Source organism: Oryctolagus cuniculus, chromosome 13 (assembly GCF_051225735.1).
Source record: "Oryctolagus cuniculus isolate XC-2025 breed Fujian yellow rabbit chromosome 13, ASM5122573v1, whole genome shotgun sequence".
Lineage (NCBI taxonomy): Eukaryota > Metazoa > Chordata > Mammalia > Lagomorpha > Leporidae > Oryctolagus > Oryctolagus cuniculus.
This window is the reverse complement of record NC_142879.1, coordinates 101,078,941-101,205,056: the sequence shown is the minus strand read 5'-3', so window position 1 is coordinate 101,205,056 and position 126,116 is coordinate 101,078,941. Positions and strand designations below refer to the sequence as shown.

General features: G+C 47.9%; 2 protein-coding genes across 3 annotated transcripts; both read right to left on the bottom strand.

Moving 5' to 3' along the window:
• Positions 1–17,664: 17,664 nt before the first annotated feature.
• Positions 17,665–79,254, bottom strand: LOC138845038 (nuclear pore complex protein Nup133). The gene is made up of 4 exons (XM_089311852.1): positions 77,975–79,254; positions 76,214–76,329; positions 70,549–70,652; positions 17,665–21,260 (listed from the first exon to the last, which is right to left on the bottom strand). The coding sequence occupies exons 1-4, from the start codon at positions 78,034–78,036 to the stop codon at positions 21,231–21,233; spliced, it is 312 nt and encodes a 103-aa protein (XP_089167978.1). The 5' UTR covers positions 78,037–79,254; the 3' UTR covers positions 17,665–21,230.
• Positions 79,255–79,494: 240 nt separating this feature from the next.
• ABCB10 (ATP binding cassette subfamily B member 10) lies at positions 79,495–122,936 on the bottom strand. Of its 2 annotated transcripts, XM_051820937.3 has the most exons (13): positions 122,293–122,934; positions 112,458–112,658; positions 111,378–111,580; positions 108,713–108,847; positions 106,461–106,607; positions 105,407–105,542; positions 101,100–101,195; positions 98,390–98,599; positions 97,332–97,411; positions 94,120–94,300; positions 85,882–85,925; positions 82,811–82,845; positions 79,495–80,887 (listed from the first exon to the last, which is right to left on the bottom strand). In XM_051820937.3, the coding sequence occupies exons 1-13, from the start codon at positions 122,810–122,812 to the stop codon at positions 80,656–80,658; spliced, it is 2,220 nt and encodes a 739-aa protein (XP_051676897.2). In that variant the 5' UTR covers positions 122,813–122,934; the 3' UTR covers positions 79,495–80,655. The 2 variants fall into 2 exon arrangements, with proteins under 2 accessions (XP_051676897.2, XP_089167972.1); XM_089311846.1 differs by lacking the exon at positions 82,811–82,845 and having other exon boundaries at positions 122,293–122,936.
• Between the last annotated feature and the right edge of the window lie 3,180 nt (positions 122,937–126,116).

Sequence of the window (126,116 nt, the reverse complement as noted above, 5' to 3'; positions counted from 1 at the left end):
ACTCTCCTGCTCTGAAAGTGTGATCCTCAGAGCCCTGAGAACCTGTTAGGGGGCTTAGAAGGTCAAACTGTTTCCACAATTATTCAACATACTATTTACTTTTTTCATGCTTTTTCTCTCAGGATAATACAATGGAATTTTCCTGAGGCTAAACAATATGTGATGGCCAGATTGAAGGCAGAACCAGCTAGAAGAATTCAGCTGTTTTCTATTAAACCTAATGTTAAATACATTCGATAAAATGTAGATCAATGCCAGTCTTCCTATTAAGTTTTTTTGTCTTTGTTCTTTTCATAAGATTTCTATTAACTGGGGCTGGGCATTGTGGTGTAGTGGGTAAAGCTGTTGCCTGGGATGGCAGCATCCCATATGGGCACCGGTTTGAGTTCCACTGCTCCTCTTCTGATCCAGCTCCCTGCTAATATGCCTGGGAAAGCAGCAGAGGATGGCCCAAGCACTTGGGCCCCTGACCATTTGGGGAGTGAACCAATGGATGGAAGATCTCTGTCTCTCTCTCTCTCTGTAACTCTGCTTTTCAAATATATAAATCTTTTAAAATTTTTCTATTAACTAATAATAGGTTTATTATATTTAAATAAATTAATTCATATTAAGGAAATATTAACCATATAACCACAATTATAAATAGCTGTTTTGGAAAAAGGAAAAGAGGGGGAAAAAGCTGTTTTGGGTGCCTGGTAATTTCTAAGAATACATAAGAATTTTAAAAATTAATTTATTTTGTGTGAGAGGTAGAAAGAGAGCTGCCATCCACTGGTTCCCTCACCAAATGCCCACAACCGCTGTGGCTGGAGCAAGCCAGAGCTAAGAACTCAATCCAGATCTTCCACCTCCATGGCAGGGACCCGTGTACTTGAGCCATTATCTGATGCCTTGTAGGGTATGCATTAGTGAGAACCTAGAATCAGGAGCAGATCCACGACTTGAATCCAAGCTAGGCCAAAATGCTAGGCCCAGTCTACAAGAATCTGTGTGACCAAAAAATTCGAGACATGCGTCACTGTACTGTTCACACCATGATAAAAGCAGACACTAACACCTTCTCATCAATAAATCCAGGCCTTTTTCTTGCAACCGATCTGACTTTGGCAATGCCATATTCTCTTGGATTTCTGCCAGCCTCTTGACCATTTCTCGGGTTGTTTGTGTGTGTGTGTGCAGTCCTCTTGCTTATCCTTTAAGCATACTTGTTCTTCAGGCTTACACATGGTCTTCTCTAGCTCTATACTCTCTGTCCTCTGGTGGTCTGTTTGGACTTTTTTTTTTTTTTAAGATTTATTTATTTTTTACTTGAAAGTCAGAGTTACACACAGAGAGAGAGAGAGAGGTCTCCATCCGATGGTTCACTCCCCAATTGGCCGCAACAGCCAGAACTGTGCCCACCCAAAGCCAGGAGCCAGGAGCTTCTTCTAGGTCTCCCACGTGGGTGCAGGGGCCCAAACACTTGGGCCATTTCTACTGCTTTCCCAGGCCACAGCAGAGGACTGGATGGGAAGTGGAGCAGCCGGGTCTCAAACCTGCGCCCATATGGGATGCTGGCACTTCAGGCCAGGGCATTAACCTGCTGCGCCACAGCGCGGCCCCTGTTTGGACTTAAATGCCTTTCCTCATCCCCCCTTACTTTGTTGAGTCCCAAAGTTATGTCTCTGGCTGAGTTTCCTCTCCTGAGTCTCAGGTCAACATCCACAACTTCCAAGATGTCTCCACATGGGCGGGCCGGGCTACACATCACTGATGCAACTCGTTCTCTTCCTCTCCACACTAACATGCTCCTCCTGATTTCCTTCTTTGCTCTCCCTCACTCCCCACTTCCCTTTAGTTATCAGTCTGCTCCTTAAACGTTGCCTGAAATGGATCCACTTTTCTCAGCGCTACCGTGGTGAGCTTGTCATCACCCTATCAGCTGCCTGACTGGCCTTCCCACCCTCATTCTTCCCTCTCCTCACGCTGTGTTCGTTAGTGCAGCCAAAGTGGTATTCCTAAAACACAACTCTGACTGAGTCGGCCTGCTCGTGAAAACCATCACAAGGCTCCTCGGTGCCTTTACAAACATTTATCTTCCGTAATCCCTGATGATGCCTGCAACCTCATCTCTCGCTGTTCTGTGTCTTGCACTGTGTTCCAGCCAAGCCAAACTTCCCTACTTTCAATCAACCATCCCTTGCTTCCCCCTGGACCTTGCACACGCTGTGCTTTCTGCCTGGAGTATTCTTCCTGTCCGCTACCCGCTGCTCACACACGCTGGCTTGGGCAACTTCTGCTCCTTCTTCACATTCCAGCACTGAGCCTCTCTCCGTCTACTTTCCTGGCCTCCCAGGTCAGCGTTCCACACAGCCCTGCATGTTCTGTTAATGTGTTAGCGTATTCTTCTTCTTCTTCTTTTTTTTTTTTTTTTTTTTTTTTTTTTTTTTTGACAGGCAGAGTGGACAGTGAGAGAGAGAGACAGAGAGAAAGGTCTTCCTTTGCCGTTGGTTCACCCTCCAATGGCCACTGCAGCCGGCGCACTGCACTGATCCAATGGCAGGAGCCAGGTGCTTTTCCTGGTCTCCCATGGGGTGCAGGGCCCAAGCACTTGGGCCATCCTCCACTGCACTCCCGGGCCACAGCAGAGAGCTGGCCTGGAAGAGGGGCAACCGGGACAGAATCCGGCACCCCGACCGGGACTAGAACCCGGTGTGCCGGCACCGTGAGACGGAGGATTAGCCTAGTGAGCCGCGGCGCTGGCAGTGTATCCTTCTTGAAAGCAGGCTTGATTGACATCCTGGTCCTTTTGTGGCCGGCATCTAGTACAACGCCTCGTCTAGAGGAGTTGCTTGAAAAATACTTGCAGTTACACCAACTCCTAGTCAGCCTCAGGAATTTGAAACAGTTCCAAGTAGGCTGCTTGCTGTTTGTCTGTTGCTTACATAGGTTCGGCTGTCTCCTGCAGCCCCATCTTGAACATTAGGGTGAAAAAAATTCTCAATGATTTTTAGTGCCCACCCACTATCAGATGCTGCTAGCAGGAGAGTTCTCATATACAGATGAGCCAAGGTTGTTAATTTCCATGCTAACGCAGTAACATAGATAAGAAATCCACTAGAAGTTCAGACAAGAGTGTGGATGTCCCTCCACACCTACAGGGGGTTGATTCCAGGACTTTCCAGGGGTACCAAAACCCGTGGATGCTCAAGTCCCTCACATGGAATGGAATAGCATTTGTATAGAACCTACGTATAACCTTCTGTATACTCTAACTCATCTCTGGATTACTTATAATACCTAATACAGTGTAAACACCATTCTTATATATTGTTTTTCAGGGAATCATAGCAAGAAAAACATCTGTGTATGTTCAGTACAGGTGCAAGTTTTTTCTTGTGAATGTTTTCTATCTACAGGTGGTTGAATACAAGGATGCAGAACCCACCAGGGCAGAGGCTGGCTACAATTTCCCACTGAAGCTTGGAGTAACCAGAGATGGTTTCACAAAGGTATCAGAACTTGAAATGAGGGTCCAGTTTAGACAGGTTCATGGGATGGGCTAAGAAAGAAGGGTGCATGGCATGAAAAGACCCACCTAACAGCTGTGGAAGGTTTATGAAGGCAACAGATACAAAACCAACAGGAGCAACTTTGACTGCTAATTTGGTAAAGACTTTGAAGAAAAAAAGGAGGGCGCAAAATTTCCCCAATGTTTTAAGCCTCAGTGCCACCAGCAAGAAAGAAAATGCAGGACAGCTAGCTGCTTGTGACACCAACATCCCATAGAAGCACCAGTTTGAGCCCCAGAGGCTCCACTTCTGATCCAGCTTCCTGCTAATGTGCCTGGGAAAGCTGCAGAAGATGGGCCCCTGCCTGCCATTCACGTCGGAGACCCTGACTGAGCTCCAGGCTACTGGCTTTGGCCTAGCCCGACCCTGGCTATTGCAGCAACTGGGGAGTGAACCAGTGGATGGAAGATCTCTGTCTCTTCCTCTCCCTTTGTAGCTCTGCCTTTTAAACAAATAAATCTTTAAAAAGAAAAAGGGAAAGAAAAGACAAGACAAGGCAGATTGGGGAAGAAAAAGGAGTTTCAACTGTAATGAATCTTGTATGAAAGTAGCCTTAACAGTCTAATTTTTCATTTGCATGACCATGAAATTCTCTCTGTCTTAATCCTTGCACAACAAAGGAAACCTGAGGTAACTTGACATTTACCCATCAGTTATTCTACTGCTCTGTCTCCCAGTCGCCACCTTAGGAAGTAACTTTGAAATGAGCCCTCGCTTTGTGTTCTTTCTGCTTTTTTTCAGCCCTTCTCTGTCTTTGAAACCAACTTCTTCTGCTCAGCTCATTAGAACCCTTATTCCATTTTATGGAAGGAAGTGTTGCCAGAAGCTAGAATCAAAAAGCCAAATATGACTTTTTTCTTGCCCAAAGATTGATTGATTGATTGATTTAAAAGGCAGAGTTACAGTGAGAAAGGGAGAGGAGAGAGAGAGGAAGAGATCTTCCACCCACTGGTTCACTCCCCAAGTGGCCACAATGGTCAGGGCTGGGCCAGGCTGAAGCCAGGAGCCTGGAACTCTCTCTGGGTTTCCCAAATGGGTGGCAGGGACCCAAGCACTGGGACCATCATCTGCTTTCCCAGGCACATTAGCAGGGAGCTGGATGGGAAATAGAATAGCCAGGACTCAAACTGGTGCCCACATGGGATGCTGACATCGCAGGCAGCAGCTTAACCCACTGCACTACAACGTTGTCCCCAACCAATTAAGACCTTTAAGTGGTTGTAACTTTTGTCCCTTGACAGCAGATGCAAAGTCACCAAAAAGGAAGAATCGGGAGATGACATTCCTACCCAATAATGAGGCCTAGGTGTTCTGATCTCCATACACACTGCTATCCTTAAACCCCTGAAAAAGGGGGTCCGGTTCTTTCGTGGGCGCCATATCTGCCTGTCCTTTTCCCTAAGGATCAGACTTCTAGCATTGATTCTATCCACCATATTCCAAAAAGACTATCAGCTCATAGGCATGTATCTAAGGTAATATTCTTAAAATCTGAGGTTTGTATTGACCTATGGGCAAACTAGGAAGGCACTGCGATGAGGAAGCCATTTGGAAGTGTGATGGGGAAGTACCCTTGAATTACAGGGTTGTGAAAAGACAGACCCGGCTCACTAGGCTAATCCTCCGCCTAGCGGCGCCGGCACACCGGGTTCTAGTCCGGGTCGGGGCGCCGGATTCTGTCCCGGTTGCCCCTCTTCCAGGCCAGCTCTCTGCTGTGGCCAGGGAGTGCAGTGGAGGATGGCCCAGGTGCTTGGGCCCTGCACCCCATGGGAGACCAGGAAAAGCACCTGGCTCCTGGCTCCTGCCATCGGATCAGCGCGGTGTGCCGGCCGCGGCGGCCACTGGAGGGTGAACCAACGGCAAAGGAAGACCTTTCTCTCTGTCTCTCTCTCTCTCACTGTCCACTCTGCCTGTCAAAAAAAAAAAAAAAAAAAAAAAAAAAAAAAAAAAAAAAAGACAGACCAAACTGGGGCCCTTCTGTGGCTCTCTCCCTTCCTTTGCCAATCCTCTCGCCATCCACAGCAAAGAGAAGGGTAGAAATGCTGCTTGCAGACTCCCATGCTCTGAACAGGTGCTAACAGAAGCACCTACGGCCGGCGCCGCGGCTCTCTAGGCTAATCCTCCGCCTTGCGGTGCCGGCACACCGGATTCTGTCCCGGTTGCCCCTCTTCCAGGCCAGCTCTCTGCTGTGGCCAGGGAGTGCAGTGGAGGATGGCCCAGGTGCTTGGGCCCTGCACCCCGTGGGAGACCAGGATAAGTACCTGGCTCCTGCCATCTGATCAGCGCGGTGCGCCGGCTGTGGCGGCCATTGGAGGGTGAACCAACGGCAAAGGAAGACCTTTCTCTCTGTCTCTCTCTCTCACTGTCCACTCTGCCTGTCAAAAAATTTAAAAAAAAATTAAAAAAATTTAAAAATAAATAAAAACAGAAGCACCCAGACTCGGCAGCTTTTTGCAGGGCTGCTTGGATCCAAATGGAACAGGTGTTGCAGTTAGACGTTAGGGCTGGTGATGAGAGATGTCTTACAGCATTGCCACTCCTGCTCCCTACTCCATTCATCCCTAGCTGAGCTGAGGTTCCGGGACAATCCACTTCTTCCAGGTGTCTTCTTGCGTTGGTATACACAGGAGCTTCAAGAATCTGGGAAGAGCTTATTTTGTTGTTTAGTTGTTTTGGTAAAGGCTGGAGACTTGAGAGACAAAGTTTATGGAAGAGGCCTTGTGCGTGGGGTTTCAGTCCTAGGAGGAGAGGGATCAGGGTCAGGAGACGGAGTAGCCATTTTAGGCTTTGTAGCTGACACGAACATTGCCATCTCAGGGACTGTGGGACAGTGTAGCTCAGGAAGAGACGATGACCATTACACTGTTATTCTCCAGTTGACCCTGAGACCCACTTTCTACTCTTCTCTGCTATAATCCACACAATATCACTTTCCAAGCAAAAGAAATGTGGCAATGGGCTCACGCCTGCTCTTGGAGTCCACTGGTGTTATCACCATACTCCGCCGCTGGGAGCCTCTGGTCTGGTAGACTGGGAAATAGCCCAGTGCAGGGCCAGAGAAGGTGCCCCAGGGAGACAGCAGGCTGTGAGCTTGGGCTGCTGCTATACACGATGTAGTAAAAACTTCAGGCCTGCAATCTACAAATGATGCCTCTTGCCTAGCAGAATTATATTCAGTGGAAGCCTTTGATCTCCCAGGTCTATATTACATCTTCCTCCTCCACTGGGCTCTGCTAACACCTTTTCCTACCTCTGCCTCTCCAGGTCTCAGATGAGCAGGGCTTCCCACTGGAGTCAGTCTCTGGGTCCCTACCTGTTGGTCGCCTGTATCTGACCAGGTTGCTATGATGGTCCCTTTGACTGTAGTCTCTAGAGATAGGTGAGTTAGATTTTGTTTCTTGCTGGGATCCTGACTAACACAGCCATGCCTTCAGCTCCTCAATGAACTAAGCACATGAAGCTTGATTCCTTGGGAGAATCAAGACAGCATCTTTGATGCAGGTGTTAGTGTCTTCAGGAAAGGTACCATCAACAGTGATGATGCGGCTTTAAGAGGCTTTGTGGGCAACAGACATCAATCCTTGATGGCATGAGCAAGAGAGGGAAGACATGACAGAGGCCACATGATACAGAGCTGGGACCTATATAAATATAGTCACCTGGTCTTTGACAAAAGGGCAAAGGCAGGACAATGGAGGAATCCATCTCTTTAATAGTACTGGAACAAGCAGACACACACACATACACACACCCAAAAGAATCTAGGTAGACTTTATACCCTTGACAAAAATAAACTCTAAATGGATCATGGACCTAAATGGAAAACAGAAAACTAAAGAAGCCCTGGAAAATAACATAGGAGAAGAATCTAGAGGATCTTGACTAAGACATTGGGTTTTCAGGTACCACACAATGGGACAATTCACAGAAGGAGCTACTGATAAGCTGGACATCACTGAAATTAAAAAGAAAAAAAATTTTCCGGAGAATGGGAAGTCAAGGCACAGACTGGGAGGAAGTATTTGCAAAAGGCACTGTGACAAATGACTGTCACCCGAAATACACAAAGAACTCATACACACAACAGTAAGAAAACTAACCACTCAATTGGAAACATGGACAAAAGGCCTTAACAGATGGCTCACCGAAGAAGCTAAGCACGTGAAAAGATGCTTGACAGCTTGTGTCATCAGCGTGATGTGAATTATACACCAGTGACATCCCTCTGGAATGGCCAGAGTCAGGATGCTGGCGTGTGTGGAGCGACCGGAGCTCTTACTCACTGCTGGCAGAAATGGTACAGCCAATTTGGAAGTCGGTGTGGAGATTTCTTACAAAGCTAAACATACACACTCTTACTGAGTGATCCAGGAAGGACACTTCTTGGTATTTATCCAAATGAGTTCAGAAATTATGCCCACGTGACAACCTGCCTATGGATGTCTGTTGCAGCTTTATTCATAGTTACGCAAACTCGGAAAATCGGAAGAGAGCAAGATGTCCTGCAGTAGGCCTGCAGGGTAATGGCTTGATAATGGGAGAGTCTGTGTCTCTGTAGGTGCAGGGGGCCTAGGAGATCCAGGAAATGAGAACCTTTCAGTTTTCCTATGAATCTAAAATTGTTCTGAAAAATAGTGTACGTTCTTAAATGGTCAGTAAAACACCCTGTTAAGGACTCCAGGAAATAAAGGTGGTAAGGAAAGATAAGGAGAAAAGTGCAGTTCTGCTAAGGGGGAAGGGCAGGGAGAGCATCAGGATGTAGGGCATCAATCTGCATAGTCTGAGCTGTGTTTTATGGCCAGGCCCAAGACGCGTGTGACATGCCTGTGACGTCACCCGTCCTCCATGGGACTAGTAACCTGCATTCTCACTAAGTACAAAGCTCTGAAGATTATGAAACATTTATTCCCACACTGTTTATAGAGATACGTGCTTTTTAATACTCCATTTCATGTGGGTTTCAGATCAAATTTTTTCTAAAAGTGATAGTAGGTTGCTTGCATTTTTGTTTTGTTTTAATTTTCCCATGTTTTAGTATCTGAAACACTGATTGCTTTGTAGGAATACGAACAGGTAAAGTTCACACCTTTATTTTCCAAAAGAAATTTGTATGATTCTCCTTTAATTTGAAAGGCAGAGTGACAGAGAGGGAGAAGGAGAGAGAGATAGACAGACAGACAGACAGAAAGATCTTCCATCCATTGGGCCCAAGCCAGGAGCCAGAAACTCCACCTGGGTCTCCCACATGAGTGGCAGGGGCCCAGGTACTTGGGCCATCTTCTGTGGGGAGCAACTCGGACTAGACTGTTACTGGAATTAAGACTTATTCTATGCATCTGCTCTCCCACAATATGGTGCTGAGAAGGGAGTAACAACTTCTACGCAGCTGCCTCTCGCCAACTTGAGTGATGACCTGCAGGAGCTGATCCTGCTCCTGATTGGAGGAGAGCAGCGTACTCGGCGTGGGGGTAGCAGAGTTGGGATTGGCGGAAGAGGACTATAAAGGAGGAGAGAGACAACATGCACCAGGAACATCTAAGGGGAACACCTGAGGAACATCTGAGCAGCCCCCGAGAGAGCTGGCCGGCGGTGTGCCGCTCCCCCGCGGAAGTGGGGAAAGTGGCAGGGGGAGCCGCCCTTCCACGGAGGTGGAAGGGACGGTAGCCAACCCGGGAAGAACCAGCAGCAAACCCGGGGAGGGCCGAGCAGACAAAAGAACAGCGCAGGGTCCTGTGTCGTTCCTCCACGAAGAGGGGGAGCGACATAATGGTGCCGTGACTCGGATATGAAGCCTAGGCAGGGTTTTGTGTCGTTCCCCCGCGAAGAGGGGGAGCGACAATCTTCCACTGCATTTCCAGGCGCATTGGCAGGGAGCCGGATGGAAAATGGAGTAACCCGCTCTTGCACCAGCACTGTGTCATGGAATGCCAGTGTCACAAGCCACAGCTTACCGCATTGCGCCACAGTGCAGGCTCCTGTACTAATTCTCTTAAAATTCTGGATCTCTTGGATTTTTTATAATATGTGACAAAAACATATATTAAGATATATTATGGGCTGGCGCCATGGCTCACTAGGCTAATCCTCCGCCTTGCGGTGCCGGCACACCGGGTTCTAGTCCCAGTCGGGGCACCGGATTCTGTCCCGCTTGCCCCTCTTCCAGGCCAGCTCTCTGCTGTGGCCACGGAGTGCAGTGGAGGATGGCCCAGGTGCTTGGGCCCTGCACCCCATGGGAGACCAGGAGAAGCACCTGGCTCCTGCCATCGGATCAGCACAGTGCGCCAGCCATGGCGGCCATTGGGGTGGGGGGATGAACCAACAGAAAAGGAAGACCTTTCTCTCTGTCTCTCTCTCACTGTCCACTCTGCCTGTCAAAAAAAAAAAAAAAGATACATGCATGCAGACCCATTTTTATACTCCTGTCTGCTCTGAAAGTCCATTCTGTGAATGCCTTGACTCTGAGTGTGCCAGCCGTTGTGTCTTTAAACTCCTTTCCAAATTCTGTCTCCACAAAGTCTTCCTTGTTTCCTCGTGATAGCAACAACACAAATTTTAGCTTGTTGACTTTGAATGCTGAGTGTTGTGGTGCAGCAGTTAAGCAGCCCGCAACACCAGCATCCCCTGTGGGCGCCCATTCAAGTCTCAGCTGCTCCACTTGTGGTCCAGCACCCGGCTAATGCACCTGGGAAGGGAGCAGAAGATGGCCACGTGCTTGGGCCCCTGCCACCCATGTGGGGGACCCCGATGGAATTCCTGGTTCCTGGCTTTGGCCTGGCCCCAGGCCTGTGTTTTGGTCATTTGGGGTGTGAACCAATGGGTGGAAGAATATAACCTTAGGCTAGTTACTTAGTTTCTCCACACCTCAGTTTATTCATCTTTAAAAAAAGACAAATGATAGTGCATATTTTATACTGTTGTAGGAAAGATTATGTGAGGCATTCCCTGAATAGTGCCCTGAATAGTGCTTAAAATGCTACTACCTTTTTTTTTTTCTTTGACAGGCAGAGTGGATAGTGAGAGAGAGAGACAGAGAGAAAGGTCTTCCTTTTCTGTTGGTTCACCCTCCAATGGCCGCCACGGCTGGCGCGCTGCGGCCGGTGCACCACGCTGATCCGATGGCAGGAGCCAGGTGCTTCTCCTGGTCTCCCATCGGGTGCAGGGCCCAAGCACCTGGGCCATCCTCCACTGCACTCCCTGGCCACAGCAGAGAGCTGGACTGGAAGAGGGGCAACCGGGACAGAATCCGGCGCCCCGACCGGGACTAGAACCCCGTGTGCTGGCGCCGCTAGGTGGAGGATTAGCCTATTGAGCCGCAGCGCCGGCCCACTACTACCTTTTTTTTAAAGAATTATTTTATTTATTTGAAAGAGTTACAGAGAGAGATAAAGCCAGAGATAGAGAGTTCTTCCATTCTGCTGGTTCACTCCCCAAATGACTGCAATGACCAGAGCTGAGTGGATCTGAAGCCAGGAGCCAGGATCTTCTTCTGGGTCTCCCACGTGGGTGCAGGGGCCCAAGGACTTGAGCCGTCTTCCACTGCTTTCCCAGGTGCCCATATGGGATGCAGGCACTGAACGCTGGGGTTTTAACCCACTGTGCCACAGCACCAGTCCCTGAATGCTACTACCTACTTAATACTTGTTAGCACTGTTATTTGATCCATATATATATATATATATATATGGTTTATTTTACTTATTTGCAAGGCAAAGTTACAGAGAGGGCGGGACAGAGAGAAGTCAAGTCTTCCATACAAATTTAAATTTGGTCTATGTTCATTTTACTTCATTTCAAGCTATTTTCTTATTTCCCTTGAGACTTGCTTTTTCTAGGCATGAGTGGTTTAACTCTGAAGTGTTTGGAGAGTTTTCTCCTATCTTCCTGTCACTGAATTCTACTTTGATTCCATTATGGTCAAGAGAACCATTTCTATTATTATTACTGTTTTAATTTTGCAATATAGCCTAGACAGCTAACCTACGACATCATGAGACTGAATCTTGCTTACAGACTATGTAGAATAGTAATGTTTGGTTTAATGAAGGAGCCTACTTGATCAGGTTCAGGTTCCAATCCACCTTCTGTGGCTATGATTTCAAACTCAGTTCAGTTTTCAGAGCCTTGGCAGGGATTTATCGGTGTTTGCATCCCCACTGGCCAACCTAGTGACATATCTGCCCATCCACCTCTCAATCTTTGCTGTGCTGAATGGGACTGTTAGCTAGAAAGTCAGACATTAACCTATGTGTGTGGGAGGGGTTACAGAACAAAAATGGGCCGGGGTGCAGGGGGAGCTATTAGGTCCAATGATACTGTGCTGATTAAAGTCCCAGCAGGAATTTCACAGATTCCACGCCCAGAAAGTCCCAGGAAGAAGAGATGGAGGAGTGGGGAGAACCGGCAGGCCCATTCTCCTGTCTGTACAGACAACAGTCTGAATGCAGTCGGGGCCCTCAGTTCTTGTTGAGATGCCCTGCTGGCCTGTCATGTGTATTCCCTTTATCAAACTTCGCACTGCCGCTCTCTGTCTGATGCTTGAAATTCTTGTGTGAAGACAAGGACCTCTGCTCCAGCTGACTCCGGTAACAGGATCAGACCCAGTCACATGAGCTTGGAGCTTGGCCAGTGAGTTCACTCCTCCTCTGCCCGGCCCTTTCTGATCCCCTGCAGTTCTTCATTTCAGTACGGTAGTCAGAAAGCCGGGGCTGTAGTTATCCCTAGCACACCGTGGACTTCCGTAACTGAGCCCTAGGCAGGGGGACTGGGAGAGAAAATAAAAGTGGGCGTTGGCCACAACACTTGCAGCCACAGTTCCACTGACCAGAAGGGAAGTTTTTCTCCCCAGTGTTTGCCTGCTGCAGGCTTCTGCTGCCACAGGGTTGCCTGGCAGCTGGGGTACAGAAGAAGGGAGAGAGGAGGGCTGGCTGTCCACACTCTGCTTGGAAGTCACTTTCCCCCTGTGCTCTACGGCATACTTCCAGGGTTTGGGGCTTAGACGGAGAACACCAGAGGGAGAGAGAAACGTCACTCACTGCTGGTGGGGTGACCTCTTAACTTCTGCTCCTCCTGCTTAAGCCATGGGCTACTCTTTCCTTGCGAGTCCTCACTCAGGACTCCTTCCATTCTTAGATTTCCCAGCCTCACTCAGTGCAAGAGCCTGGGTGGACCCTACCTATCCTCTCTTACCTGAAACTGGACCAATTCCCAGTGGCATTTAAGTTTTGGATTTTCTGACCCTCAAGTCCTCTCAAAGGACTAGACCTATTAAATAACCCAAGTATGAGGTCAAAAGTTCATACTTGTTTATTAATGTATTTGAAACATAATGCTCTGTTTTATTTTTAAAGATTTATTTATTTATTTGAAAGGCAGAGTTACAGAGAGAGAGGGAGAGACAGAGAGAGAAATCTTCCATCTGCTGATTCAGTCCACAAATGGCCACAATGGCCAGGGCTGGGCCAGGCCAAAGTCAGGAGCCAAGAGCTTCTTCCGAGTCTCCCATGTGGGTGCAGGGGCCCAAGCTCTTGGGCCACCCTCTGCTGCTTTTCCTGGCCATGAGCGGAGAGCTGGATCAGAGTTAGAGCAGCTGAATCATGAACCAGCACCCATATGGGATGCCAGTGTTGCAGGCAGCAGCTTGACCTGCTACGCCACAACACCGGCCCCATGATGCGTTCCTTTAAAGGTTATTCACCATCCTTGACACGCATGGAGGACATGGCCCATGCTATTCTCAACCTAACTGCATCGTTAAAGGAACATGCACTTGTGAATGGTCTATAAAACCCCCTCTCCTGGTGAGAGGGCCGGGCAGTGTTCTAGGGGTAGAGCCAGCTGGCTGGAACTGGCTTCCGGCTGCGTTCCTGCCCTGCCATTGCCTGGGGGCTGTGTCGGTTCTCTTTCTCTAGTTCCGAGATAATTCTTGGAAAGGCCTGGCTCTGTAGCTGACGCTTGCATTGTTCCTGTATCAGAGAGCCAGCCCGTCTCCTTATCCTCAAGATCAGTTTCTCCTTGTAAACTGGGCAGAATGCATCCGTCCCTGTTAGTTTTGGTCGTTTGTTGGAAAAACAATTCCCCTGCCTTCTCTTTATGGTGCTTTTAAGTGCACTGACTAGCATTTTTGGAAAAAAGAATATTAAATAATGGTGATAATAATGAGCATCTTTTTTTTTCTTGTTCTTAATTTTAATGGAGTTTTCACCTATGGTTTTGTAGTTCTCATAATTTGTTAATTTATTATTTTAATAGATGTTATGACATTATTATTACATAAACCTTGATTAATCTTGGTAGATTATTCCTTTATATACTGTTTGGTTATATTTCCTGGCATTTTATAAGATTGCATATTTAGCTATAGTCCTCAGTGAAAGTGACTTATGTTGCCCTTATGGGTCACCGTCACTCAGAGGCCAGCACAGTGGGCAATGCTATGAAGAACTTGGAAGCACCATATACAATCATCTGTTTGTGGGTGGGCCCCTGGTGGTAGATCTTGTTTCCTGTTTTCCTTTTTTCAAAATCTGTTTGAGAGGCAGTAAGACAGAGAGTCCTGTGCACTGCTTCGCTCCTCAAATGCCCGCAATGACCAGGGCTAGGCCAGGGCTGGAGCCAGGACAGCAGCGGGTGCACAGGGCACCCATGGGAGAGGCAGGCACCCAAGCATCTGAGCACATGTAGGAGGCCGGCGTCCCAAGGCAGAGCTAGGAACTGAACCTGAACCTGGGCACCCTGATATGGGATGCAGACTTCGTAACTGCTAAAGTGAACTCCTGCCCCCTGTCAGGTGTCTGTCTGTTTTCAAATGCATTCAGACTCTTTCATGTCAGAAGATGCAGTAAGTAGTCAATGGTGAGGCTTCTCTGGGAGGTCCTACAGCCTCTGTAGTTCTCTAAGCTGCTCTAGCAGTGTGTGGGTGTGGGCCTTGAAGCTGTTTTTTGGAAAGTACCCTGAATCAGTTTTTCTGTTTGCCTTTTTCGGGTTAGTACTCTCCTCTTTTCCTTGGGAAACCTTTCTCTTACTGACATTTGTAAGAAGTTGATCTGTCTCTCCAATACCAGGAGGTGGCACATAACCAAGGCCCAGCTAATCAGCTTAGTGCCTAGTCCAACTGGTTTAACCCATGGATGGGCACAGAATCTGATGGGATGAATTCCAGGACTCTTACTGAGAAGTTCATTTTGTAAAAAAATGCCAAAAGGTTAAGGCAGACATGGAAGTAGTGGAAGCCCTCTTGCATCCCCAGTAAAGAACATGACTGAGAGCAGAACCAGAGAGAAGACAGCAGGGTCAGGAGACAGAGACAGAGAGCTCCTGATGACGAGGCCACCAGGTCCACTTGAGGCTCATTAACTCCCTGTGACACAAGCCAGTATGTTTCTTCCACAAAAAGTTATGAAATATTCTAAACATAAACATTGGAGTAAAGAATAGTATGTTGAACACTGAGTTTTACCATATGGGTTAGGCATCATATGTTGGGTATTTTTTATATGAAGCATTAGACATTAAAGGCAGGTCCAAGAGCCTGCATTGTGGTGAAGCAGTGTAAGCTGCCAGCATCCTATTTTAGAATGCTGGTTCAAATCCCAGCTGCTCTGCTTCCAATGCAGCTCCCTGCTTATGCACCTGGGAGGCAGCGGAAGGTGGTCCAAGTACTTGGGCCCTGCCACCCACAAGGGAGAGCCAGATAGAGCCCTGAGCTCCTGGCTTCAGCTTCACCCAGCTCTGGCTGTTGCAGCCATTTGCAGAGCCAGTGGATGGAAGATTCTCTCTCTCTCTCTCTCTCTCTCTCTCTCTCTCTCTCTTTCCTCCCTGTCTTTGTAACTCTTAAAAAAAGAAAATAAGCCGGCGCCGCGGCTCACTAGGCTAATCCTCCGCCTAGCGGCGCCGGCACACCCGGTTCTAGTCCCGGTCGGGGCGCCGGATTCTGTCCCGGTTGCCCCTCTTCCAGGCCAGCCCTCTGCTGTGGCCAGGGAGTGCAGTGGAGGATGGCCCAGGTGCTTGGGCCCTGCACCCCATGGGAGACCAGGAAAAGCACCTGGCTCCTGGCTCCTGCCATCGGGTCAGCGCGGTGCGCCGGCCGCAGCACGCGGGCCGCGGCGGCCATTGGAGGGTGAACCAACGGCAAAGGAAGACCTTTCTCTCTGTCTCTCTCTCTCACTGTCCACTCCGCCTGTAAAAAAAAAAAATAAAAATAAATAAATAAAAAATAAACTTTATTAAAGGAGCCTAGAGGACACCCTGAGAGTCCTGCCCAGACCATCCTCCCGAGCTGGTGTGTGGCTTGAATTCAGTGCCCCGGCCTGAACCAATGGTGTGCAGGGCTGTCTGAGCTCTTCCACCATGCGACAGGGCGGAAACCAGGGCTTCTCAGTCTGAACAGCTAAGACTTTTTTTTTTTAAGATTTATTTGTTTATTTGAAAGTCAGAGTTACACAGAGAGAGAAGGAGAGGCAGAGAGAGAGAGAGGTCTTCCATCCACTGGTTCACTCCTCAATTGGCTGCAACAGCTGGAGCTGTGCCAGTCCAAAGCCAGGAGCCAGGAGCCTCCATGTGGGAGACCTGGAAGAAGCTCCAGGATCCTGGCTTTGGCCTGGCCCAGCCTCAGCTGTTGCAACCATTTGGTGAGTGAATGAGCAGACGGAAAATTCATTCTCCTTCTCCCCCCACCCCCTTCTCCTATATCTCTATATCTATAGAGGCCCAGATTGTAAGCACCCCTTTGAGTTACTCATGGCTGAGTGTCTCTTGTACACACCTATCAACAACCTGGTCAGACCAATAAACTCTTTTCCTCTTGTTAATCTGCCTGTCTCATCCAAAGGTCCCCAGGGCAGGTGGGGGAGCCTGCGAGGGCAGAGGAAAAAGCTTTTGTCTCTTCTGCGTTTCCAGGGTTTTCTAGTTGCCTTTTTTCCCTTAAGCCAGATTAAGGTTGGGTTCCCCTTTCTTGCTGCCCGGAGTCCTAGACCGACTCATGTGACGAATCCCTAAAAGCTCCCCCATCGCTCCCTCCAGGGGCACAGAATCCCCAGCAGCAGAGGCAGTCTCGGCTAGGGCGTTGTCTCTGGAAGTTTCTCCTAAGGTGAAGGTGTTGCCAGGCAAAGCCAGTGAACTCACCACGGCTGGCACAAGGCGCGGAACTCTGCGTTCTCTGAGCAGGTGTCCCTGTGGAGCACAGGGCGTGGGCTGGGAGCAGCAGGTGACGCTCTTGCTCTGAACCTCTGAAGGAGGCGAGCAGGCCTTAGCTGGGTTGTAACTGGGGAGACTCTGGGCGTCAGAGCACCAGGTACTTGCACGGCTGACAGCTTTCTCGAAAAGGGAGATGTGTTGGCTAAAGGCAGCCAGGTCTAATCAGACTGAGCCGACCTCAAAGCTTTCTTCAGTCTCTATTCTCTGTGTTGTCAGGCAAGGCAGGCACAACTTTGAGGCTTGATTACTTTATTTTTAAATTTTTAAAAAAGATTTATTTATTTATTTGAAAGTTGGAGTTACAGAGGCAGAGGCAGAAAGAAACAGAGGTCTTCTATCTGCTAGTTCCCTCCCCGGGTGGCCACAATGGCAGGAATTGCGCCGATCCTAAGCCAGGAGCCAGGAGCTTCCTCCAGGTCTCCCACATGGGTACAGGGGCCCAAGGACTTGGGCCATCTTCCACTGTTTCCCAGGCCATAGCAGAGAGCTGGATTGGAAGTGGAGGAGCCGGGACTCAAACCGGTGCCCATGTGGGATGCTGGCATTGCAGGCAACAGCTTTACCAGCTACGCCACAACGCCAGCCCCAGTTACTTTCATTTATGGAGTGAAATGCATTGTGTCTACTTTTGAGTTGATTGTAGGGGCTGGCGTTGTGGCTTAGTGGGTTAAACCATCGCCTGCATCACCAGCATCCCGTAAGTGTGCTGGTTTGATTCCCTGATGCTCCACTTTTGATCCAGCTCCCTTTACCAGCCTGGGAAAGCAGCAGAAAATGGCCAAAGCACTTGGGCCCCTGCCACCCAGGTGAGACACCCAGATGAAGCTCCAGGCTCCTGGTTTTGACCTGGCCCAGCCCTGGCTGTTGCAGCCATATGAGAAGTGAACCAGCCAGTGGATGGAAGATCTCTCTCTCTCTCTCTCTCTGTAACTGACTTTTGAATAAATAAATTTTAAAAAATAATCAGGGGCCGGCGCTATGGCACAGTAGAGTAATCCTCCACCTGCAGCGCCAGCATCCCATATGGGCGCTGGTTCTAGTCCTGGCTGCTCCACTTCTGATCCAGCTCGCTGCTATGGCCTGGGAAAGCAGCAGAAGATGGCCCAAGTCCTTGGGCCCCTGGATTGGTGTGGGAGACCCAGAAGAAGCTCCTGGCTCCTGGCTTTGGATCAGCGCAGCTCTGGCCATTGCAGCTATTTGGGGAGTGAACCAGAGGATGGACGACCTTTCTCCTGCAAAGATTCTGATGGTATGGGTTTGGGGTGGGATGTGTGGGGAGGGTTTTTTCCATTTTTTTTAGGGTTTGTTTGAAAGGCAGAGTTACATAGAGAGAAGAGAGACAGGAGACAGAGAAATCTTCAATCCAGTGGTTCACTCCCCAAATGGCTACAGTAGCCAGGGGTTGGGCCAAACCAAAGCCAGGAGCCAGGAGCATCATCTGGGTCTCCTACATGGGGTAGCACTTGGGCCATCTTGCACTACTTTCTCAAGTGCGTTAGCAGGGAGCTGGATGGGAAGTGGAGCAGCTGGGACTGGAACCTATGCACATATGGATGCCAGCATCACAGGTGGCGGCTTAACCTGTTGTGCCACTGCACCAATCCCAGGGTTCTTTTGTTCCTTTTTAACGCTTTAGTTAATGTTCTGCTAGGGATGAGGCAGGGAAGCCCGCGATGCTGGGGAACCAAGCGTGCAGAGACGGTGGCTGTGAAACGACGGCACTGGTGGTCCTGGGAGCGGTGAGCTTGGAAACTTCCCGTGGCAGTCAGTATCAGCTCTGCCGACAGGGCAGGGATCAGATCCCGAGGCGGATCCTGTCGCTGCAGCCCAGGAACACACAGAGAACCCACTTAACAAACCCCAGCACAGGGACCTAGGAGACTTTCCCTGTGAGCCCCTAGACCACCACAGCACAGCACAGCCTCTGTGGGCGGGATGACTTGTGGATAACCAGCTGAGAGCAACCGTGGCTGCTGCCTGCATTTCTGGTCGGTGGAAGCATGGTGATCAAAGCAAGTTATGCATTGAGAGGTCTTGAGCAGGGAGCCTGTGCTGGCAGGGACAGACTGTCATCAGGAAGCATGGAAGGAACACACTTGTTTCTGGAATGCTTGTCGGGTTCTGGCTCTGGCTCCGCGCACTGGTTACACTGGTACGTTCACCTTATAAAACTTAGCAGACGAGCACACTACTGAAGTGTTTGCTCTCCAACATGAGCTTTAGGCTTCAATACAAAGCCTTTATAAAAATGAAAAGCTAACCGCCATGATCTTGCAAGGTGTATACAGGGGGTGGCTGGATAATTCCTATCAACAGGAAAATAAATGTCTGCGTTGAATTCTTCCACTTGACAAAACTCCGGGGGTACTCATTGGAGGAGGCAAGTGAGATAAAGAAGAAAAACTAAAATGACAAGGTTACTGCCAGGGATAAGCGGGCGGCCTTTTGCTTATCAGAGTGATGAATGGGTCTTAAAATATACAGAGACAGACCCCAAAAAGCACAAGGCAGTGACGAAAGCAATTGCCATGCCATCTGATGAGAGGATTCCAACGTAAGGGAGGGCACGGTGAGGGGACTCTGGGCATCAGAGTTCTTAAGGGACAGGACTGATCCAGCTGTGAAATGGCAGATGGAGCCCAAGAAAATGCTGTTTAGAAAGAATGGCAAGTGTGTACTGAAGATGTAGTGGCCAAGGGATTTTAAGAAAAGGAGTGTCTAGGGTCTGGCCTTGTGGTAGAGCAGGTTAAGCCCACCAGCATCCCATATTGAAGCACCAAGACCGGGGGTTGCTTCTCTTCTGATCCAGCTCCCTGCTGATGTGCCTAGGAAAGCAGCAGAGGATGGCCCAAGTCCTTGGGCCCCTTGTCCCACATGGGAGACCCGGATGGAGTTCTAGCACAGTCCTGTCCATTGCAGCCATTTGGGGAGTGAACCAGAGCATGGAAGATCTCTCTCTCTCTCTCTCTCTATCACTCTGCCTTTCAAATAAAAATAAATATTTTTTAAAAAGAGGAGTATCTAGGGGCTGCCATTGTGGTGATGTGTGTTACGTCACTACTTGTAACACCAGCATCCCGTGTGGAGCCCCGGTTCTAATCCCAGCTGCTCCATTTCTGATCCAGCTTCCTGCTAAGGTGCCTGGGAAGGCACTGGGAGATGGCTCAAGTGCTTGAGCCCCTGTAAACCATGTGGGAGACCTGGGTGGAGTACTGGCTCCTGGCTTTGGCTGGCCCAGACGTGGCTGTCAGTCATTTGGGGTGTGAACCAGCAAATGGACATGCGCTCTCTCCCTCTCTCTGCCTTTCAAATAATTTTTTTAAAAGAAAAGGACTACCTAATATTAATTTCAAATGTATTCAGTTGGCCACAATTTAAACTGCTTCATTTATTACAGGTTCCCAGTCACGGTCGCTGTGCAAGCTGTCCTGTCACCTAGGTGCCCTGCAATGTTCCTGAGTACACACCTGCAGGTGGAAGCGTCCTGTTACTACTGACACAGAGAGCCTGTGAATTGTTTGGTTCTTTTAGCTTGCCTGCTGCAGAACACTGAATCGAATTTTCTCTGAATGATGCACACCTGTGACTTTGCAATTTTAGGCCAGCCTCTTACCCTGCAAGATGTTCATTAAACAATGACCTGGGCCCTTGTGATACACCTGATGCTCACGTCCAGGTTCCTATTGCTGCTTTCACCTGCAGGGGTAAAAGATCAGTGTCTGCTGGCAGCTGGGATGTGGGATATGAACAGTAGAACTTGAAGTCGGAAGATTAGCTGAGTTCCTTGGAAAAACTGCTTAACCTCTTCCCCTTCTATAAAATGGGGGTGAGGGGGCAGATTGGAGAGTCTCTGAGGTCTAAAGGAAAGAATATATTAGAACTAAGTCTGTTAGTGGGTGGAGCATAATAAATGCTCAGTAATTTTTTTAAGATTTATATTATTTGAAAGATAGAGTTACAGAGAGAGGTAGACACAGAGGGACAGAGAGGGAGACAGAGAGAGGCCTTCTATCCACTGGTTCACTCCCCAGATAGCTGCAATAGGCAGAGCTGTGTTGATCTGAAGGAAAGAGCCAGGAGCTTCTTCCAGGTCTCTCACACGGGTGCAGGGGCCCAAGGACTTGGACCATCTTCTGCTGCTTTCCCAGGTCATAGCAGAGAGCTGGAGAGGAAGTGGAGAAGCCAGGACTTGAACCGGCGCCCATATGGGATGCTGGCACTGCAGACTGGGGCTTTAACCCGCTGCACCACAGCACTGGTCCTAACAGACAATTTTCTTTTTATGTTTTTTTTAAGGTTTATTTATTTATTTGAAAGGCAGAGTTACAGAGAGGCAGAGGCAGAGGGAAAGAGAGAGTCTTCCATCCACTGGTTCACTCCCCAGTTGGCCACAACAGCTGGAGCTATGCCGATCCCAAGCCAGGAGCCAGGAGCTTCTTCCGGGTCTCCTACATGGGTGCAGGGGTCCAGGGATTTGGGCCATCTTCAACTGTTCTCCCAGGCCATAGCAGAGAGCTGGATCGGAAGAAGAGCAGCCAGGACTAGAACTGGCGCACATCTAGGACACTGGTGCTGCAGACTGGGGCTTTAACCCACTGTGCCACAGCACCAGTCCTGACAATCAACTTTCTTTTCTTTTCTTTTTAAGATTTATGTATTTGAAAGGCAGAGGCAGAGAGAGAAAGAGGTCTTCCATTTGCTGGTTCACTCCCAGATGGCTGCAACGGCCAGAGCTGTGCTGATTTGAAGCCAGGAGCCAGGAGCTTCTTCCGGGTCTCCCACGTGGGTGCAGGGGCCCAAGGACCTGGGCCATCTACTGCTTCCCCAGGCCGTAGCAGAGAGCTGGATCAGAAGAACCAGCACCCATATGGGATGCCAGTACTGCAGGCGGCGGCTTAACCAGCTATGCCACAGCGCCGGCCTGTCTGTTCAAAACCTCAGTCTTGCCACTGTTGACAAACTCTCTTTCCTTGGTAGGGCAAGTTAGTCTGGTTATTTGGCTTCACTTCTCTGGAGTGCCTATACACACATTAACCTTCTGGAACCTTGAAGAACTCCCCCCTCAGCCTGTGAGCCCTTGGAAAGGGAGAAAATCCACTTCTGAGGTGCTTGCGTGTTTACTGTGTAAACCATGAGTCTGTAACAATGTAAGGGCGAAACCTGTGTTGCAGGGGAGGACACAGAACTCCTGTTCTTCTCCACACCCCGTGAGGGATGTGACGTCATCATGAGGCCCGGGGCCCGGAGGCCTGTGCCGTCCTGCCTGTGTGGGAGTACTCAGGAGCGTGAGTTCCACTGCACTCAGCTCACGGCCTGAGTCAGCAGCGTGGCCAGAGCACTTCCAGGCAGGGAAGGCGACTCTTCAGAATAAGAGTCCTCCTGCAGACCAGCCCAGATCTTCACGTTAGAGACCACAGAGAGAGAACTCAGAGCTGGCAGGTGGACTGATCAGAAACATTTCTGTCTTTAGCCAGGGCGTTGTCAGAAATGCTCTTCCCAGCTGTGGGTAACAGAGTACACCTGGAACCTGGGGTCAGGGAGCCGCTGTTCTGTTCAGCGTCCTCGTCGTCTGCTGTCCTTGCTGCTACTGGCATCCATCACTGGCTCCATGACAGGGCAAGGGGTGCCGGAAAAGTGGGGTGCAGAGGCAGCAGATTTGTTCTAGGCTTCAGTAATAAGGACGCCATCGTTCACTTTGTATTCCCAGAATTTCTCAACAGGTCAGTGATCTAGACAAGATAAACAACTCTATCCCAATCTGCAGGTTCTCTCTCACACACACACACACACACACACCTGTAAGTTTGTGAAGTCTTGCTCTGCATCACGCAGCAGCCAGTGTCCAGGATCCAGGCCTTCCAGCTGCTAAGAGGCCTCTGCACCACAGTACACAAAAAACATAACGCTCACCTTACAGTTTGTTCTTTTTCAGTTCTCTTGCGTTTGATTTATTCATCTCAGCTGCCAGCGAGCAAAGGGAGATTTGAGGCTCTGACTCAGTGTAGCCAGGCCTGAAAAGGTACGGAAATCCTTCCCCACAACAACACACCTCTTCGCCTGCCGCCTTTGTCCAAGCCAAAGGGTAACTGCCTTAGAGAAATGCCTTTGGGAAATCATCCATTTCCTAGAAAGTCATTTTCAGAACATAACGAATCATCCTGGATGGATTTCCCACAATTATCCCGTGTTTGTTCTCGTCTAACTTCACCCCGGACTCCACTTTAAACCATATTCCTGGGACTGCAGGAGCTGCTCTTGCGGGGAACTCTGAACCATTTGAAGACAGCTTGCTGCAAATGAGCGAGGTGGTGACCTGCAGGTGCACACTTCTGCCCCGCCTTAACTCTTAGCTCTTCTTCCTCCCCTGGAAGAAGCTTCCAGCTTCCCTTCGCTTCCTTGAACCCTTGAACACTCCCTCTGTTCATAGGAAACACACAGATCTATTTTCTTTCTCAGAACCGAGAGCCCTGCTTGTTCCAGTTAGAGGAAGCAGTTTTGAAATGGGTTTTCTGAGAGGTGCCTTTGGTTTTCTTTCAGTCTGGTTTTGGAGGAGTTCTACTTAGAACCAGGAATTCTTTAAAAATACATAGTTACAAAATGGGAGCTTGTCTTTGTAACTCCGAAGGGCAAAACCCAGAGTGTAGTATTCCTGCAGCTGTCTACAGGCCCTAAATTAAGAATTTTGCACATATTGGGCCGGTATTGTGGTGCAGCAGGTGAAGTTGCTGCCTGCAGTGCCAGCTTCCCACGTGAGCACCCATTGGATCCTAGCTGCTCCACTTCCAATCCAGCTCCCTGCTAATGCACCTGGGAAAGCCATAGAAGATGGCCCAAGGGCTGGGGCCCCTTGCCACCCTCCTGGGAGATCCGACTAGAGTTCCAGGCTCCTGGCATCAACCTGGTTCAGCCCCGGCTGTTGTAAGCATCTGGGGAGTGAACCAGCAGATGGAAGATTTCTCTGTCTCTGTCTCTGTCTCTCCCTCTCCCTGTGACCCTGCCTTTCAAAGAAATAAATAAGATATTTTAAAATAAATACTGCACGAACCTTCTAACTTCTGTAAGTATAACCAAAAGTTACCCTGTTCGCTTTGGCTATTGTACTGTGAAAATCCCCCAACGTAAAAGACATAGCAAAACTCTGAGTAAACACACATGATTCATGCACTTTGCCACGGGAAAGGATTCAGCTGGGGAAAGAAAAAAGCACAACCAGAAATGTTCTGTTCTGGGATCTTCTACTTTGAGGAGAAAATAGGGAGAGAACAATTTCAGGAGTCACAATCAACTGATAAAAATACAGCACAGATAAAGTGCAAGGTGCTACTGGATGAAACAGCAGTGCCTGAGTTACTCGCTCCTTAGCATTCTAGTCCTTGTCGATCTTTGAACTACACGCTGATGACTTCCTTTCTTGTAACTGCAAACTCAATTTCTCATATTCAATCCATTTTTTTAAGGACAGTAAAATACTTGACTGTTGCTGACAAACTCCTTCTCTGGTAAACACCAAATTTATTGGGGCCACACAAACCAAACCAAAAAATATGTTCCTCCCTCTCTCACACACACACAAACACATTTCAGTTGTGAAACGTTACCCACATACAACATGCATAAAATGACACCCACACATAACGTCCATATACCAGTGCAATCGCGGTGCAGGTTACAAAATGGGAACTTCCCACAATGCCGCTAACCCAGCTGTGTAGTCCTGCCTGCTGCCGGCTCCCGCCACTCCATTCGAGCTCACTGCTGCGCTAACTTTGTTCGAAGCATTTCCTGCTTTTCTTTAGGCTTTTGTTTTTTCATTTGTTTATAAGATGCATCTAGGAGCTGGCGTTGTGGTGCTGTAGGTTACGCTGCCACTTGTAAATGCCAGCAGCCCACATCGAAGTGCTGGTTCGAGTCCTGGCTGCTCTGCCTCCGATCCAGCTCCCTGCAAATGCGCCTGGGAAAGCAGCAGCAGATGGTTCAAGTGCTTGGGCCTCTGCCACCCATGTGGGAGGCCCGGGGGGAGTTCCAGACTTCTGGCTTCTGCCTGGCTCAGACTTAGCTGTTGTGGCCATTTGGGGAGTGAATCAGCTATGGAAGATCTCTCCTTCTCTGTCTTTATCTGTCTCTCTCCCCTCTCTGTCACTCTGCCTTTCAAATAAATAAATAGATCTTTTTTTAAAAAAAGACAACATCTTATTGTGTATAACTTTTAAATTTAACCAATTTAATTGCTTGATAGCATTCTGTTTTATAAAAATACCACAATTTATTTGTCCTTTCTCTAATGATAACTACTTGTTTTTTTTTTTTTTTTTTTCCCCAGTTTGGGCTAATTTTACCAACAAAGCCACCATGAACTTTCTGGCACATGTATCTAGTGTCTAAGTAAGCAGGTGTGAAATTTCAGAGTCACAGGGTAGACATGTCTTAAACATTACTGTACAATGTCCCTAAGTGGTTGCACCAGTTTCAACTCTCATCCACCACCATGTATGTTAGTTCTTCCCAACTCCCTGTGTGGCGAGAACTTAATGTTTTTTAACCAAAAGGTTTTTGTAAAGCAAACATTTTAGATACTGTGCTTGCAACCTTTCTGTCCATCCAAAAAATTACTTGCCAAAAAGTTGTCAGTGCCTGATCCCAGCTTGAAGTCTGAAAGATGTAAACCAAGATGATGAAGAGTGAAATCCAAAAGTTCCCAACCTGTTGCTGTAGCGGTTGTGGTTGTAATTTGCATTTTCCTACCCACTGGGCTTGAACACCTTTTCATGCCTGTGAGCCGGAGGGCTTTCCCCTTGGGGCAATGCGATTTGGAGACATTTGCCCCCTTTCAGCATCCTCTGTCTTTTTGTCACTGTCAAAGTTCCTAATGTCCTGATCTGGCCCTCCATCAGTAACATCACGTAAAATCATCTCTCAGCCTAGCTCATACGTCTACTCCTTTCACGGTGCCTTTAAATGGAAGTCTTCCATTTCAGTGTAGTCGAACTCTGAAACATTGGGTGATATTTAAGAAGTTCTCAGAGGCAATGAAAGCAGTCTCTTTTCTTATCTTCTAAAACTTCATAGTTTTCTCTTCTCCATCTTGGCCTTCAATTGATTTGGTGCAATATTTATATACAACGTGAAGTTAGCGGTTCAATTTTGCTTTATTCCACTTGGTCATCTAATTATGCAGTGCTGTTATTGAAGGAATCTTCCCTTCCCACCTATTTTCCTCCTGCTCTTGTATCTGCTATGGCCAGTGTATGCGGGAGGACAGTTTCCAGCTCTCCAGGCTGACCTACAGACTGTTCATCTGTTGCTACGCTAATGTCCATTAGAGGGGCCAGTGCTGTGGCACAGCAGGTTAAAGCCCCGGTCTGCAATGCCGGCATTCCATATGGGCGCCGGTTTGAGTCCCGGCTGCTCCACTTCCAATCCAGCTCCCTGCTGATGGCCTGGGAAAGCAGTGGAAGATGGCCCAAGTCCTTGGGCACCTGCACTCACGTGGGAGACCCAGAAGAAGCTCCCAACTTCAGATCAGCACAGCTCCAGCCGTTGTGGCCATCTGGGGAGTGAACCAGCGGAAGGAAGACCTCTCTCTCAGTCTCTACCTCTCTCTGTAACTCTGTTTTTCAAATAAATAAAATAAATCTTTAAAAACAATATCCATTAGAAACAAATTGTATTTATCGACCGGCTGACATTGTTTGCAGTTTTCATATAAGTGCCAGTTGCTTGTGACCAATTATCCTCTTCAACAGCACTCAGTTCGGTTTGCCTGTGACTTGCTTTCCGGAACTGTCCCAGTAGCGTTGAGGATGGGTTAGTCTCACAGAGGCCACTCCTGCCACCTTGGCTGTAATCTGGGAGATTCTCGTGCAGAGCGAGTTCTCCTTCCTGGTCTACGCATGGTGGATCCTGCCAGGGAAGGTTGGAGGAGCATCTCTGTGTGGCTATTTGGCTACAGACACAATTTCTCTCATGTTTGCGTCTCCGTCATGTTTTCAGCGATTGTATCAGTTTTCTGTTTCCTTTTGAATTCGATGTAAGAGCTTTTTTCTTAGAAATTTGTCCACTTTAACTAAGTTTTCCCACTTTTTGTCACAAATTGCTCTGTGTGATAACAGCCTCTTATCTGTATCCTTTCTGTCGCATCTGGAACGTGTTCACTTCTATGATTTGATTTTATTCACGGGGGTGCGATGGGGTGGGGAGGGAATGCTCCCGTCCATGGTTCACGCCCGGGATGCTTGCAGTGGCCCCAGGCCAGTCTGGGCACTGAAGCTAGGAACTCAATGGAACTCAGTCACTGGAGCCATGACCACTGCCTCCCAGGATCTGCAGTGGCAGGAGGCTGGAATGGGGACTGGGGGTGGGCCTCAGACTCGGGCACTCTGATGCCGTCCTAACCCCCCTGCCTCCCCAGCTGCCCTCATCCCCACCCCACCCCAACGGACGCTCATGCTTTTGTGACTGCTGTTCTTCAGCTTGGTGTTTCCAGCGATTGATAACCCAACTCTGGTCTTTTAAAATCATCTCTGTGATCTGTCTCATGAACCGTCTGTCTTCTCATGTAGGTTTCTGTTGATGTTCTATCTTCTTTCAATACTGGATATGTCATTGACTTGAGGTGTTTCTTTTTTTGAATCACATTTATTAACGCTGTGTATTTCCTTTTTTAAAAAAAAAAGATTTATTTATTTATTTGAAAATCAGAGTTACACAGAGAGAGAAGGAGAGGCAGAGGGAGAGAGGTCTTCCATCCACTGGTTCACTCTCCAATTGGCCACAACAGCTGGAGTTGGGCCAATCCGAAGCCAGGAGCCAGGAGCTTCTTCTGGGTCTCTGATGAGGTTGCAGGTGCCCAAGGACTTGAGCCATCTTCCACTGCTTTCCCAGGCCATAGCAGAGAGCTGGATAGGAAGTGAAGCAGCTGGGAGTCAAACCGGCGCCCACATGGGATGCTGGTGCTTCAGGCCAGGGCTTTAACCCGCTGCCCCACAGCGCTGGCTCCGGCTGTGTACTTCCTTTTAAGACCACCTTATCTGCATCTCACCTTCTAAATCCCTCCCAGGAGCTGTCCTGAGAGCTGAGAAGGCCCAGGATCCTGATCCTGCTCAGGTGTGCACCCCATCAAGTCTGTCCAAGAGGCTCTCACCCCACAGGCAGGGGTGCTGAGCCAAAGCTGGGGTGCAGGTGAGGCGAGCTCAGGGAAAACTCCCTCAGGGCTGAGCCCAGTGTAACACATTGGCTGCAGCTTATGAGCAGAGGGGGATGGGAGCTGAGGCCAATATCCTGTGCTCTGCACATCTCGGCTGAGTTTCCTGCAGAGACCCTGCAGCCCAGAACAGAACACACAGGGCTCCCGGGAGCCCCCAAGGGAGGGCTGTAACTGAAGCGTAAAAAGAACTTCTTGCTAACGGGAGAGGCAGCCAGGCCTCCAGGCGGGAGGCAGAGAAACATCTCCTGTGGCTTAGAAAGCTGGAGACTAGCTCAAAACCCACAAAGGGGCCTGCAGGGTTCCCAGCCCTGCTGAAGGGAAAGTGCTATGCACCCACACTCTAAACACTGGAAGCCAGTGAGGACCTGAATCTGACTACAAGGCACGCAAGCCCTACACAGATCAACCACTCATCAGAGCATCACAGCCCCCACAGACCAGGGGCCACCCTCATGACGTCATCAAAAGTCCCGCCTCCTCCTACCATCCCTGCCTGGCTAGGGGGCGGAGGTGGGGTCTGCAGGTTAGGATTTCAGAGTACAAATTCCAGAGGACACAGACACGCAACCCACAGCATGCGGCGCCCGTCTCCCGGGGAACTTGGGCAGACCGTGCAGAGCTGCAGCGAGGGCATGAGGCCAAGATGGAAGGGTGAGGTGCGTGCACACACACACACACGCATGCACGTACACACACATGCACACACACAGGCTCCCCGACATGCTGCAGCTCAGTGGAGTCTGAGCACGGGGCGGGGAGGACCACGGGAACTAATGTCTTTGGCTGGGAATGCGAGACGAGTCACGGAAGCACTTGCAAACCAGGGTGCTGAGCCACAGCTGCACTGCGCAGACCCTGGGTCCACACACACACACACACACACACACACATGCTCCCCTGCTGACAGGCAGCGGGTCGGGGGCGGGTCTGAGACTCTGCACTTGCCCCAGTCTGAGCCGCAAGGCCTTCACGCTCCTTCTCTCTTGGAAACGCAAGTCTGTTCTAATTAGGTGATCCTGCAGTGAATGCCAATGTGAGTGAACAGGCAAAACAAATGTTCCTGCTAACTGAGAAATAACTGGTTTGGGAAGAAGGGGATTCCGATTGCTTTCTGTGCTGGCCAGTGACACGGATGGCTCGAGCAGTGGCTCTGTGTTTCTGAGGAAGGCAACAGCTGTGCCAGGCGGTGATGCAATGAAGATGCACTATTTAAGTCACACCAAAGGAGAGAAGCACTTTAGAAACGGAGAAGAGAATTCAAGCCCAGGTTCAGGCTTCTGCCCCGATGTGGACAGATTGAAAACCCTTTGAGTCTCGGCGTAGAGCTGAGCTGCTCCCCGGGATGGCCAGCAGAGGGCACTGGTGACCACAGATGTCTTAGCCAGCAAGCACAGGAGGGCAACTTTGAATCCAGGCGGTTTGCAAAGGCACCTGCTTGCTTACTTCCCGGTCACTCACAGGTGCTTGATGGGCCTGTGCGTGGCTGTGTGCCTATGCATGCAGTCTTGAAGAAGCATCAGGTAGGTCTGTCCTGGGTCACGTTTAGGTTTTGTGAGCCTCAGCTGTTTCTTCTAAAGCACACTACAAAATGCAGTGCCCAGGTCATTTTGCTTGAAAAGGTTGTCACACACACACAGATGAATTGAAAAAATAAAATAGATGGGCACCTGTTCGAGTCTCAGTTGCTCCACTTCCTATCCAGCTCCCTGCTGGTGTGTCTGGGAAAGCATCGGAGGACGGCCCAAGTCGTTGGGCCCTGCACCCATGTGGGAGACCTGGAGGAGGCTCCTAGCTTTGGATCAGCTCAGCTCCAGCTGTTGCAGCCATCTGGGGCATGAACCAGCAGATGGAAGATCTCTCTGTGTGTCTCCACCTCTCTCTGTAACTCTATCTTACACATAAAGTAAATCTTTAAATAAAAAGAAATAAAGCACACTGCACAGGTCAGATCTAGAAACCCAGGCCAGTCTGTGTCCCGGCAGATGCTCCTCCTACAGAACTCCCTTGGCTATCATGGACTGTGAGTTCTGCTGCTTAGTGTTGACCGAAACAACATCCCGGCCCCCATGGAGCCCGGCCTTAAAGAGCCCAGTGAGGACATTTTGTTGGCAGAACTCGGAGCTGTTCCCGGGGGCTAATGACCCAGAGGCCTTCTGGGGGTTAGGGCAGGATGAGTACAGTTCTGAAGAACACTGTCCAGTTTTGCCACATCCTCATATTTCTCGAAAAAAAAAATTACGTGTCCGATTTCTGCAGTACCGTGTTTACGCAAAGCCAAGTTCGGATGAGTCCATGGGCCACATGGTGCTGTCTGCACTGAAGTGTTTCTTTGTTGGTGCATGTTCATTATAGAAAACGTAGGAGGCCGGCGCCGCGGCTCACTAGGCTAATCCTCCGCCTAGCGGCGCCGGCACACCGGGTTCTAGTCCCGGTCGGGGCGCCGGATTCTGTCCCGGTTGCCCCTCTTCCAGGCCAGCCCTCTGCTGTGGCCAGGGAGTGCAGTGGAGGATGGCCCAGGTGCTTGGGCCCTGCACCCCATGGGAGACCAGGAAAAGCACCTGGCTCCTGGCTCCTGCCATCGGATCAGCGTGGTGCGCCGGCCGCAGCGCGCCGGCCGCGGTGGCCATTGGAGGGTGAACCAACGGCAAAGGAAGACCTTTCTCTCTGTCTCTCTCTCTCACTGTCCACTCTGTCAAAAAAAAAAAAAAAAAAAAAAACGTAGGAAACAGAATGGAGGAAAAATGAAATCCCCTCACATCCTGTCATTTAGAGTCAGTCAATCATAGTATCCTTAAGGGATGGTTTTTTTATGGCATAAGATAACTAGGATTGTCTCAAGTGTTTGCTAAAAGTTTGATATGCTTGTATTTAATATTTGCATAGTGGATTCAGCAGGTACTCATTGTAGACAGTGTGAGTGTGAGAGGAGTGACTGCGTACTTCTAGTGCTCAGGGACTAGTGATGCCTGCCTGTATGTGTACGTTGGGAGAAAAGTGTTCTTTCAGTTAGCTTAAGTCCAGGTGCCTAGAGTTAGATGACAGTAGGCACATTCCTGAGTTTTTGTGTCTACCCCATATGAATGTCCTGAGGCTAAATGTAATTAGATGTATACAACAATTTTAAAGCACTTACTGAACTGTAATGCAACAAATGATTAGGTTTACCCTTATTCTTCTGATCATAAAGTGTCGGGGAATAGTCATTTGGCATAGCAGTTCAGCAGAGCTTGGGACACCCACATCTGTACTGGAGGGCCTGCGTTCAGCTTCTGGCTTCCTTCCCACCCTCTGGGGGAGGCAGCGGGTGATGGCTCAAGAGGTTGGGTCCCTGCCACTCTTGTGGTAGACCTGGCTTGAGTTCCTGACTCCCGGCTTTGCCCTGGCCCGGCCCTGGATGGATGTTACAGGCATTTTGGGTAGTGAGTCAGCGGATGGAAGATCAACATGAGGACACCACATGGATTTCATACCCACACACACCTTGGAGTAGGAGGGTCACGTGCACCCCACCTGCCACTCCAGGGGTTACCTGGGGATTGCATCCCCAGCTTTTCCATGGGAGGACAGAAGGACAGAGGGCAATGCCACTCCAGTGCGCAGAGCACCACCAAACTGCCTGGGGCTGGAGAGAATCAAAAGGTCCAGCCGCCACTCAGCTTGCCTCTGGGGTGTCCTCAGGTGGCCCATGTCCTCAGGCCCCACCCCCATCCCCCAGCCACCACTGGGCTTCTGCTGCTCTGTGTGGACTGAGGGCAGGGTCCCCGCAACCAGACTGCATGGCCAAGTCCATGTTCAGGGGAGTCTTTCAGATGGTGGGTGCAGTCCAGCTGTGAGAGAACCTTGGGGCTCTGATCCTGCACTTGGCCAAGCACCGCCAGAAGCCTGTGGGCAAGGCAATCATTTTATTTTAGTTTTTAAAGATTTATTTATTTATTTGAAAGGTAGCGTTGAGAGAGACAGAGAGAGAGAGAGAGAGAGAGAGATCTTCCATCTGGTGGTTCACTCCCTAAATAGATACAACAGTCAAGGCTGGGCCAGGCTGAAACCAAGAGCTTCTTCCAGGTCTCCCATGCAGGTGGCAGGGGCCCTAGCACCTCGGCCATATTGCACTGCTTTCCCTGACACATTAGCAGGAAGCTAGATCGTAAGTGGAACAGCCAGGACTCAAACTCGTGCCCATAAGGGATGCCAGTGTTGCAGGCAGTGGCTTAACCCACTATGCCACAAAGCTGGCCCCCGATAATTTTTTTTTCAGAAAAGATTTATTTATTTATTTGAAAGGCAGTGATGGGGGAGGGGAAGAGGACTTCTATGTGCTGGTTCATTCCCCCAAATGCCTGTAACGGCCTGGGCTGGACCAGGCTGAAGCCAGGAACTCCATCTGAGTCTCCCACTTGGGGACAGAGGACCAAGTGCTTAGACCATAAGCTGTTGCCTCCCACCCAGGCACATTAGCAGGAAGCTGGGTCAGGAGCAGAGGAACCAGGACTAGAACTGGCGCTCCAATATGGGACGCAGGTGTCCCTAGTAGCTTACCCAGCTTCATCACATCCGCCCCTGCAGCTAACTTTTAAATAAAATAGTACAATCACATGGTCTCACATCCAGGCTGAAGACAGCAGTGAGAGGATTCGTTGTGGTTTTGTGGTTTATCATTTCCTCCAGTAGCTTCATAACTCAGGGGAAAGCAACAGTAGCAGCCTCAAGTGCATTTACTTTTAGAGAAGTCCAAGGACAGCCTCAAGGTCCTTTAAAAGGAGAGCTTGGGTTTCCAGTCACCTTTTTTATGTTATTATTTTTTTAAAAGATTTATTTTAAAGGCAGAGTTACAGAGAGGTTGGGGGGGGGTCTTCCATCTGCTGGTTCACTCCCCAAATGGCCGCAATGGCCAGAGCTGCACCAGTCTGAAGCCAGGAGCCAGGAGCTTCTTCCAGGTCTCTCACACGGGTACAGGGGCCCAAGGACTTGGGCCATCTTCTACTGCTTTCCCAGGCCATAGCAGAGTTGGATCGGAAGTGGAGCAGCTGGGACTCAAACCTGTGCCCATAGGGGATGCCTGCACTGCAAGCAGTGGCTTTACACGCTACGCCACAGCGCTGGCCCTGCCAGTCATCTTTTTTTTTTTTTTTTTTTTTTTTTTTTTTTTTTTGACAGGCAGAGTGGAGAGTGAGAGAGAGAGAGACAGAGAGAAAGGTCTTCCTTTGCCATTGGTTCACCCTCCAATGGCCACCACAGTCGGCGCACCGCACTGATCCAAAGCCAGGAGCCAGGTGCTTCTCCTGGTCTCCCATGCGGATGCAGGGCCCAAGCACTTGGGCCATCCTCCACTGCACTCCCTGGCCACAGCAGAGAGCTGGCCTGGAAGAGGGGCAACCGGGACAGAATCCGGTTCCCCGACCGGGACTAGAACCCGGTGTGCCGGCACCACAAGGTGGAGGATTAGCCTAGTGAGCCGCGGTGCTGGCCCCGCCAGTCATCTTAATAAGGTATGTTTTATGCTGTACTTGCTCGTGATGGTCCTGCACTTCATACTTTTCCCCTGTAACACAGCATTTGGAACATCCCAGCCAGTGGACCACAAAGCACTTTTACGCTTACATAACAATTCCTCGCATATTATTATCATTTTTTTAAGTCGCATTTTCCTGGCACAGGTTACAAAAAAGTTTTCCTACAGCTCAGAACCAAAAGCTTGGACAGATCCAAAGTTAGCTTCAACTTGAATCACCACCCACCTGGGCCTGCCTCAGGCTGGCAATCTGAAAGGAAAAGCCTGCCCAAGTGCATTACTGACCTCTGGATCTGTCCCCTGCTCAGGTGCAGGGAACCAAGATTAAACAGCAGAGGTGACAGGGCAAATTGGATGTGGACGACTTCTGGGAGGCAGCGGGGTTTTGAGTAGCCCAGGCATTTGGCGAAGGGTAGCAGCAACTTCTGGGCAGAACAGTTTGAAAAAGACAAGGTTGCTCACGATTGCAAAGCGTTGCCAGAGTTGCTGAAGCTTTTCAGATAAATCTGCTTTCAGGACAAGACTTTTCCTACCAGAAGGGCTTGAGACCTGGGCGCCAGCCACGCTTTTGCTCTTAGGAAAGCTTCACAACCTGTAAGATGTTAAAACAAAGACTCGCGTTCAAGAATTTACTTAAAACAAAAGGAAACCAGAGTTGAGCGGCTGTTTGCTTCCAGATGTCCCTTGCAGATTTGGGTCTGTATAAACCAAAAGTTCCATCCTTTTTTTTTTTTTTTTTTTTTCAAATTAAATTTTAGGAAAAGGGAAGGCAGTTTTATTAGACGGTTACTGGGTGTTCCTTCTTCTCATCCAGTACATGTTGCCTGGTGAGAAATGAGAGTCGTCCTGCCGAGTCCAGCCTTGTGTATCTGAAGCTCTCGCACCTCTGGGACTACTCCCGACCAAGGACCTCGCGTTGTGGGGGCCTCCCGACCAAGGACCTCGCGTTGTGGGGGCCTCCTGCAGGGCTGGTGGCCACGAGGTGCTGTGCACCTTCTCTGGATTTCATCCTGGTCCCAGAAGCCTGGAGGTTTGATCGACGGGACTGTGGGCAGAACCACGATGGCATTCCCAGCCGCTCTGCTGAGTGGGTGGATAGACTGGGACAAGGGACTGAATCTCCAAGGCCTATTTCCTGGTCTGTAAAGTGGGGATCATCGTAATGTGTACATCACAGAGCTGTGTGTAGGATTAAGTGGTAGCCTAAAGAGCAAAGGAAATGCTAAACGTATGTTAGCTGTTATCATCAGACGTCTCTGTGTGTTTGACTCGTGTCGCTTCACTAAGGCCAACCTTCGTTTTGTTGACAGCCCTCACCAGAAGTATCCTGCTTTTCATCCCTTCTGTGACTGGGGCAGGGTCACAGCCGCAAGCTACTGCGCTGGATCACCACAAGGCCCCCTGGGGAGGCCGCTGTGGAGCCAACTGTATGCATTTTCCTAAAGTTCCCAGCTGGGCCTGCTGGGCCTAATAGAGCCACAAGGTAGAAGCACAAGGGATGTGAAAACCAGCCCAGGGACTTTGCTAATGCTTGGTTGCTTATGAAAAGAATCCTGAGGGGCCAGCACTGTGGCGTAGCAGGTAAAGCCACCACCTGCAGTGCTGGCATCCCATATGGGAACCGGTTTGAGTCCTGGCTGCTCCACTTCCGATCCAGCTCTCTGCTACGGCCTGGGAAAGCAGTAGAAGGTGGCGCAAGTCCTTGGGCCCCCTGCACCCACGAAGACCCGAAAGAAGCTCCTGGCTCCTGGCTTCAGATTGGTGCAGCTCCAGCCGGCCGTTGTGGCCAATTGGGGAGTGAACCAGCAGATGGAAGACCTCTCTTTCTCTCTGTCTCTCTCTCTGCCTCTGCCTCTCTGTAACTCTGACTTTCAAATAAATACATCTTTAAAAAAAAAAGAAGAAAATTCACCTGAAATGACCCAAAAAGATTGCTCAAACAGGCACACATGTTTAATCTCACCAGAGCCCAAATGGCCCCTAGCAGTGATTTAATTTCAGATAAATTATCAATGAATGAAATTACTTTCTGCCCACCAGCTTCAGTTTCTTTGCTTTTGTATTACTTTTGCCAAGTAGGTTTTCAATGTGGAGACTGGTGTACCTCAGTGGTAGAAAATAACATCATTGGAGATTAGATAACAAGTTCCTTTGAAAGATATCCAGGTTCTTAGACATTCCAGTTTTGGATATTTATTTCATATTTTCTTTTAAAATCATTTTTATTTATTGAAAGGTAAGCATGCATGTGCACACACATGCACACACAGTCAGGGCTAGGCCAGGCTGCAACCAGGAGCCAGGGTCTCCCAGATGGGTGGGCTGGTGGGGCCTCCCGGGGTGAGCATCAGCAGGAAGACAGAATCAGGAGTGGAGCCAGACCTCGACCCCAGGCACCAGAATCCCCAAGCGGCATCTCACTGACTGCTCCAAATGCTGACCCCTTATACTTCTGATTTTTCTCTAACAAAAATGGAATTTTTTTTTTTTTTTGCTTCTACTGCTAGAGAAATGTGGAAGGATTTTCATGCCACTTCCATATGAAAGTGTTGTAACGCACCCTCTGGGTTCTGGTGTCTGTGCGATGCCCTGGGCCCCCGGGGAACTCTGCTCCCAGTCTCACTTGCACTGTGGCTGCTGACATCACAGGGAGCTGTTATCATCCCCTTGGCCACACAGCAGGGAAGACAGAGACAGTCAGCGCGGCCTGCGAAATACGAAGGCTTCTGAGTATTTACAACACGCTGTTCTGGTATACCACCCTCCCACCCCACCTCCCGCTGCTGAAAGAAAAGGCATTCATCCAATTTACGTGCATTCTTGATCTTCTGAGACTTCGCAGTGGAGACAGATGTCAGATATCTTAATATTATACACAGAAAATGACATGACCTTGAAGGATTTGGTCCAGCCAGTGTGATGAATTTCTTTCTCTGTAACCTCCCCAAATCCCTTATTAGACTAAGGTTTTGCTTCTGCTAGGATGAAAACACGCTAGGGAAAGAGTGAATCCAGGAATATGACCTGACAATGTGCCCAGGGGAACGTTCATTTCTGACATTGCAATTGCTCTCATTTATTTAAGACGTGCTTCTCTGGGAGATATTTATAAACACATTCTATTTCCTAACCATGCTCTCTCTACAGCATAACGACACTTCCCTAGAATCTTTATGTAATACTCAGTTTGTTTTAAATTTATTTATTTATTTATTTATTTGAGAGGCAGAGTTACAGACAGAGGGAGAGACAGAGAGAAAGGTCTTCCATCTGCTGGTTCATCCCCCCAAATGGCCACAATGGCTGGAGCTGGGCTGATCTAAAGCCAGCAGCCAGGAGCTTCCTCTGGGATTCCCGTGTAGGTGCAGGGGCCCAAGGACTTGGGCCATCTTCTGCTGCTTTTCCTAGGCTATTGGCAGGGAGCAGGACTGGAAGAGGAGCAGCCAGGCACACAAACTGGAGCCCATATGGGATGGCAGTGCCTCAGGCAGAAGCTTAGCCTACCATGCCACAGCACAGGCCCCACATAGGGTCTCAAAAATTAAGAGATCATCATTACTAACTGCTTGTCAATTGGGGATATTAAAGCAAAAAAAAACCACAACAACAACAACAAAAAAACAAACAACAACAACAACAACAAAAACCCTACCATTTAAGAGTTTTATCTCAGCATCATTTCACCTCACATGTTTCCATGCCCCAAAGCAAAACCTTTGGTCTCTTCCTGCCCTCACAAACCCATTCCTCTGGTATCTTTCACCACTCCCCCCTAAATTTCTGTTCAAACCAAAGCCTTGGGAGTGATTTCTAATTCCTTTCTTTATTTCTCTCACACCCAACATTGGATTTTTTTTTAAAGATTTATTTTATTTATTTGAAAGACAGAGTTTCAGAGTGAGGCAGAGACACAGAGTTTTTCCATCTACTGATTCACTCCCCAGATGGCCACAACGGCCAGAGCTGCGCCAATCCTAAGCCAGGAGCCAGGTGCTTCCTCTGGGATTCCCACGTGGGTGCAGGGGTCCAAGGACTTGGGCCATCTTCCACTGCTTTCCCAGGCTATAGCAGAGAGTTGGATTGGAAGTGGAGCAGCCAGGTCTCAAACCGGCACCCATATGGGATGCTGGCACCTCAGGCCAGGGCTTTAACTCACTGCACCACAGCACCGGCCCCACACCATTGAATTTAAGAGTAAATTCCTGTGGCTCCACCTTCCACCAATTGTCTCTGGCCCGACCACTTCTTGCCACCTTGTTCTGCTGTCACCCTCGTCCACACTGCCACCCTTTCCGTCCTGCTACATGGCAGTGAGCTCCTAACTGGTCCTCCCTTCCGCTCTTGCACCTGCTATTTAGTCAATATTCCATACGCCTGCCAGAGCCTCCCCTCGGAATAGAGAGGAGACTGTTTTCACTCCCAGGTCAGAACCTTCTGTCGCTTCCTGTCACATGATGATAACCCAAGTTCTTCTTGGGCCTCATGGGGCTCTGAATGACGTAGCTCCTGTTTGCCCTTCAGCCAGATGCTGTTTGGCTCTTCCCCTTCCTCACTGTGTTCCACCCACACCTACCTCCTTGGTCCTGGGACAAACCAAGCACCCACAGAGCCCAGGATGCGGCTGTGTGGCTGCCTACCAGGAATGCACTGCCCGTGAGCTCTTGCTGCTCTCTTCATCATGTTTCTCGTGTCACCTCATCCAAGATGCATTCCCTTATTCCCTACCTAAAATCCTATCCCCGGTCCTGCTCTAACCTAGTATTTTTCAATTCCACTCGGACCTCAGATCTACCCGAGGTGCTTAAAAATCCAGATGTCCCTGGGGCCAGCGTGTGGTGCAGTAAGCTAAGCCACTGCTTGTAATGCAGGGTATCACATATCCAAGTGCTGGTTTGAGACCCAGCTGCTCCGCTTCTCATCCAGCTTCCTGCTAATGTGCCTAGGAAGGCAGTGGAGGATGGCCCAAGTGCTTGGGCCCTTGCCACCAAGTGGGAGACCCGGATGGAGCTCCAGACTCCTGGCTTTGGCCTGACCCAACCTCAACCACTGTGGCCATTTAGGCAGTGAGCCAGTGGATGAAAGATCTCCCTCCCTCTTTCTTTCTCTTTCTCTGTCTCTCTTCCCCCTTCTGTCACATTTCGAGTGAATAAATAAATAAATCTTAAAAAAAAAAAGCCAGGTGTCCTGGATTTGAGTCCCAGCTCTGCTTCCAATCTAGCTCCCTGCTAATGGGCCTGGAAGGCAGCAAGTGATGCCACAGGTACATGACTTCCTGCCACCCATATGGGAGGTCCAGATGGAGCTCCTGGCTCCTGGCTCCAGCCTGGCCCAACCCTGGCTGTTGTGGGCCCTTGGGGAGTAAACCAGTGGATGAAAGATCAATCTCTCTCTCTCTCTCTCTGCTTTCCAAATAATAATAACAACAATAATACTAATAATGAACCCAGATGCCCAAGTTGCATTCCAAACCAATTGAAATAGAATCTCTCCAAGTGGGACCCAAGCTTCAGCAGGTTTTTTTTTTTTTTTTTTTTTTTTTTTTTTTTTTTTTTTTTTTAAGATTTATGTATTTGAAAGAGTTACAGAGAGGCAGAGAGGGAGGGAGGGAGAGAGAGAGAGAGAGAGAGAGAGAGAGATGTTCCATCTGCTGGTTCACTCCCCAGATGGCCACAATGGCTAGAGCTGTGCTGATCTGGAGCCAGGAGCCAGGAGCTTCTTCCGGGTCTCCCATGTGGGCACAAAGACCATCTTCTGCTGCTTTCCCAGACCACAGCAGAAAGCTGGATCAGAAGTGGAGCAACTGGACTTGAACTGGCGCCCATATGGGATGCTGGCATTGCAGGCGGCAACTTTACCTGCTAAACCACAGTGCCGGCCCCAGCTTTAGCAGTTTTTAAAGCTCTTGAGTTTTTATAGCATCCAGCCAAGGCTGAGCCCCACTGTCTGAGTTTCTGTCTTCATCAAATTACCTCCACATCCCAATTTCTCCAAAATGAGGATACTAAGAGTACCTATTTTATCAGGTTTCTCTGGGCAAGAGCGAGGTCTCAATGTCACTCTTCCTAAAATCCTTGAATTCTGCCGTAACGCGGGGGTCAACACACTTTGTCTGTAGACGAATGGGTCTGGCATGCTCCTACAAACTTAATCTGTGGCTCCTAATGTTTGAATTCCGCATCGTATTCACATATTGTGAAACACTCATTCCTTTTCCAAATTTATTTCACAACAATTTTAATATTAAAAAGCAATTAGGCCGGCGCCGCGGCTCACTAGGCTAATCCTCCGCCTAGCGGCGCCGGCACACCGGGTTCTAGTCCCGGTCGGGGCGCCGGATTCTGTCCCGGTTGCCCCTCTTCCAGGCCAACCCTCTGCTGTGGCCAGGGAGTGCAGTGGAGGATGGCCCAGGTGCTTGGGCCCTGCACCCACATGGGAGACCAGGAGAAGCACCTGGCTCCTGGCTCCTTCCATCAGATCAGCGCGGTGCGCCAGCCGCAGTGCACTGGCCGCGGTGTCCATTGGAGGGTGAACCAACGGCAAAGGAAGACCTTTCTGTCTCTCTCTCTCTCACTGTCCACTCTGCCTGTCAAAAAAAAAAAAAAAAAATCATTCTTAGCTCCTGAGCCATACAAAATCAGGTGATGAACTGGATTGGACCAGAGGGCTGTAGCTACCCAACAAATCCCACCCCTGCCACCAGCACAGGGTGTTCCCGCCTGGCGGCTTTGGTCCTTGACTGTGCCGTGGCACTGACCACCAAGCTTCTTCTCGGCTTCTTCTCCTTTGCAGGTTCCCGTTTCCCCGATCTTTGTTCATCTTTGCAAGCTAAAACTCAGGAACCTCCTTCCACGGCAGGAGAGCTCTCCTTCTCCACCGTGACACAGGCGAGCACGGACTCTCTCTGTCTCAGCTGCTGTGTCACGTCTTTGCCAGTGAGAGGGACCAGAGAAACAGCCAGCTGTGTTGTAGAAGGAAGCCTGTCTTCCGTTGGGAAAGCACACAGGTGCGACTTCAGCAGCTGCAGAGTCCCCACTTGCTTGAGTCTCCCAGTTCCTTTACTGTCCTTTGTTACCGAATGGTTCACACTGAAGCATTTCCAGGTTCCAGGGTTGCACTGCGACGAAGAATCTTGCATTTGCACAAAGTCCCCAAACTCAGTGAGAGAGGCCCCAAACTCAGTGAGAGAGGACAATGGGATTCCACCTGACAGATGAGGAAACAGAGAGAGGTGCAGAAAAGGGAGGGAGTTGGCTGCTGTCACACAGGGCTAACCCACTTCCTGGATAGGCTGCATCAAGAGGGCTCCCGGGTCAAGGTGTCACTGCAGTAACTCCTTTCCTGGCTTCAGGGGACTGATAAGGAAATGGGCACATGATCTGTGCTCATCCAATCAGTGTCCTTTTCCTAGAATTTTAGGTCCTATTGTTATTCAAATGAAGATCTCCTAGTGGACTTTGGGAGAAATCCTCATTTGCTGTCAAAGAGGAGATCAGCCAAGGCAGAGAGAAAACCAGATGAACCCTCTGAGTCTTGATGTCACTCAAAGCTTAGTTCTGGGTCTACCTGAGGTGCAGCAACACCCCCCAACCTTCCAGAAGCTACATCCCTTCATAAGAGCCCACAGCCTATATTGAATGAATTGCTTTTTTTTTAAACTACTGCTGTAAAAGAACTTTTCTTTCACATTTACACGAGAGGATTCTAATTTCTTTGAGTAAAGCTATTATGATAATGTTAACTATTGCTTTGATGGCCACTGAAACTTAATAGGTTACAGACTCAGGGTAAGTCTTTACGTGGAACAGCCAAGAGAAAGCTCACTTAGCAAACCAAGAAGCTGACTCCCTAAGCCATGGTGGAAAAGTAAGACACACACACACACACACACACACAACCACTGAAGTCACACAATTTCCTTTGCTAAAAATAGACAGTGAAGTTAGCATAATGGATTCTGATCAACAGGAATAAAACTTTATTTGAAAGATGTATTATTTATTTGCAGAGAGAGACAGAGACCAAGATTGAAATATTCCAACCATTGGTTCACCTGCTAAATGACTGCAACAGCCAGGGCTGGGGCAGGGCAAAGCCAGGAGCCTGAAATTCCATCCAGATCTCCCATATGGGCGGCAGGGGCCAAAACACTTGGACCATCTTCTGCTGCCTTCCCAGGCGCATGAGCAGGGAGCTGGACTGGGAACAGAGCAACTCGGGACTTGAACCAGTGCCTTACAGGATGCCAGTGTTGAAGTCTTGGGCTTACTCCACTGTGTGCCACAATGCAGTCTCCAGAATACAATATTGAAACTCTTCCTGTTTTCTGTAACTTCCTCAGTTTTGTGTAAAACTCAGAGAAAAGATCAGATAACTGCTTGGCTCCCTACGATCTCTAAAGTTCCTGAGCTCTGCTGTTTAAAACATCAATAATCATCCATACATTGTGAAGCCCTGAAACTACAACAAAGATGATTTTCACATGTGATGTTAACTGACAAAGATGGAGTTGTAAAAGCTCACTTAGTGCCCATGATGTAATCAGACTGAACACTTCAGAATATTCTTCACTGGTTGATTAGTAAGTTTGCAATGATGAAAAATTGTTACTGGCTCTCAGGAATGACCTGTGACTCATAACTCAGCCTAAACTTTTTAGATGCTAAAAACGATATAGAACCACTGCATGAAGGCCGGAGAAGGCAAAAGCAGATGCCCGTCATTTATTTCTGTAAGGCTTTCAGTTTAAACTGCAGCTCAGCGCAAGACCCAACTCGTATTTATTTTTATTTTAAATTCTAGCTCATTTCACACCAGTAGCTCCGTTACGAATATTTTCTCATTTAGTACAAAATGTATACATACCTAAAATTGGAGCAATGATTACAAAACATGTTTGAAAAGTGTAGAAAATGGTAGTTAATGTCTTCCATCTGCTACATGGTAGCCACCAAAACAACCGTCAGCCACACAGAAGCAGGAGACGTCGAGGCAAGGACATGCCTAATGCATTAATTGTGGTCACTCGTATGTTTTTGTAAACGGTACCATATGTTGCTGGGACGGCCCTGCATCACAATTAGTGCCTGGCTGTTGTCACTTCCAGAGCTTCAGGCTGGAGGGTTGAAAAACCTGTAACCATTCTGATCTATTTGTGGAAAATGTACTGTCAGCAGGGGTGTGAGGCGTGGGGAGAGGGAGGACATCGGTTGCCTTAGGTAACAGGATATTTCTAAAGACCGAAATTTCAAGAATTAAAGTTAGTTCTAAAGTCTCTTCCTTTTGTGAGCTTTCCCGGTGCTGTTACAAAGCCACAAACGCTTCTAAGGACCTCCAAGTCCGACTACAAACTGCAGAAAGGGGAGGCAGACGCTGTACAGTTTCTACCTGCAGGCTGGGAGGGTCCAGCCAACGGGGCCTGGCTTTAGGGAGCTGCCATGGCCCTGCCCCTCAAGGCCAGTCCGTCCCAGGACCTGTGCTGGAGGGAGAGAGCTCAGCCTCAGGAGCTTTCCAGTAAGTCCATCTCAGCAGCCTGGCACGAAAGTAAAGCACAGAAAGGCTACCAGTGACTAAATCAGTACTTGATTTTGTTTAGAAAACAAGAACTTGGGTTTCCAAAAAGTTTTCACAATGCACCAGGACTGCCCTAAACTCTTTAATGGCAGGCACTCTCCTCAGCCCGTTTAATTTGCCCAGGGTTGCTGCCAACGTGAGAGCTAAACACTTTCCAGGCTGTGCCCTTCCCTAGTGCATAGAGCAACTTCCAAACTGTGAGGGCTGGAGGGAAAGTGCCAGAAAGTTTGTACCCATCTAATTAGAGCTCTACAGAGAGAACAGAGCAAATGAGCAATGAAAAAAAAAAAAAGTAGTGATAACATTTCTTTTTTTTTTTTTTTTTTTTTTTTTTTTTTTTTTTGACAGGCAGAGTGGACACTGAGAGAGAGAGACAGAGAGAAAGGTCTTCCTTTGCCGTTGGTTCACCCTCCAATGGCCGCCGCGGCCGGCGCACCGCGCTGATCCGATGGCAGGAGCCAGGAGCCAGGTGCTTTTCCTGGTCTCCCATGGGGTGCAGGGCCCAAGCACCTGGGCCATCCTCCACTGCACTCCCTAGCCACAGCAGAGAGCTGGCCTGGAAGAGGGGCAACCGGGACAGAATCCGGCGCCCCGACCGGGACTAGAACCCGGTGTGCCGGCGCCGCTAGGCGGAGGATTAGCCTAGTGAGCCGCGGCGCCGGCCGTGATAACATTTCTAAGAACATCAAAAGATGTGAGTTCAGGTTGAAAGTACTGTTGAAACTTGAGTCAGACGAAGGAAAATCATAAATACGTCCTTGTGAAATGTGAACTGATAAAAATGATCTTAAAGACTTCAAAAGAGGAAGGTTATCACCCGCAGAGAAGGAAGAATTGGATTGATACTACAGCAAAGTTGGATGCAAGAAGTTGATAGAGCAAGTTTTCAACGTAGCAAGTGAAAATAAATTTGAATCTCAGTTAAATTTGAACCCAAACAACTTCAATATCCACCAATAGCCCAGTGGTTAGATGAGCTATGGTATAGCCGTGTTGCATGATGTTACACAGCAGTTAGCCATGCCTGCTCTAAGATACACTGTTAGGGAAAAAAGCAACCGACAGAAATATATGAGGGTGCTTCAAAAATTTATGCAAACTGGAATTAAAAGATAGGTTTATTTTGGTACAAAAAATGTGAAATCCTTGTATAGTTTTTATCCTAACATGCATTTTCCATAATTCTGAAGACCCCATATATATATCAGGTCATGGTTCAATCAGAGAAAAAGAAACAGTAGGAAAAAATATACATATTAAGAGATATACATATTAAGAGATACTGGGGCCAGCACAGTGGCGTAACAGGTAAAGCCACTGCCTGCAGCATCCCATATGGGTGCCGATTCAAGACCCGACTGCTCCACTTCCGATCCAGCTCTCTGCTGTGGCCTGGGAAAGCAGTGGAAGATGGGCCAAGTCCTTGGGCCCTGCACCCGCACGGGAGACCCGGAAAAAGCTCCTGGCTCCTGGCTTTGGATCAGCACAGCTCTGGCCGTTGTGGCCATCTGGAGAGTGAACCAGCGGATGGAAGATCTCTCTCTCTCTCTCTCTCTCTGTCTCTCCCTCTCTCTCTGTGTAACTGTGACTTTCAAGTAAAATAAATAAATCTTTTTAAAAAAATGTGAATTGACAGGGAATTTAGTCACATGTACACAGTGCTGTCACAGCAATAAGGAGATTAGCGTTTGATTGACAGGTGGGGCTGTGGCCCCCTAGGCTGACACTGTAAGACTGATCTTTACAATCATATGAATATGTGCATAAATTTGTATCATGGTCCGGAAGCACTCTGTGTGTCTGTCTGTGTATGTGTAGATGGCAGTTAGAGGGAGTTTGGGAAGGAGTCAACCAAACTGATAACAACGATTACTATTCAGAAACTGTAAAATTGACAAGGAGTGTGGTATAGGGCAAGAGGAGATCGGTTATTTAATTCTTTTGAGACAGAGACAGAGAGAGAAAGTTTCCATCCACTGGATCACTAACAAAATGACTGTAATGACCAGGGCTGAGCTGGAGCCAGACAGGGGGGATTTAATCCAGGTCTCCAGTGTGGGTGGTAGGGACTCAACCACTTGAGCCATCACCTACTTTCTCCCAGGGTCTGCATCAGCAGGAAGCTGGGACTGGGAGCCAGAGCCGGGAATCACACTCCGGCACTCTGAGTGGGATGTATGTGAGTGTCTTAACTGCTAGACCAAACATGCTCTGCTCTTCTACTTTTTATAGCTCTATTTATAAAAACTTTTACCACCAGGTCATACACATGGATTAACTGTATATAATTTTTAGCATCTATAAAAATGTGTGCACATCTCTTGCCAACAAGGAGATTAAAACAAGTGTTATAATGAAATAAAAACATTGATAATATGCCTGTAAGTAAAAATCAGCACAATCTACTAATTTTGATGCCATCAAATTCTATAATCTTTAGCCTTTCAAATAAATGACTCTGCTCCATGGTAAGAATTAGTCTTCCATACAACTCAAATTATTGTAACTAGCCATTTTAAACATTTTTTCCCATGTATTACCTACTGAAAACAACAGATGTATTGTTCAGTTGCTTGGGGTTAATCTCAAGGATTTTTAGAGAAGTCCAGAGAAACCACCTTTATTATTCTATATTCTAAGAAAAGTCTCCATGTTTCCTTCCTACTGACTCACACTCAATCCATCTTTGGAACAGCATTTAGAGAATCAAAACTTTTTGGTAGATTGCTTTTTCCAAACTCCATGTTCCTACCACTTGAGTAAAGGCAGAGAGGGAGTTTCAATAACTGCTCAGTGAAAATGGGCTTCTTTACCACAAATATTCTTTTACCCTGGACTGGAGCTGCTGTGGTTTGAATGTCTGTCCCCTTCCAAGCTCATGCTGCAATGAAATTTGCCACTGTAACAGTGTTGGTATTCAGAGGTGGGAACTCTGAAAGATGATGAAGCCATGAGGGTTCTGGCCCTGGGACCTGAGTCACACCATTAGTATGGGAGTGGTTTCCTTATGGAAGGACAAGGAGAGTCCCCCTTGCCTCTCTCTCCCTCACCCCCACTTTGTCCTGTAACTGTGCCTGACCAGAAAGAAAGCCATCACCAGATGTTGGCCCCACAATCTTGGACTTCCCAGCTTCCAGTACCATGGGCCAATGACTATGTGTTCATTATAAATCATCCAGGGGCCAGTGCTGTGGCATAGTGGGTAAAGCCACCTCCTGCAGTGCCAGCATCCCATTTGGGCACAGGTTCAAACCCTGGCTGCTCCATTTCAATCCAGCTCTCTGCTATGGCCTGGGAAAGCAGCGGAGGATGGCCCAAGTCCTTGGGCCCCTGCTCCCACATGGGAGACCCTGGGATTGGATCAGCGCAGCTCCAGCGGTTGTGGCCATTTGGGGAGTGAACCAGTGGATGGAACCTCTCTCTCTCTTTCTCTCTCTCGCTTTGCCTCGCCTCTGCCTCTCTGCCTTTCATATAAATAAATCTTTTTTTTTTTTAAATAAATAAATCATCCAGTTGGTGGTGTTCTATTGTAGCAGCACAACATAGTCTAAGATGGGAACAAACAACCATTCAGTCCTGACACAAGCATGCAGAGCCAGCCTCTAACTGCACAGGTGTTAGGAATCAGCCCTCACAGGACTACCACCACTTCCCCAGGCCCGCACATTTCTGACCAACTAGCTACAAAACCAGGGGCTCCCATAATCCCTGCAGATTTGATAATTTACTAGAACGACTAAAAGAACTCAAGAAAGTGGCATACTTAACGACTGTAGATTAACTTAACAGCTGCACATGGTGCAGGGTCTTGGAGGGTCCTAGACATGAAGCTCTCTGTCCGTGAGTCAGGCCCATCACGCCTCTGGAACATCACTGTGCGCACCTCCCAGGAAGCTCTCCCAGCCTCAGTGACCAGAGTTCTTATCGGAGCTCCATGACGTAGGCGGGATCAATTGAATCACTGAGCCTGAGATTGAACTGCAAACCCCAATCCCTCCACAGAGGTTAGGGGCTGCATGTTCCAGCCCTGCAATCACACAGTAGGCCCTCTGGTCATCACCCTCCCTGCAGCTAACGTGGGGCTCTCCAGGGGTCACCTCAAAGACACACGTGTCACTCAGGGAACTCCACATGCTTCTGAAGCCCTTCGCAGGGAACATGGACATACTGTTAACTGTCCACACCACAATACAGAATCTTCAGACTACTCACAATTACTTGCACAAAGGGGTCTTTGAAAAATGAACGGGAAATACAAAATTTTTTTTACAATAAATCTCAAATTTATTCATCCCATATGGGCATCTGTTCATGTCCTGGCTGCTCCACTTACAACCAATCTCCCTGTTAATGTGCCTAGGAAAGCAGTTGAAGATGGCCCAAGTGCTTGGGGCCCTGCACCCACATGGGAAACCTGGAAGAAGCTCTTGGCTTCTGCCTCTGGCCCACCCCAGCCCTGGTCGTTGCAGCCATTTGGGGAGTGAATCAATGGATGGAAGATCTCTTTCTCTCTCTCTCTGTCTTCTTCCTTTCTCCCTGTAACTCTGCCTTTCAAATACATAGGTAAGTAAAAAAAATACAGTTTATATGGGGAAATCCAAGGACACCTTGGAAATACTAACAGAACCTCTAAAAAAGTTTTCCTAGACAACATGAGTTAACACAGCTGCAAAGAACAAGAAATAAACTCTGTACCATGAAAGAACAACGTGAAATTTGAAAATAACATTAAAATCAACACAAAGTGCTGCCAAAGAGAACATGGCATCTATGCAATAAGAACAGGATATTCTGCAACAAGAATAGACAGATATGAAGGAAAATCACCATAAATCCTGAAAATGGAAAGTAGAGAAACCGAACTTTGTAGAAAGTATAAAAATACAATGGTTAAAAGAATGAAATCTAGGGGCCAGCGCTGTGGCATAGTGGGTAAAGCCACCACCTGCAGTGCCGGCATCCCATATGGGCTCCGGTTCAAGTCTTGGCTGCTCCATTTCTGATTCAGCTCTCTGCTATGGCCTGGGAAAGCAGTAGAAGATGGCCCAAGTCCTTGGGCCCCTGCACTGCATGAGAGACCTGGAAGAAGCTCTTGGCTCCTGGCTTCGGATTGGCTCAGCTCCAGCTGTTGTGGCCATCTAGGGAGTGAACCAGTAGATGGAAGACGACCGCCCCCTCTCTGCCTCTCTGTAACTCTGCCTTTCCAATAAATAAATAAATCTTTTTTAAAAAAGAAGAAAGAAGGCCGGCGCCGCGGCTCACTAGGCTAATCCTCCGCCTAGCGGCGCCGGCACACCGGGTTCTAGTCCCAGTCGGGGCGCCGGATTCTGTCCCGGTTGCCCCTCTTCCAGGCCAGCCCTCTGCTGTGGCCAGGGAGTGCAGTGGAGGATGGCCCAAGTGCTTGGGCCCTGCACCCCATGGGAGACCAGGAAAAGCACCTGGCTCCTGGCTCCTGCCATCGGATCAGTGCGGTGCGCCGGCCGCATTGTGCTGGCCGCGGCGGCCATTGGAGGGTGAACCAACGGCAAAAGGAAGACCTTTCTCTCTGTCTCTCTCTCTCACTGTCCACTCTGCCTGTCAAAAAAAAAAAAAAAAAAAAAAGAAGAAAGAAGGCAATCTAGGGGCTGGCATGGAACAGCATCTTAAGCCAGCTCTTGCAATGACAGCATCACATATCTGCCCATTGGAGTACCAGTTCCTCTGCTTCCAACCCAGTTTCCCACTAATGTGTGCCTAGACAAGCAACAGAGGAAGGCCCACGTTCTTGGGCTTCTGCCCCCAATGTGGGGGACCTGGATGGAGTTCCAGGCTCCTGGTTTCAGCCTGGCTCAACCCTGGACATTTCAGCTATTCAAGGGAGTGAATCAGGAGGTGGAATATCTCTATCTCTCACGCTCTGTTGTTCTGCCTTTTAAATAAATAAATACACGATTAAAACAAAAGAAATGAGCTCTAGAAAGAGATGTGTTTGAATCCTGGCTTTATTCTATTAGCTGAAATTTTGGCCAAGTTACTTTCTCTGTGCTTTTCTTTCACTTGTAAACTAAGTATGATAATGCTACCTAGTTTCCAAGTTGTTCAGAAGAATAAACTAGTGCTTATAAAATGCTTAGAACATAAGAGTCACCTGAAGTTGGTTGACTATCTAAAAATCCCTGGCTGAAGTACCTGGGTCTCTGCCTCCCATGCAGGAGACCTGGGTTGAGTTCCAGGCTCCTGTCTTCAGCTTGGTCTAGCCTTGGCTGCTGTGGGTATAACGGGGATCATCCAGCAGACAGAAGATCATTGTTTGTCCGTCTGTCTCTACCTTTCAAGTGAGTGTCAACTGTTTAAAAAAAGATAATTCCTTGGGGTCAGTGCTGTGGCATAGTGGGTAAAGCTGCTGCCTGCTGTGCTGGCCTCCCATATGGATGCTGGTTCGAGTCCCAGCTGCTCCACTTCTGATCCAGCTCTCTGCTATGGCCTGGGAAAGCAGTAGAAGATGGTCTGAGTCCTTGGGCCCCTGCACCCACATGGGAGACACAGAAGAAGCTCCTGGTTCCTTGCTTCGGATCGGCCCACCTCCGGTGGTTGCGGCCAATTGGGGAGTGAACCAGTGGATGGAAAATCTCTCTTCTTCTCTCTCCCCCTCTCCCTGCTTCTCCTCTCTCTGTGTAACTCTGACTTTCAAACAAATAGAAGAATTCTTAAAAGAAAAAAAAAAACTCCTCACAACGAATAACTCTATATGTATTCAGCTTACTACATTATTTAAAAATTAGAAATGGGAAGTTCATAGTGAAACATCAGTGTATTCAGAACACAGAGAAAAATACTGAAAGGCTCCATTAAACAATGATAGATTACCTGCAAAAAATGGCTGTTAGTAGCCAAAATAAGTCAAAAATGTAAATCTGTTGAAATCCAGAAACATAAGCAAAAATAAATGTCAAGAAATAGTGAGGAATGATCTCCAGTATACCTGAAGAAAAGAACTCTGACTGGTCAAGAAGAAAGATAAAGAACCTTAAAAATCAAACCAAGATGGAGTGACTTAAGCTAACACTATTAAAAACAAGAAGTCACCTTTGCCCCAAATAAAATTAAAGTTTAAAAATTATATCCCTAAACTTTTTCCCCCAGAGCTAAAATTAGGTGCAGCTATAAAAATAAGGGACCCTATGCTTAGCTAGCTGCGACACTTGTGCCTGGCTGTGCTAAGACCTAACCCAGTTTGTATACCTCCTAATACTCAAATAACGGTGTGGGAAGCGGGACGCTGCTCTCCCTCCAGGGGAACGAAGGGAGGGAGACGTCGTCCCCCTCAGGGTGAACAAGATGGCGCTGGCAGGGAAAGGAACTGCTGAAGAAGTAAACAACAAAATGGCGACGAGGTGCATGCCTCCCATGTGATCCCGTAGCTGATTGGATAGAGGACGCATGCCTTTCACATGATCAGCTCACGGATTGGACTGTTGTGTGCATGGCCTCCCATGTAATCCCGTAGCTGATTGGATAGAAGACGCATGCCTTTCACATGGTCAGCTCACGGATTGGACTGCTGTGTGCATGGACTCTATAGTGCTTTTGATTGGTTGCTGGGGGTATATAAACTGTGTGGCTCTGTGCTGGGGGCATCTCTGGACTCCCGAGTTCAGGAGGCCTGTCTGCACAGACGCCGAATAAATCCTCTTGCTTTTGCATCAGCCGGTCTGGAGTCTGAGTCTCTGGGGTGTGCCTCTTGATGTGTTAGCACCCTCATACAGGGGGTCTAACAAAAGCATATCCAGATATGAAAAAAGCAAGCGTTTACTCCTCACCGACATTGGGAAGAAATTACTGAAGGATGCACACCAGTAGCAATAAAACTGATTCAAGGAGGAAAGAGGGAAACGCAATCATGAGGAAATCAATTTGAAAAATATACTGCTAAACTGGCCTAAGCATTAAGTGTGAAAAACATAAACACAACAATTTTAATGAATGAATTTAAAAATAAGAATGGAATTTAAATTCTAGATAATAACATGGAAGTTCATGGCAGGGTTTCTCAAAAAAATAAAATAAAAATATAAGTGTTGTTTGTTCCTTTGAGAAGAGAACACAGTTACTAATTAATTTGATAACTTGTTAGAGAAGAGTGAAGCTGACGTTATCTGTTGAAAATTTAAGAGTAACTTCTTCAAGTAAATCATGGGTTTACAGTGGAAAGAACAGGTCTTCAAAGAAGGAGGTACCTTTCTCTGAAGGGAAGAGAACCTCCACTTTGACTATGACCTTGTCTAAACAAGATAAGAGTTGGAGAACTCAAAAGGCTTCCATAGCCTTGGAAACTCATGACTGGAGCATAGGGAGATTACTGATGCCATAAACAGGAGTGTCAATTTGTAAAGTCAACAACAGGAGTCACTGTGCACTTACTCCTCATGTAGGATCTCTGTCCTTAATGTGCTGTACATTGAGATTTAATGCTATAACGAGTACTCAAACAGTATATTTCACTTTATGTTTCTATGGGGGTGCAAACTGTTGAAATCTTTACTTAATGTATACTAAACTGATCTTCTGTAAAAAAAAAAAAAAAAAAGAAAGAAAGAAAGAAATTATCAATTCCCAACTTGACTCTCACTGGGATTAAACATGACAATAGGTCTGATCTGATTTCATCATCATTTAAAAAATCATCTATTTTTTTCACTTTATGTTTCTGTGTGGGAGCAAACTGTTGAAATCTTTACTTAATGTATGCTAAACTGATCTTCTGTATATAAAGAGAATCGAAAATGAATCTTGATGTGAATGGAAGGGGAGAGGGAGTGGGAAAGGGGAGGGTTGCGGGTGGGAGGGACGTTATGGGGGGGAAGCCATTGTAATCCATAAGCCGTACTTTGGAAATTTATATTCATTAAATAAAAGTTAAAAAAAATCATGGGTTTAAATAAAATACAAATCCAATTAAAGGAGCAAAGAATAACAATAGAGAAAGCAGCTGGAGATAAAAGTATGATAAACAAAAAATAATAGAAATAAGTCAAAAAATGTAAATCATGGAAAAACTCAAATGGGTTGAAAACATCTATTAAGAGACAAACTTTTTTTTTAAATCTTGTTATATAATGCTAATGAGACACACCAAAAACGAAACAATACCAAATGCATAAAAATAGAGCCATAGAAATATACGCGAAAATAATAAGAGCTTGATACACTGATTTCTTTTTAAGTGTCAAACATTTAATGAGGTGAAGATATCTGATATTGAAAAAAGGAGCTATCTCCAAAAGGTCATAAACAAAATAGCCAGATATATTTAAGGGATTACAAGAACAAGCTGACAAATCCATAACTGTGGTGGGAGATTCTCCTCTCTCTCTCTCTCTCTCTCCCTCCATTCTTCCCTCCATCCCTTCCTTCCTCCCTCTCTGAAACTGGTAGTAAAATCAGACAAAATTACCAAGATACAGAAATGGATTGCATATATATGGAAAAACAGCTTCCTGCTCAAATTTCTATTATATTCAAGTATATACATACTTTTAAAAATGACTGTATATTGAACAAGACGACATCTCAACAAATTCCAAAGAACTGACATCATATAGACCACTTTCTGACAATAATATAATAAAAATAAAATGTAATCAAGAAACACCAATTGTTTTAGAAATGATTCTACTTTAAAATAATTCATGGGGTACAGAAAAAACCTATAAAGGAAATTGTTAAAAATTTGAAACTACATCATTAGAACACTACACATCAAAACCTGTAGCATGGAGTTAACACAGTACTCAGTGAAAACTCATTGTTCTGAGTACATTTATTATAAAACAAGAAGCAGTTAGAAAAAAGAACAAAGAAAATTGGAGGAAGGAAATGAAGGCAAATGTAGAAATTAAGAAAGAGAAAGATCAAAACATTTTAAAATAGAGTGAAACTACAAAATCAAAACCTGGTTTTCTTAAAAGACTAGAAAATAGAAAAAGCTTAGCTTAAGGAAAAAAGAGATCACACACAAATCAATGCTAAGAATGGAAAAAATACCATAAAGTACAGATAAAGAACAGAGTTTTTAATCTTACACAACCATGGAAAAGTGAAAATTAGTTTGAAAACAAATGATATAACACATTTTTAGAAAAATATAAGTGATCAAAATTGGCTGAGGAAATAAAAACCTTGATCCACCTGATACTATCAAAGAAATGGAGCTGGTTGCTAAAGTTTTCCATTTCTTAAAGTCACCAGAACCAGATGATTTCACAGAAGAGATTCAGCAGTCTTCAAATAACAGGCTATCCTTGTCTTACAAAACTTCCTGCTGGATTTCCCAGCTCCTTGCTCCGGCCTGGCCCAGATGGGTTTGTTGCACAGAACTGGGGAGTAAACCAGCAGATGGAAGATTTCTCTCTGTCTCTCCCTTCTCTCTCTGTTACCTTGCCTTTCAAATAAATAAATCTGTAAAAAAAGATTCTTGCAGAGAACATGGGTCCCGCATTGTGGCATAGCAGGTAAGGCCACTGCCTGCAATGTCAGCATCACGTATGGGTGCTGGTTCGAGTGTCGGCTGCTCCACTTCCAATCCAACTCCCTGCTAATGGCCTGAGAAAATCAGCAGAGGATGGCCCAAGTGCTTGGGCCCCTGTACCTATGTGGGAGACCTGGAAGAAGCTCCTGGCTCCTGCTTCAGCCTGGCCCAATGCTGGCCATTGTGGTCATATGGGGAGTGAACCAGCGAATGGAAGCTTGCTCGCTCGCTCTCTCTGTCTCTCACTCTCTTTCTCTGACTTTAAAATAAATAAATGACATTCTTGCAGAACATAGAGAAAGAGAGAAATCTATCCAGTTTTTTTACTGAGTTTCATTTAACTTTGATAGCCAAGTTAGACAATAAAAGAAAATTACAGGTCAATCTAAACTATAAAATGGATGAAATTTTTTTTAACTTTTATTTAGTAAATATAAATTTCCAAAGTACAGCTTACAATGGCTTTCCGCACCCATAACTTCCCTCCCACTCGCACCTCTCTCATGTCCTGCTCTCTCTCCCATTCCATTCACTTCAAGATTCATTTTCAATTATCTTTATATACAGAAGATCGATTTAGTACATATTAAGTAAAGATTTCATTAGTTTGCACCCACACAGAAACACAAAGTGTAAAATACTGTTTCAGTACTAGTTATAGCATTACTTCACATTGGACAACACATGAAGGACAGATCCCACATGAGGAGTAAGTACACAGTGACTCCTGTTGTAGACTTAACAATTTGACACTCTTTATGGCGTCAGTAATCTCCCTAGGCTCTAGTCATGAGTTGCCAAGGCTATGGAAGCCTTTTGAGTTCGCCGACTTCGATCTTATTCTGACAGGGTCATAGTCAAAGTGGAAGTTCTCTCCTCCCTTCAGAGAAAGGTACCTCCTTCTTTGATGGCCCCGTTCTTTAAGATGGGTGAAAATTATTAGATAAACTATTAGTAAACTGAATACACATAATATTCTCACATTATAATTTTCTAGCATTTTTTAAGGTTAGAAAACCTAGCAATACTACTTACTAAATACACAGCTTGAAGAACAATCCACATGTTCTAATGATCCACACACGATGTGATAAACTCTAACTCATGCATGAATAAAAGGAAGAACTTTTTAGCAGCTGTAGGAGCTAGCTTTGTCTTGTTTACACGCAGTCCCCAAATGCTGAGTCCCACCAGACCAAGTGAGTCACATGGCCAAGCCCAGAGTTTCGGGGGCTTGCTGGGGACGGGCAGATCACAAAGATCAGGAATCCTAGGTGCCAAGATTCAAGGGAGGCCATCACGGGTCTACCCTGCACAGCAGTAGTTACCTGCACAATAGGAATACATTCCCTTCTCCCCATATTCAGGGGAGATCCTGTTGCTCTTGATTTTAGTCCCTTCTTCACTCTTTTTCTCAGTGTTATTCATCTGGTAGTTGTAGAGCTCTTCCCAACATCAGATACAATCTGTTAAATCTTTGAGAGACAGAGAGAGAGAGAGAGAGAGAGAGAGAGAATATCTTCCATCCACTGGTTTGCTCCCCAAATGCCCACAGCAGCTAGGGCTAGGGGGGGCTGAAAGACAGAAGCCAAGAGTTCCCTCAGCTGGGTGGCAGGGACTCACCTACTTACGGCACTACCTGCTGCCTCCCCAGATTCGCATTAGCAGGAACAGGGGAATGGAGCTGAGCCCATGCACTGCGATGTGAGGTTTGAGTGCCCTGAACAGCATGCGAACCACTACCCCGAATGCCCGCCCCTCTTGAACTTCCTATCTGCACCCCAGAAATAGAAAACTGAGCGACTTGATAATGTTCTATGGCACGCGGTTATAAAAGAGAAACATCAATGCTTTTAAACTTCCAACAAGGAAGAAAGGAAAGGAAGAAAAGCTGAAATGAGTAGATGAGAAAAGACGGAAATACCATGAAGATGAGCAGAGAAGCCCTGAGTTTGTATCTGTTCCACTGTCCAGCTCCTGTGAACACTCTCACTCTGACATTTCATCTTAAATGTTTAGGAGAGGGGCTGGCACTGTGGCACAGCGGGTTAAAGCCCTAGCCTGCAGCACTGGCATCCTATATGGGCACCGGTTCGAGTCCTGGCTGCTCCACTTCCAATCCAGCTCTCTGCTATGGCCTGGGAAAGCAGTAGAAGATGGCCCAAGTCCTTGGGCCCCTGCACCCATGTGGGAGACCTGGAGGAAGCTCCTGGGTCCTGGCTTGGGATCAGCTCAGGTCTGGGGAGTGAACCAACGGATGGAAGACCTCTCTCTCTCTCTCTCTCTCTCTCTCTCTGGCTCTACCTCTCTCTGTAATTCTTTCAAATAAATAAAATAAATCTTAAAAAGAAAAAAAATTTAGGAGGGCAGCTAAGCCATTCTCTCTCTACTATGGATATGGTTCAACAAATGGAATTCTCAGCTCACTCCATATGCAAGCGTTAAACATGGCATAGCTGACACTCGGCTTACAGCTCATTAGGATAAATTCAGGAAGTAGCTATCACCAGGGTTGGAACCCTGCATAAGCCGAAAGACAAAAGGAATCCTCAGGCCACTTTACCTTCGCATTAAAAACAGAAAACGGGTGCCACCTTGTGGTTACTTTAGTAAGATTGCTTTTAGTGGCAAATTCTGGAATGGCAACATACAAGCAGCTGGCACAGCGGTTAAACTGCCATTTGGGAGGCCTGCATCTCCTATCAGAGTGTTTGGGTTGCAGTGTTATGTGCACTTCTGCTACCTGCTAATGTGCACCCTGGGTAGTACATGATGGCTCCAGTACCTGGGGCCCCTGCCACCCACATGGAAGACCCAGATCCTGGCTCCTGCTTTGGCCTGGCCCAGCCCTGGCTTGTTGGAGGCATTCGAGGAAGCGAATCCAGAAGAAAAAGGCCTCTGTCTGCAATTTTAATTTTTACATTTAATTTCAAATTTAATTTCAAAAAAATTAAAGATGTGTGTGTGTGTGTGTGTGTGTGTGTGTGTCTAGTAACAGACCTGGGTTGCCAGCACCACTGGCCTCTGCTCTAACTCCTCAATTTAAAGACAGTGTCACACTGTGCCTGCACTCACCTTCCCATTCTTCAGTCTGGAATACAACTCCATGAAGAAAGCCAGGCTGCCTACCGCGTTCTCAATCGAGTCTTGTCATGAGTCACGAGTGTTCGCTGTGTGTTTTCCAGTTTCTGATGCTTTCTGGCCAGTTGTGTATGGTAAGATCGGCTTTCTCCCTAGTGCCGCCTCCTCATGGCCGGAAACACAAGTCCCCTGACTGATTGCTTTCCTGCTCAGCTTCGTGACTTCATTATTCAAGTTTGGTTTTCTCCAGTCCATATGGAGAAATATTTGCAAATTCCCCCTTTCCCTCTTAATACATTAATAGAAATGTAATACTCTAAATGTTCGTGCGATTGCCTCATTGGGCTCTTAAATCTCCTTAAGTTTTGTTTTTTCTGTAACAAAGTAAATAGGCTTTCAAGGCAATAGCAAGAGACAGATATCTACCAGGGCCCTTCAACATGTGGAAAATGGCATGAAAATAAGTTTATTTTTTGAAAGATTTATTTACCACTTGTTTGAAAGGCAGAGAGAGAGAGAGAGAGGAGGTCTCCCATCTACTAGTTTATTCCCTAAATGATTACAATGGCCAGGGCCTGCCGAGTTGGGTGCCAGGAGCCAGGACCTGCATTTGGCTCTCCCAAGTGGGTAGAGGGCCCAAGCACTTGGGCCATCTTCTGCTGCTCTCCCAAGTGCATTGGCAGGGAGCTGGATCAGAAGTGGCACAGCCAAGACCCAAACCAGGGCTCATATAGGCTGCTGGCCTGCCAGGTGGCAGCTTAACCTGCTGTGCCGCAATGCCTGCCCCCAAGTAAGTTTACTTTGGTGCAAAATTTTCTAAAACCTGTGAAGTTTTTCCTTAGTCCACATTTTCATGAATGTTTTGAAGCCCTTTCAGGTACCTAGATTTCTAAATTTTTTTAAAGATTTATTTATTTATTTGAAAGGCAGAGTTACACAGAGAGGGAAGGAGAGGCAGAAAGACAGAGAGGTCTTCCATCCACTGGTTCACTTCCCAGTAGGCTGCAATGGCCAGAGCTGTGGTGATCCAAAGCCAGGAGCCAGGAGATTCTTCTGGGTCTCCCACGTGGGTGCAGGGGCCCAAGGACTTGGACCATTTTCCACTGCTTTCCCAGGCCACAGCAGAGAGCTGGATCAGAAGTGGAGCAGCTGGGACTCGAACCAGCGCCCATATGGGATATCAGCACTGCAGGTGGTGGCTCTACCCGCTATGTCACAGCGCCAGCCCCTCTAAATTTTTTACATGATAAATTTTATAACTCTCCTTTCCACAAACCTTCTGAAGTACATGTGTACTATGTCAATTGGCCAGAAAATTCAGAAATAGTCTTCTAAATAAGATTTTTGCTCCAAATTTTCAGAATAAATTACCACTATAAATAGTACCTTTATGTTTTGCATCTACAAGATGGAGTAACCACTGCCTCCATTCCAGACACACACACTTCACCCCGCTGTCTTACGTAGTAGATCCTCAAGGTAGATGAGCAATTTAAACACCAATTTGTTGGCTGATGTTTCTCAAAGTATATAATAGTTATATTTAGAGTTTAAGGATTTGCTGACCATATAAGAACCCAATTATGACCCAGCTTTAGTGAGAACAGGATCACTTAGAATCCTTTTGTGAGCTGATACTCACCCCATAACTGATACCTGCTGTGTATGTGTTGTAAATGAAAATGCTTACTAATGCTTCCCGAGAGGAGCTTGTGTTCTTTATATTTGTAGATTTTGAAGTATTTTCCTTATGCCAGCGCCGCGGCTCACTAGGCTAATCCTCCACCTTGCGGCGCCGGCACACCGGGTTCTAGTCCCGGTCGGGGCGCCGGATTCTGTCCCGGTTGCCCCTCTTCCAGGCCAGCCCTCTGCTGTGGCCAGGGAGTGCAGTGGAGGATGGCCCAGGTGCTTGGGCCCTGCACCCCATGGGAGATCAGGAAAAGCACCTGGCTCCTGGCTCCTGCCATCGGATCAGTGTGGTGCGCCGGCCGCAGCGCGCCGGCCACGGCGGCCATTGGAGGGTGAACCAACGGCAAAGGAAGACCTTTCTCTCTGTCTCTCTCTCTCACTGTCCACTCTGCCTGTCAAAAAAAAAAGCTATAAAAATAAAATAATAAAGTATTTTCCTTTTAATGTTCTAATATCAATAAAGAATATGAGTTCACTTTCTATTTTTATGTGGATCATGAAAAGGAACACATTCTTTTGTGTGTTAAAAGAAAAATGTTTTGAGAATTCTGAAGTCAAGATTTTCGCAAAGGGGGAGGGCCTGGCCTGAGGCCTTGTCTTGGTTGGGATGTTGCTGCAGGTGTCACCATTCTCTCTCCTTATGGGTGATGTTCCGTGCCATAGTCCTCCCACCCAGACTTCCTTTTTTTTTTAAGATTTATTTTATTTTCTGAAAGGCTTAATGACACACACATACACACACATGGGTGGGGGGGGGGGGAGAGAAGGTATCCTCCATCCTCCAAATGACTGCAACAGCCAGATCTGGGTCAGACTGACACCAGCAGCCAGAAATTCCATCTGGGCCTCCCATGTGGGTGGCAGGGGCCCAAGCACTTGGATGATTTTCTACTGCTTTCTCGGGTATATTAGCAGGGAGTTGGATCATAAGTGGAGCAACCAGGTCTCAAAAACCGGTGTTCCATCTGTGATGCCAGTGTCACAAGTGGTGTTTAATCTGCTGGAACCTCAACACCGTCCCCTGATTTTGTTTTGTTTTGTTTTCAGATCAAGAAGCAGGGCAGGCACTGACAAGTGAAATTGAATCAAGAATTTGTTAAGGATCTTCCAAGATGGGGTGTCTGGTGGTGCAGTTTCATCAGGCAACTTATTTCCAAGTCCCTCCCCCAGTCCCTCACTAGCTGAGTGCTACAGAGTCAACAATCTTCCCTGCATGTGCTTTAGCTGGTTTGGCTACCGCTCTCGGGCTGCCTGCCTAACAGCTTTCCAGGTGCATGCAGCCTAGCTGTTGTGCGAGCTAGCTACTTGTAACTTTCCACACATCAGCAAGTTGTTATGAACCAAATGTTCACTTGCCACATAACAGCAATCACCCTGAAAATCAAGATACGGCGAGTTCTAGCTAAACGTGTCCATGCAGACACACACAAATGTGTGGGTACAAAGGCAGGACCTGACCCCTACAGTATGTGACCCAACTGGGGGAAAGTGAAAATGCATTCTTACAAACATTTACCTGGATTAACCTGCAAAGCATGTTAGGGTACAGGAAGCACAGTCCTCCTTCAAATTATCAGTCATAATTAGTATTTCACTCTGTTTTCTAAAATGGCTCAGAGTCAGCATTAACATTCTGGATATTACCAAAGAAACTGACTTTGAATGATAAATTATATACTTAATTATCTTAACAGAATTAATTCTATTTAAGTGTTCTGTAAGGATTTTAGTGTTCAGCAAGTACAAAACCAATAAAGGAACTGATATTCCAAGGGAGATTTTGTAATAAAAAAAAAAAAACCCTAAATCTCATTATTTTGCCATAACAAAAGTCTTCACTGACCAGGCATTCTAACCAAGCCCTCCAGATCTTAGGCCCACTCTGGTGTGTTAAAAAGTGTTGTGCTTGCAGAAGTCATTAAATTTGTTTTATGTAGAACCATCTTTTTCAAAGGATACAGAGGAGAAAAATAAAAGCATTCCATAAGGCGACATCAAAATCCAACCAATGGGATATTTTTCTCACCCCTGATGTGATGTCTGTCCCCTAAGTATTTGTGAAGGATCAGTGTAGTAGACAAAGCACATGGAAGCAGATTAGTTTTTTGAGATATAAAAAAATCCAGAATCTACCAAGAGAGAGATGTGGTACAAGTAGGGGATAATGTTTTGAAGGAAACTTGGTGATTGTGTTTTGTGCAGGTACACCAGATATGCAGAGACTTCCTTAATGGATTCAGAACAGCAGAGTGTGTTTCTTCCTCTGCTGTAATGTTGGTCCAACAAAAGGAAGTGCACCAAAGCTTCAGGACGAATAAGCCCAGGGGACTTCCAAATTATTGGAACAATAACTGCCATCAATAACATGACGACGGAAATCATCAAGGTCATGATTTTAAAAGAACTTGAAAGAAAGAAGAAAGTCTCTTTCCTCCAAAATGAGAACTACATTCCAGGTGTTAAACAGCTATGGAAATCATAAAAGAAATGTTAATAGGAAAAACATACAGCTACTCAATAAAAACCTAAAGCCAACTAAACCTTGAGCCAAGAATCAATTTCAGGCTATGGTGAAGCTGTTGAGGGTTTCGCAAAAATCATTTATTAAAGAAACAGATATTTGTAATAAAACTAGTTGAGCCCAAGACAATTTTAGTAGGTCTGCCTAATTTTTTGGTAGCTGTTACCAATAAAGGTAGCAGATTCACACAAGACACACACACACATGTACACACACAACACTGCAAAAACGAATTGGATTCCTAAATCTCCCACAACTTCAAGATTTTACTTCTCATTTTTCTCTTTTTCCTGGGTTATTTTTCCAAAAAAATGATCTTCTCTAAATACTTTATTTCTCTGAACTCCCACAAGTAATGAAATCTTACAAATACATGCCCACATAGCAAGCATCAGGCTTTGCCTTCTCAGTTTTTGTTTGTTTGTTTGTTTGTTTGTTTTTGACAGGCAGAGTGGACAGTGAGAGAGAGAGACAGAGAGAAAGGTCTTCCTTTGCTGTTGGTTCACCCTCCAATGGCCGCCGCGGCCGGCACACCGCGCTGATCCGATGGCAGGAGCCAGCTACTTATCCTGGTCTCCCATGGGGTGCAGGGCCCAAGCACTTTGGGCCATCCTCCACTGCACTCCCGGGCCACAGCAGAGAGCTGGCCTGGAAGAGGGGCAACCGGGACAGAATCCGGTGCCCCGACCGGGACTAGAACCTGGTACGCCGGCGCTGCAAAGTGGAGAATTAGCTTAGTGAGCCGCGGGGCGGGCTTTCAGCTTGTCTTTGAGCCCTGCTGCTGATGTCTCTAAAGTGGCCTGTTACAATGTTATTCAAATAACAGCCACTAGATAGTCTCTCTGAGAGTGCACCTGTGTCTTTCATCAACTTTCACGGAAATGATGTGTGAGTAGACTTGCTGCTCGGGTCAAGAGTCAATGAGCGGACAAAGTCGCGGACAAAGTCTTACAAATTTTTCAGATTGCTGACCTAGAAATATAACTCATCCCCCCGATTAGCAAAGTTATTTAAAGATGAATCCTGATGTTTTGGAAACAGAAATGCAGTAACTTACCAAAAAAAAAAAAAAAAAAAAGTTTCCTTTATCTCACATTGTACAGCGGGGGATATGCTAAGAAGAAAAACATTACTGTGATCTTTTGCCAAAAATTTGTTAGTAATGCTATGAATAAGAAGCTAGTGCATTACATAATTTCTTTCCCGGTAAGTACTGGATGAGCATAATCTATAATTTCAATACTCTTTTCAATAATATTTGCAGATTTTCCACCCAACAGATGGCCTACTTCATCTTCACACAAATATTTTGAAATCAAGTCACAGTCCAACCACCTTCTCCTGTTCACTTGCTGGAAGATTCTGAGATGCATATGGTTCCATGTAAATTTCAGGAGTGAAACAAACACACTTTGTTCCTGACCTAAAAAGAGTTTCCATTATTTCCTTCCTGTGAATTCCACCCCCAGTTAATTCTCTCTTGGACCAGCATTCTGAGATCAGGATGTTTTTCTGCTTCCCACCTGTTGTGTTCTGTCCTGATCCTCCCTGGCTAGGAGGAAAGGGTGGTCTCTGAACATTTTCATGAGTCAACAATGGCCATTAGCCTTTGTTTGTACCCCTTTGAAGACTTCATATTTTGGTCCGCTGAGAATGCCTTGTGCTAAGTAGAGATTTCCCTGGCAGCATAGAAGACTCATATAGCTAAGATGTGGTTTTGAGTTTGAAACGTCCTCTGTAACTTACTTATGAACAAGATTATGAGAAGTTCCACTTTATATGGAGCCACTTCTTCTACCCATAATAGAAACAATGCAAAATACAAATCTGATTCCACTTAAAGATTCTGATTTGATGCATTCATTCCAACTTCACTGTCTACGAGTCCCTATTTGAGGAATGGTTGTAATCAAATCTTACCCACTGGTTTATAATCTTGAAAAAAAAATGTTGAAAGGAAAAATGATTATGTACAAACTTTTAAAACGGGAAACTGGTGCCATCTTGTGGTTATGAAGATGTAAAATAATGAGAATAGTTTTTTTTTTTTTCATATGTTAAAGAATCATTGCCTAAAGCAAGGAAATATTTCCTTCAGTATAATACCTATTTAAAGTTCTTTATTCAGGGGGCTGGTGCTGTGGCACAGTAGGCTAATCCTCCACCTGTGATGCCAGCATCCCATATGGGCATCTGTTTGAGTCTTGGCTGCTTTATTTCCGATCCAGCTCTCTGCTATGGCCTGGGAAAGCATAGACGATGGCCCAAGCATTTTGGACCCTGCACCTGCATGGGAGACCCAGAAGAAGCTCCTGGCTCCTGGCTTAAGATTGGCCCAGCTCTGGTCATTGCAGCCATTTGGGGAGTGAACCAATGGATGAAAGCTATTTTTCTGAAAAAATAGCTTCCAGGAGGCATCCATGAAAGACAGCTCAAAATCCTCTTGTAGGCATTAACATAGTCATCAGCAAATGTCTTTGAAGATGGCTCAGAACCTTAGTTTTGATGTGACCTGACTTTCAAGAGTCTGTCAAAGTGTAGGGTGATTTCTAGAAAGCGTTGTGCTGGCATCAGTGAGGTGCCAAAACACATTCTCCCAAATTGTTGGATCAATCACAGAAATAAGTCAGGATGAGCATTTTGTAAACCAGCTCCTACATCAAGTGCAAATAGGTCTAAACTGAAGGAAAATGCCAGGACTGATTCCTTGCTACAAATGCACAATGACCTAGAAGAGCAGGTGCAGCCTTCCCTCTGTGTCAGAGAGGCAGATCCAAAGGCAGCTCCAGTCATGAGATGAAAGGGATTTCTTCATAATCAATAACATTTGGGAGGGGTCTTGCATATACACTAGCAGACAGGACCTCCCAGGCTAACCTGATACAGTAATGGTAATAATTTACACTGAAACAGTAACATACCTCATCACTTAACTGGTCATTCTTTCTTACTTTCTAACATAGATTTGTAAATTTGAAAGGCAAGAGGTGTAGAGAAAGGGAGAGACAGAGATCTTTCATCCACGGATTCACTTCCCAAATGGCCACAAAGGCTGCGGCTGGGCTAGTAGCCTGAAACTCCATTCAGGTCTTCCATATGGGTGGCAGGGGCCCAAGTACCAGGCTATCTCCCTCTGCTTTCCTAGGAGCATTAGCAGAGAGCTGGACTGGCAGCAGAGCAGCCAGGACTTGAACTGGCACCCATATGGGATGCTGGCATCCGCAGGTGGTGGCTTAACAGTCCCTTGTCTCCCCATTCTGACTGCGCTGGTGCAGATTTCCAGTGTTGTAATAGGGGAGCCTAATAGGAGAATTTCTAAAGAGTCTTCATAAACTGTGACGTTCATTGAACATTTGTCAAGTCAATAAAATATAAATATGCAGGTACTGAGAGTTTTTGTAACAATTTGATGGCTAATTTTTACCTGGTGATATTTTTTCCTTATTGAGCTGGTAATTGTGATCGCCTTTAATCTGTTAATGTTGGGTTGTACTTACATTTTCTAATTTTTTCCTGAGTAAAGGGACTACTTTCAAGTACTTTATTTACATTTTTTTCTTCTAAGTTTTGTTTATAGTTTTTTTTTCTCCCTGAACTATTTTTATCTGCTCTGGGTATAAATATATTCAACTCATAAAAATAACTGACCTGTTCTCTCTCGTTTTAGAATAGTAATATTGGTACAAAATAAACATTATCTTTTCTTTGCAGATAATGGTCTGTCCAACTGTGCCTGGGATCCTTTGTGCTGTGGGGGGGAGATTTTTGAATAACAACTTAATTTTCTCTAGCAATTTCCATTTTTTTTATTGTGTCAAATGCAGCCATGTTTTCTTCTAGAAAATTCACTTCATCTAGGTTTTTAAATACATTCAGATAATCTTGTTCATCATGTTCTATCTTGACTTCTGCAATTTCTGCAGGTATTTTCTATCCCTAATGTGTTTTATATATTTACCATGTGTTTGTTGATAATGATGAAAATATTATACAATTTTTAGTTTTTTCTAAAATACTAATTTTGGACTTACTGATTCACTCTTTTTTGTTATCTGATTTAATTTAGATGTTTTATCTACTATTTTCTTCTATTGGCACAGGTTTGGTTTTTTTTTCTTTTTTAGGGTTTTTATTTATTTGGGAGGCATGGTTAGAGAGAGAGATGTCTTCCATCCACTGGTTCACTTCCCAAATGATTGCAAAGGCTGAGCTGAGCCAATCTATAGCTGGAGCCAGGAGCTGAGTCTTCCACACGGCTGCAGGGTCCCAAGCACTTAGGCCATCTTCCACTGCTTTTCCAGGCCATCAGCAAAGAGCTGGATGGGAAGTGGAGCAGTCAGGATATGAATTGGCAGTCATATGAGAGGCCAGCAATGCAGGTGGTGGCTTAACGTGCTACATCACGACACTGGCCCCAGAATTTTATTTATTTATTTTTTTACACTTTTACATTTTAATTATTTTTTAAACCAATTCAGTGTGATTTGTAGATACAATTCCAAGAACATAATATTCCCTTCCTCCCTTTTCCCCTTCCCTCCACCTCTATTATTAATATTAAATTAAGCCGGCGCCGCGGCTCACTAGGCTAATCCTCCACCTAGCGGCGCCGGCACACCGGGTTCTAGTCCCGGTCGGGGCGCCGGATTCTGTCCCGGTTGCCCCTCTTCCAGGCCAGCTCTCTGCTGTGGCCAGGGAGTGCAGGGGAGGATGGCCCAGGTGCTTGGGCCCTGCACCCCATGGGAGACCAGGAAAAGCATCTGGCTCCTGGCTCCTGCCATCAGATCAGCACGGTGCGCCGGCCGCAGCGCGCCTGCTGCGGCGGCCATTGGAGGGTGAACCAACGGCAAAGGAAGACCTTTCTCTCTGTCTCTCTCTCTCACTGTCCACTCTGCCTGTCAAATAATAATAATAATAATAATAAATTAAATTAATATAATTATATTCCCTTCCTCCCTTTGCCTCTTCCCCCCACCTCTATTAATAATATTAAATTAATATAATTATATTCCCTTCCTCCCTTTTCCCTTTCCCTCCCACTTCTATTATTAATATTAATATTAAATCAACACTAATATTATTTATTAATATTAATAATATTAAAGAATAGTAAACTAGTTCGAATAGTACTTTATACTTTGTGTGTCTGTGTAGGTGCAAACTGTTGAAATCTTAATGAAGAATGGGATGGGAGAGGGAGTAGGAGGTGTGATGGGAGTAGGGGTGGGAGGGCGAGTACGAGTGGAAGAACTTCTATATTCCTAAAGCTGTACCTATGAAATTTGTATTTATTAAATAAAAGTTAAAAATTGATTATTGACACATTTGAAATTATTTTCTCCTCTTTGTATTTTGATATTTTGCTTTCCCAATGTATTTCTTTTCTGATTTCCTTGGTTTCTTCTTCCACTGACTTGAAGTCTATATGTATATGTTTCCAAATGTGGTTTTAGTATATATACATTAACATATCATTACCTCAATAATTTGCTTAGAGTGTATTGATGGTACAAGCTGTTTGGCTTATTGTTTCCTCACTCTTGACGGTAGCTGAGTAAGGTATGAAATCTTACGTGGGCAGTTATCATTATCTCTACTTTTCAAAGATGTATTATTGCCTTTCACCCTTTACTTAGGATTTTAAGTCTGCAATCAATTTCTCAAGCATTTGTACTCATTCTGTACTTGCTTTGGGATAGCTTTAGCTTTGAGTCTTTATTCTTGATGCTGTGTAGTCTAACTACAATGTATTTGATAACTTCCATGACATCCACATTGGCTGGTTAGACACCCACTGTTTCACCTGAGTTTGGTGATCTTCCATTTCCAATTTACAATACAACTTAGGGAAAGGTGTACCATGTCCTGCTCACTGTGAAGGGGAAGCAACCACTCACTGGCCAGGCAGCTACTTCAAGCTTCAAAGTATGTTTAGCTTTAAGGAATCAAATGTGTTGAGGTGAGGCTCACTGCACTGAAATTCATGGTTTTCATAAACATAGGTTACTATCTTACCATATCCGAACTTGTCCTCAGACTGAAAAGCACCACCGGAGTGTGGGTGTTTGGGTTAGTACCTGCAGGCCATATCCGGTGCCCAAGTTCCCATGCTGGCTCTGTTTCCTATCCAGCTTCCTGCTAATGCACACCCCAGGAGGCAGTATCAGTCTCCCCATTATTCCCACTGATGGCCAAGTACCAGGGTCCCTGATACCCACACATGAAGCATGAGGCATGGCGCCAGCCCCTGAAGTTAAAGATTCTAAGACTGGGGGTCAGCATTGTAGCACAGCCGGGAAATTCCATGAGGGTGCTGGTTCATGTTCTGGCTGCTCCACTTCCAATCCAGCTCCCTTCTGATGGCCTGGGAAAAGCAGTGGAGAATGGCCCAAGTGCTTGGGCCACTGCTACCCATGTGGAAAACCCAGAAGAAACTCCTGTCTCTTGGCTTTGGCCTGGCCCAGATCCAGCTATTGCGGCCATCTGGGAGGTGAGCTGGTGGATGAAAGAGCTCTATCTCTTTCAAATAATTAAATCTTAAAAAAAAAAATATGATTCTCGGCTGACACCACGGCTCACTAGGTTAATCCTCCGCCTGCGGCGCCGGTATCCCATATAGGCGCGAGGTTCTAGTCCCGGTTGCTCCTCTTGCAGTCCAGCTCTCTGCTGTAGCCCGGGAAAGCAGTGGAGGATGGCCCAAGTGCTTGGGCCCTGCACCCACATGGGAGACCAGGAAGAAGCACCTGGCTCCTGGCTTCGGATCAGCGCAGTGCCGGCCGTAGCAGCCATTTGGTGGGTGAACCAACGGAAGGAAGATCTTTCTCTCTGTCTCTCTCCCTCACTGTCTAACTCTGTCAAATTAAAAAAAAAAAATGATTCTAGCATTGTTTCTATGTGCTACTGAGTTAGAGAGAGGCAGAGGGAGAGAGAGAGAGTCTTCCGTATAGTGGTTCACTCCCCAGATGGCAGCAACAGCCAGAGCTAAGCTAATCCAAAGCCAGGAGCCAGGAGATTCCTCTGGATCTCCCACATGAGTGCAGGGGCCCACGGACTTGGGCCATCTTCCACTGCTTTCTCAGGCCATAGCAGAGAGCTGGATCGGAAACGGAGCAGCTGGGACTGGAACTGGCACCCATATGGGATGCCAGCAATGCAAGCAGCAGCTTTATCCACTAAGCACAGCACCGGCCTCTCTATATTTGTTTCTAAAAGTTTTACAGTTTTACATTTTACAATCAGATCTATGATCCATCTTAATTTAATCTTTGTATAGAGCATGAGGTTTAGGAGAAAACTCATTTTTTAAAACTATGGGTGGGGGCCGGCATGGTGGCGTAGCAGGTGAAGCTGCCGCCTGCAGTGTCGAGATCCCATATGTGCGCCAGCTGCTCCACCTCTGATCCAGCTCTCTGCTATGGCCTGGGAAAGCAGTGGAAAATGGCCTGAGTTCTGGGGCCCTGGAGCCCACATGGGAAGACCTGGAGGAAGCTCCTGGCTCCTGGCTTCAGATCGGCGCAGCTCCGGCCAGCTGCGGTCAACTTGGGGGTGAAACAGCGGATGAAAGGCCTCTCTCTCTCTCTCTCTGACTCTCCTTTTCTCTCTGTGTAACTCTGCCTTTCAAATAAATACACAAATCTTCAAAAAAAAAATAAAACTATGGATGAACAACTGTTTCAACACCACTTACTGAAAAGACTATCCTTTCTCCACCAAATTGTTTTCACATCTTGTCAAAGATCAAATAGGCACTGTTGTGTGGGTCTGTACCGTACCCTCTGTTCTGCTCCACTGTCTATCTCTTTGCTTAGTGTCTTGATTTCTGCAGCTTTATGTTTCCAAATCAGGTGGGATGATTCCTCCAACTTTAGAATATCCTTATTTTAAGAATTTTTTATTTCAGAAGTAGAATGTGCTTCCCTGGGGGTGGCAGAGTAAGACAGAGCCACCAAGACTGCACTCCAGTTGAAATCACTAGGTGGCAGCAAGTTCTTTGCAATTAGATAACTGTAGGAAAACCCCAAACAGAAAATCTTTCATATCAAATCCAACTTCTCAAATATTAATTATTGATTTTGAGAAAGAGAGGCAGACAGACAGCTCCCATCTGCCAGTTCACCCCCCAAATACTCCCAGTGGCAGGGGCTCGGGCAGGTGAGGACAGGCCAAAGCTAGGAGCCAGAAACTCAATCCAGATCTCCGACATCGGCAGCAGGAGCCCCAACCACTGGTCTATTTCCTGCTGCCTACCAGGGTGTGCTTCAGCAGGAAACTGGAATTGCATGCCAGAGATGGAACTCAAGCCTAGGTACTCCAACACAGGATGGGAACATCCCAACCACCAGGCAAGATATAATATTTGAACAGACATCCTTTCTCAGCCTCTACATACATATATATTGTCATGCATTGCTGGAAGCACCATTTTATAAATATTCTTTCTCCTCACATCTCTTTTTCATCAGGCTTTCATTAATTTTACAACAAAGTGTCTGATGATACAGAATGAGGAAAATGCAAGGGCTAGAACGCAGAACAGATCAACGTCAATCCAATCCACTCCCGAGCTAAGATAGCCAATGTTAAGAGACGTATTTAGGCTTCTTCTGGAACTTTCCTGGCCTAGTCTAGATTTGTCTGGTGTTTGTCTGAGCAGAGAGCAATTGTACCAAGTTGACCAGAAAATTATCTTAAGAGTCCCAGTCCCGCATCAGGATCCCTCTGCTGACACAGCATGTCCTCAGAACAGCTCCTTCACCCACTACAATTCTCCCTTCCCAGGCGACATAGCACTGAGGCCAGCAGATGAGTGTGGGTGAGCAGGAATCCCAAGTCCCAAAGGAACACCACCACCACAGTGAGCAACATGTGGTGCAGGAGAATGTGCCTAAGATGTGACAAAACGGAAAGAGGCCACGGAAGACACACAAATGAGAACCTGTGGGAAGCTGACAACTCTAAACTGAGCCGGCGATCATATCATTTTTCCTGGTTTGTTAAGGATTATTTAGTAGAATCAACAAAACATAGTTCTCTCTTCCCAGAAGTAAGCAAACCCACAGTTCATTAGCTTATATGGATGGCATTTAGTCTTAGATTTCAGTCAGCGAACTGATCGGCATTATGTTCATTAAAAATAGCTCTGATTTTATTAAATGTAAATGATGTTTAAAAATTACTAATGGGAGGAAAGCCTTTTCTTTAATACACAAATGTGTATACATGCTTGGCATTTCATACTACTATGGAAATCCTAGCCCATAAAGCCTGAAGCACATCACTACCCTCTACTGACTAGAAAATGAAGGTCAAAGGTAAGAACCAATTGAGGCTGGTGCCGCGGCTCAATAGGCTAATCCTCCGCCTTGCGGCGCCGGCACACCAGGTTCTAGTCCCAGTCAGGGCGCCGGATTCTGTCCCGGTTGCCCCTCTTCCAGGCCAGCTCTCTGCTGTGGCCAGGGAGTGCAGTGGAGGATGGCCCAGGTACTTGGGCCCTGCACCCCATGGGAGACCAGGAGAAACACCTGGCTCCTGGCTTTGGATCAGCGCCATGCGCCGGCCACGGCGGCCATTGCAGGGTGAACCAACGGCAAAAAGGAAGACCTTTCTGTCTGTCTCTCTCTCTCACTGTCCACTCTGCCTGTCAAAAAAAAAAAAAAAAAAAAAAAAAGAACCAATTGATAGCCCTCTCTTCTATCTCCTTCAAGCTCTCTCAAGAATCATTACCTTAGTAATAAGTGACAGAGAAATCTTCCAAATAATGAGTTTCTCTTTGCAGGCCAGACAAGCCCATCCACCTTCATCGACATGAACACTCAGATGATCATCAACTAAAGAAAAACAAGAGGGGTTTAAAGTGTGAATAGGTCAAGCTGTTAAAATTTCTTTATATCAAAATCTTTTTTTTTAAATTTATTTACTAATTTGAAAGGCAGAATTACAGAGAGAGAGAAGGAGAGACAGCAAGATCTTCATCCACTGGTTCACTCCAGAAATGGCCACAAAGCCCAGGGCTGCGCTGGGCTGAAGCCTGGAACCAAGTGTTTCTTCCAAGTTTCCCATGTGGGTGGTAGGAGCCCAGGAACTTGGGCCACCTTCTGCTGCCTTCCCAGGTACATTGGCAGGGAGCTGGATTGAAAGTGGAGCATATGGGACGTTCGTGCTATGGGCCGCAACTTCACCCACTACACCATAGCACCGGTCCCATACGCCAACATCTTTATTATCATGTGCTTCACCAAAAATGTAACTGTCTCTGCCACGGCTGGGATAGCAGTGGAGGACGGCCCAAGCCTTTGGGCCCCTGCACCCGTGTGGGAGACCTGGAGGAAGCTCCTGGCTTCAGATCTGCACAGCTCTGGCTGTTGCAGCCATCTTGGAAGTGAACCAGCAGATGGAAGCACTCTCTGTAACTCTTTCAAATAAATAAAGTAAAAACTCTATAAACAAACAAACAAAAAAGGTAACTGTCATACACTGCAAATATTATTCACAACAAAAACTACTTTTGAAAATTAAAAAAAATACCAAAACAGATAACAAGTTATCTACTTATTTATTTATTTATTTTTTTGACAGGAAGAGTGGACAGTGAGAGAGAGAGACAGAGAGAAAGGTCTTCCTTTGCCGTTGGTTCACCCTCCAATGGCCGCCGCAGCCGGTGCGCTGCGGCCGGCGCACCGCGCTGATCCGATGGCAGGAGCCAGGTACTAATCCTGGTCTCCCATGGGGTGCAGGGCCCAAGCACTTGGGCCATCCTCCACTGCACTCCCAGGCCACAGCAGAGAGCTGGCCTGGAAGAGGGGCAACCGGGACAGAATCTGACGCCCCGACCGGGACTAGAACCCGTTGTGCCGGCGCCACAAGGCGGAGGATTAGCCTAGTGAGCCGCAGAGCCGGCCTCTACTTAATTTTAATAGCCACTTTAGAAATATACCTAGCCAGTGCTGTGGCTCACTAGGCTAATCCTCCGCCTTGCAGCACCAGCACACCGGGTTCTAGTCCCGGTCAGGGTGCCAGATTCTGTCCCGGTTGCCCCTCTTCCAGGCCAGCTCTCTGCTGTGGCCCGGGAGTGCAGTGGAGGATGGCCCAAGTGCTTGGGCCCTGCACCCCATGGGAGACCAGGAGAAGCACCTGGCTCCTGCCCTTGGATCAGTGCAATGCGCCGGCTGCAGCGGCCATTGGAGGGTGAACCAACAGCAAAAAAAGGAAGACATTTCTCTCTCTCTCTCTCTCTTTCACACTGTCCACTCTGCCTGTCAAAAAAAAAAAAAAAAAGAAAGAAAAGAAAAGAAATATACCTAGGGGCTGGCGCTGTGGCTCAGCGGGTTAACGCCCTGGCCTGAAGCACCAGCATCCCATATGAGCGCCGGTTCTAGTCCCGGATGCTCCTCTTCCGATCCAGCTCTCTGCTGTAGCCTGGGAAAGCAGTAGAAGAAGGCCCAATTGCTTGGGCCCCTGCACCTGCATGGGAGACTTGGAAGAAGCTCCTGGATCCTGGCTTTGGATCAGCACAGCTCCAGCCATCTGGGGAGAGAATGATTGGATGGAAGACCTCTCTCTCTCTCTCTGCCTCTCCTCTCTCTGTATAACTCTGACTTTCAAACAAATAAATAACTCTTAAAAAAAAAGAAATATTTCTAAAGGCAAAAAATGTATCTTGGGCTTAGGTTTAGCAGTTCTGACTTTCAGTTCTGACTCATAAATCACAGCCTCCGCCATCCTCTCTCTGGGCAGGAGGCCTGTGGCAGTGCCTGGGGAGTCTCAAGCCCACCTCCTTACAGGGTCACCAAGGGTGCCACCACACTTTCTGTTCAACTTCAATTCCCTTTGTGGGGAAGCAAGCATGAGTATCATGGCAAACTAAGTTATATTTGTTCTTCCTCTGGGAAATTGGTTCTTTTTTTTTCTCTATACATGGGGAAATTAGTATTTCAATTTCATATAATCAGATAACGTTCTGTGTCTCTTTAGACTACGATTTGCTAATTATCATTTCTTTTTAGATTACTGATTCTTGATGTTTATCTCTAATAACATCATAAATATCATTTTTTTTTTTTTGACAGGCAGAGTGGACAGTGAGAGAGAGAGACAGAGAGAAAGGTCTTCCTTTGCCGTTGGTTCACCCTCCAATGGCCGCCGCTGCAGCCGGCGCACCGCGCTGATCCGATGGCAGGAGCCAGGATCCAGGTGCTTTTCCTGGTCTCCCATGGGGTGCAGGGCCCAAGCACCTGGGCCATCCTCCACTGCACTCCCAGGCCACAGCAGAGAGCTGGCCTGGAAGAGGGGCAACCGGGACAGAATCCGGCGCCCTGACCGGGACTAGAACCCGGTGTGCCGGCGCCGCAAGGTGGAGGATTAGCCTATTGAGCCACGGCGCCGGCCCAACATCATAAATATCATTAAAACATTACTTTTCCCAGTATTATAGGCTGCTTTATAGTGACATTCTAAGTTTGTTATAGCAATATAAGCTGTTTATATAAGTAATAAATGACACATCTGAAAAAAATTCTTTCATTTTTATTATAAACAGATTATCTTGCCCTCTATAAGAAACTTAGCAATGTGCATAATTTTTTAACCAAGGAACACAAATAACTTCTCACTTTCATTAAACATTTCAAAGAAAAATCGTGTTCCTAAAAAGAACTTCGTTTTCAAAAGGAGTTGCTTAAAGGTACAATAAATTACTTCACTATGTAGATATACAAAATACATTCTCTATTAAGACTATTTTTTTTTTGACAGGCAGAGTGGACAGTGAGAGAGAGAGACAGAGAGAAAGGTCTTCCTTTGCTGTTGGTTCACCCTCCAATGGCCGCCGCAGCCGGTGCGCTGCGGCCGGTGCACCGCACTGATCCGATGGCAGGAGCCAGGTACTAATCCTGGTCTCCCATGGGGTGCAGGGCCCAAGCACCTGGGCCATCCTCCACTGCACTCCCAGGCCACAGCAGAGAGCTGGCCTGGAAGAGGGGCAACCGGGACAGAATCCGGTGCCCCGACCGGGACTAGAACCCGTTGTGCCGGCGCCACAAGGTGGAGGATTAGCCTAGTGAGCCGCGGCGCCAGCCGAGATTCAGTTAATTTAAGATTGCTCTCTGCTTAAAGGCAGAATGGCAGGGAAGAGGGAGTACAAAACAAGAAATCAGTAATGTACAAGCTAAAATATCAAATCGTGTCAACATGTCAAGGCTTTTAGCGAACTGGAACATCTACGCAATAATTTCATTTTCCTGAAAGCACTGCAATAGCTCTAGATCCCTGAAGGGAGAGTCTTTAAGGGCTTGACTTACACAGAGCTTGCTAGTTTTCCCATGCAGGGAAGAAGTCTTAGGTTCACACGCCTGTTCAGTTTACACATTCTTATTTTTAAAGAGACTTGCAGCCGGTGCCGTGGCTCACTAGGCTAATCCTCTGCCTGCGGCGCCGGCACACCGGGTTCTAGTCCCGGTCGGGGTGCCGGATTCTGTCCCGGTTGCTCCTCTTCCAGGCCAGCTCCCTGCTGTGTCCCGGGAGTCAGTGGAGGATGGCCCAAGTCCTTGGGCCCTGCACCCCATGGGAGACCAGGAGAAGCCCCTGGCTCCTGCCATCGGATCAGCGCGGTGCGCCGGCCGCGGCGGCCATTGGAGGGTGAACCAGCGGCAAAGGAAGACCTTTCTCTCTGTCTCTCTCTCTCACTGTCCACTCTGCCTGTCAAAAAAATAAAATAAAAAAAATAAAGAGACTTGCTCCTCTGAATTTCTAGATTTGAGTCTATGTATGTATTATTTGTTACTAACATAGTCTGATGGCATGGACCAGGAGTAGGTTAAAAGGTTTAATCACGTAAAAAATAAAAAAAGATTTATTTATTTATTCAAAATGTAGAGTAAGAGAGAGAGAGAGGAAATACAGAAAAATCTTCCATCTGCTGGTTCACTCCCCAAATGGTCGCTACGACCAAAGCCAGGAGCCAAGAGCTTCTTCTGGTCTCCTACGTGGGTGCAGGGTTCCAGATCTGGGCCATCTTCCACTGCTTTCCCAGGTGCATTAGCAGGGAGCTGGATCGGAAGTGGAGCATCAGTGCCCATATAGGATGCCTGCACTGCAGGCCATGGCTTAACCTGCTATGCCACAGCGCCAGCCCCTTAATCACATTTTAAATTGAAATTTTAATCACATTTTAAACTGACACACACACACACACATATAATCTTTATTTATTTATTTAAAACAATGCATGACAGAGGTTAGCAGTTTAGTTGTCTGGAAACAAAAGCCCCAAGGACTTACGGGCAAAGATGTAAAAGTTCAAGTTGGTGAGAAATATTCCTTCCTTTAGAACAAAGTATTTTAAACTTTTTCAAAACTGTTCTTCATGGTATAAATAGTATTACTGGAGATTGACTCTGATATTTTGCGTTTTATTCCATTTATTATTTTTTAAATGCTGGCCATGAACCGCTAAACTACTTTTTAGTCACCACAGTGAAAAACACTGTTCTAGAAAAACACAAAGATCTGGAATGGATTCCTTAATAGAAATGACTTAGGCAGATGCTGAGGACACTGAATTTTGTTGTTACTCTGTCGCCCAACTCCTGATCCTTCAAGTTGTCTTTCTTTATCTGCAAGGCAGAGTGACAGAGATGGAAAGAGAGCAAAATGCTCCATCAGCAGGTTCACTCCCTAAATGGTCCAGAACAGTTGAGTGTGGACCAGGCAGGAGCCAGGAGCCAGGAGCCCCATCTGGGTCTTTTGACATGGAGAGCAGGAATGCAAGCACTTGGGTCCTCTTTCACCGCCTTCCCCGGTCACTTAGCAGGGAGCAGACAGGAAGTGGAGTAGCCAGGACTCACAATCTGATACTGGATGCCAGTGCTGCAAGTGTTGGCTTACCCCACTTTGCCACTATTGGCCCCTTAATGTTAATTTTCTAAGGTTACATTCTTTGCATCTTCCAACTGCCACATTAATTCTCTGCCAACAGAACCTTCTAAAGGTACATCACAGTGGTAACCTCATGAATTTGTGTACACAGCCTCTTGGGTATTACACAGGATCCAGAAATGGAGGTAGGACTTGACTGTACTGCCAAGTGACACATGGCACTCCTTTTTTTTTTAAAAACTAAACTTCATATACCCAATCAACTTTTCAAATTGGACTAACTATTCATATACGGTACCTAAAGCCACTTAAGACTGAATGTGACTGTGCTACAATGAACTCATACTGTTTCTCAAATTCATTACGTATCTCAATTACAGTTGAAACACTAGACAGCTAGCCATTTCTATTGGCTTAAGTGTAGGTATTCCAGAGGAAGCACGAATGCCCATCTCCATGGCAGATCTGGGCTCCAATCAGAACTGCTAACAGAGGCGAGTGGAAAGACGATGCCTACCTTCAGCTGTTAGGGCTTCCATGACTTTGACAGCGAGAGAAGATCCAAATGTCTTGACATCGTAGTTCACAGTCTCAGATATGGAGTGCTGTGGGAATATATGTGTAGGCGTTCCTCTAAGGAAAGAAACCATACTATTTCATTTATCACGTACAATGGATCATTATCCTAATTTTTATCTATATTTACACAATAGAGGTATCTTGATAAATAACACGAAGTGTAACCGTGAAAAAAAACCATTGGATTGGGGCCGGTGTTGTGGTGGTAAAGTTTCCGTCTGTGATCCTGCCATCCCATACGGGTGCTGATTCAAGTCTCGGCTGTTCCACTTCCAATCCAGCTCCCTGTTAATGTGTCTGGGAAAGCAGCAGAGGATGGCCCATATGAGCCCCTGCACCCATGTGGGAGACCTGGAAGAAACTCTGGCTCCTGGCTTTGAAGCAGCCCAGCTCTGGCCGTTGTGGCCATTTTGGGGAGTGAATCAGTGAATGGAAGATCTCTTTCTCTCCATCCCTCCCTAACTCTGCTTTTCAAATAAATCAATATTTAACACCACTGACTCATGGATACTGTGTATTTAAATGTATTTTCTATTTAAAAAAAAAAGATTTTCAGGACTTAGGAAACTGGACATCAGATCCTTAAGCTTCTCTCAGCTTCTACATTTAAGAAAAGTGTGTCTTCTTCATATGCATAAAGTTTCTGTTCACAGTCATGAAAGGCAAAATATATTTGCCTTTAAAATCTTTCATCATCTTGATAAAACAGACCACTAAGATAATATCTAATTAAATGTTTTAAATTTTCTAACATTTTTGACAAGCATGCCCAAATAAAACTCCAACTGGGGTCTTTTTGATTTTGACCTTGAATTTGGGATTTTCCAGTTGGATCTCTGGAAAGTCACAAGGGATGTACTTGTATGTTAAATTACATTAGAAGCATTACCAAACAGTAAGTACTGCTAAACTTTAAGCTATATTTATGATGCCCTATTGACGTGAGTATTCCAAAAATTATATGAGATTCCTATAAATCTAATGTTATCAGTCTGAACTCATTTTTATGAATGTCACAGGAAGAACTACATTTTGTCAATGGCTGGTTATAATGAACTGCCCTATTTCCAGTCATGGCTGTTCTAAGTATTTGTCATAGACAGACAGTGGTTTTGAAGCATCTACAAAGAGCCACAGTCCAGGGTTACTTTTTCTTTAAAGAGATTTACAAAAGAACTCTAATGTCAATTTCTGGAACTACGATCATACCACTGGGCTGGGTAAGAAATTCTAGAACTTTAATGAACAAACTAATGGCTTCCTGAACTGCTATGTCAAGATCACACAGAATGGGGCCAGCACGGAGGCACAGTAGGCTAAGCCTCGGCCTGCAGTGCCAGCATCCTATAGGGCAAAGGTTCGAGTCCTGGCTGCTCCTCTTCTGATCCAGCTCTCTGCTACGGCCTGGGAAAGCAGTACATGCCCCAAAATCTCCCTGGAAGAAGCTCCTGGCTTTGGATTGGCCCAGCTCTGGCCGTCGTGGCCATGGAAGACCTTTCTCTGTCTCTCTCTCTCTGTAACTCTCAAATAAGTAAAAAGCTTAAAAAAAAAAAAGTGTAATCATGAGGAATTGTAATGTACGCATGATATGTTAAGACTGGAAAGCCAGAACTACAGTAACAGGGAGTAGCGCTAATGCCTTTAGCATTAAGTAGAAATTGTTATATGAAAATTACGGGAGCCATGGTTTCGGACTTACCGCCTGAGCGGGCCCTCAACACACAGACAAACCAGAATGGAGCCACTTATGCTAAATGTCATACAAACTGAAGCTTTATGGAAGCCAACAAACCCCAGTTTCCCCCGAACGTAGGCAGTTAATCAAGCGAAGCTGAAATACGCCGCAAGAGGCGTGTAATCCGCCCCGACCCCAGCCAGCGGGCCCCTTCGGGACCCAGGACCCGGGGTCCGCGGAGAAGGACCGGCCGGCAACAGGACCCGAGGAAGTTCCAGTCAGGAACACAAGCAAGACTGGCAGGTGAAAATGGAACAGCCGAGAGGCGGGGCGGGCGCCTAGTGATGACGTCACAAGCGCGGCGGGGCTGACGTCACAGTAGAGCCGAGCCGGCGTCTTGCCAAGTCTGTAGAGGCGGAGGACCAGCGACAGGGACTGGCAGCCCAGAAGCCATTTCATCCGAACGTCCCTGTGTGCCCACAGCCGCGGGCCCACCACCGTCGGGATCCCCTGGCCCGGCAGGCCCACCAGAGGTTTGACAATGCAGGACCATCAGGGCCGCCGTGAGCCTCTGAGCTCACAGCAGGCTGTTGGCGAAGTCCTCAAAGCAGGCTGCAGCCCTGGCCTCGCCGCCGCTCAGGTTGCGGACCTGGGAGCCGTCACAGCTCTGCGGTGTGAGGCCGAAGCACATGAGAAAGGAGGAGGTGCTGGGCTTCCTTAGGAACGGGGGGAAGGTTTTCCTGTGGCCACAGACCTAACGGAGCCATGGCCGGAGGGGCGTTTTCCCCAGGAGAGAGAGGTTGAGAAGAGAGAAGCACGCACAGGACAGCCGCAGGGTGTCAGTGGTGCTCAGGAGTGGGGGCTGCTGGACCAGGCAGGAAAGAAACTGGATGACCAGAATGCTACCTAAAGACACAGCTGAATACCTTGTATTAGAAAAGAAAACATAGTGATCAAATTCAATTTTGTGGGCCGGCGCCGTGGCTCACTAGGCTAATCCTCCGCCTAGCGGCGCCGGCACACCGGGTTCTAGTCCCGGTTGGGGTGCCGGATTCTGTCCTGGTTGCCCCTCTTCCAGGCCAGCCCTCTGCTGTGGCCAGGGAGTGCAGTGGAGGATGGCCCAGGTGCTTGGGCCCTGCACCCCATGGGAGACCAGGAAAAGCACCTGGCTCCTGCCATTGGATCAGCGTGGTGCACCGGCCACGGCGGCCATTGGAGGGTGAACCAACGGCAAAAGGAAGACCTTTCTCTCTGTCTCTCTCTCTGTCCACTCTGCCTGTCAAAATAAATAAATAAAAATTCAATTTTGTAAATATTTCTATGGCACAGGGCTTTCCTTCAGATTCAACCTTGTAATGCGTTTTGTTTGGCTTTTGAGAACCACACTGTACTAGCAAATTCTACAAAAAGCATATGAAAAGTCTCGTAAAATCATTACAGATGCAGATGTGTTGTAAGTCAAAGGTCACTACATTTATTGATTTGAGTCCATTTCATTCATTAATAAATTCCCTAAGGAGAATGAAATACAACAACTTCCTGTGTTGCATGAAGTAGCAGGTTTATTCCAGTTTAATCAGGACTAGTGAGCACTTCACATATGGAGAAACTCCCACTTTAATTACCCAGCATAATCACTTCAAGGTTTGGGTGCTTTCTTGAGGCAGCAGCAGATTAACAGGAGTCATACGAAGTATGGCAAATTCAGGGGTTGGTCACATGGCTTTAGGAGCCTCTAGACATTTCAGTGACTAAAACTCTAAGCATAAGTAAAAGAAAAGGGATTATTAATGTCTTCTTTTCAGGACAGTGATACATTCTGAAGCTTTCTTGTTATTCTGCAGAATAACAAGGAATTCCAAGATTTCTTCAGATATTTGTGTCTATTACATCATTCAGATAGAAACTTTGTCAAATTCATTCTGGCTATCTTTCTTGATAATACAAGGCAGTTCCTGCCTTATTTCCCAAAAGCATTCATAGAAAGAAATATGTGAATAAAGAAAATAGAAATTTTCCTGTTCAGGGTAGTAAACATTCTTCCCTTTATAAAACTCATCAGGATTTCATGTCTCAAAATGTTGAAAACTCCCTCTTTCCAACACTGGCACATCCCATGGGAACACATATTCCTCCACCCTCACACCTCTGAGGACTCGGAGTGCAGGTAATACCAGTGTTCTCTCTTCCCCCATCACTGTGGCTATGTGTAAGGCAGGTCCATTTAATGAGATTATCAGGGTAAAATAAAGCATTAGCTCTTCATTTTCACCACCTACCTACTGACCCAAAGTGGATGGGTCACAATGAATAGTAAACTGGCCTAAAATAAGTAGGCCTTTTATTTATAATTCCCTTTAAAAGTTGTCATTTGACAATAGCTATAGTATATGACAGCAGGCAAAAGAAAATGGGGTGCCATGCCACATTAATTATAACTTTCCAAGATGAAACAAAGTATAAAACCCAAAAATACCTTCAGTGCTATAGACATTTTGAAAGGTATAATTATTAAAACTCTGAATAAAAAAGGCCTCGAGAACAGGTACATCTGGAAACATATTTTACACACTTTGGAAAAAATAGGCATATCTCAAATAACTTGAAGTATAATTCACAGATTTCATGTAGTCTGTAAGTATTTTCTTTCTGCAACACTCTTTTGTGTTAAGTCTCTCGCATTCAGTTGACCAGTGATTGCTTCTTTATGCAGAAATAAAACTTTGCTTGTCCATTAGTTTTCTGAATATCCCATCTGGCTTTGAAAGTAGTTCTTCATGTGTCCCGTATTCGGAAATTTTCCCTTGGTCGAGAACAGCAACCATGTTAGCATTCTTAATGGTGGACAGCCGGTGGGCAATGATTAGCACTGTTCTCCCTTCCATCAGCCGGTCTAGAGCTTCTTGGACAAGGTGCTCATTTTCCGCATCCAGGGCACTGGCACAGAGACACGTGTGGGAGGAGGCAAAGATGTCAGTGCTGTGAGATTATATCTTTCATGTGCTTCCTGGAGCGCGCATGGCGGCCCTTCAATATCAGGGAGCTGTTACTGTGATCAGAACACCACTACCAGGGCTGGCGTGTGGCGCAGTGAACTAAGCCACCTGCAACGCCAGATTCCCACGTGGCAGCCACAACTAGTCCCGCTGCTCTGCTTCTGCCTCAGCTCCCTGCTGATGCAACTGAGAAAGCAGTGAAGGATGACCCACGTGCTCGGGCTCCTGCACCCCTACGGGAACCCGGATGGAGTCCCAGGCTTCTGGTTTCTGCCTGGCCCAGCCTCAGCCACTGCAGCCATCTGGGGGCGAGAACCAGCAAACGGAAGATCTCTTTCTCTCTGTCTCTCCCTCTCTCTATAACTCTACCTTTCAAATAAATAAATAAATCCTTTAAAAAAAAAAAAAAGTTACACAGAGAGAGGAGGAGAGGCCTTCCATCCGCTGGTCCACTCCTGAATTGGCCGAAACAGCCAGAGCTGTGCTGATCCGAAGCCAGTAGCCAGGAGCTTCTTCCAGGTCTCCCACGTGGGTGCAGGGACCCAAAGACTTGGGCCATCCTCTACTGCTTTCCCAGGCACATTAGCAGAGAGCTGGAATAGAAGTGGAGCAGCCAGGACTTGAACCAGTGCCCATAAGGGATGCCTGCACTGCAGACAGTGGCTTTACCTGCTACGTCACAGTGCTGGCCCCAGTAAATACATTTTTAAAAAGAAATTTCCGGGCCGGCGCTGTGGCTCAATAGGCTAATCCTCTGCCTGAAGCTCTGGCACACTGGGTTCTAGTCCCAGTCGGGGTGCCAGATTCTGTCCTGGTTGCCCCTCTTCCAGGCCAGCTCTCTGCTGTGGCCCAGGAGTGCAGTGGAGGATGGCCCAAGTGCTTGGGTCCTGCACCCCATGGGAGACCAGAAGAAGCACCTGGCTCCTGGCTCCGGATCAGTGCGGTGCGCCGGCTGCAGCGGCCGTTGGAGGGTGAACCAACGGTAAAGGAAGACCTTTCTCTCTGTCTCGCTCTCTCACTGTCTACTCTGTCAAAAAAAAAAAAAAAAAAAAAAGAAAAAAGAAAAGAAATTTCCACTCTTGGGCTAAAAGATATGGTAAGAAAGAAGCCTGGGACTTGATTCCCCATAAAACTATACTGTGATGAAAGCAGAAGAGCATTCTGCACAGCTCCTGCTAGCCAGGGACTGGGGGTGCGACCCACGTGTGACGGTACTAGAACCCCAGCCGTACGACTCAGTCTGCCAGGGACTGGGGGTGCGTCCCACGTGAGACGGTACTAGAACCCCAGCCGTACGACTCAGTCTGCCAGGGGCTGGGGATGCGTCCCACGTGTGACGGTGCTAGAACCCCAGCCGTACGACTCAGTCTGCCAGGGACTGGGGGTGCGACCCACGTGAGACGGTACTAGAACCCCAGCCGTACGACTCAGTCTGCCAGGGGCTGGGGGTGCGACCCACGTGAGACGGTACTAGAACCCCAGCCGTACGACTCAGTCTGCCAGGGGCTGGGGATGCGTCCCACGTGTGGCGGTACTAGAACCCCAGCCGTACGACTCAGTCTGCCAGGGGCTGGGGATGCGTCCCACGTGTGGCGGTACTAGAACCCCAGCCGTACGACCCAGTCTGCCAGGGGCTGGGGATGCGTCCCACGTGTGACGGTACTAGAACCCCAGCCGTACGACCCAGTCTGCCCTTGGCCTCTCAGCTGTCGATTTCCATTCAGTCTCTACCGCTTTAAAGGACAAGGGGGAAGAGCATTTTCAATTGTTCACTCTGTAATTTGCAGTACAGAATGAGAAGGTTTCATAGACCCAGGATTTGGCTGAATACAATTAATCACATATTTGATTAAGATATTCTCACCTGGTTGCTTCATCTAGGAGAAGGATTTTGGGGTTCTGAAGAAGGAAAAAAAATTAGAAAAACTTTCAGCAACACAAAGAAATGAAATTCTGCACATCTGCAATGTACATGAACCTTGGAAACAAGCTAAGAGGAAGAAGGCCGACACAAGGGGCCACATATTACGTTTCACTTATGCGAAATGTTTGCAATAGGCAAGAGGGTATGTGTGGCTGCTGAAGGGCAGAGGGACTCTGGGGGTGACTGAGATGTAATAAAATTATTAATGATGGTGATAGACATACAACTCTGAATATGCTAAACCATGCTGAGTTGTGTTTTTTTTTAAAGATTTATTTATTGGGAGCTGGTACTGTGACCCAGCAGGTTAATGCTCTGGCCTGAAGCGCCAGCATCCCTTATGGGTGCCAGTTCGAGACCCGCTGCTCCACTTCTGATCCAGCTCTCTGCTGTGGCCTAGGAAAGCAGTGGAAGATGGCCCAGGTCCTTGGGCCCCTGCACCCATGTGGGAGACCAGGAAGAAGCATGGGAGACCTGGAGGAAGCTCCTGGCTCCTAGCTTTGGATCAGTGCAGATCTAGCCGTTGCAGTCAATTGGGAGTGAACCAGCAGATGGAAGACCTCTCCCTCTCTCTGCCTCTCGTCTCTGTAATTTTGACTTTCAAATAAGTAAAATTTTTTTTTTAAAAAAGGTATTTATTAATGTGAAAGAATTACAGAGAGAGGAAAGGGAGAGACAGAGAGAAAGACATCTTCCATCCACTCATTCAGCCCCCAAATGGCTGCAACAGCTGGAGCTAAGCTGATCCAAAACAAGGAGCCAGGAGTTTCTTCCAGGTATCCCACGTGGGTGCAGGGGCCCAAGGACCTGGGCCATCCTCTGCTGCTTTCCCAGGCCATAGCAGAGAGCTGGGTCAGAATGGAGCAGCCGGGACTCAAATTGGTGCTGAGTATGGGATGCTGGCACTGCGGATGGTGACTTTACCCAGTACACCAGATTGCCGGCCCCATGTTATTTTTACTTTAAATAAGTAAGTGATAAAGTGTGTGAATTACATCTCAGTAAAACTACTACTACAAAAAAAGAAGAGGCACTGTGGCACAATATGTTAAACTGCTTCTTGGGATGCCATCGTCCCATATCCAGACTGCCAATTCAAGTCCCAGCTACTCTGCTTCCAATCCGGCCCCCTGCTAATGTGCCAGGGAGTCAGCAGATGATGGCTCAAGTATGTGAGCTCCTGCAACCCATGTGGGAGATCAGGATGGATTTCAACCTGGCCCAGCCCTGGCTGTGTGGTCATTTGGGGAGTGAACCACAGGATGGAAGAGTTAAGAGTGAGCTGGTATATATAACACCTTAAATTCTTGCTTTGCACAGAATATGTCTATAGGAAATGAAAACACACATCCCCACAAAAAGGTGAAGACATTTCTTTCCTATATTATTCACAACAGCCCAAACCTGGAAACAACCCAAATGTGCATCACCAGTGACTGGATAAACAGGAGTACACTAACACATCTCAGCCATATAGAGAAAGAAGAGCTGCTGCAGGCTAGGAAGCAGAGGTATGTGAAAACACAATAATATGTAACAGAAGCCAGATGCCAAAGACCATATATTATCTGAAACGCTCAGAACAGCAAGTCTAGATAAACAGAAAGCAGTTTCATGGCCTCCTGGGACCAGGGATGTGAGCCAGGAAGGACGGCAAGGGAGCATGAGGGATCTTTTTGAGATGACAGAAATACTCTGAAATTGTGTATAAGCCAGCTCTGTAAATTTGCTAAAGTCACCGAAAAATACATTTAAAAATGAGAGAATATTATGATGTATAAACTATGCTTCAACAGTGTTGCTTATATATTTATTTATTTATTTTTATTTGAAAGGCAGGGTGACAGGCAGAGAGAGAGAGAAGGAAGGAGGGAGGGAGGGAGGGAATTGATCTTCCATCCACTGGTTCAACTCCCCAGATGGCCACAATGGCTGGAGCTGGGCCAATTTGAAGCCAGGAGCCAGAAGCTTTTTCTGAGTCTTCCACGTGGGTGCAGGGGCCCAAGGACTTGGGGCCATCTTCCACTGCTTTCCCAGGCTATAGCAGAGAGCTGGATCGGAAGTGGAGCAGCCAGGACTGGAACCGGTGCCCATATGGGATGCCGGCACTGCAGGTGGCAGCTTTACTTGCTACACCATGGCTCAGGCCCCAACAGTGTTTCTTATTTTTAAATAACCTACAACCCAGAAGAGACAAGGGGAAGCCTTTCATTTCTTTAAAAATAGGTAACTTTCAGCTAAAATGGCTCTTCCCTCCCTTAGGAGCCTGGCTTAGATGTTAAGTCTGTCCTAGTCATTCAACTGAGTGGCTGACTGCAGACGATACAGACATGGCACTGGTTTGCCATTTTGAGTGACAGTCACTGTTTCCGTAGGTTGTATGCTTTCTGATGGGAGGCCCCGTGTTACACTTCCTTCCCTCTGCAGCTCTAGCACATTCCGGGGCTCATGATTCCTAACAAACACTCGCTGGGGCCAGCCCTGTGGTGCAGCAGGCTATGCTGCAGCCTGCAAAGTTAGCACCCCACATGCCTACCAGGTGGAGTCCTTGTACTCCACTTCTGACTCAGCTCCCTGCTAGTGCACCTGGGAAAACAGCAGAGATGGCCAAGCGCTTAGGCCCCTGCCACCCACGTGGGGGACCTGGATGCAGTTCCAGGCTCCTGGCTTTGGCCTTGCCTGGCCATTTGGGGAATGAACCTGTGGATGGAAGATCTCTCGCCCTCTGCAACTCTGCCTTTCAAATAAATAAATCTCAAAAAAGAAGAGAGAGAGAAAGGAAAGAAAAAGAATAAAGGAAGAAAGAAAAAAAATTTGTTAAATTTGGAGAACATGTACCCAAGGGAACTGCCAACTTCTCTTTCACCATAACTGTCAACCATATCTTTACCATCCCCATCCAAAGAAAGAAGAAAAATAGTAAATTACAAATTACAAGGTTCCTAATTTAAAACAATACAAACAAAACAAAACAAAAACAACCTCAACCCAGCCAACTGGCTTAGGCTTACCTTAAGCAGAGCACGGGCAATTGCAATCCGCTGTTTCTGCCCACCTGAGAAAAACAAAAGAAAAGAAGGCCTTAACAAAACTGACTGGTAAGAGGCTTTGCTAATAAGCCATGTGGCTACTTAAGGGGAAATTCTCCTAGTTAGCCTTAGTTGAGCTAGATGGTGAAACAGTAACCTACTTTTCAAATATATTGTCTCCTCATCAATCTCAAAATTGGTAATAATTATCATAGCTCTCATTTATTGACATTTTCTAAATGCATCACATGCATTATTCATTTGATATTGACAGAAATCCTATGAGGTAGACCCTACGATCATTCCCCCTTTGAGGATGAACAACTGAAGCACAAAATAACACGTCCAGGGTCTCCCAGCAAGCAAGCAGCAGAGCCCAGATCTGGACCTACACAGCACGAGGGCTACCCTTTCAACCACACACACACTTCCTCGCTAATGGAACAGCCAGCGTCGCGAGGAAACCAGAAGCTCAAGGACCTGAAGTTCACACACTGGTGCTTGAGCGCCTGGGAGCAAGGCGCGCCAGCGATGCCGGGATGTGCCACTGCACTGCTGTACTTCCCCCACTAGAGGCACAAACAGCGTGTTGTGTGTGACATGAGGTCGCAGAGAGGCCCTCTACTTCCCCCTCAAATTCTACGAGAAGCAAGGGAACAAACTGGAGGTGGCAGGGCAGCTGGCAGGACAGGGGACAGCGAAGGCTGTGCTGCTGCCCCTACCAGCTCTGTCTCACACTGCCCCCTTCCCTTTCCTCCACGGGACACGAGTCACCCTCAGAAAGTCTCTGAGGGCCCGCTCCTCCCGACTTAGGCTGTTTTATAAAACCCAAGAGCCACTCTGGGTGATGAAAAGCCTTCCTTTTTGGGTGACCTTATTGGCTGACCCTGCTTCTTGGCTGAAGTTCCCATTTCGCCAGCGCTGTGCAGCTCTCGGGAGGCAGCCCTTTCCTTCTGGCCCTCTGGCAGGTCAGCAGATGGCTGTGCTGTGCTGTGCGCCTGCCCAGACCAAGCAGCACACAGGGCCTCTGCTGTTCTGTGTCCTCGCTTCCTCTCAGAAAGCAAGCACAGGCGGGAGCTTTGCTTCTCTGGTTCGGAAATGCAGCTGCAGAGTCCCCTACAGGGCAGGGCACACAGAATGTGAGCTCTCGCTTGGGAGACCACCCCCCCTCAGGCAGGGCTCAGCAGTTTTGCCACAAGCAGCTTCAACTGGCTTTCTGCCCTGTTTCAGAGATACAGCAGGTGAGAACACTGGGCCTGAACCCCCGGACCTGATGAAACGGGGTGCAGGTAGATGATGTAAGGGCTGCTGGAATGTTGCTGGCGCAGGGAAGCCCCTCTCCTGGGGACATTCCAAACTGCTAAGCCAGTGCACTGTAAGAGCCCTTCTGCACGCCCCCGCACCCACCTTATCAGGGTCCCTGTGGCGCTCTGCACCTCCACAACAAGCAGCTTAGGGAGGGACTCTGCCTGCTGCTCAGACGGAATGAAGCCTGGCTTCAAACCCCTGTCCTCTGTCCAGGCAGGCTCTCTTTACCCTCCAATTCTGTGCCCCCAAAATAAAGTGTTCCCTAACTAGCCGCCTCTTCTCCTTCTTTGAACCCTAAAATCCTAAAACCTAACACAGTAGCTGTTCATTTTTACCTAGCAATGCGTAGTTCTACTCACAGAATGTCCCAAAATGACCAAAACCAAAACCATAACCATCTATTCATCTACTGCCTGTAGTTAAAAAAATGCACACAATAAACTCAAAACCTTTTTGGTTTACGTTTTCCTGTGGTCTAACTTCAAGCAAAAAGTTCGGAGTTGGAAAGTACTCTTACCCTAGTCCACCCTGGCAACCTTCACTCTGCTCAAACATTTCCAGACACATGGGGCTTGACAGCTCACGAGTGTTAAAAGTAAACCAATAGTGTGTTTTTATAAGAACTTAGCTTAGCCTAAGTACAGCCATGACGCCAGGGTCTAGTCTCCAACAGCAAAGGGGGCTCAGTTAAAAACACAAAACACTGGGGCCAGAGCTGTCGTGTAGCAGGGAAAGCTACTGCCTGCAGTGCCGGCATCCCATGTGGGTGCTGGTTCGAGTCCTGGCTGCTCCACTTTTTTTTTTTTTTTTTTTGACAGGCAGAGTGGACAGTGAGAGAGAGAGACAGAGAGAAAGGTCTTCCTTTGCCGTTGGTTCACCCTCCAATGGCCGCCGCGGCCGGCACGCTGCGGTCGGTACGCTGCGGCCCGTGCACCGCACTGATCCGATGGCAGGAGCCAGGTACTTATCCTGGTCTCCCATGGGGTGCAGGGCCCAAGCACTTGGGCCATCCTCCACTGCACTCCCTGGCCACAGCAGAGAGCTGGCCTGGAAGAGGGGCAACTGGGATAGAATCCGGCGCCCCGACCGGGACTAGAACCCGGTGTGCCGGCGCCGCAAGGCAGAGGATTAGCCTAGTGAGCCGCGGCGCCGGCCTGCTCCACTTCTAATCCAGCTCTCTGCTATGGTGTGGAAAAGCAGTAGAAGATGACCCAAGTCCTTGGGCCCCTGCACCCATGTGGGAGACCCTGCTCCACTTCTAATCCAGCTCTCTGCTATGGTGTGGAAAAGCAGTAGAAGATGACCCAAGTCCTTGGGCCCCTGCACCCATGTGGGAGACCCAGAAGAAGTTCCTGGCTCCTGGCTTTGGATTAGCAGCTCCAGCCGTTGTGGCCATTTGGGAAGTGAACCAGCAGATGGAAGACCTCTCTCTCTTTCTGCCTCTCCTTCCCTCTCTGTGTAACTCTTACTTTCAAATAAATCAATAAATCTTTCAAAAAAAAAAAAAAACCCACAAAACAAAACAACTGGTGAGCTCACTTAGCAGAGATGAGAGAAATGGGTTCTTGTCTTCATGCAAGAAAGAATTCTGATGTGAGACAGAGATGAGTGGTAAACAAGGCAGCTAGGTTTAATGGGTGGGGTGCCCGTCTGAACGGACCTGAGAGGGACAGCCTAGGTACACTTAGACTGGGTTTCTAAGGCGATGGGTCGGTTCCTCAGCATTTCTCCTTCCCTATCTTCCCTCTTCCTGGAGAGAGGATTTGCTGAGTGTGAATTAGGGAAAATTCCTTCCAGGGTTTTACTACCTAGTATTATCAGACTGGGCAGCCCCATCTGGCACCTGGGCAGATGCTACCCCCTCCTTGGAAGAAGGCTGAGAAAATCTGATTGCCCAGTGTTGTGCAGCAGAAGCTGGGGTTTTCTTGGGGAATCCCACACCCAGGAGTACCGGGGAATGGGCAGGGCTTTGTAGTGTAAGGTACTGGACGGCTTCTGAGTGCTTGCTTCCAAGGCTGTTAATTTCCTTTTGGAAGAAACTTTTGGTTTCAGGCCCTCACTCACACATAGGCTGATTTCTAACTTCCTAACAGTTTCAACTAAGTAACCACAGTGTAACCTCCCCCTCCCCTTTTTACCTGCCCAGCTATACTCAAGCCTCATTAACTCCCCCTCCCCTTGCACTGTTGTGTGTGTTCAGGTTGTGCCTCCAGGAGTTGCTCAAACTAGGGGAGGGGAAATTTTGCATGACAGATGTAAAGGACTGGCCAGTCACCACTCGCTTTTTGCTTCCTTCATGTTTCTGAGTCTATCCTGTGGTGGGTAGGTGGTCTCAGGTAGGCTTATTTCCCACAGAAGTAAACACATTTTAATACTTGTAATGAAAAAAAAAATATGTCTTCAACCAAAAGTTTCTCTTCCTTGAAGTTCTACTCATTGGTCTCCCATCTGTTCTCTACAGCAATACAAACTCAGTCTTCTCTTTTCCTCCTGAAACAAGGTCCCTGGGGGCCGGCGTTGTGGTGCAGTGGGTTTAGCTGCCGCTTGCAATGCTAGCATCCCATAGGAGCACCGGTTGGAGTCTCAGGTGCTCTGCTTCTGATCCAGCTCCCTGCTAATATGCCTTGGAAAGCAGCACAGATAGCCCAAGTAACTGGGCCCCTGAGATCCAAATGGGAGACTCAGATAAGTGTCTCAAGTTCCTGGCTTCCTTGGGATCAATTTGGGAGCAAAACAGTGATGGAAGATCTCTCTGTCACTCTGCCTTTCTGATGAAAAACAAGTGGCACCCGTATGTGCTACTGTCTGCCAGATTCTGTCCGCTATCACAGGGATGCTTGTCGCTCCCCCTCTTCGTGGAGGAATGACACTAAACCCTGCCTAGGCTTCGTATCCGAGTCACGGCACCATTATGTCGCTCCTCCTCTTCGTGGAGGAACGACACAGGACCCTGCGCTGTTCTTTCGTCTGCTCGGCCCTCCCCGGGTTTGCTGCTGGTTCTTCCCGGGTTGGCTACCGTCCCTTCCACCTCCGTGGAAGGGCGGTTCCCCCTGCCACATTCCCCACTTCCGCGGGGGAGCGGCACACCGCCGGCCGGCTCTCTCGGGGGCTGCACAGGTGTTCCTCAGGTGTTCCTGGTGCATATTGTCTCTCTCCTCCTTTATAGTCCTCTTCCACCAATCCCAACTCGGCTGCCCACATGCCGAGTACGCTGCTCTCCTCCAATCAGGAGCAGGTCCTACAGTTTGTCAAGTTGGTGAGAGGCAGCTGGGTAGAAGCTGTTTTCTCCTCTCCCAGCGCCATATTGTGGGAGAGCAGATGCATAGAATAAGTCTTAATTCCAGTAACTCAGTCTAGTCCGAGTTGCTCCCAGTTGCTCCCCACAGATGCTGACTCCCCTCGAAGCTGTAGGTCCCATCCAAGGACTATGCCTGCAGGCCAGATCCCAAGCACAGCCTGTTTGTGCACAGCCCTCAGGCTAGAGTTGTTACACACACACACACACACACACACACACACAGAATAATATGTGACAGATATTATATGACCTATAAAACGTAGTACAGAAAAAGTTTGTCAACCTCTGACTTAATACATTATATACAAATGGAGGAATAAAGAATTCTTTCAGCTTTAGTTTTGTTTCAGATGCACAATCCCTGCCTCCTTGGACAACATGTAGCTGTCTTATTTTCTAGATCGTGGGTTGCAACACATACCTTCTCTCAGAGAGGAAAAACTTGGAGGCTGTTTGGCCCCGTGTCTAGGACACCCGTGTCCCACATTTGAGTACCTGAGTTGAACACCTGGCTCTGGCTCCTCATTCTAGCTCCTGCTAAAGCAGAACCTGGCTTTAAGGAACAGGACTCCTGCCACCCAGGTGGGAGACCTGGATTGAGTTCCAGGTTCCCGGCTGAGCCTGGCCCCGTGTTAGCAGTTATGAGCATTTGGGAAGTGAACCAGTGGATGGAAGTGGTAGGCAGGAAGTTAGAAATTAGTCTCTGTGTGCGAGGACAGTCCCGAAATCATTAACTTCCTGGAGGCCCAGTGTGCTTTCTCCTTGGCTGCCCAGTAGCCACATCCTGCTATGAAGTAAAGAGTATTAGTTAAATGCCCAAGACAAGAGTCTTCAGGTTGGGGAACAGATAAGCAAGTCCTCCACAAGCCCAAAATGGGTGCAGAATGACTCTGAAACCCTGTGCAGAACTGTCCAAGTTAGCTGCTACTTTATTCCCCGTTTGCTAATGCATTTAAAGGCAAAGAGGAACAGGAGGTGGTTTTAGGCTTAATAGTAATCAGGTGGGCTTTAAGGCCTGGCCAAGTATGTGTGAGGCCTAAAACCAGAGTTTTGGGCATTTAACACCCTTAACAGCATGTGGCTACTGGGCATCCAAGGAGAAAGCACAGCTAGTGCTCCAGGAAGTTGATTATTTCGGGACTGTCCTCACCCCTGGGGAGAGAAGACTAGCTCTAGAGAGGATACAGGCCACAGAGCAAATTCCTACTCCTACAGCCCTTCAGACAGTTCCAGCATTTCTCAGATTATTGGGCTGTAGATCCCTAGATATTAGAGAGAGAGAGCGAAGCTCCTGGATCAGGTTCTGCATTAGGCTCTCAAGAGCAAGCCAGAGCAGGGCCCCTCCTTTGGGAGAAAACCAAACACAGCCTTTGCCCAGTTAAAAGCTGTCACAACGAGGGCCCCTGTGCTAGGGTGGCTAAAGTCAGCCCTGCAAAACAGGCAGACCCTAGACATGCTAACTGCTGCCCATGGGGTGTCTGTGCCACGCTCCAGGAAGAATGCTGCCTTCAAGTGAATCAGACTGCACAGGTACATGGCCATCCTTTCTTGGGGAAGGCCACGTAATTCCAGGACCAGGCTGATCAAAGCTGGGATTTTTCACCTAACATCCGGTCATGGGAATACTGGCTGTTGCCCTTCCTTGGCACTAAAGCTTCCATGCCCTTACTGCTGCTCTTTGGGTCATGTGTCTTCAATGCTCTTGTTGGTTTTGCCTCCAACAGAATGCAAGCCATTCGGCTCCAGATGGTCATGGGATAGGGCTTCCAGCCTACCCCGCTGGATGATATGACAAGTCCTCTGGGCCATGCAGGACGATCTTTACCAGAGCCAACCTCAAACAGCATAGGACAGAGAGCAACAGCAGATCATCCATAAGCAGCAGTACCTCCTTTTAGAAGATACACAAATTAGACCTTCACCTACTCTAGCCCCTAAGACTACGGGTAACTTCTCTTGAGGGAGGAATGTTAGCTTAGAAAGTTGGAAATTAGCCTTTGTGTGTAAGAGGGGCCTAAGGAAAACAAAGCACCTGTGGATAGGAATGTAGCAGGCTTGGAAACACGCCTTGGAAGCTGAGCAGTATTTTTTTTTAAGATATTTTTATTTATTTGAAAGCCAGAGTTACAGAGAGAGAGGAGGAAAGGCAGAGAGAGAGAGAGAGAGAGAGAGAGAGAGGTCTTCCATCTGCTGGTTCACTTCCCAATTGGCTTCAATGGCTGGAGCTGTGCCAATCTGAAGCCGGGAGCCAGGAGCTTCCACTAGGTCTCCCATGCAGGGTGCAGGAGCCCAAGGACTTTGGCCATTTTCTACTGCTTTCCCAGGCCATAGCAGAGAGCCAGATTGGAAGTGGAGCAGCTGGGACTCAAACTGGCACCCATATGGGATGTCAGCACTGTAGACGGTAGCTTTACCTGCTGTGCCACAGTGCCAGCCTCACCTAGTACTTTATACTACAAAGTCCTGTCCATACCCCATAACTTTACAGGTGGTCACAGTCTTCCCCTAAAGAAGGTACCCCAGGGGAACCTCCTCTGCATGGGGACAGGTGGGCTAACCAGGCTGGGAACAATGGGCAATAAAGCCTTGAGAGGAATTTTACCTATTTCACACCCAGCAAACTCTGTTCAGGAGAAGAAGGAGAGGGAGAAGGACAAAGGCAGAAGAACTGGACCTGGACCTCGTTCCCTTGTAAGCCCCAGACTGAATACAGACTGACTCTCAGTATCTCCTCAGATGCCCACCTGCCTGCCTGGCCTGGCAGGTGTATTCTCTCCATTAAAGTATGTGACCTTCACGGGCCAGCTCTGAGGCGTAGTGGGTAAAGCCACCGCCTGCAGTGCTGGCATCCCATGTGGGCACCGATTTGAGTCTTGGCTGCTCCACTTCCAATCCAGCTCTGCTATGGCCTGGAAAAGCAGTGGAAGATGGTCCGGGTGCTTGGGCCCTTGCACCGACATGGGAGACCTGGAGGAAGCTTCTGGCACCTGGCTTCAGACTGCTGCAGCTCCAGCCATTGTGGCCATCTAGGGAGTGAACCAGTGGATGGAAGATCTCTCTCTCTCTCTGCCTCTCTACAACTCTGTCTTTCAAATAAATAAATCTTTTTTAAAAAAAAGATAAAAGATGTAACCTTGCTTACCCCAGTGTGCGTGGCTAGTCACCCTCTCTGATTCCTTCTGCAGAGTGCCCATCCATTCTGATGCATGCCCTTCCCCACTACAGCTGCTTCCTTGCTTACAGCTACTCCTCTGTCTCATGCCTGAATTCTTTCTTGAATGAAGACAAGAACCTCTGCTCTCTTCATCTTGGTTAACAGAAGCAACCTGCATGTTTTTTCTCTCTGCCTCTCAAATGAACAAATAAATAAATCATTTTTAAAAAGGAAAACAAGCCTGCTGAGGTTAAGTACTACTCAGTGGAATTTCTGGAACACCTTTGAAGCAGGAAATAAAACTGAAATTATCCACACGTCAGACATTTCAGAAAGTGGTGAGGCTCTTTTCATAAACTGTAATGGCAAATCCTACTCAGCAAATATTAATGCAGTCTGGAAATCCTTGGAGAGTTTCTTAGTGCCCAGAAATTTGCTACAGAACAGTAGGAGAACCCACCTGAAAGGAGAACACCCTTTTCTCCGACCACAGTGTCAAACCCCTGGGGGAAATTCTGAATGAACGAGGCTGCATTGGCCAGTGCAGCCACTCTCTCCACCTGCGCAGCAGTCACTGAGGAAGGGCTGTCGGCACCATAAGCAATGTTCTCGGCGATGGAGCAAGAAAACAAAATTGGCTCCTAAAATTGGAGAAAATCAATTACCATGAAATTCAAGAGATTTCAGGGGTCAGTGTTTGGCCTAGCGGTATCACCACTTTCCCAGGTACGTGAATACCCCCATTAGACCCACATTCCGCATCAGAGTGCCCTGGGTTCGAGTTTCGGCTCTGCTCCCAATCCAAGCTTCCTGCTGATGCAGGTGATCACCCAAGGACCTGGATCCCAGCACACACACAGATTGCGTTCCCAGGTCCTGGCTTTGGCCTGGCCTAGTCCTAGCTGTTGTGGGCATTTGGGGAGTGAAAGAGCAGATGATATCTTTCTGTCTTTCAAATAAATAAGAATGAAAATTGAAGGAAAAAGAAACAGACTTCAGACAGGCCTCATCGGGTCCAGCGTTGGGGAACGGCAGACTGAGCTGCCACCTACAACACCAACATGTCACCTGCAACACCCCACGCGCGAGTGCTGGTTTGAGTCCCGGCTGCTCCGCTTTCAGACCAGCTCCTGCTAATGTGCCTGGGAAGGCAGAGGATGTCAGCCCAAGTGCTTGGGTCCTTCCGATCCATGTGGAGACCCAGATGGAGATTCGGGCTGCTAGCTTTGCCTAGTGTAAACCTGGCTGCTGTGGGCATTTGGGAAGTAAAACAGTGGATGGAAGATCTCTGTCTCTCCCTGTCACTCTGTTGCTCTGCCTTTCAAATTAAAAAACCAAACACACCTAATAAGTGCAATGGGGCATATAGCATAATACTTACATCTACAGAATTACTCAGGAGCTCCCAAAGAAAAGAGATTTTCTTTTTTTTTTTTTTTTTAGATTTATTTATTTGAAAGTCAGAGTTACACACAGAGAGAGGACAGGCAGAGAGATCTTCCATCTGATGGTTCACTTCTCTAATTGGCCGAAATGGCCAGAGCTGCGCTAATCCAAAGCCAGGAGCTTCTTCTGGGTCTCTCAGAGGCCCAAGGACTTGAGCCATCATCTGCTTTCCCAGGCCACAGCAGAGAGCTGGATCGGAAGTGGAGCAGCTGGGTCTCGAACCGGCGTCCATATGGGATGCCAGTGCTTCAGGGCCAGGGCTTTACCCACTGTGCCACAGCGCTGGCCCCGAAAAGAGATTTTCTTGGTTCTAATTCCTCACTCTCTATAAATTCATCCAGTATACTTTTTTTTTTTTTTTTTTGACAGGCAGAGTGGACAGTGAGAGAGAGAGACAGAGAGAAAGGTCTTCATTTTGCCGTTGGTTCACCCTCCAATGGCCACCGCAGCTGGCATGCTGCGGCCAGCGCACCGCACTGATCCGAAGGCAGGAGCCAGGTGCTTCTCCTGGTCTCCCATGTGGGTACAGGGCCCAAGCACTTGGGCCATCCTCCACTGCACTCCCAGGCCACAGCAGAGAGCTGGCCTGGAAGAGGGGTAACTGGAACAGAATCTGGCGCCCTGACCGGGACTAGAACCCGGTGTGCCGGCGCCACAGGTGGAAGATTAGCCTAGTGAGCCACTGCGCCGGCCATAAATAAATCTTAAAAAAAAGTATACCGGGTTCTAGTCCCGGTCAGGGTGCCAGATTCTGTCCTGGTTGCCCCTCTTCCAGGCCAGCTCTCTGCTGTGGCCAGGGAGTGCAGTGGAGGCAGTGGAGGATGGCCCAAGTCCTTGGGCCCTGCACCCCATGGGAGACCAGGAGAAGTACCTGGCTCCTGCCTTCGGATCAGTGTGGTGCACCGGTCGCGGCGGCCATTGGAGGGTGAACCAATGGCAAAGGAAGACCTTTCTCTCTGTCTCTCTCACTGTCCACTCTGCCTGTCAAAAAAAAAAAAAAAAAAAAAAAAAAAAAGGGGGGCGGGGCCAGTGCTGTGGCAAAGCAAGTAAAGTCACCGCCTGCGATGCTGGCATCCCATATGGGTGCTGGTTCCTGTCCTGGTTGCTCCACTTCTGATCCAGCTTCTTGCTAATGCACCTGGGAAAGCAGTGATGGACAGCCCAAGTGCTTGGGCCCCTGCACCCACATGGGAGATCTGGAAGAAGCTCCTGGCCCAGCCCTGGATATTGCTGCCATGTGGCGAATGAACCAGCAGATAAAAGACCTCTCTCTCTCTGTCTCTCCCTTTCTCCCTCTGTAACTCTGCCTTTCAAATAATAATAATAATAATAAGGCTCAAATATTATCATAAACAGGAGAAATGAGACCCTGTGGCAAATGCCCACGTGGCACCCTCCAGGGAGGACCATCACAGTAAATGTGCAACCTGCCTTCCACTAAGGACAAAGGAGGAATGCATCTTCATCCATTACTTTTTGAAACACACACAAACCAGATGGGAGCACATTTTTATAGAGCTCTGTAGAGTAGCCCTCAAAAGAAGGCAAACTTCCCACTTCTTTTCCCCATCCATAATCATATGACCTGATCTTACATGGCTGAGTACTCCCCTCACAGCCCCGTCTGGGGAGTGAGGGTCAGGAGGAGGGTAGGGGTAGGGCATGGGGGGAGGGGAACTCATTACAGGGAGAGGCTCACAGGGAGGTGGGGTTCAGGTTTGTGTGCTGTGCACATAGCTTGGGAATAGCAGTAAAAACAGGCATGGCAAATGTTCCTGCTCCAAATGGCCTTATGAAAACGGTCATTAATGAGAGCACATTACATTCATATTCCACTTTGCAATCTGCAGCTTCTTCGCAAGGGGACTCTGGTTCGCGCCATCGTCCTGGCTTGTTTATCCCTGAGACAGTAGACTGGGGCTGGTAATGAAGATGGGAACTGAGCATGAGCCAACAGAAGCTTCTACCATTTCCTCTGCATTACAAGGTAATGTCAGCCCCAGGGTTTGGATACAAAGTCAGTGCTTCAACTGGTTAAGTGCTTGAAGTCTTCAGGAAATCACAGCCCATTACAAGCCTAAACAACCTGCCATGTGAAATTAGTTAAATATATCTGGAAAGCTTCCATTTCTTCTCTCTCAAGAGATTCAAAGCCAAGGAAATAGCAAATGACAAAAGCTAATTTTTTAAAAAAAGTGAAACAAAAATAAAGACTTCTTTTCTTACCTGACTCACTGTCCCAATCTTGGACCTCAGCCAGCCTGGATTTAGCTGACGGATGTCATGGCCATCGAGACTGATAGCTCCTTGTAGAGAGGAAAGGAAACAGTCACGGGGTGTCACAGGGCCGGTGATCAGGGTAAACACAGGAAGAATCCAATGGGAAAACTCCGGACTCGGCTTTTAAAGATTGGTCCCACCTGCTTTTAAAGAATCATACGCTAAGCCCGGCGCCGCGGCTCACTAGGCTAATCCTCCTCCTAGCGGCGCCGGCACACCAGGTTCTAGTCCCGGTCGGGGCGCCGGATTCTGTCCCAGTTGCCCCTCTTCCAGGCCAGCTCTCTGTGCTGTGGCCAGGGAGTGCAGTGGAGGATGGCCCAAGTACTTGGGCCCTGCACCCCATGGGAGACCAGAAGCACCTGGCTCCTGGCATCGGATCAGCACGGTGCATCGGCTGCATCGTGCCGGCCGTGGCGGCCATTGGGGGGTGAACCAATGGCAAAAGGAAGACCTTTCTCTCTGTCTCTCTCTCTCACTGTCCACTCTGCCTGTCAAAAAATAAATTAATTAATTAAAAAAAAGAATCATACGCTAACTCTCTGACGTCACTAGCAGGTTTGGTTCCATACAATGAAGGTGTTCAACAGTGCTTAGTGACGACAACAGTGACAGCATAAGAAATGTCTTGCCTTCCTGGTGCTGTGGAATCATACAACCCAGCGGGGCACTTCTTCAAACTGGCAAAAACTTGAACTCTTTGATTAAAAGCACAAGTGCTCCACAGAGTACACACGGCAGAAATACAAGTATAAGTATAAGCTCCATTCTTGATGTAGGCAACATGACGAAGGAATTCCAGACTCAATATTTTGATTTCATTCGCGTCCACCTGACTAGAATTTTCTTTTACCTCAGATTTCCTGACAAATAAACAGTGAATCGAGACAGTGCTTCCAGAGGGAAACACCAATAAATGACATTTTAAGACAGGTGATGACTCCATGCGTCTGGATTTGCACAGGTAGAGGAAAGTGGCTCTGCCCACCCCTGGGTGAACCACTTACCAGAAATGGGGTCATACAGCCTCAGTAGGAGGGAAACCACTGTGGATTTGCCAGAGCCACTTGAGCCAACCAGGGCTGTGACAGATCCTGCTGGGATGGACAGGCTGAAATCCTGAAATATGGGCACCTCCGGGCGAGCCGGGTAGGCAAAATGCACATTCTTAAACTCCAAAGCACCCTGGAAGCTTTTCTCTTTTAAAACGACGCCCTCTGAAACACAAGATGGAATACGAATTACTTAAAGCAAACTACCAAACCCACAGCTCAACTCGGTTCTCCTGCTCCTCCAACCGTGGATGGAGGAATCCAGCAGAGTGAGTCCTGGGGTGGGAGCTCTAAGTGGCATGCCAGGAAGCGAGCACAGGCCTGAATACTCACAGTGTGCCTACTCTGCCCCTGCCGTGTACAAGGTACCACACACACCTGGGGCACTTGATCCTTGCAGCCCTGAGGAACAGACGTTAAGACTCCATTTTATAATAAAGACCACAGACAACTCGCCCCCAGCTCACACGTACTTTAGATCACCCTTGGAGCACAGTGGTCCAGTTTCAAACCCAAAGGTCTCCTCCCTATCCTACTGTTCCGCATAGTTCTCTTCGTCCAGAGTTTAAGTTTTCTACACTAAACAAATGTTTTGAAAGAATGTGGCCCGCCGTCTCGGGGCGCCTGGCACGTGGCAGCTCCATGAGGTAGGTCCTTCGTTCCTCCCATTTCGCAAAGAACACCGCAGGCCGGGGTGGCTCAGTCGGCTCCTGCCAAGTTGCACGGTTGGTTTGGGCTGAGTCCCGACTGCGAGAGGGACGCACATGGCCCATGCAGTCCGAGCCTCAGAGGGACCCAGGCTTGAGGACCTGTCGGCCCTCTACCCCCCTGGAAAGCACACCCTGGCTTAGCCATGGCGAAGCTCGCAACACTGCCTGTGCGTGCCGACCATGACCAGGATTCCCCTCCTGGCCTTTGCCCCACGGACCTCTGAGCCTGGGCCCCCAGACCCCTACCTGACATGAGTAGTGTGGGCAGTGGGGTGGCCCATGCCCAGGAGTTCACCCTGCAGAGCGCAGGTACCCGCACGGGGTGGCAGCAGCCAGGGCGGTTTCCCTGCATTAGCAGGGCCGGCAGGGAGAGGCCAGGCCGCTTCCCCTCAGAAGACAAGGCTCTTGCCACCTCCCTCTACCTCAATGGCGACTGAGAGGCAGTGACCACACTGATGTCTGGGGCAATGTGGTGGGCAGCAGCGGGGGCAGTGACAAGGCCCCGTCACAGTACCGTGAGCCCAGCCACCCACCCAAGCTCCTGGCCACCTCTGGCAAGCTAGACCAGTGCTCAGAGCCGCCAGTACGGCCATCCGCCTTGAAGCCTGTTGTGCCCGGGAGCGCCAGGTGCCAGCTTCGCCGAGGAGCACCACGTGTGCTCCTCGGAGGAGAAGGAAGAGGTCAGCGAGCACCAGAAGCAGCTGCAACTGACCTACGTGGGGACGTAGCAGTGCAACCAATAGCTGGAATGGCTGCTGCGCGAGCCCGGGCCGCAGTGGGTGCCAGCACTCCCACCCCGCAACAAGGCGATGAGAAGAAAGCCTGGACCCCATCCCGCCTCGAGCGTGGCCTCTCAGTCATGCACAGCCCCTGCTGGGTGGTCCTCACCACGTCTCTGGGCTGGGGAGGAGGCCGCCCTGGCGACTACTGCCTGTTCCCTTCACCCTTCACTGCACTTGCCCCAGAGCCTGGGCCCGGGCCACAGGGCCTGGGAGGAGAGAAGGCATTAGTAGGACAACAAAATAGAAAATATGACAGTCTCAGCTTTGAGATGTCCACAAAAGAAATTATGTAAATATATATATAAAAATATATATCTCTACCATATGTGACAGAAAGACTTCGTGTTCCTTTCCCAAAGAAATAAAATGGAGAAAGCCTCTTGGCAAAAAAAGAAAGGAAGGAAGAAAGAATGTGATGAGCAGCGGAGTGCTGCTCCCTAGCCATGGGAGCAGACGGGCGTCAGAGGTCTGTTCTGGCCTGGTGTTAACCTGCTGCGGACGTGGGGGATGCTGCTGAGCCTTTCTCAGCTGGCTTCTTCCTACAGTCTGTCAGGCTTTCACTTACTGACCTGGAGCTAACCAACAATGTCCTGGGAGTCAGTGAGTAATTGGGAGTGGTTCACTCCTCACAGCCACTTCTCATGAACATCAGCTGGCTGGCCCTGGGCCCACCGTGCCAGGGGAGTCACTGATAAGAGAGGAGAAGGTTCTAGACATTTAGTATCAGCATCCTCCACCTATCCCCAAATGCCACTTACTTTTATACGTATGATCCCTCCTTCCTCTCACCTGGTACTCCATAGGACTATCAGAATCTCTATGGAATGTTAGTCTGGTGGACTGACCAAAGCCCTTCTTGTTTGTACCCTTGGCCATACTTGCTTTTATCCTACTATTGGTGACAGTCAACGGGCAGGGAAGTGAACAGCGAGCGGGCAGATACAATGTGGTCAGCCACCATGCTTCCAGGGACATCTCGGGCCTGTGGTAGCACCCTGGAAGCTGCCCTACCCCCTCACCACTTTCCCATAGGAAGGCAGACCCTTCCTTGCCCTGCACAGGGACCATGTACCTGCGGCTCATCCTTTAAGGCAGGGCAAGGAACTGGTCTCACTGTGCAAAGCCAGATTTATTTAGTCCGCGTAGAGAAGAATCATCGCATCTCAGACTTACCATTAAAAGGCAGCTTGGGCTCTCTCTCCATGAGCTCCCAGAGGCGCCCCCCTGCGCCCAGTCCTTTCATCAGCTCCGAGTAGAAAGAGCTCAGACCTGAGGAAGAGAAGCAGCATCCACACACAGGCCCATCACCTGCTCCAAGGAGCAGCTGTTGGCCCCTCTCAGTTCCCTGGGAGTAGTGACAAAAATGTGAATTCAACAGAAAATCTGTTATTTTTAAAAAAGTAGTTTAGGAAGTTGCCTGGGAATTCATTTTCACAATGTCCTCTGTCTCATTCTCTAGTTTCCTTTTCACATCTCCTCTTTCAAGTTTATTGGTTTCTAATAAGGAGTGAATGCTTGATCAAGGAATTTGGAAATACATAGAGTCACACTACTTAATCACTGAATGAAAATTATAATGCTATAGAGGAAGTCTTCCTAGTTAAAAAATGGCAATATTAATGAAATATAACACTTATCCCATAATTAAAGGGAACATAAAATACTTCAGTATTTATTTTATTTTATTATTTTATTTATTTATTTTATTTTATTATTCAGTATTTAATTTTAGGTACTCAATGAAAATAACTTTTTCTTTTCAGATTTATTTATTCATTTGAAAGGCAGAGTTAAAGAGAGACAGAGACAGAGGCAGAGAGAGAGAGGGAGGGAGGGAGGTCTTCTATCTGCTGGTTCACTCTAGATGGCCACAACGGCCAGACTGTACCTATCTGAAGCCGGGAGCTTCTTTCAGGTCCCTCACAGGGATGCAAGGGCTCAAGGACTTGTGCCATCTTCTACTGCTTTCCCAGGCCATAGTAGAGAGCTGGATCAGAAGTGGAGCAGCTGGACTCTAACCAGCGCCCATATGGGATACCGGCCCTGCATGCTGCAGCTTTACCCGCTGCGCCGTAGTGCCATCCCCTGAATATAACTTTCACATAGGCTAAAAACCAAAAAGGAATTTGCACTGGTAATTATTCTACCAATCTATTTTCTGAGAAAAATCAAAAATATTTGAGAGAGACAGAGAACTCCCATCTGGTAGTTCACTCACCAAATGCCTACAACAACTAAGGCTGGGACAGGCCAGAGGCAGGTGCCAGGAAGTTAATCCAGGCCTCCTATATGGGTGACAGGAACTCAGTTCCCTGAGCCCTTGTCTCTTCCTCTCAGGGTCTGCGTTATCAGTAAGCTGGAGGCAGGAGCAGAGAAAGGCTCTGAACCCAGCACTCCAGTGTGGGATGAAGACATCTGAACCAGCATCTTGACCACCCGGGCAAGTGCCTGCCCTGTGAGTCACTTCTGAACTATGACTTAATTACTGACTGACAGTCCAAGTACAATGATCTATGTCAAATATGAGGATAAATATTCGTAACATTTCCTCAGTTAAGGATGCTGAAAAACTGCAATTCAAATGTTCTTTCTATGGTCTATGGATATATGCAAGATATACAACTAAAACCTCAGCTTGGAATTAAAAAATGCATTAGTGAAAATCAGACCTACACAAATATAGTTAACGATCTTTGACAAAGAAGCAAAGACAAGGCAATGCAGGTACAATGACAATACATTTGTTGTCTTTCCAACAAATGTTTCTGTTAACAATCAATATCCACATGCAAAAAAGTAAATCTAGACAGACTTTACACCTTTCACAAAAATTAAATTACAAAGAGTCAGACCTACATGTAAAATGCATAACTATGGACTCCTAGAAGATAATACAGGAGAAAATGTAGTTGACCTGGAATTTGGCAATGACTTCTTAGATGTAACACCAAAGGCATAGTCAATGAAAGAGAGAAGTGATAAGCCAGACTTCATTAAAATTAACCATTTCTGCCCTGCAAAAGACATTTTCAAGAGAATGACAAGACGAGATACACACTGGGAAACGATATTCATAAGACGCATCTGGTAAACAACCAGCATCCAAAATACACATTCTGTGACATGGTTTGAGCTAGATTTTTTTTTTTTTAACTTTGTGATGGTATGAAAACAATATCCTTTCATTAGAAACCATATATTGAATTTTGAGTGTTGGCCTCTTCCTGGGCTAGTGATTTGCACTATGTTACCCTCTCACTGGGCAACGGCAGGAGCCTCAAGTCCCAGTTAGTCACATGATCAGCAGGAGAAATAACCAATATCTACAACGTGCTGTATTGCTGAGCTATGACATTTGGTAGGTTAAGTGTATTAAATGCATTTCACCTGATGACATTTTCCACTTACTAATGATTCATCAGGACATAACCCCATCACACATCAAGGAGAACCTTTGAACAAAGAATTCTTAAAACTTAACAGCAGGGCCAGCGCTGCGGCTAAATAGGCTAATCCTCCGCCTTGCAGCGCCGGCACACCGGGTTCTAGTCCAGGTCGGGGCACCGGATTCTGTCCCGGTTGCCCCTTTTCCAGGCCAGCTCTCTGCTGTGGCCAGGGAGTGCAGTGGAGGATGGTCTAAGTGCTTGGGCCCTGCACCCCATGGGAGACCAGGAGAAGTACCTGGCTCCTGCCTTCAGATCAGCGCAGTGCACCGGCCGCAGCGCTCCAGCTGCGGCGCCATTGGAGGGTGAACCAATGGCAAAAGGAAGACCTTTCTCCCTTTCTCCCTTTCTCTCTCACTGTCCACTCTGCCTGTCAAAAAAAAAAAAAACAAAACAAAAACAAAAAACAAAAAAACAACACACACAAAAACTTAACAACAGGAAACAAACAAGACACAATAAAAACCTCACCAAACAAGATAGAAAGATGGGGGCAAGTGTTGTGGCATAGCAGGTGAAGCTGCCATCTGTGATGCTGGTGTCCCATGTGAGTGCTGGTTTGTGGCCTGGCTGCTCCACTTCCAATCCAGCTCCCTGCTAATGGCCTGGGAAAGTAGCGGAAGGATGACCCAAGTGTTGGACCCCTGTCTCCCACACGGGAGACTCAGAAGAAGCTCCTGGCATGGGCCTGGCCCAGTCATGGGCCAGGGGAGCGTATCATCAGACGGAAGATTGATCGATCGATCTCTCTTCTCTTCTCTCTCTCTAACTCTAGATTTCAAATAAATACATCTTTTATTAAAAAAAAAAAAAAAAACGCTAAAAAAAAGAAGATAAAAAGATGGCAAATAACTGTGAAAAGATGCTCAACATCATGTCATCAGAGAAATGCAAATTAATACAACAATGAGATGCTACCACACACACAACAATCAGGCTAAGATTCAGAACACTGACAACACCACAAGCTGGCAAGGCTGCAGAACAACAAAAACTGTCATTTGCTGCTGGTGGAACGCATGATGGTGCAGTCACTTTGGAAGACAGTGTAGCAGTTTCTTACAAAATTAAACTCACTCTTGTTATCTGACCCAGCAGTTGTGCTTGTTCATATTTACCGAAATGAACTGCACAGGTACATCCAGGCAAAAACCAGCACAAAATTATTTACAGCAGCTTTATTCACACTTGCCAAAATTTGGAAGCACTCCAGATGCCCTTAGTAGGTGAGTGGAAAACTGAATAACAGATATAATAACAGATAACGGAATATTATTAGGTACTAAAAAAAAATGACCTACCCAGCCATGAAAAGATATGGAGGACCTTAAGTGTATATTACTAGATTAAGTAAGCCAACCAGAATAGGCCACATACAAAACAGACCCTGGGAGGCAGCAGATGATGGTTGAGTAGCTTGATTCCTGCCACCCATGTGGGAGACCAGGATGGAGTTCCCAGCTCCTGGCTTTGGCCTGGCCCAGCCCTAGTTGTTGGCAGGTATGGAGAGTGAACCAGTGGATGATAGATCTCTCTCTCTCTCTCAAATAAATAAAGTTTAAAAATAAAAGTCTAGTTGGAATGATATTCTAGGAAATTTTTTTCAGAGGAAGTTAATTAGCAAGAGGTAGAATCATGTAGAAGTTCAGTTTTTGTTACAGAAACTAGAATCTGGAGGCTGGCATTACAGCACACAAGGCTAAGCTGCCGTTTACAGTGCTGGCATCCCACATCAGGGCACTGGTTTGAGTCCCAGCTACTCCACTTCTGATCCAGCTCTCTGCTAGCATGCCTGGGAAAGTAGCAGAAGATGGGCCCTTGCAACCAACATGGGAGACCCAGATGGACTTTCGGGCTCCTGGGACAGCCTGGGCCATGGTGGCCTTTTGGGGAATGAATCAGAGAATGGAAATCACTTTATCTGCCTCTGTCATTCTGCCTTTCAAATAAATAAATAAAACCTAAAAAAATTATCTAAAAAAAAAGTAGACTCTGATTTGTAATGTGCAACCCCCCAAGCCTTTTTAAATTATATACCTCCAATGCTTAGTCCAACCCAGAAAGCGTACATTAGGAAGGAAGAGAGTTCACCGACTGTCATGTGGGCACTGCCCATCAGCAGCCCCCCTTTGTACAGGACGGAAAGCACAATCAGGTTCCCAGAGAGCCCGGTCTGTAGGATGAAGGAGACAGAGTCAGGTGGGAACAAAGACCCACAATCCAACAAACATTCGCAAGGCCTATGCTTCCTGTGGCACTGAACTATCACCACAAGAGATTTCTCCAAAATGCAAAGTATCAAATAAAACACACTTTTTGGATATTTTCATATTGAAAGAAATAATTTCCTCACCATGCAAACCTAGATATTAAGTCACCCATTACATTCCTATTTTACTCAATTTACTTGCTTTGCAAAGGAAACAATGACATTAAATTTCTTAGGAAAGGACTAGATAGCCACTGTGTGTGTCTGAATATTCTAATGAAGTGTTCTGGGCTGGGACACGGCACTTAGAGGCTGGCACCCCGTATCTGTGACCTGCTTGGAGGTCAGCAAGGAATGTGGTCTCGGGCCGGGCAGCCTTCTTGCTGTTTCTTTTCGCTTGCTGTTAATCATGGCAGTGACTGAGTGACCTCGGGAGTTCCTGCCAGTTTGAACAGAGCATGAATTTGCTTCCGGGTCCGACGTGTATTTCACATCGTGACACCATGGGGATCAATTTTTGATCCTTCCTTTCTGCAATCCACTGAGCTCATTTTGGTCAATCCTTGGGAAGTCTCACCTTCACTTGCTCAGAGTGACCTGGATGACCCTGTTAAGACTGACGGCCCCACCCCCAGAGAGTCGGATTTGGTGGGTCCGGGTGGGGCTCAGAACTGCAGCGCCAGGCAGCTCTAGGTAAAGCTCATCTGGACCATGCTTTTCTATACCTCATTCACTTGTTTCCTCTTTTTTCACAAATGTATCTCAAGGATGAACTCAGCCTTGACATGAAATAATTTTCTGCTTCTGTCAAGAGCCACAGAACAAAAATCTCTCCCAGTCGTAACCTCTGCCCTTTCGAACCCTGTGAAATGATCTGCTTACTGCGCCGAAGAAGCCGGCCCGAGCAAAAGCCTCTTTCCTTGACAGCTGCATCACATGGTCGACTTTGCTGGTGTATTTCTCCATCTCAGTCATCTCCTTCCCAAAAGCTCGGACAGTTCTTATATTTCCAATACGTTCCTCAGCTAGCTGGGAAAATAAGCAGCACATTTTAGGGGGAGGAGGGTCATACTTTTAAGAATTTCTAGAATAAAAATTAAAATGCAATTCTCATTTAAGCCACTATCAATGGGAAACGAATTAGGACACAGAACAATCCTATTTTTGGAAAAACAAATCTGTATCTATACACATTAGACAGATAGGTAGATAGGAAGGAAAACAGCAGGGTAGTAGATACAGAAATATATGTTTGCAGACAAAAAGATGAGTAGAAAGGCTAGACTCCAAAATGCTCATGACGTTAATTCTGAAATCAGGTTAAGTATACTTTTGACTTTTGTTTATGTTTTCAAATTTTTCAATGATAAACATGCATGTTTTCTGTAACATGAAAATATAAATTGTTTTTATTGCTTTTAAAAAGTAATGTTGGGGCCGGCGCAGCGGCTCAATAGGCTAATCCTCCACCTTGCAGCGCAGGCACACCGGGTTCTAGTCCCGGTTGGGGCGCCAGATTCTGTCCCAGTTGCCCCTCTTCCAGGCCAGCTCTCTGCTGTGGCCCGGGAGTGCAGTGGAGGATGGCCCAAGTGCTTGGGCCCTGCACCCGCATGGCAGACCAGGATAAGCACCTGGCTCCTGCAGCGCGCCGGCCGTGGCAGCCATTGGAGGGTGAACCAACAGCAAAGGAAGACCTTTCTGTCTCTCTCTCACTGTCCACTCTGCCTGTCAAAAAAAAAAAAGTTATGTTGGGCTGTGGTATGGAGGGTTAATGCCCTGGCCTGAAGCACCGGCATCCCATGTGGGTACCAGTTTGAGACCTGGCTGCTTCATTTCCTATGTGGCTCTCTGCTATGGCCTGGGAAAGCAGTGGAGGATGGCCCAGGTCGTTGGGTCCCTGCACCCACGTGGGAGACCCAGAAGAAGCTCCTGGCTCCTGATCGTCACAGCTCCGGTTGTTGTGGCCAATTGGGGAGTGAACCATCGGATGGAAGACCTCTCTCTCTCTCTCTCTGTCTCTCTGCCTCTTCTCTCTCTGTGTATCTCTGACTTTCAAATAAATAAAAAATCTTTAAAAAGAAAGTAACGTTGCACAGCACTGAAAAGCTAGTTTTATTAAATTAACAAAGGATACAGTATCACCCAGAAACTATTTTCTTATTAAGATTTATTAATTTGTTTGTAAAGCAGAATGACAGTGATGCATGAGGGAGAGGAAGAATGAGAATTCTTCCATCTACTCTTTCATCCTCTCTCTTTTTTAAGATTTATTTTATTTATTTGAAAGACACAGTTACAGAGAGAGATTGAGCCAGAGAGAAAGAGACCTTCCACCCACTGTTCACTCCGCAGATGACCACAACGGCCAGAGCTGAACTGATCCGAGGCCAGGAGCCAGGAGTCTCCCCCGGGTCTCCCACATGGGTGCAGGGGCCCAAGGACTTGGGTCATCTTCTACTGCTTTCCCAGGCCATAGCAGAGAGCTGGATTGGAAGTGGAGCAGCCGGGACTCAAACTGGCACCTCTGTGAGATATCGGTGCTGCAGGCCAGGGCTTTAACCTGTGCACCACAGCACCGGCCCCATACTCTTTCATTCTCTAAATGGTTACAACAGCCAGGTCTGCAGCAGACTGAAACCATGAGCCAGCTCTCCCTCTGGTAGGGGACCAAGTACTTGGGCCCTCTTCTGCTGCCTTCCTAGGCACATTAGCAGGGAGCTGCCTTGCCAGGTGAATTACTAGGGAGCTGGAGCAGCCAGGAATCGAAGTGGCACTTCAATATGGGTTGCCAGTGTCACAACAGTGACTTAAGTTACTGTGCCACAACACTTGCCCTCAGAAACAAATTTTATAACATGATTAGCTTTTTTTTTTTTGCTTTTTTACAAGAAATATTGATGTTAAGAAATTAGATGTTCATACAAGGTTCAGTCACATTAGATACAGTTGAGACATGGGTAGAGATCTACTCCAGAAGCCAGAATACTTTGGATTTCCAGGGTCTTGGGCTTGAAACTAATGAAAGGAGGGTACATTGTTCAGAAACCTAAGCACATCCCACAGGGTCTGCCCTCAAGAACCATGACTCTGCACCCATTCTACAGGAAATGGTGAGCATGGGAAGGCGCCTGTACCTGAGTGGCTTGTGCCAGCGAGTCCTGCCTGGCTTTGGTCAGTCTCCGTAGATATCGTCCATAAATCACTGCAAGAATAGAGATTGGAGGCACCACACTCAAAACAAAGGTGGCCAGGCTAGGCGAGACAAAAAACTGTCAAAAACAAAAGTCAAGAGGTGCTTGTTACACAAGATGGCAAGACATTCACATTTCCTACTGAAGGCATGAGTGTGTTTAATGAACAGGTGGGATTGAAGGTGCTGTCTCCAAATGGTGTATCTTGCTTTAGTGGAGTTCACCAGCTCTCTTTAATCTTCATAAAATCCATGAGTATTCCACATAGCACACAGAAGTAATGTGACAGAAAGCTACTCAAGGAAGGATGGGAATATTTTGTCCTCAGACTGATAACTACATCAGACCAAGTCTTCCAACAACAGGGAGAAAGGAGTGAATGGGAGTCCAGCGGGGAGATTCATTCAGCTTCACACTGGCCAGATCATATAGGAGTTTGGCACTCAAGTCTGGATCACCTCCAGGCACTAAACAATTACAATAACATGTGCCACTGAAATGACCAAGATGGCAAACACATGAAAAAAAAAGACTTTATGTCATATGACAAAGAATCAAAAGATGATGACTTGGCAGACACAACTAAAAAGTGGAAGAAGGGTTAGAGCTGTTTTTGCAGTTCAGTGACTTGACGTCAACAGGACAGATGAGGACTCAACAGACGGAAGAGCTTCCAACAACTGGAGGTGCCTAAGGAACAACCAACTTCTACAGGTAGTCGGCTCTCCTGTCGGCCTCGGAATACGGTGATTCTTTTAAATGGCACTAGCGTCTCTTTAACAAATCACTAAAATCTACTTAATCTCATTTGCATGGATAATCAGTACAAGCATCTCTTAAAATGCCAAGGAAACGACGCAGACTGAAACATAAAGCAATGTCAGATCCAGCAACCATTCACCTACTCATTCAACCTATCACTGCTGTCTCCATGTGGCAAGCACTATTCCAGGCACCTAGTAGATGACTGTCCCTCACAGGGTCTTCAGGCAAGGGAACAGAGCAAGGTGGGAGCTCGATAATAATCAAGTAAGAGAGGCAGACAGAACATAAGTTCAAGGGCTAACAGGAATGAGACACTCGGAACAGGGAAGTCCATTAGGATACTTGGACTGAGCCTCAGGGAGCATGGCCATGTCTCTGATGTCAGGACTTGTGAGGCTACCAGGGTGGACATGACCACCATTCTGGGGTCTGAACACAACTGATCTTGAGTGAATGTCCAGATGCTTATCAACCCTCTGTGGTGGGACAGGCACAATCTGTCAGGTTGCTCCATGACTAAGGGTAACTGTCCCATTCCCTTTCCCCTCGCTTTGCTGTGGTTCCATGCTTAATGGGCAATCTGGAACCTGAGAGGAGACTTTGTGTTTTGTTTTTGTTTTGTTTTTTTTTTTTTCAGATTTTATTCAAGTTATACAAGTTTCAAATATTTTATATATATAAACTTAGGGAAAGGAGGCTTTGAATAGCGGAACCATGCAGCTTAGGACGGAAGATCCACAGCGTAAACTAACAAGTCGGCAGCATGCTATAGACCATGTTAGGTTTTCCCTATTTGGCTCACCTTGTCAGGTCTAGGGAGTTTGTGTAGGAGAAACACAGTCACATTTCTGTTCCTGCAGAGCTAAAGACCAGAGCCTGGGGAGTGGAAGGCCTGTGACGGACTGAATGTTTGCGTCTCCCTCGAATTCATGTGTTGAGCCCTACCCCTAGGATGACTGTATTTGGAGATATATACGGTGCCTCTAGGGACATAACCAGGATGAAGTGAGGTCGTAAGGGTGGGGGCCTGATCTGATAGGATAAATGTCCTTATAAGAAGAGACACCAGAGAGCTCATCCTCTCTCCATGTGCACACACAGGAAAGTCACTGCCTACAAGTCAACAGAAGAGGCTGCAGAATGAACGTACTTCCTGCCATTGAGATCTTAGACTTCTGGCCTCCAGAACTGTGACAAACGCGTTTCTACTGCTTACGTCCCCCAGTCTGTGGTATCTGGTGACACATGGCAGCCCAAACAGACTAAAGTGGCCCTCTCTGAATTGGCCATTTGACCTGCACTGGATTCTCTTTCACTGGTAGAAGAAAAGGTTCCCCAAGTGTGTGTGCATTTTTTCCTGGCTTGAACTCTTCCTGAACCGCAGAACTATTTATATTTGGAAATGGCATGTGAGTGCTGACAGGTAGGGTCTTCTTCCAGGGATCTGCTTCCCTCTTAGCTGGGAAGACGTGAGATGTCAAAGCTGTTTTCCATTCCACAGTCACAGCTAACTGGGGGACTCTGGGAACACCCTTTTCATTCTGGACTTCATGCTACCTGGGGCACTGGAAGGACAAAACCCAAGCTTTTCTATTTGGGAGAAAAGAGTGGTTACAGTCCTCAGTCCACTGGTCTGGAACTGCGCTATCCGCAACAACAGCCTCACATGGCTACTGGGAAGTTTATTTAGTTTTAATTAATTGGAATTTAAATTTAAATTAAAAAACAACCCATACTCCAATGAGTTACTGGCAAGCTCACCTCAAGCTCACCTCACACTTCAGAGGCCTGCCACAGACCCAGCCCAGACTAGAAGGTGCCAAGAGGAACCGGGCCAACGCACCATCATGCCGATGCCGACAGAAGCCTGGGCTCCAGCCCTGAGCCCGTCAGAAAGGTTTTCAGTCACCGAGTGTCCCAGGAGCGCGGTGTCTGAGGACAGGCGGTTAATCAGTTCTCCTGTGCGAGTCTTGTCGAAGAAAGCGACCTCCTGCCTCAGGATGGAGGAGAACAACGAAGTTCTCAGCCTGTTCACAATGCGCTGACCTGCAAAAGCAAGCAATGAGGCAGGCCACCTGTTCCCTTGCAGGTGCAGCCTCCCAACAGCCAGCAGCTGGGCCTGGTGCAAGCCCTGTGAGCGCTGAGCTGCTGAGCTTCTGCACTACGTCGCGCTGGTGAGAGCAAACTCGCCCAGGCCCTGGAGTAGTAACAGCCGTGACGGCAGTGAACACTCATTTTCTCTGTGCACCAACAGCTGGGGCACTCATGAGAGGATACAGAGATAAGATAAATATTACATGACACACACAGTTTTTTAAAGTATTATTTACAAAGGAGTTTGACTATATCGACACCCAAAAGCTAATTGTATTCCCTCCTGGAAACCCTCTTCTGCACGGAGCCTTCAAATGGCAAGAACAGGTTAATTATCTACAGAGTATCTTATTAGCTAGCTAAATGGGGAGCTATAGACTTTGACTCCCTGTCCTGGGCTCTGTTGGTGTTGTGGTTGTTACCTGCCTGTTAATAATGAGCTCTCCAGGCAGAAATACCAAAAATGTTATCATCCAGAGAGCTACTCGACAGGAAATGCAGACATGGGACAGATACACAGGTTTCGCAGCTCCACAAAGGTGGCCCAGAATTCCCACTTCACAGCTGAGGGCCTCGTTCTCAACGCTCCCACGAGACGAGGGAGGTGACTTCCCACACTGCTCAACTCCAACAAGCAGCAGAGTTCAGAAGAGGGCACTCTGTCTCAAGTCATCCACACTTCTACACGTGCCCTGACACTGGGGTCTGTCCTCACTGGACGTGAAACCAGGGGGAGACTGTGGCCTGCACACACACAGCTCAAGGCTCAAGTGGACCAGAGAACGCCCCGCGTCTTCCTTAGGATGGCGTGCGGAGGAGCGACTCCTACCTGAGGTTTGCATGAGGTAGACACGGACGGCATTGGCGGCAGCACCACACAGAAACACACAGGTGAGGCCAAGGCAGAGGCGAGTCAGCTTGTCACTGTAGTCCACTGTGGGATTGGTATAGATGATGTCAATGATCTTCCCCAGGAAGAAAGGGGCGGACATGGTGATGACACTGGACACGGCCAGAAACCCCACGGCAGCTGGAAAACATGAGTTTGTACGCTTCAGCAAAAGGGCTGCGGTGCTGAGTCCATGAGGCTCTCCTCCCAGATAAACTGTGTCCAGAGCAGGTGTTGTGTTAACATCAGTCCTTGGAGTTTCTTCCCTGGAGCCCTGGGAAGAGCCGGAGGGTTCCAGAGAAGGAGCAGTGCGACTGTGAGGAAGTGCAGGATCATCCCTAAGCCAGGACAAACACATCTTGCTGACTCCGTCATCCCTTCCGCAGCAGGAAGAACTGAGAGTCAACCCATTCTGGCCTCCCTCCCTGCCTCCTGATCTTTGAGTTCATCTCAGATCATGGTTTTCCTATACTTACTGTTATTCCTTGGTCTAACTGTACCTTAGCTTGAAGACCCAACTATTCATGTAAACCTCTTGACTATGTCTGGTATTTCAAAAACACATCCCACAGGGCAGGCCTTGTCCTGGTGGTTAAGATGCTGGTGAAGATACCATATTCCACATCTGAGGGCTTGGTTTCCAGTCTCTCTCTGGCTCTGGACTCCAGTTTCCTGCTAATGCAGACCCTGGCAGGGTCTTGGGTCCCCACTACCCACATGGGAGACCCTGACTGAGGTCCTGGCTCCCAGTTTGAGCCCCAGCCCAGTCCCACTGCTGTGGGTATTTGGGGGAGTGAACCTGTGCATGAACACTCTCTCAAATGAAAACTAAACACACACACACACATGTCTCTGCCTCTCACTAAATAATCTTCACAAACTAGCTTCAGGGTATTAGGTTTGCAATAGCTCAGTTTTGGTCTTTTGTATCCGTAGGGATGAGACAGAAGGGAGATGGAACCAATCTCAACAAAGACAGGTTACTTTATTAAGAGCAAAGAGGGGTGGCAATCCGTTCTTACCAATACTGTGCCCAGGGCACATTTAGAACTGGGTTTTTATCCAGTTAAGGAGGGGGTTTGCTATTATGGGGTTGGAGGAGGGGGAGGTAGAAAGTAGATGGCAGGAGAGTTGGGTGCTCTTTGAAGCCTCTGGGAACTTTCTCTTATCTGTTTCACAAGCTGCCCCGTGCAGCTTATCTGTCTGCCAGGTGCTTTGCAAGGAGTCTGGAAGGGTCTGATTTAACACCAAGGGTCTCACTAAAGGGAGAAATGGGGTGGGGGGAAAGGGGGGGAAGGATTAGGGAAGGGGCAAAATATCCTTTACAGGGATCCATTACACATGCGATATATTCCTTCTTAAAATTACAGCTTTGGGGAATAAAGCACTAGAACGTAAGTATGATAGGAAAATAAAGAAAAACAAAATTATACATTACCTGAAGAAATAACGGGGATAGAGCCTCATCAGAAAATATCCAGAAATTCAATTAAGAACTACACATATCACAAATGACCACATTCACAATAAGAGGGATGCACATTTAAACTACAAAGATATACTATTTTTTATGTATTGGATGAACAGAGATCAAACAATTTGGCCACTGTGTTGGTAAAGATCTAAAAAAGGAGTAGGGCTACGCTGTGGCGTGGTGGATAAAGCTGCCGCCTGCAGTGCCAGCATCCCATATGGGTGCCAGTTCAAGTCCTGGTTGCTACACTTCTGATCCAGCTCTCTGCTATGGCCTGGGAAAGCAGTAGCAAATGGCCCAAGTCCTTGGGGCCCTGGACCCATGAGGTAGATCTGAAAGAAGTTCCTAGCTCCTGGCTTCGGATTGGTGCAGCTCCAGCAGTTGTGGCCAACTGGGGAGTGAACCAGTGGATGGAAGACCTCTCTCTCTCTCTCTCTGTGCCTCTCCTTCTCTCTCTCTATGTAACTCTGACTTTCAAATAAATAAACCTTTAAAAAAACAAATAAATATACCCTGTTATTGTGGGCCTTATCTGCTTGTGGGTTTTTCAAGTTTATTTACAAACATTCTAGAAGAAAAGTCTCAAGCAGGTGAAACAGATCCTTCTAAGAATGCCATTGGGTGAGTCGGGCAGGATGGGAGGGAGGCTTCCTCTTCCCTGGGTCACATTTGAGTCTGGTACTATGTGGACACCTTACCCAGAGGAAACCTGTTCCCACAGCACAGTCCGTGGCGAGGCTCTGAGAGGGACACGATGTGGACTGAGCCCTGGGAAACACTCTCCCAACACTCGACACACAGCAATCACTTTGCTCTCTGTGCTATGGCTACTGCTACTGCTTCAGTTGATAGTATTACTTTTATATAACCTTAATGAAGACTGTAGCACATACTCAGCGCCAACTGGTTATGTAGCTGGCAAACACAGCTCTAGCAGAAGTATGAGCCTCTTAAGTAGTGAACATTCTGTATGAGGTCCTCACCCTTCCCTGAGGTCACTGTTCAAATATCCTCTCTCCAAGACGGCTGCTCGGACAGCCTCACTTAAAGACGCAGGACACAGCTTGCCTCTCTCCCTCTTCACTTTTCTCCTCGCACTTCCCACCTTCTGGCATTCTAAATGCTTCACTTGTTGTAATCTATCTCTTCACTAGGACATAAGATTTTGGTCAGGGGCTGATTCTGTGGTGCAGTGGGTTAAAGCCCTGGCCTGCTGTGCTGGTGTCCCATATGAGCGTTGGCTTGAGTCCCAGCTGCTCCACTTGCGATCCAGCTCCCTCCTAATGCACCTGGGAAAACAGTAGAGAATGGTCCAAGTCCTTGGGACCCTGCACCTACATGGGAAACCCAGAAAAATTTCTGGCTCCTGGTTTCTGCTTGGTTCAGCGCCAGCTGTCGCAGCCAGCTGGGGAGTGAACAGCGGATAAAGACCTCTCAATCTCCTTCTCCCTCTGTAACTCTTTCAATAAGTAAAATAGATCTTAAAAAAAGATTTATTTATTTGAAAGGCAGAATTACAGAGAGGTAGAGGCAGAGAGAGACAGAGTGAGAGAGAGAGAGAGAGAGAGAGAGAGTTCTTTTATCCGCTTTTATCTTTTATCCTCAGATAGCCCCAAAGGCCAGAGCTGAGCCAATCTGAAGCCAGGAGCCAGGAGCTTCTTCTGGGTCTCCCATGCAGGTGCAGGGGCCCAAGCACTTGGGCTATCTTCTACTGCTTTCCCAGGCCATAGCAGAGAGCTGGATCGGAAGTAGAGCAGCTGGGAATTAAACCGATGCCCATATGGGATGCCGGGGCCACAAGCAGTGGCTTTACCTGCTATACCACAGCGCCAGTCCCATAAAACAGATCTTTAAAAAAAGATTTGATTTTTGTTCATTATTATATCCCCTCTGCCTATGGTGACAGGCACATAGGAAAAGCTCAATATTTGTTGAATGAATGAATGAAACTTTGGCAATGGAGGTAACAGTCTGTCAGACCAAAGTCTTTAATAGCCTAAGCAGGAATGTAAAATCTCGTAGTTCACAATGTCCATGCGGTTGCCTTAAAAACCCATAATCACGGCCGGCGCCGCGGCTCACTGGACTGATCCTCCACCTTGCGGCGCTGGCACACCGGGTTCTAGTCCCAGTCGGGGCACCGGATTCTGTCCCGGTTGCCCCTCTTCCAGGCCAGCCCTCTGCTGTGGCCAGGGAGTGCAGTGGAGGATGGCCCAAGTGCTTGGGCCCTGCACCCCATGGGAGACCAGGAGAAGTACCTGGCTCCTGCCATCGGATCAGCGCAGTGCGCCGGCTGCAGCGCGCTGGCCGCGGCAGCCATTGGAGGGTGAACCAACGGCAAAGGAAGACCTTTCTCTCTGTCTCTCTCTCTCTCACTGTCCACTCTGCCTGTCAAAAAAAAAAAAAAAAAATTAAAAAAAAAAAAAACCCATAATCACAATCCACCTGTGTAATATGAACCTGGGCAAAGGCCCTTCTTTTTGTTGGTTCAGGGTCTTTTTTTTTTTTTTTTAAGATTTATTTACCTGAGAGGCAGAGTTACAGAGAAAGAGAGAGAGGTCTTGCATCCACTTGTTCACTCCCCAAATGGCTGCAAAGGCCAGAGCTAAGCTGATCAGAAACCAGGAACCAGGAGCTTCTTCCAGGTTTCCCATGTGGGTGAAGGGGCCCAAGGACTTGGGCCATCCTCCGCTGCTTTCCCAGGTGCATCAGCAGGGAGCTGGATCAGAAGTGGAGCAGCCAGAGCTGGATCCGGTGGCCACATGGGATGCAGGCACCACAGGCGGATGCTTAACCTACTCTGCCACAGCTCCAGAGCCTTGTCCAGGGTCTTGTTTCAAAGCACCACACTCCTGGGTACAGTGCCCAAGTGAGACTGAAAGTGCATAGGGCAGGGAGAGCCTCTAACTCAGGTTCCACACAGCTCAGCCTAGAAGAACTGGCAGCTCGGGAAGCAGCTGTCCTGGTGAGTGGAGGGTTCAGCACAAAACTCCTTGTTTCATCTTACAGAAGCAGTTTATCTTTCTGGTTTGCAAATGCTCTCCAAAGTACAATGTAGGCGAATGAAGTAAAGGTCCATCTTTCCCCTCCTGTTCGAGTTTTCTGAACTATAGTTACGAATGCACAGTAAGAGTCTGTATTTTATGAATGCAATAATACCCTGAGGTTCCGACTCTGAGCTTGGTTCTTTCATAGCAATAATGCTGATTACAAAGGTCAAAGAACTTAGCTGAATTCAAGCTCACTTCAGGATATGCCTTCTTAGTTTTGCTTTTTATTTAAAAAGATTATCAGCATGTTTTATTACCATTTGTCTACTGTAGCACTGTAGGCTGAAAGGGGCTTTATGTTGGGCAAAGATGGGTCAGAACTGGATGCTACACAATGTAATGACTGGAGGGATTTGGGTAGCAGGTCAGAAGAGCCAGTTCTGGGGGGCTGGCGTTGTGACACAGCGGTTTAAACAGCAGCCTGTGATGCCAGCATCCCATATGGGTCCTGGTTCAAGCTCTGGCTGCTTTGTTTCCGATCCAGCTCCCTGCTAATGCACTTGGGAAGGCAGAAGATGGTCCAAGTGCTTGGGCCCCTGCCACACATGTCAGAGACCTGGATGAAGCTCCTGGCTCTTGGCTTCAACCTGTCTCAGGGCTGGCCATTGTAGCCATTTGGGGGAATGAATGGAGGATCTCCCTCTTTGTCTCTCCCTCTAACTTCTGTCTTTCCAATGAATAATTATTTAAATCTTTTGTTGTTGTTTAAAGGGCCAGTTCTGAAGACGGGACAGACAGGTTCAGAACCGTAGCTCTGCCACGCAGCTGCCTTTGTGTGAGTCACTCAGCTTCTCTATGCCTCAGTCTCTTTATCTGTAAAATGGCAATAAGAATAACACCCTCTTCATGGAGTTGTTGGGAGAGATAAATCAGACACATATGTAAATCATCTGGCACAGGGCCAGGGACTAGGAAGTAAGAAATAAAAGCTATTGCCTATTACTACTACTGTCATTACAAAACCCCAAGTCTCTGGCTGGGGCCAAGGGATTCACAGAGGAGTCCTCCGCCATAGACAAGGGGTGGAGGGGGAAAGGGCTTTGGAGGGAGAAGGTAACTCTGGTTTTTAGACATGCTGGGTTTGGGGAGTCTAGAGACACATTCCATGGATACTACAGCGAAAATATCCACTCGCCCAAGCCGTGCTGTGACACGTGGCTGATGGAGACTGCACTGTACAAAACATGTCAGGTTCTAAGAGGACAGTGGAAAAAATGTAAAGTATCTCATTAACTTGTTCTGTTGTTCTGTAGGAACCCCAGGGGTGGATCTGTGGCAGGTGCAGGCTGAATAAAGGGACCTGGCTGAAGTAAAGGGAAGGAAGCAAAGCCATGAGGGCTGACAGATAGGGAGGAAACGGGGTTTAGGAGACTCTCAGGTCATTTCATGGGGTGAAGCCTCGCACCAAGATCTGAGCCCCAGCATCTCTAGTGCCTCCATCTGACTGTCAGTGAGCCCTCTAGAGCTGGGGGCACCTGCCCACTAACACAGGGCGCTCACCTTGGCCTGGTACCCTCAACAGAAACACGGCGGCAGCCACCTAGGTAGCTTCAGTGTTTCTAGTTGCCACATTAAAAAAAGAAATGGGCAAAATTAATTTTGCTAACAGTTTATCTGATCCAATATGTCCAAAATATTATTTGCATATAACATAAAAAAGACACTTTATATTTACAGTCCTTTTAGAACCCCACATCTATTTTATGCCTCAGTCAATCCTGATCAGCCACTTGTCACAGCCTAGGTGGAGCATGCTAACGCAATCCCTGAAGTAAGATATTTCAGGGGCACCCCAGCACCCCTGGCTCTTTGGAACGGCCCCAGTTTCACAGGCTCGTCCTCCTGATCCACAGTGCCCTGTTCTGGGCAGGCCACTGTCCTGACTGGCTTCAGGAGGCAGCACCTCTGAGATTCCTCACCTCTGCCTTGCTCACTGTGCCCCCTGTACTGTTCACTGTGGGCACTTCACAAACGGTAACTACAGACTCACAAAGCTACAAGCAGGCGACAGGTTCCAGGAAGGGACCCAATCTCCAGCCACACAACCCCTTGTCAGTAATTTGGGGGGCCGGCAGGGTCGAAGTCTGCTGTCCCCAGTCCATCTGGGAAGCTGACCCTGCTGACCGAGCCCCGCCCCCAACCTCCATGCTGGCAGCGTTCTCCTATGGGAACCCTCTCTGGGGGCCCTCTTGCTGCTCACTCCTAAGACCCTGCCCCAAGCACACTGCAGGGCCTCTATCTGCCAGGCACAGCAAGAAGGCTCTGATGAAATGCCTCTTATCTCACCGGCCCACGCTCTGCCCCTCCTGCAGCTTTCAGGACTCCTTCTGGCCAAAGTGCTAAGATGAAGAATTACTAGGTCCAAACGGACTCCGGGGCAGTTCCATGGACGCAAGGTTGGGAAAACAGCTGCAGGTTCCCACACGAAGTGAGAATGGGGCAGCAGGGGTTAAGGGGCAGCTCGTTTGGAAGAGGAATGGAAGTCATGCGTATGAGGCATCGGGAAACTTCCCATGGGAACACCCTGCCTGCAAAGTTTCTGACACAAACCACTTCACATCAAGGGTCTCTTACTGCACAGCTCAGAGGGCACAGTCAGCACACTGAAGATGGATGACAGTATCAGTATTTGAATATACAGCACATTTTTGGAAACTGATTTTTATTTGTTTTCCGAAAGATTAACATTGGGATGACTTCTCTTCAACTCAACAGAGCTTTAATTTTGTTTTATTTTTTGGTCTTCTGACTTTAAAATGTGCACACAATACCACTTTTTTTTTTTTTTTTTTTTTTTTTTTTACAGGCAGAGTGGACAGTGAGAGAGAGAAAGAAAGGTCTTCCTTGGGGTTCACCCTCCAATGGCCGCCGCGGCTGGCGCGCTGCGGCCGGCGCACCACACTGATCCGAAGCCAAGAGCCAGGTGCTTCTCCTGGTCTCCCATGGGGTGCAGGGCCCAAGGACCTGGGCCATCCTCCACTGCACTCCCGGGCCACAGCAGAGAGCTGGCCTGGAAGAGGGGCAACCGGGACAGAATCCGGTGCCCTGACCGGGACCAGAACCCGGTGTGCAGGCTGTGGGCATTTCAAAGATATGTATCAACTTCTGAGGATGCTCTGAGGACAAGTTACAAATTAACAAAGACCTCCCACTTCCTCTTATTGCTACAAATGCCAACATCCAGACAGACTTTACCTATCCAGACAATCTCTAGATATCTATCTGTCTATCTATATCTATCTGGTCATACAAATATTTTCTTAGTGTTTCTTTCTGTTATGCTGGAAGCCCCAGGCAGATCAGGGACCACGTTTCTTTTCAGTTCTAAGTGTAAACCCAGGAGCAAGCATGTAACAAAGGCTCAACACATTTCTACGAAGTGAAGATTTTTTTAAAAGTTTTAATACTAGGAGGCCCTTGCATTTAAATATTCTTTCAATCATGGCTAACAGAATTACTGGTTAGTTTCACTTGAAAGCATTCAATTTTTTAAAAAAAAGATTTGTTTGAGAGGCAGTTACAAAGAGAGAATGAGATCTTCCATCCACTGGTTCACTCCCCAAATGGCCACAAAGGCTGGGGCCGGGCCAGGCTGAAGCCAGGAGTCAGGAACTCCATTCAAGTCTCCCATGAGGCTGGCGGGGACCCAGGCACTGGGCCACCTTCCACTGCTTTTCCAGGCAAATTATCAGAGAGCTGGATAGGAAGTGGAGAAGCTGAGACTCCAGATGGCAGCTTAGCTCACTGCACCACAATTTGGGCCCCTCTTTAAAAAAAAGAAAAAAACAAAACACCAAACCAAACAAAAAACAATTATTTATTTGAAAGAGTTGCAGAGAGACAGAGGCAGCAGTGGTATTGGGTGAGGTGGGGTGGGAGGGTGCAGGTCTTCCGTCCGCTGGTTCACTTTCCACATGGCTGTGCCGATCTGAAGCCAGGAGCCAGGAACTTCTTCAGGGTCTCCCACACGGATGCAGTGGCCCAAGCACTTGAGCCATCTGCTGCTGCTTTCCCAGGTTATAACAGAGAACTGGAGTGGCAGTGGAGCAGCCGGGACTTGAACCAAGGCCCACATGGGATGCTGGCACTGCAGGCGGCAGCTTTACCGGCTATGCCACAGCACCAGCCCCTCCCTTGTTTTGATTTCTTAAAACAATGAATTTCAGGGGCCGGTGTTGTGGCACAGCAACTTGAGCATGAGCTGTGGCCTGCAGCACCAGCGTCCCCAAAGAGCACAGGTTCTAGTCCTGGCTGCTCCCGCTCTGATCCAGCTCCCTGCTAACATGCCTGGGAAAGCACCAGAAGACGGCTCAAGTACTTGGGTCCCTGCCACCTTTACAGGAGACCCAGAAGTAGTTCTGGGCTCCTGGCTTCGGCCTGGCCCAGCCCCAGTCATTGTGGCTCTTTGGGGAGTGAACCAGAAAACGGAAGATCTCTTTTTCTCTGTCTCTCCCTCTCTGTGTAACTCTATCAAATTAGTAAAAAAAAAAAAAATTTAAAGTCAGCATCCCATAACGGGCTGCAGTTCAGATCCCAGTTGCTCCACTTGGGATCCAACTCCCTGCTGCTGGCCTGGGAAAAGCAGTGCACGATGGCCCAATGCTTGCACCCCTGCACTCACGTGGGAGACGTGAATGAAACTCCTGGCTCCTGTGGGCATTGCAACCTTCCGGGGAGTGAACCAGGAGTGAACCTGGAAGATTCTCTGCCTCTCTCTCTCTCTCTCTGAAACTCTGCCTTTTTAACAAATAAATCTTTGGAAGATAAATTAATTTAAAAATGTAAAAAATGAATTGCGATTTAACTGGGATATGATCTACAATCCCATGGCCAATGTGGACTGCCCTGAACAGAGCGCTGTAACTTTCTCCTGGCCACTCAGGGAGACAACAGCACAAAACTCTTGAGCGTTTAGACCGTTTTCCTTCACACCCTACAGTAATGTGGACTGCTTGATACACTTGCGTAATGAAAATAATTTTGAAAACCCAGCATAAAGGCATACCTCGGGCCAGAATTCCTGTTTGTAAAAAGAGGAAAACACGGTCCCAGCTCAGCCCGAGAATGCTTGTCAAAGCCAGAACGGATTTTCCTACTAAGCTGTGGCGGAACAGACCTCAAGGTTCCAGCACCCATCCCGTCTCCTCCCGGGCTGCGGGAGGCCCAGCACAGGCCGGGGGACAGCTCTCTCCGCTGCCTGGGGACCTGCAGGTGGAGCCGCCCCAGCAGCGCGCCGGGCGGGGGACCCTACCTGCCAGTCTCCGGCGCTCGGGATACGCCAGCCCCAGGAGCTTCCGGGCCTCCGAGCGCCCGGCCGCCGCCGCGGGGCGCAGCCGCGAGTCCTCTTCTGCCGTCGCCGCCGATCCGCGCCGCCAGGCCTCGCCTCCCGCCCGGGCAGCGGCCGCGGGGCCGCCGGGGAGCCCAGTGCGCAGGAGCCGGGGAGCACCCGGCCGGATAAGCGCTCCGCACCTGCAGGCGCCGACGGGCCGAGCCCACAGCCCCAGAAGCCGCACGGCTGCCGCGCTGCCGCCCGGGCCCCTGAGACCCCAACCCGGGCGGCCGCTCCTGCAGCGGCGCGCGGCCCCGGCGCCCGCGACAAGCCCCGGCCCTGCGCCCCAGGGCCGCGCCGGGCTCAGGCCCGGCAGCGGCGGCAGAGACCCTGGGGCACGGGTGGCCGCGGTCCACATGCCGGCAGCCGGCAGGAGCCGCCCCGGCCCCGCCGGGCTCCGCCGCACGAGCAGCAGAAGCGGCCAGGCCGCGGGGCCGCGCATGGCGCCGCTAGCGACCCGTGCACCTCAGCCTGCCGGCCCGGCGCACACCAAGCCCGGGACCCTCTCTAGCCCGGCCCGGAGCGTGAGGCGTGGACGCGGCGCTGCCCGCCCCTCCCCGCCCGCTGTCACCCGCCTTATCGGGTCCGCGCCCCCGGGTGGCGCCCCGAGCCGCTCCCGCCCCATCCCCATCGCACTTCGCGGCACTCCCGGGCCAGCCCACGACCCACCCCTTAGAGCGGCGACCCATACCCTACACCCGTCTCCAAGAAGCCCAACCCTCCCAACCCGCCTCCGGCGCCCTCCAGCAGCGCCCCCCACCGGACAGCGATTCGCCCGGCAGGTCACCAGCACCACCAGGGACCAGGCCGCGGACAGCGAGGATCTCGGTCGCGCCTGCGCACTGCCGCTCGGGGAGCTTTTTCGCGCTTCTCTGTCCTGGGTCCTAGGTACTCGGGAGCGGCGCGAGCCTTTTCTCACGCCGGCCGAGGGGCGGAGTGCGCAGACGCGAGCGCAAGATGGCTGGAGCGAGGACGGGCCTTTAGCGCTTGGGCGCTGGAGAGGCCGAGGGGCGTGTCGGCTGGCGGCGTACTGCGGTGGAGCAGTGGGCTGCGACGCGGGAAGACTGCCATAGAGCGCGGCTGCGGGTCGGCTCAGCTGCGGGAAGGCGCTGCGGAGGGGGCGGTTGGTGAACCGGGACACCTGGATTGAACTCTAACCCCTGGCTTTGACCTGGCCCAGACTGAGCTATCCAAGGTTTTTACAGCGTGAACCAGTGGATGGAAACTCACTTGCGCGCGCTCTCTGTGTCAGCTTTTCAAATGAAATGGAAAAAATGCATATTTTAAAAAAGCAGGGGTGATTAGTGAAGTCGTTCTCAGTGAGCAGAGCCCAGATGTGAGGAAGGAACCTTCCCCTCGGGGTGACATTTCCAAATGGCCACAGGGCTTTCCTCCTCCCCTTTTTCTAAGAGAAATGTTTGTAGCATTGTCTTCTCCTTGTATGGTCTCTTCCTTTATTTATTTGAAAGGCAGAGTGATAAAGAGAAATCTCCCATCCACTGGTTCACTCCCCAAATGGCCACAAGTGCTGAAGCCAGGGCCTGAACCCCAAGGGCGGCAGGAACTCAAGTTCTTGGGCCAACACCTGCTGCTTTCCCAGGTGCGTTTGTGGGGAACTGGAGTGGAAGTGGAGCAGCCAAGTCTCAGACGGGATGCAGGAGTGGCCAGCGGCAGCTTCCCGCTCTGCGCCACGATGCCCGGCCCTGTCCTGTGTGTCTTCTCCCTGCATCCCGCACTCTGTGTTGGGCACATACAGGGACCCTAACCCGTCTATTAGCACAGGTCTCTGAGTTCACACGGAGACACTTTGAAACCTTGGTTTTCAGCCCAGTGCTGTGAGATTGAGTGAGGCTGGGATCAAGTGTTGCGTCTGGGAAGCATGGATAATTGGGGTCGGGGGACCACTGTTGTCATCTGAATGACTAGCCTGGAATCCTCACCCCTCCTATATCCACACCACTTCCACATGGAAGGTGTGCACTTCCCGCCTCCAGACTTTGGACGTGGTCGTGTGACCTCCCTGGGCCAGCGGAAACCAATGGGGCAGGCGACGGACCCGCTCTGAGCCCCGTCGGTGGAGGCTGCACGGGCTTGAACTTGCCCTCTCGCCCGTCTGCCCTGCCGGAGGAGGGACAGAAGCAACACCGATCCTTCCGGGCTGCAGATGTTCAACCAGAAGCACGGGTCTTCCTGCTGCCCAGGCCTGAAACAGGGTCATGTGGCTGAGGCCAGCCTGCATCAGCCAGCCACAAGCAACACTGAGATCCACAAGAACCCGGCACTGCTGTTTTCCGACACTGGGTTTCCAGGGGCTCGCTCATTCCCACCGCCGCCTGTGAAGTGCCCCTTGCAACTGGCTCCTCACTTCCTAGCTGGGTCTCCCAAGTCCCTCCTCTCTTCTTGTTTTACTCAATCTGCCTTTGTGCCATCTCTCGCCTGGCTAACCCCACACCCTGCCACCCTGCGTACTGGACTCCCCTAGTCGGTCCTCCTCAAAGCAATTTTCCTGCCATGCAAGACTATCATCAGTTGTCAGCGTCAATCCGCCATTGGAGGCTCACGGCTCCGGTTTCATCTACAGGGTCTCTCCCTTTGCGACATTTGACCGTGAAAGAGAGGGCAAGGTCTCTAGGTCGGAGCAACTGCCTGCACCCCTGATTGTTGTCCACTCGGTCTACTTCCTCCCAGGATTATATAAGAATCTTTGGTCCCTACAGTACGTACGTAAGCACATAACCAAGTGTGATACGTGAGGCGGCTTTAAACAGCAACAGCTTTATGCCTGAAATATTTGGCTGGAAGCCCCAAATCAAGCTGTCGCCAGGACCAGGCTTTTCCGAGACTCTTGGTGGAATCCTGCCTCGCTCTTCCCAGCTTTGTCCCCGATGGCCTTCTCCTCTCCCCACAGGGACACCAGCCCTACCGGAGCAGGGCGCACTCTGAGGATGCCATCTGCACTTGCTCCTGTCTGCAAAGACAAAGCAGTGTCCCCCACAGACGCCGGGACGCAACGTATCTTTCTGGGAGACACCGTTGAGCTGCTGGCTTGCAGGATGACGTACAAAGTCCTTGGCCCAGCACGTACAGACCTGCTCAGTCTGTCCTCCAGCCGGGTCTCCACCCTGATCTCCGTCATGCAACTCTGTTCCTCGCTTGTCTTGGAAGGAGAGAGCCACTGCCCGCCTCGGCGGCTTTCCTGGTGCCTCCCTTCCACACGGAAACCTTTCCTTCCGCCTCTCAGTTCAAAGCCACCTGGAAGACGTATTCACCTCTTCCTGGACCAGCAGAGCAATCGGGTTTCTCTTAGTCCTTTGGAGAACGAGTTACAACTTCTCGTGTTACTCCAAGTCCAGAAGAGAGCTCTGCGTGCCTTAGCACAACCTCCTAACAGTATCCGGAATCTTCCATCAGAGTCCCTTGTCCTCACAGTGCCAAGGACATAGAGCTGGACCAGGATGAGTTCCACCCAATTTCTTTGGGAGAACATTTACCATGAACATGTCAAAGGTTTATTTTTAAGATACTTTTTTTTTTTTTTTTTTTTTTTTTTTTTGACAGGCAGAGTGGACAGTGAGAGAGAGAGACAGAGAGAAAGGTCTTCCTTTGCCGTTGGTTCACCCTCCAATGGCCGCCGCTGCAGCCGGCGCACCGCGCTGATCCGATGGCAGGAGCCAGGATCCAGGTGCTTTTCCTGGTCTCCCATGGGGTGCAGGGCCCAAGCACCTGGGCCATCCTCCACTGCACTC

Coding starts and splice junctions, on each gene's coding strand:
- LOC138845038 (XM_089311852.1), bottom strand. CDS start 78,036: ATGACATTTAGCATAAGTGGCTCCATTCTGGTTTGTCTGTGTGTTGAG. Junction 76,330..77,974: donor GTTGAGGGCCCGCTCAGGCG/GTAAGTCCGAAA, acceptor TTCTTTCCTTAG/AGGAACGCCTACACATATAT. Junction 21,261..70,548: donor CTCTGTCACTTATTACTAAG/GTAATGATTCTT, acceptor CTTCCGATCCAG/CTCTCTGCTATGGCCTGGGA.
- ABCB10 (XM_051820937.3), bottom strand. CDS start 122,812: ATGCGCGGCCCCGCGGCCTGGCCGCTTCTGCTGCTCGTGCGGCGGAGC. Junction 111,581..112,457: donor CTACCTCATGCAAACCTCAG/GTAGGAGTCGCT, acceptor TTGCTTTTGCAG/GTCAGCGCATTGTGAACAGG. Junction 82,846..85,881: donor TTGCCCGTGCTCTGCTTAAG/GTAAGCCTAAGC, acceptor TTCCTTCTTCAG/AACCCCAAAATCCTTCTCCT.